The sequence below is a fragment of the Melospiza georgiana genome, chromosome 4 (genome assembly GCF_028018845.1).
Source record: "Melospiza georgiana isolate bMelGeo1 chromosome 4, bMelGeo1.pri, whole genome shotgun sequence".
NCBI classification, from domain to species: domain Eukaryota; kingdom Metazoa; phylum Chordata; class Aves; order Passeriformes; family Passerellidae; genus Melospiza; species Melospiza georgiana.
In genome coordinates, this window is record NC_080433.1 from 31427297 (window position 1) to 31565559 (window position 138263).

The 138263-nt window shown below is 50.1% G+C and overlaps 8 protein-coding genes and 1 non-coding gene across 13 annotated transcripts in view; 6 read left to right on the forward strand and 3 right to left on the reverse strand.

The window, feature by feature from the left end:
- Positions 1 to 6976, reverse strand: part of RPL3 (ribosomal protein L3) — a 7114-nt gene extending 138 nt beyond the window's left edge. Inside the window, exons 1-9 of the mRNA XM_058023363.1 lie at positions 6898 to 6976; positions 5706 to 5898; positions 5058 to 5226; positions 4063 to 4198; positions 2716 to 2902; positions 2177 to 2337; positions 1780 to 1881; positions 1208 to 1303; positions 641 to 760 (exon numbers count right to left, since the gene is read on the reverse strand). Of these exons, the coding sequence (XP_057879346.1) occupies positions 641 to 760; positions 1208 to 1303; positions 1780 to 1881; positions 2177 to 2337; positions 2716 to 2902; positions 4063 to 4198; positions 5058 to 5226; positions 5706 to 5898; positions 6898 to 6900 (1167 nt within the window). The 5' untranslated portion in view covers positions 6901 to 6976. The remainder of the gene's footprint in view (positions 1 to 640; positions 761 to 1207; positions 1304 to 1779; positions 1882 to 2176; positions 2338 to 2715; positions 2903 to 4062; positions 4199 to 5057; positions 5227 to 5705; positions 5899 to 6897) is intronic.
- Positions 2506 to 2598, reverse strand: LOC131083261 (small nucleolar RNA U83B). The gene has a single exon (XR_009114412.1). It is a non-coding gene; the product is annotated as a small nucleolar RNA U83B (small nucleolar RNA).
- Positions 6977 to 9353: 2377 nt separating the features above from the next.
- Positions 9354 to 28216, forward strand: SYNGR1 (synaptogyrin 1). Of its 2 annotated transcripts, none has more exons than XM_058021978.1 (4): positions 9354 to 9505; positions 20049 to 20286; positions 21150 to 21295; positions 22616 to 23832. In XM_058021978.1, exons 1-4 carry the CDS (start codon positions 9407 to 9409, stop codon positions 22712 to 22714), a joined length of 582 nt encoding a protein of 193 aa, XP_057877961.1. In that variant the 5' UTR covers positions 9354 to 9406; the 3' UTR covers positions 22715 to 23832. The 2 variants fall into 2 exon arrangements, with proteins under 2 accessions (XP_057877961.1, XP_057877960.1); XM_058021977.1 differs by lacking the exon at positions 22616 to 23832 and adding an exon at positions 23839 to 28216 and having other exon boundaries at positions 9357 to 9505.
- A 5317-nt stretch (positions 28217 to 33533) lies between these two features.
- Positions 33534 to 43815, forward strand: TAB1 (TGF-beta activated kinase 1 (MAP3K7) binding protein 1). Of its 2 annotated transcripts, none has more exons than XM_058021975.1 (11): positions 33534 to 33594; positions 34370 to 34506; positions 34698 to 34851; positions 35463 to 35549; positions 36104 to 36242; positions 36709 to 36822; positions 39220 to 39331; positions 39438 to 39582; positions 39961 to 40183; positions 40472 to 40628; positions 41641 to 43815. In XM_058021975.1, the coding sequence occupies exons 1-11, from the start codon at positions 33562 to 33564 to the stop codon at positions 41846 to 41848; spliced, it is 1509 nt and encodes a 502-aa protein (XP_057877958.1). In that variant the 5' UTR covers positions 33534 to 33561; the 3' UTR covers positions 41849 to 43815. The 2 variants fall into 2 exon arrangements, with proteins under 2 accessions (XP_057877958.1, XP_057877959.1); XM_058021976.1 differs by having other exon boundaries at positions 33542 to 33594; positions 34376 to 34506.
- Positions 43816 to 64101: 20286 nt separating this feature from the next.
- MGAT3 (beta-1,4-mannosyl-glycoprotein 4-beta-N-acetylglucosaminyltransferase) lies at positions 64102 to 86999 on the forward strand. 3 transcript variants are annotated; one of them, XM_058022357.1, is made up of 2 exons: positions 64102 to 64182; positions 80321 to 86999. In XM_058022357.1, exon 2 carries the CDS (start codon positions 80322 to 80324, stop codon positions 81828 to 81830), a length of 1509 nt encoding a protein of 502 aa, XP_057878340.1. In that variant the 5' UTR covers positions 64102 to 64182; position 80321; the 3' UTR covers positions 81831 to 86999. The 3 variants fall into 3 exon arrangements, with proteins under 3 accessions (XP_057878340.1, XP_057878339.1, XP_057878341.1); XM_058022356.1 differs by lacking the exon at positions 64102 to 64182 and adding an exon at positions 72860 to 73458; XM_058022358.1 differs by lacking the exon at positions 64102 to 64182 and adding an exon at positions 79344 to 79662.
- An 8511-nt stretch (positions 87000 to 95510) lies between these two features.
- LOC131082923 (mitochondrial ribosome and complex I assembly factor AltMIEF1) lies at positions 95511 to 95807 on the forward strand. The gene has a single exon (XM_058023146.1). It carries the CDS (start codon positions 95595 to 95597, stop codon positions 95805 to 95807), a length of 213 nt encoding a protein of 70 aa, XP_057879129.1. The 5' UTR covers positions 95511 to 95594.
- A 93-nt stretch (positions 95808 to 95900) lies between these two features.
- Positions 95901 to 105351, forward strand: MIEF1 (mitochondrial elongation factor 1). The gene is made up of 5 exons (XM_058023145.1): positions 95901 to 95988; positions 97304 to 97452; positions 97591 to 97771; positions 99747 to 100009; positions 101068 to 105351. Exons 2-5 carry the CDS (start codon positions 97309 to 97311, stop codon positions 101872 to 101874), a joined length of 1395 nt encoding a protein of 464 aa, XP_057879128.1. The 5' UTR covers positions 95901 to 95988; positions 97304 to 97308; the 3' UTR covers positions 101875 to 105351.
- Positions 105352 to 114932: 9581 nt separating this feature from the next.
- Positions 114933 to 117756, forward strand: ATF4 (activating transcription factor 4). Its single transcript, XM_058022402.1, has 3 exons — positions 114933 to 115152; positions 115995 to 116309; positions 116819 to 117756. Exons 2-3 carry the CDS (start codon positions 116093 to 116095, stop codon positions 117664 to 117666), a joined length of 1065 nt encoding a protein of 354 aa, XP_057878385.1. The 5' UTR covers positions 114933 to 115152; positions 115995 to 116092; the 3' UTR covers positions 117667 to 117756.
- A 7969-nt stretch (positions 117757 to 125725) lies between these two features.
- Positions 125726 to 128156, reverse strand: RPS19BP1 (ribosomal protein S19 binding protein 1). Its single transcript, XM_058022649.1, has 4 exons — positions 128108 to 128156; positions 127873 to 128013; positions 127476 to 127573; positions 125726 to 126376 (listed from the first exon to the last, which is right to left on the reverse strand). The coding sequence occupies exons 1-4, from the start codon at positions 128154 to 128156 to the stop codon at positions 126242 to 126244; spliced, it is 423 nt and encodes a 140-aa protein (XP_057878632.1). The 3' UTR covers positions 125726 to 126241.
- Between the last annotated feature and the right edge of the window lie 10107 nt (positions 128157 to 138263).

Consider the following 138263-nt stretch of genomic DNA (forward strand, 5'->3'; position numbering starts at 1 on the left):
TGTAAACAGCAGCCTGCACAAATGACCTAACATCCCAATCCCAAAAGCTGTAAAGAAATCAAGGCAAAAAAAGCCCTCCATGCTGCAACCCACTGGAAAGCCCATGGCCCAACCCCACAGGCAGAGGTTCTGGGAAAGGCTGAATGCGGAGCAGCCCTCTGGGCTGGCTGGGTGACGGCGGCTGCTCCTGAGCACAACGCTGGCGCCACCTGGTGGGGAAGCTCCTGCTGGGCCCCGAGCACGGCACGGCTCGGACCCTGCCAGGGCCTTCAGAGCTCCTGGCTGCCTTCTCCAGCCACTGACAAACTGGGAATGCCACCACTGTGAGCACCCTCCTCACGAGCTGCTCTTAGAGAAAATGGAGTGGTGCTTGTTCCGTGCTTCAACACTGAACAACCTGTGCTCTAATATGGCATCCATCACCCCTCAGACACAGAGAGCTGTCACTGGGGAACAGAGACCCCCCAGGCCCACTGCAGTTATAAACCAAGCTGGCAGGAAGAGGCCTCTCAAGAGAAGTTTGTTTCACAGGAACTTCGGCCACATGACAGCTCAAAAGGCCAAGCTAGCTATCAGCTGCCATGAGCTCGAAGATAACCCAGTGGGGTACAGCAATAAATGTGTCAGGAAGAGCCCTTACCATGAAAGCCTTCTTCTCCTCAGCTGTCTGGAAGCGGCCATGACCAAATTTGGAGGTTGTGTCAATGAACTTCAAGTCAATCTTCTCCAGGGCCCGGCGCTTGGTCTGCACAAGCAGGGACTAAAAAGAGAGATGCCAGGTGAGTATGCCAGCAGCAGCGCCCTTTTAGCCTCCAGTACACTGGCTACTTCTTGTCCCCTCCATGGCTAATGCCTCCTCGGTCCCTCTGACCCCAGACCTCAGCTGCTACCATGTGCAAGAACACCTGACCATGAGCTATCTACCCTGCACCTTTGACCTCCCAGGCTGAAGACTGGCCAGCTCCCTGCAGCACAAGTCCCAGTCCACCAGGGCCCTTCTGCCCACAAGATTTCTCAAGCCCTAACCATGTCCATCACTACACCTGCAGAAATGACCTCAGGTCACTCCCAAGGCCTTTAATACAAGGTGGGTTTGTGTGGAAGGCTTTTCTTTCTAGCAAGCCACATGATTCCCCAAAACAGCACACACCCCACCTGCACCAGAGAACAGCACAGCTCCCTTGAACTGTTCCAGCCCACCACTCACCTTGCGCAGAGTCAGGACCCTCTTCTTGGTGCCCACAACACAGCCCTTCACCATGATGAAGTCATTGGTCACCTCACCATAGTGGACAAAGCCTCCCTGGAAAAGGAGAGAACAGTCAGTGCTCTGTACCAAGCAGGACCAGTGATCACATCTGCCTACAGATCAACACCATTTCTGGGCCTTGGCCATTCCCACATCCACTGAAATCCTGTTTCCAGTATTGCCTTTCACTGGTCAAGCTTCTTATGCAGCTGTTTACTTGTTGCTGTAGGGCTTTTACTAAGAACAGCAGAAGAGGCTGACAAAACAGCAAAAGCTCTTCTCACTAAGTTATTCCTTGTACAAGTACCATTCGAGGTTTGCAACATCCCTGTCCTATTACTGCATAACAAATTAAATTTCCATGTTATACAAATCAATACTGAGGCTGACTAAACACCACCACCTTCAACAGCAGCTGACTTATTCAAGAGCTCTTCATTTAATAACTTTGTGTCTTATACCAGGGCCCATTTGCCTCTTAGGATTGCAGCTCACGAGCAGACTCCTCGCACAGAGCTGCAGCAACTCACCAGAGGGTTAATGCTCTTGTCAGACAAGTCATAATCAGTTGATGCATTGTTTTTGATCAGCTTTCCATCCTTGATTTGGTAACCTTGGCCAATCTTGTAAATCTAAAAACATAAAGAAAGTCTACTTAGCAAAAGGTAGGAGAAAGAACCTTTCATCAGATAAAATATAAAGAATTCTCCAAAGCCTCCGAGGAAACAGTCTGCTGCACTTGGGAAACACGTGGCCATCCAAGAATTTTAGTTATTTAACATAACTAAGCATGGCCACTATCCCCAAGACAACATTCTAACACAGCAAAACACTCCAAGCAGAGCTCCCCACGCTGTCTGTTCACTGTCACAGAGCAAGTGACATCAGGCAGCTCTCGCTCCTGGCCAGCAGCTGAGACACACCAACCTTCTTGTTGATCTCGGTGCGGTGGTGGTAGCCCTTCTGGCCCGCCCGTGCCACGGAGAAGGCCACGCGGGCGGGGTGCCAGGCACCGATGCACGCCACCTTGCGCAGGCCACGGTGAGTCTTGCGGGGCAGCTTCTTGGTGTGCCAGCGGCTGGTGACACCTGCAAGGGACCAAAGCAGCCTGCTGTCAAGCTGAGATGTCACTTCGGTCCTCAATCACAGTTTAAGCCACTTTGTCAAGCTGCAGTCCCCAGGCAACAAAAGCACAGATGCAGCGTCCCAGCAGTCACCACTTCCCGGTGAAGGTCCCTCCCTGGCTGTCCCTGGGCTGTGTTCTCAGAAGGAAGGCAGCATGGAATGACTCCTCACGGGTGTCAGGCGCTGTGCCCAGCGCTCATTCCATGGTCTCATCATTGAACTGTGACAGCAGTACACATTTACCTACCCAGCTCTTGGTACATGCACTTATGAAAACACAAGGCCAGCATTTCATTTAAAACTGTATCCTATCACCAAGAGAACGGCTTCCATGTGTTTACCTTTATATCCCTTGCCCTTGGTGACTCCAATGACATCTATCATCTCATCCTGGCCAAAGACTGTTGACACAGGCACCTGCTGCTCCAGCTTCTCCCGGGCCCAATCCACCTTCTCAGCAACAGTGCCACCATTCACCTGGATCTCCATCAGGTGAGACTTCTTCTGCCTCAGGGGGAGCAAACGCATCTAGGACACAGAAAATATGACATTCAGCTCCAGCTCTTCTGCAATGGACCCTGTAAGCCCAGCCTCCTTTTAGCCCTGGCCCAATATATTTCTCTAGTATCCTTTTCCCAAAATACAGAACTTAAAGAAGTCCCTACAACAAGGGGGAAAGCTGTTTAGTGGCTTGCAAGCCACCCACAGTAGCACAGAGTTCTCTAACCTCACAGCCATCAGCAAAATTCAACTGAGGATTAACATGAAAACAAGGGGCAATAGTTTTAAACTGTAACAGAGTGGATTTAAATTGGACCTAAGGATTATTTTTAATATGAGGTTCGTGAGTCACTGGCACAGGTTGCCCAGAAAACCTTTGGAAGCCCCTCCTCCCCCTCCAACTGTTCAGTCAGGTTTGACGGGGGGGGGGCCTGAGCAACCTGGTGTAGTGGAAGGAGCCCCTGCCCAGAGCATGGGGGTTGGAACTGGATGATCCTTAAGCCCCTTCCAACCCAAACTGCTCTGATTATTTGATAAAAGCCTGCCACACTTAAGGCTGCTTTGGGTTGGACTGTACTTACAGTTACTTCTCCTGCATTTAGCAGAGGGAACTGGTGATAGAATCAATACAGGTTGCAACACTACCTGTACTGTCTACTACAGGAAATTAATTCTATTAAAATTTGCCATCTTACTGCAATTAGAACCAATTCAAAAGATTTAATCCATCTCCCAAGAAAGTTAGAGCACTGACAGCTGGGGAGATACCACATCACTCAGCAGAAGACCTCCTCCAGCTGAGCAAGAGAACCTGCCAAAAGTCTGAGTGCTTGCAATCCCAAGAGAATGCAGCCTGAAATGATGCTGAGCACATAAACCCCTGAGTTCAATCTTCAGGTTTTATTTGTAGCTGAAATTAAGAGTCTAGGTCTACACAGTATCAGCAAATGACCGAAGCCAAAAAGTTCCTACTACAGCTCAGTCTCTTTGGGACACTCCTTCAAAACCAGCCAGTGGTTGCCAAGGCTCCTCAAACATCCAGTGAGTACAGTTCTGTAGAGAATGAGTGTGCTGAATAGACAGTGTCAAGCTGCAGGGGAAGGCAGAAATCTCCCTACAGAGATGGATCAAGTTTCAAGCTTGCTCTCTCAGCAGTTTCCAACATACCTGAGCCCACAGGCACTTACCTGAGTGTGAGCCATGACTCTAATAACCTGGCAGTACTTCTTCATGCTATTGAAATCTTTCTCCAACTGCTTTTTGCCCTCCTCATCTTGCCACTTCTTGCAGTATTTGGTGAAGGCCTTCTTCTTGGATTTGTGCCTTCAGGAGCAGAGCAGAGACAAGGTTTGGCTAAGCCCTTCATCAATCCCCAGGGAAGTGGGGTGAGCGGAAGGAGTTGCCACCTCAGTTGGCTTTGGCTCATTGCCAGCTTCTAATGACTCTTTTCCACTGGCAAGCGGAGCCTGGAGCTCATCAGACAGTGGCAAAATTGCCAAAGCTGAGCGGAGCTGCCATGAATTCCAAAGCACATTAACATTCACGCTACAGAAAACAAAAGACTGTAAGGAGATGTCAAACAATAACAGAAAAAAACCAGATCTTTAAAGCTATTACGAGATGACTGTGATCTGCTTCAAAATACCCTAATTCCCCCCCCTTGTGTGCCCAACAGCAAGGTTGTTACTAAAACACCCTTGAGAACCTTATTGCTCCACTCTGACGTCTTTTCACCTGCCAAGTTCATAAACAGGCTGGAAGCTCCAGACACGCTGGAGCCACACTTGGGCAAACACACTTTTAATCACAACAACAGCGCCTGGAATGGCAATCACAAGTGACACTTGTCTTCCCCTCTCCTGAGAGAACAGGGCTACAGTCAGGACTCGACACTCATCAACAAGCACCAGAGGCGATTTCCTTATGTCCGCCCGTCGAAGTATCATCACGTGTAGCCTGTTAGGGAGTGCCTGGGCAAAGCCAAGCCCACCACACCCGCACCAGCACCACCAAAAGTTGCGGTGCACCCTCACTATGGTGCCACTCCTACAGCCTAGCCCTTTATTAGGCCAGTCTGTCACAGCTGAACACTAACTGCTAAAAAGCCACGCTAGGATCATTGCAGCCCAACAGTAAAAACACGAATCATGGCCTGAGAGCAGGCCAGGCCCCGCAGTCTCACCAGTTCTTGTAGAAGCGGCGCTTGCACTCATCGCTGATGTGCTCAGCAAAGATGGTCTTGAAGCTACGGAGACCACGAGGAGTCTGCACGTACCCCACGATGCCCACGATGACCATGGGAGGGGTCTCTATTATAGTGACTGCCTCCACCACCTCCTTCTTGTTCACCTCTGGATGGAAACAGAAACACAGCACAATTAATTCCAGCAGCAACTCTTCTAACACCACCTGTTTTTCCTAACTCCCAAGTCCTCCATGTGAAAGGTTAAATGACTCAAGCTCTTTTCTCAGAGATGATGCAGAGTAAAGCAACCAACTCTGACATCATTATTTAATGCCTTGCAAAACTTTGAGGCTGGCTCAGGAGAAAGGTCAGCCAAAATGGATAGGCAAAATGGATGGCAGCAAGGACTGGACAATCTCCCAAAAAACACCAAATGCAGATGACTGATGTCCCCCCATCCAGAAGAGCCATCTCAAGGTGCAGCTAAACCAAACCAGTGGTTACAGCAGAAATACACCTCCTACTTGGACTTGGAACAGGGTGAAGTCAAGCTAGGACTAGAACCCAGAGCGGCTGCTGAAGGGACCACGTGTGACCATTCCTGACCAAGCCCACCTCCCGTTCCAAGAGAACATTAATACATACTGGATCCAGGTCTGTCCACCTCGCGGACAATGTGGGTCATGCCAGCCTTGTAGCCCAGGAAGGCGGTGAGATGGACGGGCTTGCTGGGGTCATCTTTGGGAAAGCTCTTGACCTTGCCGCGGTGCCGGCTGCTGCGCTTGCGGGGCAGGAAGCCCAGGGAGCCGTGCCTCGGGGCCGAGAACTTGCGGTGAGACTGCGAGAGAAAACCGGCATTCAGTGCTTGCTGCAGAGCCTTACTTGGGCCCCCTCGGGGCCAAGGCCAGCTCTGTCCTTGCCTGGGAACACTAATATTACACATATCCGAGGCATTCTGCATTACAGAAATTCCCTCTATCACCTGCTGGGCTTCTGAACTCTATTATGTTACAGGAATGCAATCCCCACGCATTAACTATGAACTTCCCAGATTTCTTTAATGTCCCTTCCAAGCTTATTCTAAGATGCCACCAAGTCCCGCTCTGGCCAGGGAACTACAGAAGCTGCAATTTGGCCACAGCGTGCCACTACAAGTTCAGTCCCACCTCACAAGTCTAAAAAATGCAGCACAGACAGCTTCACATTTTCCAATGAATCGGTACCAAAATAAGCATTACAGAGACAATTTCAGTTTGAAAAACTGCAGTAAAGCAGCATGTCAACACCCGCCCTTGAGCCATTGCTCTGGGTGGAAGAGCAGTATTTTTCCCGAAGATTTTCTCCTTGAGTACCACCCCTGCAGCCTCAGAGCCATTAGAGACTAACTTCCACCCGGAGAACTTTCAGGCCAAAGATCTACCCATCCAATCCCACACGCAAATTAAAGAAAAATACCGTGCAGCTGTACAGGGAACTAAAAAGAGCACACATTTATGTAAGAAAAAAAATACCCCACAAGAGTTACCCTAAGCGAAGTTTAAATCCCCAAAAGGGCCACAACCACAGGAGCTCTCTAGAGAGAAGCCGCCCCCCTCCTACAAAAAAGTGCCCCAAATGCCCCCACAGCTGCCCGCGCCACGCACACCCCGCTCCCCGCCCGGCACCACGCTGGCCCACCCGGTCTCCCGGCACAACGCCGGGCCCGCGCCCCGCCATGAGCCCCGTACGGCGTCCCGCAGGTGCCGGAGGCGGCGGGAGCGGGGCGGCGCGGCAGACGGGGCCGGGATGGCGGCGATGCCCGCGGGATGCGCGCCAGGCCCGAGGCCTCCGCACCCACCATCTTGTCCACGCGCCGGGCCGGAAGGGCCGCCTGCGCCGCGCGCAGCCTTTATAAGCGGCCCGGCCCTCGGTCTCGCGAGAGGGCGCGCGGCGCTACGGGTGGCGAGCGCATCCAAAAGGGTGCGCGGGCACCGATGCGCAGAAAAACAAGACCGCATAAACCATCTAGCGGGGCTTGTGGGGAACTTCGGTCATAAGAGATAATGCTTATTTCACTTCATCCCATTTCATTCAACTACATTTCACTTAATGTCATGAAAACTTGACGTGTCGTTTCGTTTCATTTCATCAAACTTCATTTCATTTCTCCATTTCATTTAATTAAATTTTATTTCATAATACTAATTTCATTTCATGAAATTTCAAAATGTCCCTCAGTTTCATGAAATTTTGAAATTTCATTCCATGGATTTTCATTTCATTTTTTTTCTTGAAATGGAGTTTCAAAATTTAATTTATTTTAATTTTGTGAAATTTCATCTGTGTTATTATAATGAACACAGGCCTTAATCCACTATTGCTTGTGGTACAGAAGAGGATGCAAACCCAATGCACTGGTATCAGTGGAAGCCAGAGCTGGGTGGTTTAGAGCCTCCCACACATGGGGCATCCTCAGGATCTCCTGGGCCTGACAAATGAGGATGTATTTGACACAACATAGCGAGGAGATTCCTGCACCCAGAATGAACAGGAGAGCTAAGGATCCAGCTGTGCTGGCACTGCAGCTCATCTTCCTAAAACAGAGATGGCCCATCCCTGGAAAGATCCGAAGTCAGGTTGGACAGGGCTCTGAGCAGGCTGATCTAGTTGAAGATGTTCCTGCTCATTGCAGGGAGGTTTGGACCAGATAACCTTTAAGGCCCCTTCCAGCCCAAACCATTCTAGAATTCTGCAGCTGGATGTGATGGAGATGGTCCATCTTCTACCACCAACCCGCCCCTCAAAAGGAGCCCCACAGAAGGGGAGGAATGGCTGCTCCCTCTTTGGAACTCCCAACGGGAGCCCATGGTTGGCTGTAAATGCTCCTCCATCTCCCTCATACATTCGCCTTTAACTCTTGTACATTTTTTTCCACTGCTGGGCTTAGGGAACCATGTCATAACCCAAGGGCTTGCTTTCCATTCCAGATTATTAGGGACTTTGCAGCAGCCAGCAGACCACTGGTGTGCAGCTACTCTGCCCAACAGGCACAGGCCGAGGGGCTAGAATTGCTCCTAAGGCTGGAAGGCTTCTCCCCACACATCCCTTCCTGGCTGTGCCAGGGGCCATGGTGGCAATGTGAGATATGGAGAAGCCCAAGTTACTGTCACGCTGCAGCCTCTAGAGTGCAAGGTGTGTATTGTGCAGTCTCTGCCTCCTAGAGTCAGGAGTCTCCCCAAAATCTGGAGGCCCCATGTTCACAGAGGGCCTTTTCCCACCCCCTCCTAGGACACAGTGTGGGTGGGGTGGTGGATGCTGGAAATGAGAGCCCCAGGCTTTGCTGCAGAGTGATCCTGAGGCTCATCGGCATCTTTGTCCAGGGCAGGCACCTGGTGAGGGATAATGGGTTGTGCCCAAGGGCCCAGCATTACCCCTCTGTGGGGCAGCATCCCAGAATGACAGGACTAACTGCTAAAAAGTCCCTTTTAAAAGTGCCTAAAGAGGTCGCTTTTCTCCAGGGACCTCTGGAGATCACCTCATCCTTCGGCAGGGACACTTAGGGCAGGCAACATGGGAAGGCATGAGGTGTCTCTGCAGAGGGAGGCTCCATGACCTCCCTGGGCAGCCTGTTCCAGTGCCTCTGCCACCTCGAACGTAAAAGAAGTTCTTCCTCATGTTGAAGTGAAATTTGTCGTATTTTAGCTTATTGCTCTGCTGGGCACCACTGAGAAGTGTCTGGCACATCCACCCACCTCTGAGATATTTATATGCATTAATGAGATCCCTCTCAGTCTCCTGTTCTCCAGACCAAACAGGCCCAGCTCCCGCAGTCTCTCCTCCTCCTAAGAGACGCTCCAGACCCCAAATCGTCCTTGCGGCCTCTGCGGGACCCCCTCCGGTGGTTCCTTGTCCCCTACCTGGGAGTCCAGGGCTGGGCACAGCTCCCTGGGGCCGAGCAGAGGCTGTGGTCGGGCGGGGGGCTGGCCCTGCGGGGCCCCACAGCAGAACCCAAGGGTGGCATCGCCCCCATCCCTGCCCCGGGGTCTGGGTGTCCTGCCCCGGTACCGGAGGTGTTCTCCGCCCCGCAGTGCTCGCACCCCGGGCACCCCGCACCCTGCAGCCCCAGGGTCCCGCGTTTGTCCCCGCAATGTGCCGCGGGCGGCCGCGGCAGCGGCGGGGCGGGGGAAGGGGAGGCTGCGCGCTCCCGGCGCGGCGCGTCCCCGTGGGCGGGCGCGCGCGGCTCGTCGCCGCCGGGCTGCCAGGCACGGCTCGGCTCGGCGCGGCTCGGCGCAGCCCGGCTCGGCTCGGCGCAGCCCGGCACCGCCCGCCGAGCCCCCCGCCTGCCTCCCGCCCACCCCCGCGCCGCCATGGACGGGGGCGCCTTCGGAGCGGGGAAAGCCGGCGGCGCCTTCGACCCGCAGGCCTTCATCCGGCAGCCGCAGACCATCCTGCGGTTCGTCTCCTGGGTAAGGCCCCGCCGCCCCCGCGGGCAGCACCGACACCGGCACCGGCACCGGCACCGGGGCGGGGGGCGGCCCGCCGGGCTGCGGGGGGCGCGGGGCTCCCTCATGGGCGGGCGGCCGCCACCGACCCTGACCTTCCTGCACACCTGCACACACACTCACACACTTAAAATCATTGCGCTGTATGTTGTATAGCGTTATATGTTATTATATGTTATCATCATATGCGGTTATGTATTACATATTTATTATAATATGCTTTATATATGCATGTGTATGCGCATGTATCCACATATATATATATAATATGCATGTGTCCATCAATATGTCTCCACACAGCCTAGGTCTGTGCACAGAGGTATGTACATATATGCTTCCATAGCGTTTATGGCTATGCCTCTGTTATAGATATGTTTGTAGGGTCTGTCTCTGGGTTTATATATTTATCTCTGTATGTATAAATGTCCAGGCATATCCACACGTATGCATGCACATAGATGTACAGCTGTATGCACATATATATATGTGTGAGTACAGGCCCATATGAGGTGGGAGCAGGCTGGTTTGGGGTTTCTCCCGTGGGGAGGGACAGGGTGAGTCAGGTTGGACCATGACCCTGTCTCGGTCTCTGGTGCTTTCCAGGGTGGGCTGTCTTCTCTCACTCTGGCATGCCTGTGTGTTTATGGTGGATGCAGGGAGACGGCAGGATGTGGGGTGACAGGGGGAGCCCGGGATGGGGGATGCTGCAGTCCTGGAATTGCCTCTCTGTGGGTCAGAGGGTGCTGGGCTCAGGCCGTGCTGGGGAGTTGAAGGGGCTGTGGGGGCTGGAGGTTGCTCTGCCTTTTACCCCTATCCTCTCAGCCCCCCAACCTGCTTCCCTGTAGCGTTTTCCTCTTGGTGATTGGCGGGGAAGGGGGCAGGGGGAACAGGAGCCTAGCGGGGGTGTCACGGGAAGGTTTCTCCCTCTTCCCGTGACGCCGTTCCATGGCTGCCCATGGGGCTGGCGCGTTTGTTCAAGAAGGTCATTGGGATTAAGGGAGCAGAGCTGCAGCAGCGAGCTGGCGGGGGAGAGATTGAGGTCTGAGCCGGGAGAGGAGAAGGGAGGGCAGGCAGAGCGCCGGGGAGACACATGCGCACGGGAGCTGCGAGGCAAAGCGGCAGGCTGGCTTTGGAAAATAAAATAAAATAAAAGCAGTGCCAGGTGCAATCAAAGAGGAAAAGGGAGGGTGGCCTGGCTTGCTGATGGTGGTGGAGAGGCAGCCCTTGCCTTCCCAACCGGGTGGGTGTGTGATATCTCCTCCGGACGACTAGGGGGGTGGCTGGAGAGTGCCAGGACAGCTGAGGACTTGATTAATGCGGGCATTCTGTCTGTCTGTCCATCTGCCTGAGCTTGTTTACAGTACAGCACACCACACGGGCAGGGGGAGCTGCTGCTGGGTGCCAGGCGAGGGGGCACGCGTGCCCCCCGCCCCTGGGAGGCTGGCGTGGAGCCAGCCTGTGTGCCCAGGGATGATGGACACGATGTGACCTACAAAGGCTCTCCGGTTGCTAATCTCTGTGGCAGAATTTTATGTTTTCTCTATCTGCCTCTCAGTCTGGTGGGTTTTTTTCATCCAAGCACTGCAGGATTTTGGCTTCCCAGAGGCACCAGGTGAGGGAGAGAGAACAAGAAATACATTTGTTTTTTAATTAGGCACCTAATCTGCTTCAGAGTACGTCAGACACTGTTGGCTTGATTGCTGAGCTCATTTCTGTGCCCTGCAAGGTCTCCCCTGGCAAGAGGCACTTTCTACAGAGTAGCATCTCCTTGGGACCCCACACTATTTCTCCCTGCCCATCTGACCTTGACAGAGGACAGGATGGGATTTACCCCAGACACTTCACTTGGCCCTGGAAATTGAAGTTCTTTTGCAGAAGCTGGAGATGCTCCAGGTCACCAGTTCAGCAAGGGAGGATGGCATGGCCATCATGGTGCAAGGCTATGCCTTCCTTCACCTGCTTTTCCACTGGCTTGGTCTTGTGTGTTGTCCTGAGCATCTCTCCTTTAACAAAGCAGGGAAACCAAAAGCTCACCCCAAATATCTAGTTGTAGTTTTGGTCTTTTCTTTAAACTTGAGACCAAGAGAGGTCCCTGTGGGCAGCGAAACCCTCTCTCAGGCTGTCGCAAGCATCAGACCCTTTATGGCCCCTTCCATAAATTGCATGAGCTTTTCTGAAAAAAGACTAGTTTGTGGTTTTCTTCCCTTCTCACTTCCTCTGAGAGGGGGTTCCATGGTTCCAGTGGTCAGAGGTTTTCCATTGTAAATCTGTTTGGTATCTGTTTACTTTTGTGATCTTTTGCCCTTCAGTTTAAATGGTGCTTTTCCGTCCCTGGTGTTTTCCCCTGGATATTTATAAACTGATTGCATCCGTATTTAGACTTTGCAGTGCCAGGCTCTATGAACCAAACTCTTCTGGTGGCCAAGGGCTCTCCCTCCTCATGGTCTCCCTGCGAATCCTTCCTTTCACATGCTTTTGCACACACTGAAAGTATTTTGCCTGCCATCTCCCGAGATCTCATTTGCCTTTATCCTGCTCATGGCATGAATGGTGCATTGTCCCTCCAGGGCAAGCTGGAGGCTCCTTTTGGCCTGTTTCACGTGATGAGCTTTCACTGAGCAGAAATTCTCATGATTGCTTCCTTAGGCAGTGACCTTGTGCTTGGGTCAGGCTGCCTTTTAGCAGACTTCATGATGGCACAGAGGTGCACATGACTTTTTACTAAGAGGCACCAAAACTGGCTCCTGCCCACGGAGTTTGCAGCCCAATTGAGGCAGCAGCAAATCTCCAGGGAGAACTGCAGGATCAGGAACAGATGGGATGACCAAAGATTATTTCTGTTGCTCCTTGCTGAAAAGGAGATAGGATAAATTTGACAAGCAGAATGCTAAACTGTGGAAAGAGTTTAGCAATTCTGGAACATCTGTCCACCACGACAGTGTTGTGAGGCAGCTCAGGTTTCATGGGTGCTTTGGAGGTCAGCAGGCACAGCAGAGTGAGTGTCTCCCTCCAGAAAGGTTGCCTGGTGTGTGTGCAGGTGATAGTGGTGGCTCTGTGGGGTGCCTGTGTCAGGTTTGGGTGTTTAGGTGACCCAGAAGCTGCAGCCATTGGTGCTACAGCTGGAGCTAGTGGCGTTGGGTGACCCACACCCAGCTGGGGCTGCGCAGCTCCAGGATTCTTCTTGAAATAAAGCAGGCAAGTGTGAGCACATCCCTACATATTCCCACTGTGTCCTGACCCACAGGGCAGTGCAGCAGTGCTCTCCACAGCCGGTGCAGGGGAGCTGGCTGGCTCCTCTGCAGCCCACAGGCGTTGGATATAGCGCTGGCGCCATAAATAAGTAAAATGCTAATTGAAACAGGTTGTTCCAGGTGCTCCTGTCTGCTTGGAAACCTGCTTGCTGGAGAAACTGAAGTGCTGCTTGATGTAAAAGCCTAACAAGGCAAAAGTAACTCAGTTTTTGGAAGCAGGCCCAGCTTGTTTTGACGTGGGCTTGAGTAAGAGTATTTCTAACCAGAGCTGCACAGACAAAGCAGCCCGTTAAAACTTGTCACATAGGTTGAGGTGCCAAGTCCCCCTCTGACACCAAGGACACTGCCTCTCTGAAGGGAAGTTCAGTGAGGAGAGGCACTCAGTCTCCTTTTCCATCACTTGCTGCTGGTGCCACCATGTCCTCTGGCTGATAGGAGCATCCTATCAGGAAAATTTGAACTGGTACTGGAAGGGCTGTCCCCTGTGTCTCCAGGCACAGCACATCCCAAGCAGCTCCAGCTGAGCAGACAAGGCAGGTGAAGGACAGGAACCACATTCCTGGCTTCCCCATGAGAGGCTGGCACCTGAAAGCTGGAGGATGGGAGCTAGTCACAGCATGGCAGAGAGCCCCATCTCCTGCCTTGCCAGCAGGTCCCTGGCTTGCCACACTCGTGCTTGGCTTACAACACCACTAGGCTCTTCCCAAGGACATAGTACAGGCTTGTAATGGCAGTTAAGCTGAGCCTTAGAGCCTGGAGGCCTTGTTAGTCTAAAACCAGCTGCAGCTGGGCTCCTACCTTCCTTCTGTCCCCAGCTAATTTAGCTGAGATCTTGCCTGTTCCTGACCCCTGGCTCATGCTTTCTGCCTCTGCTCCTCCACTCCATGTTGCTGCAGCCCCCATGCTCCCTGGCTGTGTGCTTGTGAGGTAAATTGGTGCAGATGAAAGGAACATGGAGGTTCAAAGCATGTGCTCTCGGTCAAGCCCTAGGGACAGTTCTTCATGGGATGCCCTTGCCTAGGTCAACTTCAAAAGGCTTTTTGGGGTTTTGCTGTCATTAAGATTGGGTGAAAGGCTGTGTCACAAGATGAACAACAGATATGCACAGTTGCTCAGTGATTCAGGTTGGATACAGCAGGTTGTGTTGTTTCCAGCACAGCATTTCCAGGAAGGATCTTGGAGCAGAAACAAATCTCTCATTAATGATATTTCCAGATAAAAATCTGAGAAGTACCAATAGGGACCAAAGGCAGTCAGAAACACGAGCAAAAAATAACCATATGTAGTCTGCTGTTTGAAAACATGAGAGGCATACAGGGGAGAAGCACAGGAGCTGCGTGGTGATGGGACATGGCTAATGCAAATATTTGTGTGAAACAAGGCAGCAGAGAGGGCCTGTGTGGCTGCAAGAGGAGCAGGCACTGCAGGTGGCACGGCGTGCAGTTCTCTGCCTATGCTGGCATAGCCAAGCCATGGGGGGGGAGATGTGGTGCTAGAAAGAAAACTGAGCTTTTCATCTGGGAAAAAGATGCAACTTCTAGGCAGCCACTTCACTGACCAGTGGCACAGCAATGTAGGAACCATCTAGAAAGTACAGAAGAACCTGGATACCAGCATGGACGTGTGATTGTGGAGGCTGTCACCAGCAGTGGTGGGACAGGAGATGCTGTTTAACCATGGGAACTGTATGAGACCTGAGCACAGGTCTGGTGGGAGGCAGAAGGGTTAATGGCCAGGCAGTCAGCTGCCAAACCATGTGTAAAAAAAAAGCTGGCTGGCCAGGAAAGTGTGTCCCAGATCCCATGGCAGGAATTAGGGATGCGGAGCCTTTCTCCCTTCAGTCACCTGCTCCAGCTCAGCCCTGGCTGGGAGCTGGTGCCACATGGCTGATGGCCAGAGAGGGTGAGCTGGGAGGGAAGTACTGGCACAGCCATGCTTTTCCCCTGTCCCATGTTCAGGGAAATGGGGTCCAGGGAGACTGGCCTCCTCCAGCAGCTGCACAAGGCTCAGACTGTCGAGACTGTGGGCAGGAGTTGTTTGCTGCCTGCGTGGTGCTGGCTGGGGGGAATAAATAGAGGCCGCCTGTTTCCAAGCTGCCAGTCCCATGCATCTCAAAAGCTGCATGTGTTTTCTTCAAAGTGAACTAAATACAAGTAGATTTAATGACAATAATAATAATTATTATATTCCATGTCTGTGCAGGGCACTCCAAAGCTTTCCAGAGACTCCATTTGCAGGTGGCTGAATGACAATGAAAGCCAGATCTTCTCTGCCAGTTTATCATTTGCACCCTCTCCTGCTCTTGCTTTCTTTTTAAACAGATTCATTCCTGGTCATTACCAGATCAAACTCAGAAGAGGTTATGGCTTCGTTCTGCCGGAGGGAGACTTGATTTAAAGTCCCATGAGGAATATTATGTCATTAAACTATTTCCTCTCTGTAACAGAATAAAAAAGGGGGTATGTGAGAGGGAGAGGCAGCACGCAGTGCGACAGAGGCTGTGACTGGAGGGCATTGCAGCGAGCCCGAGCAGCCAGCTCGGCAGAAACCCTCTTCAGCCTCATCCCAGCCACAGCCATCATGGGGATCTTGGGGATGAGGGCAGGAAGGCAGCATGACAAAGTGCTGGGATGAGGTACAGGAAAATCCTAGTGCACTGCCAGAGGCTGGCCGTGCTTTGCATCCATCACATGATGCTCAGGAGCGTCTGATGCGTGGCTGGGGATGGGCAGCATGGTGGAAAGCGCCTCACATGATGCTCAGGAGGTTTTGCCTGGCTTTCTGCAGGGTTGAGCCTGCAGTGGGGAGGGACTGGAGAGCCTCTCTTCTCATCTCTCACCTTTGCCTTTGGCGAAACCAGATCACCTAGTTTACCAAGGGGAAAAAAAAAAGGTGTTTTATGACAAGAGGCAGAATTTTGCCTGGTTTGCACTTTTCTCACTGTAATGAACCCTTACATGCTTGTAAAGGCCAGCATGAGCCCCTTGAGAAACAAGGAGAGGAAAACTCTCAGCTTCTCTCTCTGCTCCCTGCAGTGCTAAGCATTAAGTTCATTTTGCTGCGTCTCTTGGCACATTGCTCTGCCTGTGTCAGCTTTGCAATGCACCTGGCTCTGGCTGCACTCGGTGTCCTCAAAACTCTTGGATGGAAACAGGAATCGAGGAAAATGATGGCAACAACCTATGTGGATGTGGTGTGTAAGGAGCAGTGAAGTGGAGCAAAGCCCAGTCCCAGCAGCAGGGCTGAGTTGGTCACATCTTTTCCACGTGCTCTTTTCTGTCCCTTTTTTGAGCATAGCCAAATATATTATTGCTTATTAAATGAGTACCTCCAGACAGGCCACACACCTGCCCAATTGATGTTGTTCTTGGAGGCTGAAAGAAACCCTCTCAACCTAAAAATCTAGTTAGTTCAAGTCTGTTGACTGACTTAAGTAGCCTTGCAGAAGAAATGAAGCAGCTTAAGTGCACAAGGCTGGGGATGGTTGGCTGGTTTTCATTACCAAGCATAGGAAAGTGGCCAGTGATCTCCCTCTGCAGAGTGGAAGGATGGGCTGCATTTGGGAGCTTGGGGAGACCTCCTGTTGGCCTGCAGACAAGCCACTTGTCTGCATCTCACTGCTCAGTCAGGAGAAGACTTCTGCCATCTTCTCTTTACCTCCTCTTTGCAGTTGGATGTGGTTTTTGGGCCACTTATCAATGGCTGTAGGCAAGGCTTTGTGCAGCAAGTGTCAAATGGGGGGAGAAGACACAAGCAGCAGTAACACAGAGCAGTAAGAGGCTTGTGCCAGTGCTGGTGGTCACTGGTGTTTCCTTACAAGTGCTGCAGATGTGCCAGGAACAGAAATGTAAACACTTCATCCTTGAAACTTGGTGCTTTGTTTACCATCTAAGCAGTCATTCATTCTGCATCTGCTGCTTGGATCATCTTGAAGGGCATGGATTGTGAAATCAAGGAAATAAAATATATTTGCTCTTTCTAAGATGACTTGCCACATCAGTGAGCTTCCACCCAGCTGCTCCCTTACCAACAAGGAATAGCTGCCATGGATGAAGTGTGCAACTGCTTCTCCTAAAGGCTGCAAGATCTATGCTTGTAACTATGATTTTTTTAGAAAATTGTTTGTCACAACAGTTTCCAGGTATGGACATCATGGCAATGAAAGAGGTGATGTTGCCTGTCAGCAGCAGCAGCAGCAGTTGGTTCTTTTGCTGTCCAGCTCTGCCTGGAATCTCTGGTTTGAGCCTGCCCATTCCTGCCCAGTGAGTGTAACCCAGCCCAGCTCAAGGCTTCTGTGCACAGTGGGTCCTCACAGTGTTTTGTCACCAGGGTAGTGACAGGCTGACAAAGGGAGCACGCCCTCTCTTTGCCCTCTCTGCAGTGCCAGGGAGGGGAGCATGGATCAGAGCTGATGCCAATGGTGAGGAAAAACACAGAGAGAAGGAGACATCTTGTAAGCTAGTGTGCTTTGGTCCATAGAAAGCTTTCTTAAGGACAAAGAGTACTTTGGGATGGCTGTTTCAGGACAGAGAGGATAAGCATCCACAGTGTCTTATTGTGCTCACAAGTGAGAACATGCTTAGTGGAATCTCCCTAGGAAACTCCTAAGATCATCTGAAACCAGATGCTTGCCAGTAAATCATACCTGGGGCACCTCCAGGCTGTGAAACAGGTTTCTCTTCATAGGAGAGAAGTCTGGCATCTTGGCTGACCGCAGGTGGAGAAAGGAAGTTAGAAATGCCACCTCTGCTTGAAAATTAGGGAGAGGCACAGCTCTAGTCTTGTGACTCTGAGCTGTGCCTTTATGATGTGCCAGCATAAAAAGATATGAAAGAGCAAATGCAAAAAGAAATTATTCTGTCCAGCCCAGCAGCAAACCCAAAGCAGAGAGGAGATGTGTATCAGGATGTGTCTCTGGGGAGAGACCATTGCAAAAGTTCATTCATCCCAAATGAGTAAGCGGAGACTCGCAATAAATCTCATTGCAAGGGTTTGTCTGACTCAGGGAATCAACATTTTACTAGTTTTGAGTCCTAAACCAAAATTGAACACCAGACTATGCTACTTTAGAGGATGTTCCTCACCTTCCAAAGAGAAGATAGGCTTTCTGTCAAATGCTGCAGAGATCAGGGCACCCACTTTGTAAGCTCAATATATGGAGGTTGGTACTTCAGGTGTCAGCATCAGTGCTGCTCACAGCCTCACATAGGGATGTCACTTCAGGAGTCTGTCAGCTCTCCCTTGGGTCAGAGGAGCAGGGTGTTATATTCAATGACCCTAAGCAGACCTGCCAGCCCAGCCTGTTGTGAAGGTGTGTGAGACATCCCACTGAAAGAGCCTGGCTGTAATTTTCTGCAATTCTGCTGCTTTCCAAACCATCCAGGCTGAAATTTTGAGGACTAAATCTTTGCTTCTAACAGAAGAGGTTCTTATTTAATTTTCACAGGCAATTTCAGTGAAATATGATCAATCTTGATTTGCAAGAAGAAGGAGGAGGAGGACAAATTGGTTATTTTACTTCTAAACTTAAAAAGCTCTTATGATTTTCAGAGAACCCATATAGCTCCTACGCTTAGGAACACCAGCTTCCAGCTTTTTTTAGTTTGCTCTAGTGTGATATACTCAATTTCAACAACCCAAGTGTGACCCAATTATGAGACGAGGTGAAAAAATAATATTGGTGTCAGCGGATATTTGTAGGAGTTTTGCAGGTGAAATGTGGTTGATGTTGAGTGTCTGCCCAAGGGCTATTGGGGGACTCTGGGTAAGTCTTTTCCTCTGGATCTTGATGCCCCAGGCCAAGCAGCAGAGGTCTGTGCTTTGGATCTTGGGTATCCAACCTCACTGATAATAGGTGGTGTATATTGGGTTGGCATTAATCAAACATTTTCCCTGCACTCACAAAGCTGCTTTTCTGGGTTGTCTTCTGGTGCTTGGTTGGGTTAAGTGGAACTGGAGTCCTGACGAGGCAAACACTCAGACCTAGCTCCACTTCCTGCAGGAGACTTGGCCACATCTTCTTGTGTGCTGCTTCTCCCTGGGGATGGGAGGGTGGTTTCAAAGGTGCCAAGTCTTGTTGTGCAGACATCTCCCAGGCTGGCGGAGTACCCTGGTGATGCCCTAGTGCACTTCATATGTAATTTCATCCCATGCTTGAGGCCCCATTCCCATTTCTCTGTGGCTCTTCTTGCAGGCAGCATCCAGTCAACTGTTCGTAGTGAGGGTCTCCAGATGTCCCAAAGGAAAAATCTGTACATGCTGCCTTAATATTCCCCTCTTTCTTCTGTGGGGAAGCTGTTTATTTGAGATGCAAGGTGCAGGACTGGGGCTGCTGTAAATAGCTCTGTGCTTTGGTGAACCTGCTGTGTCAAAGAGGGACAGCCTTGCGGCAGGCGACGAAGGCTAAGCCCATGAGCAAAGATTAGACCAGCAACTGCGGATTAGGGCATTTCTACCTGGACTCATCCTTAATTCTGCCTGATTTAAAATAACATGCAGTGGCAGTGGTGGTGACAGGTAGGGAGGACTCAAAGTGGCCCTTACAAGTGGACCTGGAGTAGGGATGTTTGACCCCTGAAATCTATGGGGAAGGTTGGAGGGTGTTGGCATATGGGTGAGTGGACAGGATAGGTGGTGTCATGGAGTGGGCTGATGGAAAACTGGTGGAGAGAGGTGTGTAGTGTGGGGAAATGGGGAGAATGGAAGCCGAGCAGAATGGAGCTGCAGAGCAGGCAAGGCTGTGGATTGTGCGAGGGTGGATGGGGTAAAGAGTGTAGTAGCTTGATAGATAAATTCAGTGAACAGATGCATGGTAGAAACAATTAATCTCTTGAAGAGAAAGGAGTGAGTGGGAGAGTAAGTGCACACTAAGAGGATTTCCACTACTAGAAGCCATTGTATGCAGGCACCCACACCAAAACCATATCCCAATTTACATTCCATGTCACCTCCCTGTGTGTCTGTGGGAAGCCACCCTTATTCCAGACTGCAACTGCTTTGCATCGCTTTAGGTCAGATGGATAAAAAGGTTCAATCTAAAAATGTCCTGTTATAAGTTAATCCTCAGAAATAAAATGAGACCATGTTCCCAGTAAATTCCCTGTGGCTACAACCCAGGCAAGGCAGCCGGGCAGGAGCTCAGCAGAGCAGAAAGGTGCTGGTGAAGGGTGTCTGTCCCCTGCAGAGCTCTGCTCCTTTCTGCTGGTGCAGAGAGATGGGGCTTGCCCTGATGTGTCTCCGGCCTCCCTCCCCCCTAGGTGTTCTCCATCGTGGTGTTCGGCTCCATTGTCAATGAAGGGTACGTGAACCGCGTGGATGAGGTGGAAGAGCACTGCATCTTCAACCGCAATCCCAATGCCTGCAACTATGGCATTACCGTGGGTGTCCTCGCCTTCCTCAGCTGCCTTCTTTACCTGGCCCTGGATGCCTACTTCCCGCAGATCAGCAGCGTCAAGGACCGCAAGAAGGCAGTGCTCTCGGACATCGGCGTCTCGGGTGAGCTTCCCGGCCCTTTGGCCCTGCTGGCTTGTTCCAGCTGTCAGCAAACTGCTCAGTGTCAGGCTCTCCGTGGAGTATGGCAGAGGGACCAGGAATGGAGTGAGAGCAGGAGCAGGTGAAGCACCTGGATTTGCTAAGGACTTTGGGCTTGCAAGTTCTTTCCCAGTTAGCCCCTTGCCTGGCAGTCCTATGTACAGCTGACAAGAGAAGGGGAGGGATTGTGCCCTGTTTTTCTTTTGCTTTGGACTGCCCATTTCCCTCACTGCCAGGTGTCTGCCTGTGCTTGGCAGAGGGTGAGTACCTCCTACCTTCCTGCCTTCACCCTTTCCTGGGGGCACAGCATGTTAGTGATCTTTCAGCACCTTTCCTTGATGTGAGTCCCTGAGCTGTTCTGTCCTGAGCACAAGCTGGTCTCTGTGTAACTGCAGACCAGCTGCTTCCCACTCTTTTGCAGTTCCCGTGGAAGAAATTGCTCTTTGCTTGTCCTTGCAGGACAGGATCGTGAAGCAGTGGCTGTTTCATAGAGCCCAGGTGATTGCTCTAGTACTGGAAGCCCTTCAGGCTCCCTCCCAAGGCCAAATGCAAGTCCTATGATCAATCCAAACACAAGCAAATGCACTCTCCTGAGGTGCTCTCTGCAGACACCTCTTGGTCACCTTGACAGTTTGCTGTCAGGGAGCCTGCCAGCTCTCTTGGGCTCAGTCTGGCTGAGCAGTCAGTTTTGCCCAGTCTGCAACACAGTGGTGGGTCTCAGAGGGTTGAAATTTCCAGAGAAATGTAATATGTGTATGTTATGCTCACGCATATCTTCTTGTTGTCTTTGTCCTTCCCTTTGGCACGCCGGTGGTGGTCCATCCCAGCCTTTTGGGCATTCCTCTGGTTCGTTGGCTTCTGCTTTCTGACCAACCAGTGGCAAGCTTCGAAACCAGAGGACAACCCACTGAATGAGGGAGGGGATGCAGCCCGAGCCGCCATCACGTTCTCGTTCTTCTCCATCTTTACCTGGGTGAGTAGAGTAGCCATGACATGGGATCAAATGTCGTCTGTGCTGTTTTATCTTATGAGGAATGAAAGGAGACTGGCTAAGAGTGGGGCCCCTGGGATCTTAGTTCACATGGCTTCTGAGAAGGAAGTGCAGGAGAGGAGGTGGTTGAGAAATAAATTTGGGACTCAAAAACTTGCATGGAAAAATGTTTTAGAGCACTAATAAGCACAGTGAGCAAGAGAGTTTCATATCCCTTTAAGGAGCGTTCTCAACAGACCTTTAATATGACCTTGGACAAGCCAGCTCCCCAACCACCATTGTCATAGAATCATACAGTAATTTGGGTTGGAAGGGACTTTTAAAAGGCCATCTAGTCCAACCCCCCCTGCAAAGAGCAGGGACATGTTCAACGAGCTCAGGTGGCTCAGAGCCCAGTTCAGTCTGACTTTGAATGTTTGCAGGGCATCCACCACCTCTCTGGACAACCTGTTTCTGTTTTCTCTGTGTGTCAGAGGGCTTCAGCATTTTCACCTTACAGACACTAAACAGAGAAGGGACCTGCAGGCCAGGGGTTGCATCCATCTCCCTCCCACCTTTGCTCCCATCATGCAAGATGTCATCATAGTTCTTCTGGATTCTGCACCCACCACTGGAGTGCCACCTCACTGGGTCACCTTTTAGGAAGGTGATAGTGCTGTCTGTCTTAAGTGTCCTTTCCTCAGCAGTTCTTTATTGCCAGTTTCCTGGAAAAACTGTTGGGTGAAATATAAATATCTCTGATGACTTCCTCCTGCCTCTGAGTGCACCAAGCACAAGTGAGTTTTTTCTGAAGTGACAGGATAGTGCCAAGCAGGAAAACATTTTACCCTTGTCTCCATGCATAAGCCCTTGTGGCTTTATCTTCTCCTCTTCCTACAGGCTCTGATGTTGGGCAGGGGCCAGGTAGGAAAGGTGCCATAAAACCAAGGAGCTGTCAAAGAGGAAGGAGGGCTGCTAAGGGTTGTGCTGTCAGCACCCTCGCCACGGTGACACTGGGCAGGATTGAGGGACAGCAGTGTGTGTTCCCTTCATGAGCTGTGTCCTGCACTCGAGAGCTGCCAAAAGCTCCTTGCAAGCTCCAGCAGAAAGTGAGACAAGCAGCAGGGTTTTTGCAAGGGGTCCCTCAGGACACTTTTGGAGGTGCCATCACCTGCAGTGATCCTCTCCCATGCACAGGCTTGCAAGTGGCCAAAATTGCATCCTCTTCCCCTGATTCCTCAGGGGGCTTTTTATTTCAGTCAAACACTCTGGTTTGCTCTACCTTACTGATTCTCCTTCCCACAACCCTCTCTGTCCTCACAGGGCTGCCTCGCATTTCTGGCTTTCCGGAGACTTGGAGACATTAATTTTCAGGAGGAATACAATACCCTGTTCCCTAACTCCCCATCCTTGCTGCCTTAGTACCCTTTGCTGATGGGAGAATTTGGGGGATGGGGTGGAGGGATGCAGCTGGAGGAGGTCACTGAGCAGAGCTGGTTCCAATGCCCTGACTATGAGTGTGTGCTCACTGCAGGGCATGGGATGGGAAGATATGGGCCATTGAATTGGAGTGGGGTTGTCCATTAAATGGTGGATCTCCCTCTGGGGAGTTGGAACTGGCAATTTCTTCTCCTCTTCTGCTCCCTTCTCTCCCTCACCCATACCCTAACTAATGCTGTCTAACACCACTGTGCCTTTTTTTGATGACTGCTCAGACCTAATACTTCAGCCAGGAGATGCCCTCTGCCCCTACTATTTTATCTCTTCCATTTCTTCCCAGACCTCATTCCCCAAAAACCTTTCCCCCATCACTTGCTAGACTCCTCACCTCTCTCAGGGATGCTCTGGGACAATGAGCCATGCCTGCTGAACCCCATGCCCAGGCCCCTGCAGTCCTCCAAAAGGTGCTTGAGGCAGGAGACAGCAGTTTGCTTGCTAACTGTCCCCTGGTCTGGGAAGCAGCTGCCTTACTTCCTGCTGCTCCTTCCCAAGGTCTGTGCTACACCTTGCAGATGTTGACTGGTGAAGGTGTTTCAGGGGGTGACCTCTACCTCAGTACATTGTGTCAAACCCTGCTCTCCTCACTGGCCTTTACAAGTCAAATGGCCTCGTGGACGCAGCCCAGCAGCCAAGCCCTCTGGTGTTGCCAAGGCAGATTGCCTTCCCACAGCCAGGAGGGGCTGACTGGGATAACCAGTGCCAACTGAGCCTCTGCCACCTGTGCAACGTTGGTGAAACCCCACTGGCAGACAGGAGGTGCCCTGAACATCCCAGAGAAAGCAGGGAGCCTTGGCAGGCTGCACACAGGCAGCTGGTCTCGCAGCCATCCCTGCTCTCTCTCCTTGTGGGCTCGTGCTTTCTGTGGGAGAGCATGGACTTCCACGCTCGTGGGGCGTTTCACCGGCGACCTGCCAGGCGGGCCTCGCACACTAATCCATAACCACTACTAACCCACTTTTGTTTGTTTCTCTTTTTCGGTACGTTCCTCCTCTTTTTCCTCTTCCCTCTCTGCTTCCCATGTCTTCCCTGCACCTCCTCCCTTAAAGGTGGGCCAGGCGTTCCTGGCGTATCAGCGTTTCCAGCTGGGTGCCGATTCGGCCCTCTTCTCCCAGGACTACATGGACCCAAGCCAGGACTCCGGCATGCCTTATGCTCCCTACACCAACGAGGAGGATGCTCCAGATGCGGTGGGGACGTACCAGCAGCCCCCTCCAGCAGATGCTTTCGACACCGAGACACAGGGGTACCAAACGCAGAACTACTGAGCCACCGACGCCCCTTTCCCTTCCCCTTTCCCTTCTGCCCCCGTTCCCACTGCCGGCAGAAAGCCGAGGCACAAACAAGACACGTGCGTAGTGGTACAAGAGGTGGCTCTCAGCTATGCTCCAGCCTTCTGGGTCATCTGTTTTTATTTATTGTTTTTAAAAAAGGCAAAAAAAAAAAAAAAAGGAAAAAAAGGTTTCCCCATCACCTATTCCTTCTCCTCTCCCACCAAGCTACCTGCCAGAACCAAATTCTTCCAAAATCTGTGTTTTGATAGGAAAGTCCCTCCTTTCCTCCTCTCCCTCTGCCTTGTTACAGAGGGCAGAGTCTGTCTTGTGAACAGGAGAGGAGCTATGGCACTGGCAGGGCAGGGGAAAGGGTGTTGGAGGCAGAACAGAAGAAATGAGAGGGACCTGGCACCTTCCTAGAAGAGATGGTATTGCTAAAGGCTGGAGTAGATGTGGGAGCATCCACATCGGTTTGGAGCACCTGGTGGCTCAGGGAGGAGAATGGTGTTGGCGTCAGCATTCAAGAGTGTGAGGAGGGGCCTGGAGGACAGAAGGAACAGCATTCTCCATGTAAAGACAAGGGAGCTTTTCCCTGCCACATGCTAGTGAGGGAGGGGTCCTTTATTTTTAGAGGGTTTGGGAGAAGTGGTATTGGAGAGTAGGAGACTACAAGAAGAAAAAATGGGAAGGGAAAAAGGAAGATTTGCAGGTACAATCAGAAATCACAGGCACGTCTGTAGGGTCTAGCAAGAGACTGAGCAGAGCAGAGGGGTGGTGCCCTGAGATTCAGTCCTTCTTCAGCCCCCTTGGATTGAGGTGGAGGTGATTCCCCTCGGCTATACGTCCTGCTAGTCACTGCTCTTCCCAGACCAGTGTTTGATGAGGCAGGAGGGGAGCCATGGCCAGCCTCTGGGCACAGACACAGTGCCTGTGGGAGGAAGGATGGAGGAGCTGGGCTTTCTAGAAGAGAGCTTTCAATCCCAGCTGGGCTGGTTTGAGGGGGAGAGGGGAGCTTTGTCATTTCACCCAGACCAGGAGAAAAAGAAAGACAGTTTTGCTCCTCACGTCCTGCTGAACCTTCCTCTGTTCCTTTAGAATACTGCAAAGCCTCTTGCTGACACCATCTTTGTAGCGCACAGGAATGGAGGAGGACCCCACTTAGGAAGAAATACTGCTGCTGGGATAGCCAGCATGTCTGGCTCTTGCACAGGAGGGCAGCCAAGTGGGAAGGGTCCTGCCCTGTATGGCTGTGCTTTGCCTCCCACTCAGATAGGAAAGAGATCTTGGTGTGCAGAAAAATGGTTGGGGCCAGATTGAGCTGTCTGAAAACTGGTCTTTCTGTACTTGCCACAGACCATACCTTAGTGCTCTTCTGCAGCATCTCAGATCCTGGCCGACTCTAAAGCCTCGCCTAGGTGGCAGCAGTGACTGTTAGATAGAGCTCTTACGGGTGTCATTCCACACTCTTCATGACTGTGCTCCAAGTAAAGACACAACTGTGGAAGCCCACTCTTTGTTCCAAGTTAGAAGTTAGGTCTGTGCATGAAGACAGATTCCAGGTTTCCTCTAAATGGAAATAATTCAGCAATAGCTACCTAGACAATTCTCCTGGGCACAGACATCTCTCAGAGCACAAGAAGCAGACTTTATCTTGCAGAAGTGAGAAGCTCCATCCCCCAGGCAGCCACCCTGCTTGATGCAACACTGGTCCCAGTAGCAGAGATCAGGAGCAGATCCAAAATCTGTCAGTGCCTGCACTGCACATCCAGCCTATTCCTCATAGCCCCCTTAGGAGTGGGGAGAATGGGACACAGGCCTGGGCTGTGGTTGTGTGAATATCTTATCTGGAGGACACCAAGGTTCCCAGTCCTTCCCTCCTCCCAGTGCCCCACAATGATAAGGAAGGGGTAGAAACTCTAGAGCAGCAGTGGGAAGTGGAGCAGTGTTCTCCACTGTATATACAGGCACTGTTTCTCCCTATTCCTTTCAGCACATTTGTGCTGCTCGTGGCTGTCCCCATGGCTTGTTCTCCCCAGGCTTGGCCCATCTCACTGGTTGTTACCCACTGGTGAGGACAGGAGAGGGGATGAGGTGGCCCTAAGGACACAGCAGGAATGACTGGGCACAGGCACACATCCCTTGCTCTGTGCCTAGGAGTGAATGCAATACTGTAAATAAGAGGGGTGCCTTTTGGAAGGAAGCCCCTCGAGCTTCATTTTCTGTGGGTTCAGCCTAATATTTAGGCTTGGGATGGGTTTACTTTATTGAGAGAGGTTTGTTGTGACTGGATGTGGGGGGAGCACCCTCCTGTTTGTCTCCCACCAGGGAAGAATTGAATGATGAGGTGGAGGAGGAGAGAAGTTAGTTGTACTCACCTAGATTCATCTGTGTCATCCTTCATGCTTTCCTTTGGGATGTGGGGAGGGAACTGAGAGGAGGTGGAGGCTATAAGGAACCATCCCTCAGCACAAAAATATGTTGTACCTTTTGGGAGGCCCCTCCTCTGTGAGTGACTAGGCACGTAAGGAGAGGTACAGGCAGTATGTGGGGCATCTACCTGGGGCTCTGTTTTGGGGTGTGGTGCAGGAGCATCTTGCATGCCCCTTCTCCCATCAGAGTTATGTAGGTGGCTAAACACCATTTGGGGCTGACTAATGAGCAAGCTTTTCTTTACCCTCTTGGGCTTGCTTCCCTCATGTAACCAGCTGATGGCTCAGGTGGGCTTGAGGCAGGAATGAGCCTCCCCCTCAGAACCAGCACTTCAGTGGGACATGAGCCAAGTGACTTCATCTTGGGTGACTTCCCATCTCTCTGTTGTTCTCCTTGCTTTGTGTCATAAGAAAAGCATTGATGTGACACTACAGCAGTAGATACTCAAGACAAGTTCTTGCTTTTGCTTATGGGAGAAGACATAGTCTGCTTGGGTTCATGTGCTTTCAGCCTTTGCAGTGGAGGGTTGGTGATAGCAGACCTGGGAGTGGGACTCTGCTTGTTTGCACGTAGCCCTTTAAAATGCAGAATGCAATTTCCAGTGGCATTTGGCTGGTTCTGTAGCTGATGAGACATACAGACCTACCCAAAGGGCTGGTTATCTTATCTTAGGTGCTTCTGATAAGGTGCTGCCTATTTCTGGTGATCATAGGCGAGACCTGAGCAGCTGACTGGAACATGTCCCTTTTACATTCTAAGTGTGGGTGAGATCAGCCCTGCTCTAGAGATTAGGAGATCAGAGGAAAGGCTGTATAAGCAAAATGATAAGGCAGCTTTCTTCCCTCTCTGCCATTTGTCCCGATTACAGGGATTACACATCCCTTGTTGGGAGCAATGGCCCCTAAATGTCTTCTTATTTTATGAAGCCCCCAAGTAAGGGACTGTTTTGTGGAAGCAGAGGCTGTGAAGGGCAAAGAGATGATGAAGATGATGAAATGTTGCCCCAGTTCTGTCTGTGCATTCAGCCTCCTGATGTGTCCCCATCCCTGGATCACCCATGTCCCCGCCACCCTGTTCATAACCTCATCATACGCCCTTCCTCTCTGTGTTATTCCTGGCAGTTCCCACAGGGGAGGAGGTGTCTTTGTCCCTCTACCCTTGCAAGCACTTGGGAGGACCCAGGAAGGCAGCATTGCAGGGTGATTCCCACAGGAGTCTCAGCTCCCATCCCCAGAGCAGGTACAAGGTAAGGAACCCAGTGAGGCCACCTCATGCAGCAAGTTCAAACCATCCATCCACACAACTCCCTGCTGCCTGTGTGGCATTTGTAACACCACCTGGGCTGCCCTGCCCCTTCCCCTGCCACATTACTGCCTGTGTATAGTATATATATTATATATATATATTTAAAGAGATGTATAATATAAAGCTATACATATATACGTATACCCGATGACTCATGGATGGCCTGCCGCATACAGGATCCTCTGAGTGGTCTTGTCTAAGCCCGAGTGTCCCTTCAGCCCCCTCCCCCCCCCTCCTCCTCCTCCTCCTCCTCCTCCTCCTCCTGCCCCTGCCCCCGTCCCTTCCAAAATTCAACTACAGCAAACCCCGCCACCTCGGCACCTGTGTTTACAATGTCCTATATATTTGTGGTTAACAAAGTGAAGGTGGTAACTACTGGTGTCTCAATAAAGTTATGACGTTCAAAATAACCATACTATATGGAAAAAAAAACGGTCTGGATTTTCTTCTTTGGGGAGGGATGGCTTTTTTAGCTTGGTTGGCTGCAAGAGCATTGGCTCCTGTGCTCCTGCATGGCCAAGCTGGCAAGCTTAGTGACATTCAGTGGCTTGGATGGAGGAAAGAAACCTAAAGAGCTGCCCTTATTAAGGTGTTTCAGTGGAAGCTAATGGTTGTATGTTTTACTTGGCCTAAGTTTCAAATCACACACACCATCAAGTGTCTCTCACCTAATCAGTAGGAAAACTTGAGGAACCTGACATGCCATGTTAGAAGTGGACTCTCACTGTGAAAAGGATGTGGCAATAGGAGGTGTGGATTGGGGACTTACAGGAATATAGGATACAAATCCATATGGAAAGAAATACCTTCTGTTTCTTCTATTTCCACACCCAGGGAAGCAGAAGTGTTTAGTCCTTTGATGTGTCTTTATCTTTAGTCATCTATGTGTGACCATTGCTCAGGTGTCTGGTGTACTGCAGGTGTTCAAAACATAATCAAATCCTGGGAAATGAGCTCTCAGGACCACTGTCCACAGTGGGTGTCAGTGGTTGGCAGCCCGTCACTAAAAAAGATCTTGTTCCAACAGGCTTTGCAATAAAAATGAAATTCAAAATCCCATCCTGTGCTGATGCTTAGCTAAAGCTTCCCTCTCATCCCCTTTTAATGAGTCTGTCACCTAAGTACCTGAGTATCACATTTCCCAACCTTTGTAGGGTTTGAGGACAGTAAACAGAGGCACATGATGGTGAGCAGGCTCCAGCCAGTCCCCCAAACTGTCTCCCCTCTTGGGGCCACTACTGAGCACACACTGCAGCTGCACATCAGATTATGTGCAAAAGTGTTGGTGGACCAACCCATCTGTTTCATGATTAATCTTTGTTTGGACAAAGACCCTTCCTACAGTCACAGCTTTTGGGGTGGATGTTTTGTGGAGATACCAAGCCCACAGAAAGGCAAATATCTGTGTTGGCAGCAGGTGGTGTTAAGAACTGGTGAGACAAGATGTTGCCAAAAGCAAGCATTTCAGATGAGTAGGACTCCAACATTACTAGTTTGTTTGTGTTTTCTAATCATTTGAAATCTCTTTAGTTTTGCTCTCTGGTATTTCACATGCTTATGAGTCATGTTTTGAAGCTTCTCCCTGCAGCCATGACATCTAGAAACAATTCTGTTATAAAGTTGTTTTCTTTTTTTTTTTTAAGTTCACATAATCCCAGGACTCAAGGAGATGAAACTCTGGTTGGTGTATCAAGGAGATCAATAAAATTATATGAAACAACCCATTTCCCTCCCTCATAAATCCATCTGCCCTAAAACAGTACAAACTGTTTTGCAGAGTGGTTTGACTCTCTCTTGGGGGGATCAGCACGCTCTCATCATTCCCCCTTTCTCTGGCAGAAGCTCTCCACACTGGCTCTCCAACTCTCACAAAGGGTGCTGGGGAAGGAATCTGTTGTTTCCAGCTTTCCTTCCTTAACATTTGTTCTTTTTATTGCCCCATCTTATTTCTCTGCCCTTCCAGCATGGCTGGAAACAGTGGCCTGCAGAGAAACGATGAGTATCAGGGCACCTGTACCTGTGGGAAGCCTCAGGATGAAGCTGGTAAAGGCAGATGAGGTGACCTTGGGGTGGAGCTGTGTGAGGCCTCACAACGCCCCCCCCCCATCCCCTTCTGTCTGCCGTGGGAGGAGAGCGAGTGTGGCAAGCTGGCTCTGGCAGAGAGACCCTTCCTTCTTCCCATGTCACCTCCTGCAAGCTTTGCCAAAAATCATGGCTTTCCTTTCCAGCCCCAGCCTCTGTTAGCATCAAAACAGAAAAAAAGTCTCCCTAAACATATCTCACACATCATCAGTAGAGGGAAACGACATGATGTGATGGCTTCTGCCAGCAATCTGGGAAACGCTTCCCAGTTCCTGAGCACCTACAAGAGCATGTGCAGGGGCTGCCCCAGCTCCCTACTCCCCGTGGCACGTTCCTCAGTCGTGCTGTTCATCTTTCATCCAGCAGAGTAGTGACCATGTTTCTTCCTTTCCTGCAGAGAAAGCTTCCACAAAACCAGGAAGGCAGCAGTACAGCTTGGAACCAGGAATACTGCGTGTATAATCTCTAGCACTGGGGACAGAGAAAATGGGAGAGTAATCACAAAAAGAGAGAGAGAGGGAGGGAGGAATGAGAAATGTGGGAATTCAACACGAGAGGGGGAGCTGTATATCTGGTAACCACTGAATCATATAATTCATTTACTTTTGCACGGATGGTGAGGTTCAGTGACCAATATCCTGCATTCCTGAGGAGATCTTGGCTGCATGGGAATACGGCACAGCAATTTCTGAGAGGGTAAGAAGCATAAACAGAGGTTAAATTAAGTTTGATCAATACAACCAACAGAAACTCGGTGCACTATTTCATCTTCCAAGTGCTGCATAAAGCTTTCAATGAGCAGACATTAATGGAGCAGCTCACAAGCTTCTGTAGCACTTTCCTTTGGAGGACTGTGAAATGCTGGACAAACATGCATTTAATGCTGCAAATGGCCTCGTTTGCTAAATCCTACTATCCACATTTTTTCCAGGTCAAGTAGTTAATTGACTGACTCAAGGTTAGGGCAGAAGCTCAGTGACAGAACCACAGGAGTATCCAGGCAGAATCTGGCACAAGTATTTTCACCAAGAAAAAAATGCTTTGCACCAGGTCTGCATTCCAGCACGAACTGGCAGAAAAAAGATAAACCCAAATGACAAAGATTAGTGACTACGAGCTGAAGCCAGATATTTAAATTAGGAACAGGGCACATTTTGAACTGCAAGAGGTGACAAGCCATTGTACAAACAAGCAAAGTGGCAGATTTTCTATCTTGTATCTTTAGGAGAGTTGTTTTGCTCTCTCATTGACTTCACATTCTGCCTTATCACACTCACACACAGACTCTGCTCTTGTTAGTTTCAAAAGGACTCACTTATGGATAGAAGAAGACAGAAATGACTCCTAAATTCCCAGCCCTGCAATGCAATACATGCTGACAGTCTCTAGGCACACCCAAAGCCTTGCTGATCTCAGTGTCGCTCTGAGCAAGGATGGAGTCTGACTGTGCTCATCAAGGTGCATGACTGCAACCTTCAGTGGCATTAAATAACCATAAGCTGCTGCTGCAATGCTGAAAAAGTGTCATCCTGTTTTAAAGCAAAGGCACTTGCCTGCAGCTTTTTAATGACATGGACAATGCTGTGCTATGCGTTTTTCTACAGGACTGGGAATTCTTCTTTTGATACTGGCAAGAAAACAAATCTTTGTCAGTACTAAATCTGTCCATTCTACTTCTAATACAGACTTCAGACCCATTCCTATAATTATTTGTACCTATTCACAGCTTTACCCACAGGAATGCTCTGAATGACATCACTGAGACCAAGCTCACAGAAGCCTAAACCTAAGGAAACTTGTTTGTAGACCCAGGTTCTAAATCCTGCATTTTCTTCTATTTTTGCATAAAAGAAGCTTAAAAAAAAAGTAATTCTGCCCGTGCCCGTGTACCTAATCCTGGTTGAATATCTGTATATTTGTGAGCCTTGCATGAAGGAGAAGGATCTGTAATCTTTGTATATTTTGAAGAAAGAAATGTAACAAAACAATAGACAGAGGATTTACAGGAAAGGAAGCTGGAATCCTCTGGCAGAAAAACCCTGCAGCAAAAGCCATCATTCCATAGAATGAGGTTAATTAACTGGCAATTATTTCTGAAGTGCATCTGAATCGAATACATCTGCCACAAAGATGTCATTATGAGTGTATCAAGCCACTGCTGGAAGTCAAGACTATTTAACACTCCCACCCTCACCACAACTGTGCTGCTGCCCATGACTGAAACTGCACATCTCTCATGTTGGAGCCCCTGCAGCCACAATACACACAGGGAAACACACAGGGCTCTTCCTGAAGCCTTGCTGCCACAGCCTGACTGCTGGCCATCACACACATTAAAATACACCATTCATGCTCCCGGAGGGCTCTTCTGCTGATTTATAATATTGAGGAAGCAGTGAGATTGAATTTTGTGTCTTCCCACCTCCCCAGCTGAGCTGATTCAATGGAAACAGCCTATGTCTGCCAATAAAGGATCTCAAATAAGAGCAAAATCAGTGCTCTCTGATTTTGTCTGCATTGCTCAAGCAGGCACACAAGTGATTTTACTGTTGTCCCTGACTCGAGACTAGCAAGAACTGCTCCAAACAGCGGTGAGGATTGAGAACCACTTGTCATTTGTCCTAGACACCTTCTGACTGCTTCCCTGAGGACATGGTCCAACTACATCCTTGTTATGGCCTGCAAAAGAGAGAGGGACAGGGCAGGACACAGACTGCAAGCTGAGATACATGGATGCCATGCATGTGGTGCCTATGGAACAGGGTGCAGCTGAGAGCTGGTACCTGGGCTGAGTCTTCCCTCGAGGTTGCTTGGAACATGATGCACTACTAAGGAACCTACTTCAACACCAGGCTACCTCAGGGCTCTCTGGCACTCGGGGTGACCCCATTTCACAGGATGCAGGATTCACAGTACCAATGGCACCTCGAGGACTGCGTTCTGTTTTGGGTCCTCACTTTAAAAAGCACACTGAGATGCTGGAGCAGGTCCAGTGAAAACACATCCTATGTGGAACAGCTAAGGGAGCTGGGTTTTTTTAGTCTAAGGAGGCTAAAAAGAGCCCTCATTGCTCTCTACAATATATGAAAAGAGGTTATAGTGAGGTCGGGGCTGGTCTCTTCTACTGTGCCTGCGTTGAGAGAACTAGAGGAAATGGTCTTAAGCTGAGACGGGAGATTTTTCCCCCCACTGTTATGGTGGTCAGGCATTGAAATAAGCTGCCGACGGAGGTGATGGGGGTGTTCCCATCCCTGGGGGTGTTCATCTGCAGCATCTGCATCTGGCGCTGCGTGATATGTCTTAGGGCTTACAGTGGCAATGCTGGGCGGATAAGCGGACTGGACGATCTCACACGTCCCTTCCAACCCTGATGATCCCATGATTACATGATCCTCACAACCCTGCTCCTCTTTCCTCCTCCTCCACACACACACGCGCTGGCAGTGGCGGCCAACAGGTGCTTCTTTCTCACACACCTGAAGGCCACAGGTAGGAAACGGAGACACCGGCACTCCGCACAAGGAAGGTGTAGGGCCAGGCACGCTTCCAGGCGTTCCGGTTCCGCGGCTCTGGCCCGGGCCCTGCCCGGCGCCGCCTGGCGCGGGGGCGGGGCCTGAGCGGGCCGAGCTGTGGCGGCGGAGGGCGGGCGGGAGGGAGGGAGGCGGCCGCTCCCGCTGCAAGATGGCGGCGCAGAGGAGGAGTCTGCTGCAGAGTGTGAGTGGCATCTTCCCCCCCTCCGAGCACACGCGCCCCCCAGGTGGGTGCGAGGGAGTCCCCGGGCCTCCTCCTCACCCGCCCCCCGCGCTGCCGTGTGGGAAGGGGGAGGTTCCCCCGCCGCGAGCGGTGGGTCGCTGCTCTCCCGCCCCCTGTGCCGCCTCAGGGCAGGGGCCGCACTGCGGGGTCCCGCCGTGGCCAGCGGCCCGCACGCTGCCGGACCGGCCGCTCTGCAGCGCACGGTGGGCCACAGGTGGCTGGGGGGGCCGTGCCGGTGCTGAGGGCTTCGGGGTGCCCGCTGTGCGAGGGGGCAGCTGGTGCCTGCAGGCCTGGCTGGAGATGGCGGCCCCAGGGATGTGTCTCTCATTGCTGGCTGCAGCATCAGGCCCCAGTCCCTTGTCCTGGTTGACTAGTCCTGGAGGAATCCAGAGTTTTCCCTGCACTCCCGTGGCAGGGGTGCATGAGGATCTGATTCACCATAGCTAAGCTAGTGCTGTGCTGTGCTGTATGGAGTGCAAAACTTGCGTGCAAATTTCGCATCTGGTTTCTTGTTAACAAGAGCCGGAGTACAGCCAGAGCTCAGCCTCAGCAGGAAGGGACACTTGGTAAGTGGTACTGTTCTTCAGGGCAAAATGTGGAGTTATTGACTGTGTATTAGTTAGCAAAGGGAGAAGGGTTGAGAAGAGGGTGGGGGTGGACTGGTGATCTGTACTGCACCATGATCTTCACTTCAGCCTGCTTGGGGTTTACATGGTCTCTTTCCTCTTCCTGCCAGGAACAGCAGCCCAGTTGGACAGATGACTTACCATCCTGCCATCTCTCTGGGGTGGGCTCAGCTCCAAACCGTTCCTACAGTGCAGATGGCAAGGGGACAGAGGGTCACCCCTTGGAAGATAACTGGTTAAAATTCAGGTAAGTGGGTTGCACCTGGGACACTGACTCCTGCTGACACAAGTGCACGTGGAAGAGGTATTTAGTTTGTCACACAGGATGTGGAAGAAGAGGGTGGGGCCTGAGCACGCAAGAGGTGTCTACGGGAACTTGCTACTTATAGCTATGTCTTACAGAGATCTGTGACCTCTTTGCTTCTGCCCTCTTGGCAGGAGTGAGAACAACTGCTACCTCTATGGTGTCTTCAATGGCTATGATGGCAACCGAGTCACCAACTTCGTGGGTCAGAGGCTCTCTGCAGAACTGCTGCTGGGCCAGCTCCACGCAGACCACAGCGATGCTGACGTGCGTCGAGTTCTGCTGCAGGTAAAGAAGCTTTGAGTGGGAGCAGCTCCTTCTTCTTGCATTACCCACCTCCTCTTTGCCATCAGGGGAACAGCATCTGGTTTCTGTGGGGGTTGGAAACATCTGGTGGTTGCAGTTGCACTCATCCTGAGCATCTGTAGTGCTTTGTTTCACTCCTGCCTCATCCCATCTGTCCCCTGGCTCTGTCAGCACAGTGCTGAGAGCTCTCCAGGAAGCTGCAGCCAGCCTTCCCTGGACGTGTAGGAACAAGTCAGCCTGGGAAGGAGATGACAGTGAGTGAAGGGGAGAAGTTAATGTGTGGGGAGATGGATTTGTGAGTGTGCTTTCTTGAGTGACAGGATCAACACACAAGATCAGATAGGTCTCTGACATTGCTGTGAATGTAATTTTTATGGTGTTGTCTTCTGTTTTGAGTTGTTGCAGATTGTTTTTACAAGCTGTTAACTGGTTGTGCTGAAACAATTGTTTCAATGTGCTGTAGTGGTCCTTGAAAGTCTGTAGGTACAGTGATCATCCACTCTTATGAGCTGGTCTTAGAGAGGTGAGGATGAGTACCCCAAAGTCTGTAGGCATCAAATAAGTGCGTTGTTTCTCTTTATGGTCTTTTTTAGGCTTTTGATGTGGTGGAAAGAAGTTTCCTGGAGTCCATTGATGATGCCTTAGCAGAGAAGGCCAGCCTGCAGTCTCAGCTACCAGAGGTAATGTGACCTTAAGAGCAGAGCTTGCTGGAGGTCCCACATTCCAGCTTGCTGGGTGAGGTTTGGGCACATTAGTCAGTTTGACCCAAGGGAGGCTGTAAGTGAAAGTTACTTCTCCATGGTTCTCTTCTGGAAGCTTGCATGAGGAGCAGCAAGTGCCTTGGTCCATTTCCCGGAGTTCCCACTGTTGGAACTGGCACTGCTCAGACCTGACATTGGTCACCTGAGTGAGGAGCTGGGTGTATCACAGAGAGGAGTGCAGCCTCTGCATGTGGCTCTTCCAGGACAAAGCCATGCAGATGAGAGGAAAGGCCTCACATTTGCATGGCATCTGGGCAAGTATGGGCTTCAAGTGTACTGGACTGTCCTCTCCAGAATTATATCAAAGCTGTGTCATTCGATAGGATTGAACAGAAAATGTTATGTCTTGTATAGATATGACACAAGGCCAAGGCATGTCAAGATGAGTCCCCTCCCCGCAGAATTTTTATTCCATCTGTGATTTCTGTCTTGTGGACTGTGTGTTTAAGCTTCCCCCTCATTTTGGCTTCCAGGGTGTCCCTCACCACCAGCTTCCTCCTCAGTACCAGAAGATTGTGGAGAGGTTGAAGGTTGTAGAGCAGGAGATCTCTGGAGGAGCCATGGCTATTGTGGCTGTCGTTCTCAACAACAAACTCTACATCGCCAATGTGGGTGAGTTGGTTTTTGTCAGTGGCTCAGTCTCAGCATTCCTGAGGATGCCAGGGGCTCCAGGGAGACATTTGAATGTGGGGCGCAGTTTCTTTGATGTGTGGCCAAGCAGCAGTATGCTTGCTGCTTGCACAAGCACTTGAAATCAGCCTGACTCTTCATCCCTGCAGATGTTGGTGCATGTGGCCAAAGAACAGAGGGAAAACGGGTTGGGAGGAGGAGTGCAAGTTCACTGTGAAATAGAGAACGTTCCTGGGAGGTAGCAGCTCAGGTCTGGATGGAGAGCTGCCTAGCCGGCCCTTACTATGCTGCTAGCAAGGCTGCTTTTTGGAGATCGTGATGAGACAGTACATGAGCCTTTCTCTTCTTTTCTGTCTTTATTCCTGTCTCTGCTCCTTTTCCCTTTGGATGTGTTGTCCCTGTTAACAGCAGAGCTATCTGGTGCCTGATCTCGCTGCTCCCACTGCAGGTACCAATCGGGCACTCCTGTGCAAGTCCACAGTGGATGGGCTGCAGGTGACTCAGCTCAACGTGGACCACACGACGGAGAATGAAGATGAGCTCTTTCGCTTCTCTCAGCTGGGTGAGTGTTTGGGTATCATGTTCTTAGCTGAGAACATCGCATGACTGGGGCACCAAGACTGACTCAAGCCACAGGAACAATAAATAACCACAAAAAGAAGCTTACTGTGTTTTCAGGTGACAAGGTCAGGGCTTTCTTTTTGGGCCTTTTAGCCATTCTGTGGCTACAGGGTGAGCAAGCTCATCTCACTGACCCAGCAGAAAACTACGCTTTTGTTTCAAGTTTTGAGTGTTAGTTTTGTGTCCAGCTGCCAGAGTGGCATTGATCTGCCCTCCAGCTGTTGCTGCAGTCGATAGGAAGGCAGGAGTGGAAGCACAGAGCCAGAGGGTAGGAGTGAAGCACACAAAGTATGATGGCTCCTGTGGAGGCAAACCGCAGTTTATGCTGCTTTAAGTTCTGTGTTATGCCTCACCCTCAGGATGGTACATTTCAATTTGCCTTTGTACAAGCTGCTGCTGAAAAAAAGCAGCTTCACTTCAGACAGAGCCAGGCCAAGCACTGGCATTTACTTCTCTCACATCAATAACTACGGAACTCTTAATGCTGACATGTTGCTTTAGGCAATTTCTCTTTTCCTTTACAGTGTTTGACATGTTTGCTTTCTTGGTCTAGAGCTAACCCAGACCACTTGTGTGATTGCCAGTACCAAATTCTTCTTATTGAGATACTTGGGTCGTGTACTTTTATTTAGGCAGATCTAAGGTGGCATTCTTCATTAGATTCACCTGGCAGATATGTTCTTATCGGGTGAGGCTCCTGATGTGGTAATTTCTGCTACTAGGTCTTTTATTCTATTTCTCTTTCATTGCCATGCTACTCCTGCACTAGGGATATGTGCTGTGAAATGGAACACTAAATACAAGAATCCAGGGAAAGAGACTTTTTGAGTGTTTTTAGTGCCAAAAATGCAGAACTTATCTGCAGTCCATAGGAGAACAGGGATCTGTTAGATGTACCAACCTTAATGTGGTGCAGCACTGGTGATCCTGCCTACAGTCCCAGCAGAAGGAAGATCCTGTGGAACAAGGCAGTGTGCACAGGCTGTTTAGGGGCCCAAGGGAGGTTGTTTTTAGGCTAGGTTGAAGCACAGTGATAAGAGGCAACATTTGTCATGATGGTGCCTGTGCCACCCCTGTCTTGGGGGAGGGGTGGGAGAGGTCTTGTGATGTTGTGATTCTTCAGCTGGCACATGCCAGCTTGTTCAGTACCCTGGGAGAGTTGCTGTGATTTAGACATGACTTCTCTTGGTGTCCTGTGAGCCTCCCTGTGTGTGTGTCTGTCAGTGGCATGTACCTCCCTGCCAGGAGCTGGCAAATGAGCCGGGCCATGTTGATGAGTCAGCTGTGGTCTGCAGCAGATGGAGGACTTGTGTCTTACTGCTGGGGTAGGTGTGGAGCCATCTGTGCAGCAAGGCTTGGTTTGACTCAAAGGGGGAGTTTCAGCTGGACCCCTGCCTTCCCCTTGTACTTCCCCCAGTCATCCCTAGATTAAATCTCAGTGTTTTCTGGCTGATAGCTCTAGGTATAAGGAAAGGGGGGTTGCCAGAACAGAACAGGTAAGTGGATTATCTCTGCTACGAGTCCAGCCTCAAACAGCAGCAGCACTCAGATGGTCCCTGTTAGAACTTTTTTCAAGGTGGGATTACTTCCTAGGCCCTGTATCACCATAAGTTTATTTATAGAAATACTTGCTTGATCATTGTTATTTTAGGAGTAGCCACGTCAGTTTGAGCACTTGAGCAAATTCAGTGCCTCTTGTAGACAGCTCTCCTTTTCTCGGAATCACAGCATGGTTGGAAGGGACCACAGTGGATCATCTGGTCCAAGTTCCTGCTCAAGGAGGGTCATCCCTGAGCACGTTGTACAGGTTCTTCAATATCTCCAGTGAGGGAGACTCCTCAGTCTCTCTCTTTAGTCTCATGTGCTAGTGGAATTGCCATGTGGATCTTAGGAGCAGGGGTCAGTTACAGCTGGAAGATAAAGCAGGATCCTTCACGATTGTTGTCCTTGTTCCTGCCTTCTCCTCCCATCACACAGTCCAGAGCTGGCAGGTGCAGGTGCTCCCCTGCCTTTTCAGCAAATGCCCGTGCAGCCAGGCCAGCTGCTGCTGGTGCCTTTGGACCAGGATGTGGACTTTGTCTCAGGGCCAGCTGTTGCATTCAGATTATGCCTGTTTTGCTGTGTGTGTCTCCCTCCTTCTCTCTTCTTCCCAGCTGGGAACTAAGGAGAAGGTGTCCCTTCAAACACAGTTACTCCTTTGCTCCAGTTAGCTCCTGATGATTCTTCAGTGTCTCGTTTTGTCTTACAGTTCCGTGTAACTGTGGATATTTCTTTTCTCAGAGGAAGTTCTGCAAGTTTCACAAAGTTAATGAAGCATTTTTGGTTTTCAATCTGACAGGCTTGGATGCAGGGAAAATAAAACAAGTGGGAACTATTCGTGGGCAGGAAAGCACTCGGCGCATTGGAGATTACAAAGTCAAGTACGGCTATACCGATATTGAACTGCTCAGGTCAGAAAAACTCAACTGTGGGCTTTCAAGCCCTCCTTTTCTTCATGATCACTCCCTTCTCAGCTCCTATGTCACCATTAAATGCCAAATTACTGTCTCCTTCCAGTGCTGCTAAATCTAAGCCCATCATAGCAGAGCCTGAAATCCACGGAGGGCACTCGCTGGATGGGGTGACGGGCTTCTTGGTGCTCATGTCCGAAGGGCTCTACAAAGCACTGGAGGCAGCCCATGGGCCTGGGCAGGCCAACCAGGTGAGCCTGCTCACAAGGGAAACATTCCTGTGGATACTGACTCACTCCAGTGGTGTCAGCTGCTCTCATACAGGCTGTCCTCCTCATCTGTGCTGTCACTGTTGGACAGGCTGAATGCCTGTGCCACCCCATTCCAGTCTAATAATGTGGGAGTTGCTTTGCCAAGCCCATTCCTCTTGGCAGCTGCCTGTCCCTTAGGAGTAGCTCATTAAAGGGAGTGGGATGACTCAAGGCACAAAGGCACATTATCAGCAGGTAAGCATCAGTCAGATGAGTTGCCATAAAAACTCTTAGATCAGATGGCAGGAAAAGGTTTCCTCCAAAATCTCCTAGAAATCTTTCCTTTGGTGATTTTTTTTTTCCCCCTTCTCTGCTCAGGAAATTGCAGCCATGATAGCCACAGAGTTTGCCAAGCAGACGTCGCTGGATGCTGTGGCACAGGCAGTGGTGGACCGGGTGAAGCGCATTCACTGTGACACTTTCGCCAGTGGTGGGGAGCGGTCCAAGTTCTGTCCCCGTCACGAAGACATGACACTGCTTGTGAGGAATTTTGGGTACCCCCTGGGTGAGATGAGCCAGCCCACGCTGACACCAACGCAAGGTGTGTTGGGGAGAGGATGAAACAAAATGGGGTGAGGAAGATAAGATCTCTTGATTGATCCAGCCCTCACCTCACACTGGGAGAGGAGCTAGTTGGTGTAGAAGGAGTTTTCTTATTAAAACAAGATTATTGGCTTTGGAGTTGTGGAGTCTGTGACAATTTGACAGGATACAGTACAGCATCAAGGGCACTTTGATACAAAGTCTTGGGTTTTTTTGCTGCTGTGCTGCACCTGTAGTTGGTCATGTCTGAACTGCATTTTATAGCTTCTGTTTTTTCCCTTCTTAGGAGGCCGTGTCTACCCAGTCTCTGTGCCATATTCCAGCTCCCAAAGCACAAGCAAGACAAGTGTCACGCTGTCTCTTGTCATGCCTTCTCAAGGCCAGATGGTCAATGGTGCTCACAGCAGCTCAACTCTGGACGAAGCCACTCCCACCCTCACTAAGTAAAGTCCTGCTCTCTCGCTACCGAGTTTTCCCTGCACCTCACACTGCATAAAGTGGTTGAAAGGCAGAGACAGCTGTCAGTTACCTGTCAGTCAGTCAGTCCCTTATCTGGAGTGTGCTCCCCCCACTACAGCACTGACAGCCAACATAACGTGTTAGCTGGAAAGCGATTGCGTGAGGAGTGGGAATGAGTGAAGCAACAGCTCTGAAGCCAGCTCTGGCAACATGCCCTGGGAGCAGCATCTGCTGCTGTTCATGGAGGGCATTCTGGCAGGGAGCAGCCCTTCTCTTTGGACCTCGTGTGCCAAGTGTGTTGGGTGCTGTGCACAGAGGGAGTGTGGGTGCCCTTCATTGCAGCAAGGAAGAGGGATTATGCAGGTCACCTGTAAGGCTCTTGGAGAGGCTGCATTGCTGAAGCTGATTTGCTTACAGGCACTGCCTAGGATAAAAAAGGTGGATAAAGGTTAGAATTGGGTCCCCTTTGGATCCAGTCTGCAGGGTCATACTAGTTAGTGGCTGTGGTTTAGGCTGAGCCCTTGGCACAGCGTGGTGTGTACACGCTGCTCAGTGAAGAAGCGCTGTGGGTATTGTGCTCTGTAGCTCCAGAAACAATGAGGCTGACGCACTGGAGCTGCCTTGGCTGCAGCACAGGTCATGCAAGAATAGCTTTCCTCGCTGCCAGACTCTTCCCGTAAAGCTCATACTGTTCTGGGTATGGGGAGGCCAGCGGAGTGCATGCCTGGTTTTTCTGCTTCCTCTCTGTTCCTCAGATGCCTGGTTGTACTTAAGGCCTTCCAGTTAATGTGAATCAGATTCCTTTGATGTTTGTCAATTCCAATCAGTTCTTAACACTTTGAGTGCTCTCATAGAGCAAGTGACTGTAACTTTTTACCTGTCTGCTAGGACAGCTTGATCTGTGGAGAAACTGGTGCTTGTTCTGGTGCTTTTCTTGCCAGTGCATCAGGTGGAGTAGAATAAAGATGTTTATGTTCTCTCTTTGTGCCCCCTTAGCCAAAGCCCAACGGTGACGCTGCAGTCGACCAACACTCACACGCAGAGCAGCAGCTCGAGTTCGGACGGAGGTCTGTTCCGCTCCCGCCCCGCCCACTCGCTGCAGCCCGACGAGGATGGCCGTGTGGAGCCCTATGTGGATTTCGCAGAGTTTTACCGGCTCTGGAACATGGACCATGGCGAGCAGGGAGCACTGACTGTGTCCTAACTTGTGTCTGCCTCCTGCAGACACCCTGTGCTCCTCTGTGTGAGCAGAGACTGAGGCAAGGGTCAGAGTGTTCCACTGAGGGCTGCCTGCCTTTTGCCCACAGCTAACTCCTGTCCAGGATGTGCTGCACACTGAGCAGGGGATCTTGTGCACTACACACGTGTTGCCTGTGCCCTGCTCCCAAACCTGCCCAGCCCTGGGAAGCCCTGTGAATAGGGGAAAGGGTTTTGAATGCAGCCCTCACTGCAGGTTTTAGCAAATAAAGGTGTGGAGAGGGCTCCTTGTGGATGCTGCAGGAGCCGGGCCCGTGCCAAGGCTGCGTGTGTGCGTGTGTGTAGGTGTACACGTGTGTGCCTGCGTGTGTGTGTGTGTGCTGTCATAATGTTTCCACAACTCAATTCATAATGCTGTGATTCCAGTGTTCAACTCCATAGAAGATACCTCTATTTTGCAGAATAAATAACTTATAGCTACAGTCATTGGCACCCGTGTGGCTTGCTCTCTTCCTTATAATGTCGTGTGTGGGTGTGACAGCTCCTCCTGGTGAAACCTTCTGTTCCTCCTGAACTGAGGCTTGCACCTTGCAGGAGGAAAGCTTCTGCTGAAAAAGTGGCCTGAAGCCTTGCAGGCGACTTAAAGGCATAAGCTCTTTGTTTACTTACTTGCTGAGCTTTGGCACTGAATTATGGCTTAGAGTCAAACCATAAATACGGGTTATTGTTTTTTGTAGGTAAAATGCATGTTTTTCCCCTTAAAGTAGGCCATCTGGAAAGGTGCAGAGGGCAGGTGGAGTTTGTAATGAAGTTTCCCTGTACAGGCAGCTGGTGGTGCACAGCTGGAGGTCACAGTTCTCGTGTTGCCTGGAAGATGCAGATGGGCAGCCTCGTGTCGGAGCGGGGAGCTGTGCAGCGAGAGGAGGGTCCTGCTGCCTGCACTGCCGTGAGCCCGGCCTGGCCCTGCTGGCCGGGGCGTCGGGATCACGGCAATCCTCCTCTTCAGTTCAGATTTCTGACGGCAGGCGGCAAGCGAGGCTCTTCCCTCCCGCCTCCAGCCGTCCCCTCGAGCCTCCCAGCTCCCTGCAAACCCGGAGGCCTGGGGGCTGACCCGCGGCACCTGGTACCTCTGGGGCACTGCGGTGAGGCACCAGGCAAAGCCAGGAGAGGGCTAGAGGGGATCAGAGCAGAAGGGGCAAGAGGCAGAACTGGCCGGGGCTCTTCCCTGCGTTTATATTTGCATCCAGCCTTGTCACTTCAGGAAGAAGTGGAATGAGAGGGGATCAGGATGATGCAGCACGGGATGCTGTCATTAAGGCCAGTGTGTAGCCAAGCCCTGAGGTGTGGTGTGCAGGTTTGAGGCACTTGTGGCATGCCAGCCTGGAGAGTAGGAGAGGAGGATTTATCCCTTTGGATAAATTAAGCAGCACTGAGTGCCCCGAGGCAAGACCCGAGCTCACTGAGAAACATGTGGGCAGGATCAGAGCGGTGGGAAATGCCCGTTTCCTGGGAAGGCACAGCAGGGATCCCGTGTGGGTGTGGGTGTGGGTGTGTGTGTGGGTGCGCGGCTCCGCCTGTGCCCCTCCGGGTGCGGCGGGCCCGGCTGTGCCCGCGGGGCTCCCTGCGCTGCCGGCCTGTCTGCAGACGCTTGCGTTTCCCTGCCCCGTGCCGTTCCCAGGAGGAATGGGTGTGCTGAACGTGCCAGCACAGGCACCTCCTGTCGAGACCCTGCCAGCCCTGCCAGGGCAGTGACGTTCAGTGGCGTGCAGGCAAAGGCAGCAGAGTGGCGGGAGGTTTGGTGCCTTGTCCCCAAGGCTGAACATCACAGGGACTGGCAGTCCCTCAGCCCTGTCCCCTGCCCTTGCCTGTGCCCTGCAAGGAGCAGAGAGTTCAGGTATCGGAGCCCAGCCTGGCCTTGCTGTCCAGGGCTGCTCCAAAATGTCATTTGACCTGGGGGCCCAATCCTCCAGATGGTTGTGTGGCTATTTAACAGGACAGTGTGATCCTAGTATGGATTAAAATGGAATTGAAAAGGTTTTGTCGTATTCTGTGTTTCCTAACCTGGCACAGATCTCAATAGCTGTATAAACAAGTTTTTCTTGCTTATTCCCCCATCCCATTATCTCTGGTATTTGTGAACTTATACTGAGAACTGTTCCAATGGGAAATATTCCAGCAAGTGGATGCTGGATAAAAGTTTAAGAATTGCCAACACACTTATATAAAGCAGATCACGCAAAACAAACTGATCCTTAGGCATCATTACCAGTTTAGGAAGTACAAAAAAATAAAGTGGGTAGGAGAGGGTGGATCACACTAAGCTGTGCCTGTACAGCCTCTGGGAACGAGATGAGGAAGGCAGGTTTTCTGTGCATGCTCTGTGAGCCATGGCTTAGGAGTTCAGGTCAAAGGAACAGACTGAACATTGTGTACAGGGGCAAGAGGCTTGTGAGCCAATATTGGTATTTAATATTGTCCCCAGGGAGCAAGGGGAAAGATGCAGGTTGTAACAACAGTGGAAAAACCTCCTCTCCCCTGCCCCTTTAAAATGAAGGAGTGGCTGTAAGAGGACAGACCCAGAGTGATCCCTAGAAACAAGAGCAGGGGCCTTTTTGCATTGCAGTGAAATTCAAAACCACTAGAAATGTAAAGACCTGGACAGAGAAAAACAGTCCAGCTATGCTTCACAGGGCTGCTGGAGAGAAGCTAGCACATTAAGATCTGAATAAGCAGGGTAAGTTTGTCTTACAGGCAGCTAATATTATTTTTAAGAGCTATCCCCCTGCAAGGCAAGGGTCAAAATGAGAAGTTCTATCCCTAGAACGGGAGTAGCAGGAATGCTTTGCATGTCCCTGAGCTCTGGTCACTGGCTGAGGATCATTGGAGGTGCTCAGGCCAGTGAGACAAGCCTTTGGATGCCACCTAAAACTGAGGTTCTCAGCATCTCTGTGGCTAAAGGATCACCAGGGACTTCTTTATTTTAAGCTCTCCATTAGCTGAACAGCACACCCATTTATAACAAAATCTTTAAATAGCAGAGAATAGCTGGAAAGGGTCATGGCCAGCAGTTAGTGCTCAGCTCCATTACATGGCCTGTGGGTAAGTCACATAGGGTTTGGGTTTTCTTCAGCAGCCAAGGCATCAGTTGAAGCTAAGACAGGTTATTTTTTCCCCATTCACTTTGTTGCTTTTGTCACACCTGAACTTTCCAATAGGGAAGAGGCATATGGTGAACAAGTGCCACTTGATGCCACCAATGCTCCCTGGATCACACAAGGGTAATGCAGCACCCTCAGCCAGAGTCCCTGCTCCCTCAGCCACCATGCTCGGAAGAGGAAGGAATGTGTTCCTCTTCCCTCTCCTCCTTTTTTTTCCCCCCACCACATTAAGGCTTTTAGTGTTAGGAGACCTAAGAGTTTTTGACACCGTTGAAAAAATGCCACAATTGGCCTGGTGTCTTCTGAAAGTGGAGATAGCCATAGCTGAAAGGCGAATCTGCCTCCAAGACATAAATATTGTTTAATTTGACAGATAATAGATAGTTGTTTATACACAAAATAATCTGATTTTTCCTTCTTCAGAATGTCTGAGGAAGGGCTTTAGAGTAATCTTGTGCAGTTCATTACTCAAGTGACTCACCTTTCTCCAGAGAAGAGCATCACTGGCACCCTAAAACATCTATGCCCTTAAAGTGAGTTGTAAATAAACCACCAGGGATAGGTTAGGTATTTTAAATCCTATAGCTCTTTCTGTAAGCACAGGAATTCTATTCAGAGCATTCTGGCAAAAATTCAGCATGAGTACTTATATTCTGCCAACTCCAATCCCCTCCTGGAGTTTCAAATGGATACGATATTTATCTTCACTTTCCTTCTTAACTATTGTGTGTTGTCACTGTAGGTTGCTAAACAACTGCTGCCTCATCGGTGGCTGCATTTTGCTGGTGAATAAAGTGAGCCCCATGTGCCTATGAACCATAAAGCTATTTGGAGCCCTTGCATAAGAACCCCAAGATACGTGTAAGCTGTTAATATTTATTATGTGGAGCTGAGAACATCACTGAAGATGGAGGGATTACAGTAACTGAGTTCAGGCTGTTGAGCAGCCAGACAGAATGAAAGAGAAAACAGATGCCCTGAAGGAATAAGAGCAAAATGCATGAGGAATTTTCTGCATGCAGGATTAGACTCCAGTGGAGCATGGAAAGAAAAAGGCTGGAAATGCTCCAGGGAGCCAGGGCAGATAGGACAGAGGCAGCACTAGAGCTTCTTGCTTGAGGTGAATCTTCCCCTCTATGCTTCCCCCAAGCAGGCAGCAGTTCACCCATGGGCTCGCTGGAGTGCAAACAGCAGGAGCCTGGGAGAAGGTTCAAGGTGTTTCCAAGGCATGGGAAAGAGGATTCAATCTTCTGGGATGTGCAATGCTTGGCCATTGGCCCTCTCACTGCTAGGTGTTTCAAGAGCCTTCTAAGCAGCTTTTTCTTTCTGTCTCATCTCTCAAAAACAGCACGACCCAGAAACCCTGCATTTCTTCTGCTAGTTTTGCCTGAGCTGGCCGAAGAGTTTCTCTCTTCCTTACAAAAAACAATTGATGGTGGAGAACAACACTAGGCCCTTTCTGCAAAGCAAGGTCCTCAGTGAACCAGCTGCTTTAATGTCCAAAGGACTGGTAACAAGGAAAGCCACGACTCAGAGAGTGAGAGGTTCAGGGAGGGCAGACAACCCCGCACCTCCCACTTGAGAAGTTACAGAAATGCTTCTGCACAAAACCCTTGTGGTTACCACAGCACTAAGGTGGCCATCACCCACCAAAATATCTTGGGAAGCCACTGTGGCTTGTTCCAAAGGCAGCCACAAGCCCAGCCATCCAAAACTGAGGTTCCTTGAAGCAGTTGGGCATTTCCAGACACACAACTCAGAGCATTCCCAACCAAAGTGAAAACGGGCAAAGGCGGCAGCCTCCAAACTCTGATGAGAGTTGGTTGCTTTGGAAAATTCAGGGCTTCTTTCAAAGTAGTGGGATCAAAACAGAGCTGTTAGTGGTTTCATGCCTCAGAGATTGGGAAAGTCCCTGACTGCAGCAGCTCCAGCTGGCGCTGGAGCACAGCAGGTAGCTGCTCTTGTTCGCCTGTGAGCTCGGGGCTCCTCCTGCCGTGTTGGTGCCGGAGCCCCTCGGCGCCTGTCTTGGCTGCCAACCTGCCCAGCACCATGGCCAAACCCAGTGCATCCGTGCCTCTGAGGCAGCCAGGCAGGGTCCTGCTCACACAGCCAGGGAGAGGGATATCCCATGCACAGGGGCAGGGCAGAGCCCCAGGGCCTTGTCTCCAGCCCATCTCCAGACCTGCCATGCGAGGGCCACCGTCCCAGGAAAGGGACACCTCTGTGCCTAGCTTTAGGCAAAGTGGAGCAAACTGGCTGGGTCACCCCGTGCAGCCTTGGCTAAAGGTGTGCTGTGGGTGCTGCTGCAGGGTGGGTGTGGGGGCAGAAACAGAAACTCATCTCTGAATGGACTTGCCAGGCGCTGCTCATTGGTTCAGCGTGGAGGATGGCCCCAGTGTGCAGACACGTCTCATGTAAGGAGAGAAGGGGCTCATCCCTCTCTTTGAAGCAAGAAACATACAGAGAAGCAGCTTCAGAGCTCATCCCTAAAACACTTACAGCTCTTAAATGCAAATGAGAGTCAGGCACTAAGGCAAAATAGGTTTCGATATGAATTCTTCATCCAGGTAGTTTAATAATTTACTGAACTCCCCACCCCTTAATCCCAATGCATTCTGGAGCCAACTCTGCTTTTTGTTGTTGTTCCTGTCATTTGCTCTTCCAGGATTTCTCAGCTGCTGCATTGAGGAATAACCAAAATAGCTCCACAAGGGACTTCTTGGAGATCTGAAGGCTTGAAACAACAACAGCAAAATAACAAAAAAAGGAAAAGAAAAGAGAAAAAAAAAAGGCTAGATGAGAACTGGAAAGGTGAGGAGACAAAACCAACATGCAGTCAATAAAAGCTTTCAGAGAAGAGATAAGAGCAACAAAACATAGAATGGCTTACTGCTTGCTAAAGGTGTGATGGGAATATGAAAAGCACTTTTGCAAATGTCTGGAGGGGAAAAGAAATTAGAGAAGTGTAACCATTAGTAAATGAGTATGTGAGTGCATTATTCATGCTTGCAAATATCTGAACAGCAAAAGTGTGACATTTTTGTTTCTGTCTGCCTTTAGTGGCAAATTTAAGAATTTTGGATAGCGAGGATGTAATTAAGACCTAGTAAAGCAGCTTGTGCCTGCTGCAGCAAGCAAGTAACGTGGCAGCCTCCCTCCCAAGCTCCAAAGGGCTGTTCACCTGCATGAAGTGACTCTGTGTTTGTAGAACTGCAGCTCGATTCAGCATGAAAACAACCCAAAGAGATATAGCACTTAGGCAGAAATAAGGTACAATATTCAATGATTTAGCTGAGGCACATACTATCTGGTGCTCTTTACCACAGGACTTCAGTTTTGGTAAGTCACCCAGGTCCTGCGGCTGCCTGGCACCGAGGGGCCCTTGCTGTGATCTCCTTGGCCCTGGCAGTGTCCCCTGGAGGGCTGCAGGAGGACACGCCGTGCCTGGAATCAAGGTGGGCGGCCGAATGTGCCTCAGATGCAGCTGCCCTTGCCAGCCCCACCATGGGCTGCTGCTCATTGTTGTGCTTGGCACCTGCAGACAGCCTGGCCACAGCTGCTGGGCACCGCGTCCTTCGGGGAGACACTGCTAATGGTCTTGTGTGGAGCTCTAAGTGGACTGGGGACCTGAGACTCTCCAAGCAGGAGAAGCATTTCACTCCTCTCTAATTAGACTGATTTCTCGGGCCAGAGCATTGGAGCTGTGGTTCCTGGAGAAATGGATGGCCCTGTGGGCTGTTGGCCAAACCAGCTGCGGACCTCGCAGGATCCTCCTCGCAGGGAAGCTGGGAGTCACTCTGCTGCACTGAGCCTTTAGCTACAGCCTCTCCCACACTTCACTGCCAGATGGACACACGCTGGCTCTCTTGTCCTCAGGGCACTCAAACCCCATGACACAAATCAAAACATGTGACAAACGTGGCAGTGCTGGGTTGATGGTTGGACTTGATCTTGGAGGTATTTTCCAGCCTAAATGATTCTATGGCTCTGTGACAGGGGGGAGGTGTGAGGTCCAAGGGTTAGTAAGGTTCTGCATCCTCTGGGAAAGCCAATTTGGTGCCCAGTAGCACAGAAATGAGGGTGGTTTCCAGAAGAAGAGCAGCCATAGCTAGTGGAGATCAAGGGATGAGGGAAGATTATGTTGTGACAAACTTTGCTTGAGAGGTGGCTGGTGTTTATTGAACCACAGGTGGGTGGCAGCTTCGACAGGAAATTTCAGCAGAGGATATCAGTACTTCTGTTTCTGAAAAAGAGAATGAAAATTGACAAGGCTATAAATACAGCTATGTGAAAGCACGCTGTCTGGAGGACCTGGGCTGTGATGATAAATGACTGCTGAGTGCTATTTAGGGCACAGAGGCCTAAGGAAGTGCCAGCAAACTAAATATCCAGTCAAGCCTTGGCATCTTCACTAATGAGTTCAAAGGAGGATGGCAAAGGGCTCCAGGCTCCCAACTTATCCGGTGCTGATGAAGTCCCTGTGGTGGAAAATAGCTCTGAGAGGCATGAACTGCAGCAGTGTCTCTGCAGAAACACTCCCAGGCAGCAGTGCTGGGGTTGTGAGGGCCTCATTAGGAGGCATGTTCACCAAACCGTGTCAAGCAGATCATCTGGCATGGGCACATGGCAGGGAGGTAGCACAAAAGGGGCTCTGGCACACGGACTCGGTGGGGACAACATTTGGAAAATATGATGGGCATCAAAACCAAAAGGGGTTGGTGTGACACCAGGTCAAACAACCTCTGGAGAGAAAGCCCTGTGGAGCAGGGATGGCCAAGCATCCTGATCTGCTCATTTCTCCATGCCCACTTCAGTGCCTCCATTTATTTTTGCTAGCATGATCAAAAAAACCAAGTCACAAGAGGGTTTTCAAATCAGAATAATTCCCTGGCCAAGCACCAATAAAATTCTGACTTTTTATTCCCACCTGGTATGTAAACACATTTCAAAGGGCTTCAGCAGCAGAGGAGAAGGAATCTCTAATCTGAGCCAGCTCCTGTGAGCTGGAGCAGTGGCCGTGCTCCCTGGGCACTGGCTATTCTGTGGCAAGGCATCACTCCTGATCTGTGGGGAATAAGGGAAGGAAGTGGCTCCAGAACCTGGTGTTTGCACTTGCCTTGGGCTGCTGACATTGCAGCTCTGTCGCTGGTGGGCTGAACTCTGCAGTGTCCCCATCCTCCTGCCTACCCCCAGGCTGCCCTTTGGCTCTTTTGGAGGAGCCAGAGGAAACCAGGTCGAGGAGCTCATCTGGATTAAAAAATAACCCAGGGGAAAAAATAAATTTAAAAGGATTTTTTTCAGCCAGATCAGTTCCCCAGCTGGGTTTGGCGGATGGAGTCACGCGCAGCAGAGCTGCTAGCAGCACTGGAGTTTGGAGCCATTCCCACCAAAATTGTGGGGATTGTGCTGGGGATGGCAACTGCAGAAGTGCAGGGGGCCTGGGCAACAGCAGCAAGGTGCAGCAAACCGTGCTTGGCCTTGCTGAGCTGGTACTCACAGGGACCATGCACATGAGGGGCAGAGTGAGATACACATCTCTGAGCACTGGGGGAAACTGGAGAGGAGCCAGCACAGGCAGTGGCAGGGTGATGATGTGGGCAAAACTGGGGTTCCTACTGAGGGTAGGAAAGGGCTGAAGAGTGGAGGGTAGAGAGGGAGAGTGCTGGCATAGAAGGCTGAGGAGGGACTGAGTGACTGTGCTGAGCTGCTTGTCCTGCTGGTCCTGGCCACTTGTGATGTTGGCCAAGGTGCCCTGAACTTCCTCCCATCAAACAGATCCCAGGGCTGGCTCTTGCCAACACACAGCAAGGGCTGCAATGTGTTAACACTGACTTAGGGAGGCTGAGGACTATGAAATGGATTTAGTCCCCTTCTAATGGCTGAGATCTGAGAAAAGATTTGCAAACCACCCCATCAGAAACCCCTATTTCCACAGAACTAAGAGCAGGGCTCCCCAGTCTTCTGAACTCAGCTCCCATGTGCTGGGGCTGTCTGTTTACAGAGATGCACAGCAATGCCTTGCTCATCCCCAGCTCCCTCGCTCTCCTCTGGAATCCCCAAATACCTCCAGTTTATCACTCCAGCAGCATGGCATTCCCACAGGGGAGCAGGTGCCACCGTTGGCTAACCAAGGCATGTCAGAGAGACACTGCTGCTCCCCTTGTTCTGGGTACACTGAGCACACAGGCTGGCTGGAAATGAGAGACACCAGGGGAGATCAGCCCCCTGAGGAGTGTAGCCTCCCCACAGCTCCCAGGGAGGATCCACAACAGGGACAGAGTCAATTCTCCATTATCTGCAGCACAGGGAAGGCAGCTGGGCTCATGAAGAGCTGGCAGGAAGATGGAGGAGCTGAGGGGATACAGCAGAGTTTGAGACTTTGCACTGTGTTTACACAACGTGTCTAAAACACGAGGCCAAACCATTTCATTGGGACCTGGCTGACGTGCAGCACTGTGCCCACGGTGACTGCTGCTGGAGGGAGAGCAGACACCCTCAGAGAGGCACCAGGACAAACCCCTGCAGTTCCTCCCGCGCCGGCGCAAAGGCCAGCACAGCCCTGCAGGAACAGCAGTGCTGCACACAAAGCGTGGTGCAAAAGCTCGAGGATGCAGTGCCAGCGAGAGGAAACTGTGCCTGGAGCCTGAGCCTTTGTGCCAGTCCTGCCCTGAAACTCCTCAGCTTGTTCCTGTGATGGGCCATGCTGGCCACTGCACTGAGCAGATGCCCTGAAGGCAGGAGAGGGTGACCAGCCTGAGGGATGTGTGGGTGGCATGGAGTAGTCAGAAACACCACCATGGCCAACAACAGCAACACAGATCTTGCTTATTTAACTAAGCCCCTACCCTAACTCATTGATCCATCATGCCTTGATTAGAGATTGGCCAGAAGGTGTTTGTTTTAGATTATACACAGAAACTCTTGTGCTTCTGAGGAAGCTCTGCTGTGTGTCACGCCCAGGTGTTCAAACACATGAATTGCATTGCTCAATATTCTTGTGTTTGGAGAAAATAATACCAGCTTCTTTCTATCTGTGCTCTGTTCTCCCAGCCTCTGAGGTGCCTCAGGTAGCCTATCCAAGTGGTTCTTTGCAACCCCCAGGGCCAGAGCTCCCAGAAAAGAAAAGGGGATCAGCAGAGGGGGTGAAGCCAACAGACATCATTTCCTCACCCTTCTCCCCACCTCATCAATTTCCCCCATCCCACTGACACTAAATGCAACTTCACCAGGCCTGAGCTTGTTCTGTCCTCAAGGCATCTGTGGTATTTTAGACACATACATGTTCTCCCCACCCTCCAGCCTCTGAGACCCATCTAAAGGGCTGAGGAGGGGGCTGCAGCCACCACCAGCAGCACCTCCCACAGCTGCCACTTGGCCCTGGGTGGGCAAAAGCTTCCCCTCAGCACCAGCACATCTACTCAGCCTTGGCTGTGAGCAACGAGCTTCCTGCAAGCAATCTGGCAACCCTGGGGAACTCAAACTAAAACTGAACCACAGAACATCACTCTGCCTCCCCACCAGCTGCAAGGGCCGGGGAAGACCTTTTTAAATAGAGTCTGCTGATCCCTGCTCAGTCTGAAGGAAAGCTCAGCAACATCTAAAAGTTGCCTGTTTTCACGTGCAAGGATTGTTCACTACAGGAAAAACAGGTTTAAATAAGTAAAAAGAAAAATAGAAGAGCACTTGAAAGGGAAATAGTTCTGCAAATTGAGACCCAAAGAATCCCGGAGGTATTTGATGCTTGAACAGCTGAATGAGATGCCATTCTGCAAGGCGAAGCATTCAGACTCATTTATTTATTTAAATTGGCATGGAGATGCTGCTCAAATTTGCTGCCTGCAGCCATGCATCAGCCAGCATCCAGCAGGCTGACAGAAGCACCTCAGGCACAGGGGGGTGCAGAGCCCCCCTCACTCACTGCCTTCCTCAGGAGGGATTCCTTCCCTGAGGTGGGCACGGCAGCGAGGGTGGGCGAAGCAGGGGCAGCTCATCCTCCAGACCCCAGGCATGCACTGCCCTCTTCTCCAGCCATGGTTTCCCAGGTCAGGTGCAATTGCACACGTGGTTCTTGGGAGACCCACGGGGACGGGGCCATCCTTGGCTCCCCCCAGGCTGTCACACTGCTGGTGTCACATCAGATGCTGCAGAAACAGCCCAGCAGGAAGGAAAGCAATAATTCTCAGAGCGGTTTGGCCCTTGGCCAACAGTGTGTAAGCACAGCAGGGAAACCCAGCTCTGGGGCACCTGTGAGATGGGGCAGCCTGTGGCAAGTTTCCCCAAATTAATTTGGGAGTGGGAGTTAGCAAAAGGCAGGAGCAGCCTGTCAGACCAGTCCTTGGAGGTGTGACAGTGCCGGTAACAGCTGTACCTGCCCGGGCAGGCCCGCAGGCTGCGGGTGGGATGCAGACCCCGTGCAGCCATCTGAAACTCTGGCTGATGGTCCAAACACGCTGTGGTCTGCTTACAGGGAGTGCCCACAACTTGTATTACTGCTTTCTCCACCCTGTGGTAAGCAGGGACAGAGAAGTTTTGGCCCTGGCATGGGAGAAGAGCCAAGGGAAGAAGTCAGTAACTCTGCTGAGCATTCTCGTTGCCCTCGCAGGGCAGGAGGGCTCCCAACACAGATGGAAAAGGTGCTGGTTCTGAGGGGTGGGTCCTCCAAATGCAGGACCCACTTTGGAGGTTCCTTCTAGCCCCTCTCCTGCCCAAACAGAACTGCTGCAGTTGGTGAGAACAAATGGCTGTCAGGGCAGGAAGCAGCAGGAAATGGGAATTCACTGCATGAGGTTTGACGAGTCCACATAGGACAGGACCAACTCATTTTTGGCCACCAGCCTCTTCCTGGCCCCCCATGGCTCAGGATGTATAAAACACCTCAAGGGTTACTGCAGCCTGTCAGGAATGACCCTCAAAAAATCGGGCAGCTAGGAAAAGGGGATTTTTGTTTCCCATTACCAGCAGGGCCTGAGCCCAGCTGCAGTCAGAGAAGAGGTTTGTTGGTTGAAGCTGGAAATAAAGGTGAGCTAAACCCAATCCAGGTTTTGTTTAACTGCATTATATTCCTGTCTTTAGGGCTCTGCTGACATTATATGTTGTTTTCCAGACTAGCGCCAGACATTTTCTGTGGACACATTCCCAACGGTTTTCCAGATGAAGAGCTGTGATAAAAACCTGACCTATTATGTAGTAGGGCACTTCCTCTTCACCCTCACATATTCCAGGAATGGGATTTATTTGGGATATTTGCAGCTGTGAAGGAATGGCACCTTGGTAAAGCATCTCATGAATCACAAAAGGAACCCTCCACAATTAAAATGCAGCTAAAGAAAACACATGAAACCCGAGATATAGAACAAATCCCAGCTTGAATCATCTGGTTCCAAGACCTGCGAGGAGCCCATTGAGCTTAGCTAATATCTATTCACAACATGCAAGGAGCAAAGACAAACAGGGGTGGCCTGGAGCTAAAGTTACCCGGGCGCTGATGCAGAGAGGACACCAGCCCCCTGCCCTGCCCTGACAGCGGCCAGGACACCCACCCTGCTCCCTCTGTATGTGCCTCTCTGCTGCTGGCACCATGCTGTCCTCACACCTCAGAGCCCTTCTCCAGGCAGGGCAGGAACACCACAAATGGGAGCACACAGCCCTCTGCAAACTCAGGAGCTTTTTGGTGATGAGACCTCAGGCTTGGAAACAGCCTTGGTGCACTCCAGGCCCTGTGGCAGCCTGGCAGTGCCAGTGTGGGATGCACCCAGAGGGCAAGAGTGAAGCGCCTTCTGTCCTCCTGACCCCCAGCTCATGTCTGGTGACATGACAGCCCCTTGCCAGGTATTTCTCCCCCAGGAGCCTGTCTGAGGGGCACATGCAGCAGCCTCCTTCACGTTCCTCCATGGAGGTGCCCCAAACACAGCAGTCAATTGTGACACCACATCCAGGAGGCGAGACAAAGGCAGCGCTGTGTAGGAGCATGCAAACCTACCCAAGCCCCCATGGCAGCCCTAAGTGACCCACAGGGATCAGCTGGCAGCTGACCCTGACATGAAGCCACTGCTCCCTCCCTCTCCCTGGCCAGGACAGCGCTGGTGCTCCCAACCAGCCCACGTGAAGCTCTGCCTGCACTGGCACAGGCAGCGTGAGCTGGGCAAGCAAGGGCTGGCCATGAAATGCCTGTGGTTAACCCGAGCCACTTTGGCAAAGCAGGTCACTGGCTGACCCAGCAATTTTGAAAGTGCCCAGGAGGAGGCCAGGCCTGCTCCTGAGGAGGCTGATGGTGACAGCAAGTCGGGCTCAGTTACCTTTTAACCCTGCTCAGCTGCAGGCAGCTCAGATGCAATCAGATCTTTCAGTGTCATTTCCTTTCCAGGTCTCATTCTGCTTTCTGAATTTTGTGTTTCTGGGCAGTTGGGAATCTGCCCTGGCTTGGGAGATGAGCAAGTCTCCATTGAGGGCCCGGTGGGGTCACGAGCCCCCGTGCAGGCAGGGACTGTGGGTCTGAGAGCCTGCCAGGCCAGGCAGAGTGTGCAGCTCGTGGCAGCACAGCCACACTAGCCCTGCTAATAAACCATCACCCTGAGCAGGGTTTAATGGCTCAGGCAGGTTAATGAGCCTGGGAGAGCTGGTCTGGTTCACGCCTCACACGTGTGGCTCACTCAGTGCAGCCAGGAGGGCACCACTATTAAACCAATGCAGCCACAATTTGCCAGCTAAGAGACTGCAGGGTCAGAGCAGTCCTGCTGAAGGTGGCTCCGTTGGCTCTCCTGCCTGTGCCTGTCACCCCTTCTAAGACAGTTTAAATGGTTTTCTCTTGGATGCTTTGATAAACCTCTGTAACTCACAAGTAATTCAGAAAAGAGCAATAAAATGAGATGTAGATAGGACAGGCACACAAAGGGGGAGCAAATGGCACACATGTTGTAGTTGCCAGCTCCAGACACAGACAACAGTCCCCTCCTTGGGGGTCCCCTTTGATGGGAAAGGCAGCTATTGGATTTCCAGGATGTCACTGCTCTGTGTCCCCCTCCTCGCCAAGGGTGGAGGAGCTGTGGGTGGATACAACTGGGGTGCAAGCAGGGGTGAGGCAAGCAGCCTGCCAGCACAGTGTGGGCAGGCTGAGGTCTCCCTCGTGTCCTGAGGGGCTGCCCTGGCTCCTCACTACATGTGAGGGATGTCTTATGGGCCTTAAGGGATGTCTTAAGGGTGCTGTAAGCACCTCCTGGTACCTGCATCCATGTCCCCTCTGCCCCTGGAGAAGGAGCAGTACCTTTGGGACAGCCCCACCCAACACTGATAACTCCTCTCCACAATGTTATCAAAGGCCTTATCAATGCATGCAGCTGGCGCCTGGTTGCAATAAAATTGGTTTCAAGCCTGTTTTCTTTAGTTACCCATCTGGACACGCTTGCATCAGCCTCGTGGGCTGGGAAAATCAATCCCCCATTCAGTCAGCAGCAGTTTAACTCATCTGGCTGCAGGTCCCGCGGTGCCTTTGCCTGTGCTGGAGGCTGGATGGGGGAAGGTGAGGGGAGCTGCTGTGCTCCCAGGGGAGGTCGGCTGCAGTGTGAGCCAGCCTCACCTGGCACGGGGCTGTGCTTATCAGGGGCTGCAGGACTTCTGGCCCTACCCCCACTCCTTCCCAAAGCCACTTGCCATGTCTCTGCATGTCTGCGTGCCTTAAAGTCCAGCCTGTGACTTTCTGATAGATATGATCACAACAAGATGCTGGAAAAGATGCCAAATCAAAAGATGCTCAGAACATCAAGGCCTAAGAGGGGAGGGCAGGAAAAGCAGAAGGGATGGCTGGACTGGGGCCTTGCCTGAGCCCTTCAAGGCAAAGATGTGCTGTCAGGGAGGCTGTGGTGGAAACCACACCATGGGAAATATTTCAAAGCTAGCTCCAGAAAACATTGTGCCAGGAGCAATTCTGCAAGTGTATGGAGATGGCTATGGTTTAATGTGCTTCTCCTGTCTCTGATTTATGGGAGGAAGAGTCACAATTCAGAGGTGTTGGGGCCATCCCCAAGAAACAGGCAGCCAGAGAAAATCCACAGGCTGAGGTGAGCCTCTCTGGTCCTGGCCAAGTCCCACAGAAAAGGCCCAGCAAGCATCCCTGCCTGGGTGCCCCAGGCCAAATCTCTTCCGCTGCTGGTGGACACCTTAGGCCCCCACAGCATGCACAGAAGAGTTAACTGCTGCTTCACCATGCTGCTTCACAGGGAGCTTCCTGTGGTTTCCCCCACTGTTTTCCATCCGTGCCTTCATGACTGTCTCACTCATGTGCAGCCCAGGCAGCTCTTGGCATCCCTGTGGCTGCAAGCTGAGCACAGCTGCTGGCTCAGCCAGGGGCTGTGCAGCCAAAAGCCGAGCTGCAGGGACAGCCCAGAGCTCTGCTGTGGCTCAGCCTTCACACCATGGAGAGGATGTGGGCTCTGGGATGTGGCCATGTCCAGTCTGACAGCACCTTCCCCCTTCTCCCAAGTTTCCTCCCTCAGCCCCAGAAGGTACTGACTGCATTAATCACTGAGATCAGACCAGGCTCTGGGTCAGAGGCAATGCCACTACTTGTGTCACTGGGGCTTTTCCACCTCTGTAAGCATTGGATATGGGCAGCATCAGACACACTGGGGAGCACCCCAGAAGCTGATGGAGGTGAAGATTCTTCTGGAATGAATGCAAACAGCAAAGTCAAACTCGTCTAGATTACAGGCACCAGACCAAAGCCACCCCAGCATGCCATTTTCCTTCCTGCCCATGCTGGTGAAGTGACACTGACACACATCTCAGTACGCCCAAGGACATGGCCAGTGCTGCACTGGGTGGGCCTTTGAAAGAAAGCATTTCTTGACAAATTCTGCCTTGGCTGTGGCTGCTGCCTGGGACAAAGCTGGGAGGGAACATGCCTAGAGATACCACGACTGGTGAGTAACTTGACATGCAGGTGCTGGAATTCAGGTCTGCAAGAGGCCCTGCAGTGAGGATTAAGGACAGCAAGGCTGGAGAGAGCATGTGATGGTCTTGTCTTCCCCCTCAGCACCTCCATGGGACCAGGACTTCCTTTTCTGATTGCACAGCTCCATTTTAGAGGATTTGGAAACTGTACCCAAGTGGCAAATGAGAAAACTCCCTTTGCCTCTGCCCTCCCCATGGTACTTTTCAGTTCTCCTCTGGGAGCTACCAGCAGGCCAGGCCTGCAGCAAGGGGGGATGAGAGGAGCACGTGAGATGGGGAGGCTGCAGGCCCAGGGAAGCACCGAGATGCGTCAGTTTAACCTGAGCCTGGTTTGGTGGGGAGGAACACAGTGAGTGCCTGCAAAATTGCAAACCAGGGGCTGGAGGGGGTGACAGGTGATAGCTGAGGGTGCTGGGCATGGAGAGAGAAGTGCAGTTCATTTTTCTCCAGTTTTTTTTCTTTTTTGGTTTTTCCCCTCATGTTGTGATAATTATGTTTGTAAAAGCAAATTAACACTCAAGTGTGAAGAGCAAAACTCAGCCTTGGGAAGGCGGGAAGGAGCAAACTGCCTCCCTCCAAGAGGGCATCTGCCTCTCCTTGACTGCAGTGACAGCTCCATGTATCCCCAAGGCTCCCAGACATTCCTTTGGGGTACACATGGCTTCCAACGTGTTCCCAGAATCCTTCCAGCCCCTGCTGTTGCATCATTCACAGAGATATGTTCCTTTTGACTTCACCTTCACCTTTGCTTCATCCAGTTCTGCACACTGGGGAAAAAAAAAAATCCTCAGGCTTATCTGGTTTCCAGAGCCAAACAGTGCTTACCTGCTGGTTCCCGTGTCCATCCCTGGGAGAGCTGGCAGGTACTGACCCCCTGCACTCCACAAGGTGCAGGCTAACCCAAGCTCAAGCAGAGAAAAGAGCTTGAGAAATGAAGGCAGACAATATTCTCCTTTTCTGTTTGCTGCTGCTCCTGAGGGGAAGACACCAGAAAACACCCAGCCAGGCAGCATTTCTGCCACAAGAAGGTTTGCTGTCATACTCAGAGCAGGTGATTCAGAACAGGAGCATGCAGTGACATCAGGATTCTCAGTGCCCTGAGCTGCTTATATTCGATTGCTGTTGGAAACCTCCTCTGCCTTGCTGCAGAGATGCCTCTGAAGCCACTTCTTCTGTTTTTTACGGTGGAGATTTTTATCAAACTTATGTTGAAACACATTCAGTGGCTGCAAACCGAGTTTTTGCTTCACCTTTCCAACAAGCCACCACTGACTTGGTATTACTCACACTTCTGTGGTTCTTAGAGGCAGTGGTGGCAGCTCTCACACATCAAGTGGTCTGAAACTCTACCACAAAATACAGCTCCATGCTAAAGAGCTTGCAGGCTGGAGAGGCATTAGCAGGTACATGTGGTGTGAACTGGGCCTGTCAGGATGCCAGTGGCAGCAAACACTCTTTGTCTCCATGCCACTGCCCTCCTTTGCCCTCCCAGCTGCAGAAAAACTGGATTTTTCATGCTGCTCTGTAGTAGGAGATGAGGATGAAATGCAATCTCTCTGCCTTTAAGATTGCAAACTGAAAAACAGCCAAATGCTATTTGCATTTCAGCAAATAATCCAAGGAGCAGGGCTGCCAGAAACCCCTAAATGAGAGCAAACAGTCCTTATCTGGCAAAGTTTTATGTTACCTAACAGCAGTGCAAGTTTAAGGGCATTTGTTTGTTTCTGTTGCACACAAGGCATCTTTTCTGGGCGGATCCTGCTGTTAGGGTTAGTCTCTGAGTATTTGTACCAGCACTTGTTCAACTTCCCTCTTGCTCAACGACAGCCTGATTGCAGGAAATGGTGGTTGCCAGTGACTGTAATTTTCTTCGGATACAAGGCCTCAGAGCACTCAAGGAGGAGATAAATATCATTGTCTCAGGCCGTTTGCATCGTGACTGATAGAAATGTCACTTTGTTGTTCCCTCCCTGCCACCAGCAGCGCAAAGTGAACAAGGGCATCGGATTTCAAGACTGGTTGGCTCAAAGGAGAACTTTGTTTGCAGAGTCTAGCCCCAAAGGGCATTAAAAGGACTCTAATTCCAAAGGGGAGGGGGGGAAAGACATGACCTTTTGGGGCTCTTCTGGAGAAAGGGTGACAGTGAAAGTTTGGCTCTGCCACCATTAACTCTGCTCTGTAACCCAGTGCGAAGGAGTTAACCAAATGTCAGTGACTTGAACTCAGAGAGACCAAGAATCACTTACCAGCATTAACCACGGGGTGAAGAGAAGTTGCCTAATAGCAACTGAGCACATGCCCTTGGGTGCAAACCAGGTTCACCCAGAAGTGATGGAGAAGGGCCTTTCCATCCCTGCCTCTGGCTGTCAGGCTGGAGCTACCAGCTCCGCCGGGTTTGTAACACCCAGCACATGCCTGACACCCCGCCTGCAGGGTCTTGCCCACACCAGCCACTTTTGGGACTGCCCAAGAGGAAGAAAATAGGGCATGTCACACATCATGGCCACCAAAACATGAGAAACCCATATAGAACAATATGTTGCTTCAAAGCCTTGTACCTGGCAAGGCAGAAGCATGGAATGAGGAGGTGCAAATCGTCACAGGAGTGAGAGCACCACCTTGGCTTCAGCTGCACACACAAAAGTGTCTCAGTTAGTAAACAGGCTCAGCTGTGGCTGGCTGCTGTTTTATCTTGCTGCTTCCATCAGAATTCATTTGCATGCAGCCGTTTGGATTTTTAGACCATTTAAGGTTAACTCATTGCAATATGTTAATCGGCTGTTTCCCCGGAGGAGCAGCCGCCGGGGCTTAGGGAGCGTGGAGAGCAGGAGCTGCTGTGCCAGCGGCAGGGTGATCATCTCTGCTGCATTCGTGCCTGGGGCTGCTGCATGCCCAGGACATGCAGGGTGATCATCTCTGCTGCATTCGTGCCTGGGGCTGCTGCATGCCCAGGACATCCCTGCAGTGTGCTCAGCTACTTCCTGGCCTTACCAGCCCCACACATCGACCTGAGCTCAATCCCTCTCTTCCCCGGAGAGCATCACAAGCCACGCCAAAGGGGTGTTTGGATGCCGTGCAGCCCACAGGCACACATGAGCATTCCCTTCCTCCCTCCCCTCTTTTGGCTCATCATGGAGCTCATCTGAATTGTTTTGCTATAAAATCCCTTCCTTGCTGCTGGTGCTGGGTTGGGTTGAAATTGGCCAGTGGATTCAAACCGTATGGTGGGCGGCTGATAGACAGGCAGATAGACAACATGATTGTGAGAGCTTCATTTCTGTAAGGAATCGGGCTAAAAATGACTCCTTATCCCAAGGGAGATTGTCCAGCATGTCTCAAACCAAAGTACACAAAACAGGGAGAAAACACTCCACAAACAGCAACAGTTACAGCACTAATTCAAGATTAGCACAGTCAGTTTTCTACCCTACCACAACCTCTTTGTTTGGCCTCCAGCAAATCACATAACTTTTCTAATCCTCTGTTTCTTTTATGTAAAACAGCACCAAAGGTTTGGGGTTTTACCTTTAGGAGAAGGGATGATGACTGAGTAAATTAGAAATCATGAGGTGCTTGGATACTACATCTAAGACTACAGCCTCACCCTGGTGCCATCAAAGCAGATAATACCATTAGTAAAAACATATAAAACCCCCAACTTCTGTGTCTGAACCCGTAAACCCAGAACCACATGGCTTTGGAAACCAGGTCCCCCTTTAGAGGAGGTACAGATGCAGTTGCACTGGTGTGGAGGAGATGGTGTGGAGGAGATACCAGCATGCTGCTGCATCTGGCAATGTACTAGCACATGCTGAAACAACAGCCCTCTGCATCTTTCTGCTCTGATGCTCAATCCCTCTCTGAGCTCAGGAAAAAAAGAGCAAAATCTTGTCTTTCCTCACACAAAGATTCAGAGGCAAAGCTAAAATCCCACATTCCCTTCACATTGTTGAGCGGTGTAGCAGAGGGGCAGACACCTCAGGGAGGCTGCAGGAGCCTGTCTCTCCTAGTTAGGAGTGCTGAGCGTGGCAAACACTGTCACAAGACCGAGGAGCTGTGGTATTGCAGGTGCCTCTCTGTGCACAGGATGTTATTCTACCTCTAGGTTTGTGGTCTGAAGCTCTTGAACATTTGCAATCTCTGGGTGAGCCCGTAAGCCTTCCGTTTTATCACATTAACATGGAAAAGTGTTAGCTGTCTTCACATCACCCCAGGGGTAATATTTGCAGCAAAGGGATAATGTTTTATGAGGAAAGGAGGTCTGAAATAGTGATGTTTTCTTCCCTTTAGTGCCAACCATCCCTTCTTGATGGGTGTTCACTGGCTGGGGGAAATGAATTGGTGATGGCTGCCCATCCCTAATAGGATTTATACTCCCAGAGCTGAAATCACCCACACATGCAAGGCTAATGCTCTCACTTGCCAGCCATCTCAAAAAAAAAGAAAAACCAAAAACCAAAAACAAACCCCCCCCCAAAAAAAAAAAAAAAAAGAAAAAAAAAAAAAGAAAAAAACCCCCAAACAAACAAAAAAAAAAACCCCCCACCAAACCAAAGAAAAAGCAGTAATGGACTCAATGCAAGTTGAATCATGGCTGTCAAATTCTTCATAGGGATGTAGAAGCTGGGGACTCCCTCCAAGCCCAGTTCTCTGCTAGGGACCCATGACTGTCTTGAAGAGCACAGTCCTATCAGAGAGCAACTTCATCCTGGACCCACAGGGATGGGGGGATGCTGTTGTCTTCCCACCAATATGATGTTGCTGTCATCAAGGTGGAGCCTTTCCGTGTCCTCAAGGACTTGTGCTGGTGCGGTGTTGTGTCTGCCACAAAATGACCCCTCTCATGTCGTGAGAGCTTCCCTTTCTGTATCGTTGTCTTCCTCCTCTGTCCTCATTCCTTTCCCTCAATACTTCTACAATACTCTAGAGGCACTTCTGAATCCAGCTGACCTCTGGCTGTCTTTACTCATCTTTCTAGCTGAGTTTGCATCGGGGAAAATTCCCCTTCAGTTATGCTGTCTCTTTGCCTGAGCTTTGACACATTCTCTATCTTAGCATTAAAACTCAAAATTAGGGTGACCCTTTCGCATGGAAACCCTCTCTGGTGCTGGCCAGGCAGCAGATCAGAGCGCAGGGCAGACTCTTGAGCCACAAGTGCTCAGAAGAGGCGGTGGCAATTTGACAGAGCCACTTCTCACCTTCTCCCCAGCGAGCTGCCCCATGTGCCCATACGATAAATGGCAAGTTGGAGAGGTGTTGGCACCGAGGCTTGTTTGTAATGTGCTGCTTTTCCAAATTCCCACGAAATGTTGAGGAAGGGTGTACTCTAATTCTGCTTCCTTTGACCTTTTGCTCGCTCCTGGCTGCAAGGAGTGAGGTCCCGTGGCTGTGTTTCAGCATGTTTGTAGCGGTGCCGTTCCGTCAGGGGGGAGGGGGTGGTGGTATTATGGTTTGGCTTGGCTTTGTTTTCCTTTCCAAAGATGGGCCCAACGTGGAAGAAGGCAGGGAAAAGTTGAATTGAGAAAAGATAGCTTCTGCGGTTAGGGTGCACGACCGGGAGTCAGCAGACGCAGGTTCTATTTCTGGCACCGCAGCAAAACTTCCTGATGTCGCTGGGCAAGGCAGCTCACGCATCCCCAGCTCGCCCGCCTCCCTCCCGCCAAGCAGCGGCAGCTCCCGCGCTCGCCGCCCCCCGGGCCGCGGGAGCGATGCGGAGGGGGCGGCTCTGCCGCGGGGCTGCGGGCGGCTCTGCCTCGGCCCGCGGCATCCTCGGGGGGCTCCGCCTGGCCCGGCGCTCGCTCCCGCAGCCCGCCCGAGAGCCGCCCCCGGCCCCATCCTGGGGCTCCTTTGTGCGGGGGGCGGCCGGGCCGTGCCCCGGGGGGCGGGCGGCCCGCGGCGGCGGCCCGGGGGGGCGGGCGGGCGCGCCGGGGGAGGAGACAGGCGGTGAGGGCGGCACAAAAGGGGCTGCTGCAGCCCTGCCCGCTGCCGCCGGCGGGGCTCGGCTCGCCGCGGCTCCGCAGCGCAGCGCATCCTTTCCCGCGGCCGGGAGGAGCTGCCGGGCCGCTCCGCGGCGGAGAAGGAGAAGGCGGAGGAAGGCGGCGGGGGGCTGCGGGCTCCGGGCTCGCCTCTCGCCGCGGCCGGCGCCGAGCCATGCCGGGGGGCGGCGGGCGGGCTGGGGGCGAGCGGCAGCCTCGCCCCGCCGGGGGCCCGGCGGGCACCGACTCCGCGCCGGCCGGGGGTGAGTGAGCGAGCGGCTCTGCCGCGGGGCTGGGGCGGCGGGCAGAGCGCGCCCCGGGGGAGCCGCCCCGGGGCTGCGGGCAGCGGCGGCGGGACCCCCATCGGTCCGTCCCCCCCCGCCGCCGCCGCCACCTGCAAGTTGTGCCTCGGCCCGGGGGTGCGGCGTCATCCCCTGCGAGCGCTGCCGGAGAGGCTTCCCCCACCGAGCCCCCACCTTCGCGCTCCTTATTTATTTATATTAGTGCTATTTTTTTATTCTCTCCCCCCCTCCTCCCCACCCCCCCATAATCCCGGCATCCCCTGCTAGGGAGCATCGGCTGTGGGGAGGAGGGCGGTGATGCTGCCAGCCCCCTGCCCGCAGCGGAGGGCTCGCCGGGGATGGAGGCAGCCTCCCTCCGGCCGGGGCACTGCAGCGAAGGCCCATCTGCTGCCCGGGCTCGGCTTGCGAGGAGGGCACGGGCTGGGGACGCGTGCCAAGCCTGCAGCAAGCGAGAAGGAGTAACAGGAGTGCGTGCGTGGGAGGGGAAACATCCATACAAATAAATGTGTATCGTCAAACGTCCCCTGTGCCCTGCTCTGTCTCCATGTCAGATGGCTGCAGGTCCCCTGGTCGGGGCTGGCCGCAGAGGGACGCGGGCACCCAAGTTCTCTCCGCTCGTGCGGGGCTCTGGGGTTGTTTGTGGGCTGGGATAGCTGTGTGTCCTACCGGCGTGACACAGGCTGGCTGGTGTACCTCAGTCTTTGCAGAGTTTTGCTCCCTGGACGAGCGTGACAAGGTTGGTGGGGAGCACGGCATCTGCTGCAGCCCTGGAGCTCCTCAGGCAGGGAGGGAGCGTGGCGCGGGATGGAGAGAGGCTTCTCTCAGTGCCTCAGCTCGTGGTTTTCCTTCGGGGATTTCCACACGCTGTGTTTCCTCCGGCCGCGCCTGGGTCGCACGGGAACCCCGCCTATTTCCCAGAAATGATGCTGGGGTCTTGCATTTCTCCTCTGCACCCTAGGGCAGAACGTCGGGGTCAGGAGCATGCCTGCGCGGTCTCCAGAGCATAGTGTGGGTGCTGAGTACCTCTCCTCCAGTTAATTCCACATCTCTCTTCTTGAGTGGGAAGTTCAAGCCTGTGAAAACACTCGGTGGCACCCTTGCTAACAAATATGACTTGAGTCACCAGGAACCCCCAAGCCTGTGCAAACTGAATTTCAAATTCCTGCATGCTCTTGCCCCTGTGTCCCTCACCTTGTCAGGGTGTGAGTCAGCAGGAACTTTGCAGGTTCCTTCCCCAAAGGATGTCTCTTGTGCTCTGTGGGTCCCTCCTGCAGCAGTGATGTTGAGGTCCAGCTGGCGACTGTGATTTAGGAAGCACTTGCAAGTTCCTGTTGCTGCAGCCTGGCTGCTGCCAACTTCTCAGAGAGGGGCAGAAATCAAGCAGGATCTACCATTCATTGCTTGATCCTCAGGCAATGGGAGACATCTCTGAGGGGAGGAAGGGGTATGGGTGTCCCTAAGCTCCAGCAAACCTCCAGTTTGTAAAGCCCCTCTAAACAGAGCTCTAGCACCTCTGCTTGTTTCAGCCCAGTACAGTGCTGGGAACGTGTCCTCTGAGCTAGAGCGGGAGAGGAGTGCTCCTTTGAGCTATTCCTGCGGAGGGAGTCTCCAGCCTGCCTGTAGCACCATAAAACAAGCAATGAATGAAAGCCATGGCAAACTGCAGAAGAGCAGCGAAGCTGTGGCTCCTCTACTGCGTGTAGTAAAAGTCCCTCAAAGATTTACAGCTCCTCTACACTCTCAGGTGATTTTGCAGTAGGGGTAAGAAATCCACTGCAAGGTATAGCATTCCTCTCTTGAGGACTCAGTTATACCTGCATTGTTTATTAATGCCCTGGATATGCCAATTATATCCTTAGGAGAGGGGATGGATTCAGGCTAGCTGCAGGTGTGTTTTCTTGCCCAGATCCTAATTTGGTGGCCCGACTGCTGCTTTTTGTCTAGTATACTTCTGGTCCTAGATGCTGCTGTGGCTCCCCTCCATTGGAAGTGCTCTCCACACTCTTGTTTCCAAAGTGGTTTTGGTGGCTGAGTTGCCTGCCTGCTTTCCTCCCTTCCTGAAAATGCTGCTAAGATTGGAAAAAAAGTTGCCTGTGTGGCATGCAGGGATTGTCTTAGCAAGGAGGTCAGGAAGAGCAGGTGGAAAATAGTGTACTTGCGGGAATGCTAGCTTCAGTAGATGCTCACAGCTGTGAGCTTACCTGGAGCACTTGTGCCCAACGTGACACGGGGATAGCTGGTCTGGAGGCTTGCTGGGGCTCATGGTGAGCACAGAGCCTGTTGAACCTTGGCCAGGCCCATGGCAGACGCAGACACTCGGTGCATTTGCCTGAGGAGTGTACCTGTGAGATTTGTGTACTTGTGGGCTTCCTGCGTGCCTTGTGTTTACCTTTCTCCTCCTTCTCCCACGCACATCTGGCTAAGTGCAGTAGTGTGACACTGGGGCCTGCCAGATTGATGTAACATGCTTACTGCATGCCTTTGAGGGAGGCCTGTGTGACAAATGTGGGTGGCTGTTTGCTGGGTGCGTGTAGCAATGCACATGGGTCCTGCTGGATGCACTTAGCATGGAACTTTTGCTGATTTTTATGGCTGCAGTAAAGGTGGAGCATGTAAGCAGTCATGGGTATGGCAGTTGTTCAGGGCAGTGCACATAGATGTTGTTGTGCATGTTCAATAGGTGAAGGGCACCTTAGGCTGGACAAGTTCCTCTCTGTGCCTCCCGTGCTTTGACCTGTCAGCAAGCAGAGATAAACTCTGTCTCGGGGAAGGGTTTGTAGCTGAGATTTCAGCTTGTTGTGTCTGAGCTTCCTCCTCTCCTGAGAACAGCATCTTTAGGGTGCACCTGCTATCACAAATTGACACCCCCACAGCCCCCAGCCTCTGTGCTGGATCATAAAGGTGGAGGAAGGAGGTGGGGGAGTTTGCTGATGGACAGATGGGGCAGGCTGGGCCAGCATTCATTCCTAACGGCGATTAGGCTTTAGGTGGGGTTAGTTGCTCTAAAATGAGCCCTTTGTACATTGTTGGAGTCTGTGACCCAATCAGTGGGATGTAGCTGGAGGAGGTGGTGCTAACGAAGACTGGTACAGCTGTCAGTAACTCTGGCAGAGAGGAGGGCGAACTGACTGGCACAAGAGATGCCTTCATGGCGTTGGGTCAAGTGGAGGTGCCTCAAAGGGCTGGTTCATGTTACCAGCCCTGACTACAGAAGCAGAAGAGTGTGGGTAGTTGTGCCCACGTGTTTTCTGCTGCTGTCACCCATCAGTTCTGCACAAAAGGTCAGGCTGCACTTCACTAGCACAAAATGCCATCAGGACACTACAATGAAACATTACAGTGGGATCTGAAATCTGGGGAAGGTAGGCACGTGGGGCAGTGCAGTCTAGGGGGATGTGGGGAGTCTTGGGAATGCCTGCTGTTCCCAACTGTGGGTGTTCTTGGAAAGGTGGTGACACATCTGCAGTGCACATGTGAACCAAGCTGTCGAGTCAGGGATGCAGGCTGGCCTTGAGGAGCCATGACAGAGCTGCACGGAGGGGCCAAGTCTGGCATGGTGGGCAGTTTTGGGTCAGGTTTGGGGTGCTGTGATAGCATTAGGTGAATTTCTAGCAGGAACTGGGCTGTGCCACAGCAGCAGTGCTGGGTGGGGCGCCAGGACCAGCTGCTTGTGCCAGGGACCAGGGCAGAGGTGCTGTCACTGAGCTGCTGAGTTTCCCCTTCTCCAGGGAGAAATGCTGGAGAGAAATGCTGTGTGCTGGAGTAGTGGAGTAGGATTTACAAAAGCACTCTATGCCTGCATCCCTGTGGAATAAACTCTGGCTTCATATCTGAGGAAGGCAGAAACACGATTTGTTTACCTTTTTTTGAACTTCTTTGTGTTCCTTGGCATGCAGACCCTTTACTTCCCGAAGCTCTTCCTGAAGTACAACAGGTACCTCCTGCTCCTCAGACCTCTGAACACCTGTAGCAGGGTGGGTGTGTTTTTGTGCTCAGAAACTGGCTCAGTAGAGCTGATAGGTGACAGGGAGTGCAGCACTGCATTTTGAGGTTTCATCAGGCTGGCTGCCTTACGAATGGCAAGGGCTTGTTGTGGAGTGGTGGTTTTGGAAGGGATTATTACCTGTTTTAGGACAGCAGGACTTATGTGTGCTGCTTGCTGTTGAGGCCTTGGCCTTTTGTACTGAGATAACCCCCCTAGCTGAACAGGCAGCTTGATGACCTCAGCTAAGGCTCCTTGTTTCCCCACCAAGGGGAGTGCCCACGTCTGTATCTAAATAGGCTTTTTCCAAAACATCAGCCATGGCTGTGGGGTATGACCACACTGAGCACTGACAGAATTCTTTTTCAGCCTGCAATGCTCAAATTGCAAGCAAGAGGAGAGGTGGATGTGGCTGACTGGAAGAGAGAAAAGCAGAGGGGGCTTCTCTTCTTTCTGAGGATCGTCTCTGTCTTGTGTTTTGACAGAATTTCTCTCCAAGGACTTTGAAGTAATCTATTAAGCTTCTTTTAATTAGGTAAGCCCTTACCTAGAGTAGAAGAGTCTCTTGTATTTCCCACACAGGGAAACTGAGGCATGGAGCAAGGCTGTGCTGTGCCCAGTGGCAGTCACAGGGGTTGGTCAGGAGAGCAGCAACCAAAGTGCCACGCTCCCTGTACTTGCTTTGCTGCTGGCTGTCTTGGAAATCCTGGAGGACAACTAGGTGGGGTGCTGAGCCAGAGGTTGTCCATAACTTTCTAGTCATCACTTGGGTTCTGCAGCCCTTTTCACCACAGGTATCGGCTCCTTCTTGATCTGCTGCCTAATCTATAATCCCAGCTCCCTGCTGCCTTTCCCTCAGAGAATCCTTCTCCCCTCAGTGAGTAAATCTTTACAGGTTGGGCTGGGGTTAGGAGGCAGACACAAACTCCGTGCTCTCTTCAAGACTTTGGGGTCATTTTTATCTTGGGATATTGCTGCATGTCTCCTGCCTGAGGCAGGTTGAGAGGAACACGGATGCAAATCAGCCCCGCCGCACAGCGGCTCGCAGCTGTGAGCTAAGCACAGGTATCCCTGGCTTGGCATGCAGATACAGGGCTGGACAGACAGCCAGGCAGACGGCATGGCAAGAGTCCTGACAAGGAGCCTCTCTCCTAGATGCTGAGCCCTTTAAGAAGGGGAAGGTAGGCTGGAGCCCTGAGATTTTAAGCTGGTTGTGCTGAGGCTGAAGAAAGGGCTCCGGTAGTGCTTTCAGTTCTTCCTTCCTCTAACACAGACCCTTCTAGCTGGGCAGCAGGGAAAAGGAGGAGGATGGAGGCCTGTGCAGGCTGAGCGTGGACAGACTTTGGAGGCTGCAGCAGCTAGGAAAGGTAGGCTTTTGGAAGAAGGATTTGGCTGCAGGGGCTGAGGGTGCATGGTGCTCACTGTGTGTGAGGAAGTTGTGTTTTTGTGGAGCTTGTGGCGTGAGGGCTGGCTCTGAGGCAGAGCAAAGGGCAGGGTAAATGAGGAGAGCAGTGCCCTGGAGTGATCAGCGTGAGCTGCACTCTGTTGCTTAATGACCCCATTTCCAAGGGAAACTTTGGAAGCCCTGATATTCAGGAAAGCAGGATCTCCTGAAGGCAGAAGACTGGGGCAGCAGAACTGACTGTATTTCTCTCTGCTTTCAGCTCAGCCTTCGTTGTGTGTTATTTGTGTTAGCAAAACTCTTCTTTCTTTACCACTCCAGAGGGGTTTTTTGTTCCCTTTTCTCCTTCCCACCTGCCCCAGCAGTCCTTTCTTCCCTGCCTCACTGTGCCAATGCTGTCCAGCTGCAGCTTTTGCCAGCTAATCCGATCCATGGAGGCAAGACCTACTGAGCAGCCTTGCTCCAAGGGGACACGATTTTCTACACTTGCTGCTGGGGCCGTGTGAGGTCTCTGGAGAAGAGGTGGATTAAAGGAGCTGCTGTTTGCCCATCAGCCAGCCCTGTGTCCCCAAATCCCTCCTCTGGTGCCGTTGCTTGGTGCAGGCCTGGCTGTGAGCTAGTGGCCAGCGTGCTCTCGGATGTGTGCTACTGGCACCAAGCCTCTGTGGCCTCAGAATCCCCGTCAAGCAGCAACTTCTGGAGGAAGGGTTGACCACACCTGCATGCAGCTTGGCCGGGGGTACGATGGGATTGCTTCTGCATAATTTAGCAGTATCTTGAATTATTTATAGTGCAGTTGTGCTCTGGAACAGAGTCTTCTCGCTTCCCGTGAGCACTGGGGGGGAGGGAAGGGGAGTTTGTCAGGCATCCAGAGTCTATCACTTAGTGATGAGGAAGTGCAGTGGGCTTCCTTTTTGCCTGTGTTTGTTTGCATATGGCTCTGTGCAGCCCTGAAAATGCAGGTCTGGTTTCTGTATCGCTCAGGTGGGTGATACTGCTGAGCATCTCTGTGGCTTGGGATTGTGTGAGAGGTTCCTGAGTTCAGAGCCTTGTCTTTGCAGTAGAGACTGTGTCAAGCTGGAGACAGTCAATCTGGTGCTTGGATTTGGTCCCTCACTCAATTACAGTGCCGGAATCTTCTGGACTGTTCTCTAAAATATTTAGATGCTTGAAAGCATTTTTCTTCTTTCAAAGACCCATCTTGTCTTGCCAAAGTGTTTTTTAGATTTGTCATGACACGATCCATTGGACTGTGCACTGGGTAGACCAGGTGGTTGAGTAGCAAACTCTGCAGCTGAAATTGCCATCACTTCTCAGTGATTAAACCCTGAAGAGAAGCTGACTGGGGCAGTTTGTTACAGGCTCTTGCAGCACTGGAACATCATGGAGATGAGCTGGGTAGCCCAGCTATGTACGGTTTAATGCCCTTTGTCCCTCTGCCCCACTGTGGCAGGTTGCTGTGCCACACAGGTGGGCTGTTCTGCTTCTGCCCTGCTTGTCCTGTTGGCTTCAGCATGACCACAACTCCCCTCCTGCACTGCATGTCCTTCTTGTTCATGACGAATTTTCATAATGAGCTCACACATAAATTCTGTCTTTCTCCTTTCCTTCCTTTTTGACCTGTTTGTGGCAGCTGACTTCTCAGAAACACAGTTCAATATAAATGTTTGTGTTACTGAAGACCTTAAAGAGGAGGAAGAGGGCTGAGGGTGGTGAAAGAAAGAAGCTGTAATCAAGTGATTGTGGTACTAGACTGCTCTGCCTGTTGTGCGGTTCAGCAGAAATGCTCAGCTTCCCTGTTTTTATTTGCACGGTGTTCACTTGTGGCTTTTGTGTTTGGGGCAAAGCTGGACAGGTGATCACTGTATGTTCCCTGGACAAGCTGTGCTGTCCCATCTTGCCCTGGCCTGGTTCTTGGTCTCATCAGCCTGAAAAGAACCATTCTTTCAGCAGATGGTTTTACCTCTTGTCAAGGGCATCACCATCTGGCTAAACACAAAATTCCTCCTCATCCTTCTCAAGAAATAAGGCAACCTAAAGGAAGAATGTGAAGACAGGTGATCCCCAAAACTGTGTGATGTCCAGGATGGCATTTGGTTTCGCTGATGAAGACAAACTTTCTCCTTCTTTTCCTGTAGACCTGCTCCTAGTTCTTTCTGCTTGGATTAATCTGGAGATCAGGGTACTGCTTTGCTTAGTGAAAGGGAATGTTTGTGCAGAAGCAGTAAACATTTTGTTGAGACCCAGGCCTGCTGCAATGCCTGTAAACAAGGTCCAGTTGTCTGTGGGAGGCAGAAGAGAGATTTATGTGACCCTGAGTTAAGTGCATTAGGAAGCTTTTGATTTCATTCTGGGAAACTGCCCCTTTTCGCGGTACCATATGCCTGTTATCGGCACAGAGCTGTGACTGCAGAATTGATTCGTGGGGATTAAATCCAAGGGGCTGCAATGCTGCAGCCAGAAGGATAACACAAGCAGGAGGCTGTCTCTGCAAGGCAGAGCCCCTGAGCTCATGCCCTTTGCCCACCCCAGAGGTGGGAGTCTGGGCTGACTTAGTGCCTTGCCCTGAGGCAGGAGTGAAGAGCTCTCTGCCTCTGGGCCCTTTCTGTCTGAAAATAATAACAAAGCGAAGTGGCAGCGGGGGATCCAGGCAGCCCTGTGTCGAGGTCTTGCCTAAGTCTTGAAAGAGGAAATGAAGAACAAAGGCAGAAGAGACAAATAAATAAGGGTCTGTTCGTGGTCCAAGAAAAATTCCCATGGGCTTGTGTAACGTTCTTGGGAAGATGTGACACTCCCTGGGCTGGAGTTAGTTTTTGAGAAATGAAGGGAAAAGGCGGGGGGGAAAGGCGAGAGAGTGAGCAGCGCGGGTTGGGGAAGGGGAGGAGAGGAGGAGGGAGAGACACCCTAGAGAAACCTCTCTGCGTGGAGTCAGGTTTCTGCGTTTGTTCCTGGTGAAGAGGGGTTAATGCTCTTTGCATGGGATTGGCTGGTCACCAGACATTCAGAGTGCAGGGGGATCCGGGGGCTGCCAAGCAGGACCCCTGTGGCCTGAAAAGGAGGGGAGGAGGGGAAGGAAGAGGCTCTTCCAAACAGTAATAGATCGGCTACTGTGGGAAAGTGAGCGCACTGCCAAACCCCAAGTAGTTGGTGATGGATGGGGGAGGAAAGAGGGTGGGGATGGAGGGCCAGCTCTTCTCCTGGCCACTAGGCTCTTGCTGCTATTCCATGGCTTCTCTTTATTGATTGTCTTCCTGGGGTTTAATTATTCTGCTCCTTGATCCATCTTGGAGACCCTTTATCCTGGGCATGCACAAACAACTGCCACCCGCTTCAAAAATAGCTGGAGTTAACGTGGTTTCTCCTGCCTGCGTGGGTCTGTGTGCTTCACCCATCACCATGGCATCAAGTGTTTCTTGCCTCTTTCCTCTTTTAAGTGCCTTGCTCTGGGCTCACAGGGCACACTTCACCTTCCTCTGGGCTCTTCAACCTGCATTTCCCTGTTGCTTGGGCTGTCACACAGTCCCTGCTTTCCTTTGCAAAGGGTTTGCATGCCTGATCTGGCGTGTCTGCCACGTGCTCCTGCTCTTCACCCATGGACCTGCAGGTCTGAGGGTAATCTGGACTGTTCATCTTGCAGCCGTTCTCAGGATTTGTGGCTTGTACTCCACTTGCTTGACCTGCCTGGAGTGCCTGCCAGGATCTGCATTGAAAGCAGTTGCCTGCTGCTGCTGGTTCTTCCACTTCCTTCCTTGAGATGTGCTCCTTCTCTGATGCTGCTGGGAAGAATTAGTGAGCTCATGGGGGTTGAATGGGGGCCTTGTTGGAGATTTGGTTAGATGAACAGTGGCTACAGGTCTGTAATTTTGAGTTTCTGAGGATGTATCCACATCTATGTGTTTTGATCAGAAGTGAATTGGTGAAATAAATTAGAAAGTTTCTGCTGGTCATCTGCTTGTTCCCATGCCTAGGCGTTTTCTTCAAGTTTATTTTTAACCCAGCTAGATCTGCTGCTGATATGGCTGTAAAAGCAGACTTTCATGTGATTGACAACTTGAATTCATACAGCTGACAGCTGAGGGATGGGTAAGCTGTGATGGTGGTGACTGAGGGGGGAGAACCTCTGACACCACAGCCTGCGTTGTCACGTGCCTCACTTGAAGGCTCTGCAAGCTTTATTTGGTTTTGACCTGTCCTTCCTAGCAAGCCACCAAAGGAGATCTTACATGCTTGTTTGATTACCCCATGGTCTGTCTGAAGACATAAATTGCTTTTTGGTGTAGTGTTGTCCCTTTTCCTTTTCCCGTTCCTCATGATGGAGTATCTCCCTAGAAGAGCTAACCAGCTGTGTTTTGCAGTGACTGACTGCTGTGCAGCTGGAGCAGTGAGCAGCAGCAGCCCTGTGTTTCTCTGGGAGAAGGGCCTGGCATCCTGGGTGAGTGCAATGAGCAGCGCTCAGCTCGCCCTCGGATGTGCAGAGAGGCCCAGCCTGGGAGCCAAGAGGTGACATGAGCTCCAGGGCCATCCCAGCACGCCTCGTGGAAGCAGATGTTTTGAGGAGGCAATAAGCAGGGCTGGGGAAGGGTTCTTCCAGGATATCAGGCAGAAGTGAGGGAGGGAGGTGCCTCTTCTCCTACAGCAGAAAGACTCAGACTAGTGACGCTAGGAAATTGAAGGTGCAGCTTCTGAGAACCTCTGAAGGATTAGAGTGAGCAGAAGCATCTCTGAAGCAGTGGAAATTCCTATGGTGAGACTGGATTTAGCTAGAGAGAGAAGATTAGCTACAAGGGAGCCCAGCATATCTGAAGGATGCTGAGAAGAATATTTGATTGATTCCAGTGGAGTTGGAAATCCAGCTTAGTTTCCTTTAGTATGCAGTACTGCACTCTTGTGACGTCCAAGTACTTCTTGGATAAAATTAAATTGGTGTCTTGTAGGCCATTACTGGATTTCACTAGAGTTTTCTAGTCTTTTCTGAGATCTTCTTTTAAATTGGGGGTTGGAGAATTAGATAATTATGCTGCTATTAGTAATATGGTAGCTACAGTAAGAACAGTCTGTTTGAGTGGAGGGTTTTATGATGGACTCTGAAGGTGTTCAGATGTTGGTCTGTTCTGCTGACTTCTGGAAGATCAGTCTTGAGACAAAATCCTGTCAACAAAGACCACTTTATCTCCAGGTCCTATGTGTTCTGTGTGGAGAGTTAAGAGCTGCTTTGTCCCACAGTGTGCAGCTGTCTTGTTGCAACTGGAGGTGTAGCATCTGAAATGACCAAGGCTTAGTCCCCTGAAAGGCAGGATGAGACACTTGAGGGAACAGTTGGAGGTCCATGGGAAGTGTGGATTCTGAACATACTGTGCTTGCAGAGGTAAGGAGGTGAGCAGATACAGCACATAAAAAGCTGGAGGCTTTGTGTTAACATCCATCTTAGTTTCTGTGTGCAGCAGATAGCAGCTGCTGGTGTGGAGCACTTGGGTCTCCTAGAGGGATGCATAAAAGAGATACTTGGTTTGTTTGTTTTTTGACTGTAGATGCTGCAGGTGTGTTGAGACTTAGCAAGGTCTTGCACACAGTCTGGAGGCTTGTGGTTGACATGTACATCATGTACCTGTCCTCCCTGGGAAGGGGAGGCAGTGCCTTGCTTTGTGCTGTGCTGTCACCCTTCCCTGGCCAACCTCAAACCTTAGTTTTGTGTAGATTCACCCTTTAGCTATCTTTTTTCCTCAATCTGATTTTCTTTCTGACTTGATAAGACCTATTAGTGGTGAGTGGATGGCAGCTCTGGGGGGCAAATGACAGTCATGGTGGCACACTTTTGAGTGGTTACCTTACCACTTTTCTTATCTGTCTGCAGAATGGAGGGAAGGTGCTTAGGAGAGAGCCTTGCTGTCCCTCAGCCTGGCCTTGCTTGGGGAGTGCCCCTGCTGGATGGCTCCCTCCAGCTGTTTGGGCTGGCACCAGGTCAGTGGTGCCTTGTGGTCAGTTGCCTTGGGGCTGCAAAGGAAACGCGGAGTGTGAGGTATTGCTGTTTTGCATTTGTGCTGTGGGCAGCAGCTCTTGATGAAGGACACAGAAGAATGTTTTATTCTGTCCTTGGAACTTGCAGGGAAGCTGATACGGACCTGCTTACATTGAAACCACCTTGTGCTGTGGCTGCCAGAGCTTCTTGCTGACGTCCCTGTAGCTTGCAGTCCCTGAAAGCACCGTGGCATCCTTCATGTGAGAGATGCTGAGCCCTAGCTAACTTCTGGTGCATCCTGCTTCTCTCAGATCTTCTTGCAATGTAGGATAATCTCCTTTTCCTACCCTTAAGCAAAGTGCAGTCCTGCTGTGCCTGAACTTGCGTGAGTTGTTGACAAATACTAAGTTTCATGGTTTCTCCTTCTGTGGATGTTTGCAGGACAAAAGTAACTTGAGATTTTTAGAGTGTGTAGAGGTACTGTGGCTCTGATGCCTGCTTGGTTCCTGTGCTTGAGGATGGCAGGTAGACCTTGTCCTCCAGAAATGTGGAGCCTGTTCCATTTGTCTCTAGCTGGAGCAGAGAGAGTTGGGCCCTCTGTGTGGAGTGGGGGGTGGAAGTCATACTGGGTTTTTAATCTGCCATGTGAAAGTGATTCTAATTTGAATTGCTGCTTTGTGTTGAAGTGTCTGAGTGATCTGCAAATATGTTACTGCATGGGTGTTATGGGATAACTTTAGGCAGAGGAGACGAGCATTATGGTATCAGGGGAAAACCAGAAGCTTCTGCTCTGACTTGTTCTCCACAGCTTCGTTTTCCCTGTAACCATGGGAGAGGGCTAAGGAGTCTGAGTCCCATGCCCTAACAAGATGGGGTAACAAGCCTGTATCCAGCAGCCTGTTGTGTGGCCTCTTGCCAGTGTTCTCCAGAAGAGAACATTGGGGCTGGTGAACTGCCAGCTCTTATCGGTGCATATCTTTCTCTCTGGATTCTTGAAAAATAAGTGTGTTATTTCAGGATGGTATAAATCAACTGGTCACTGAAATGGCAACAGGTGCCTGGGGATAACTCACATGCATAACACTTCTAGCTTTTCTCCTTTTTTGAAAGCACTTCCCCTGCATGGTAGAGAAAGAACTTCAAGCAAGGAAATATCAAAGGGGCCCCTAACAAAAAGAAGCTTTCAGCTTGTCTCTCCAGGACTGTGTGTTGCTGAAGCAGTCTATAACTGTGCACTCCCTAAAGAGCTTTGTCTTAATGGAGCTGACTGTCCATACTACTTCAGGCTTTTTCTTCTACTCGAACATTAAAGCTTTTCTTGCTGCTGACAGCAACTTGATCACTCTCCCAGAGATCAAGTTGACTTTTCCCCCCTTCCTCAGTCAAAATTGTCTGAAGGGAAATACCTCTTCTTGCTGTTTTCTGTGTTCCTAGTCACTGATGGCTGCTTTGTGTTGGAGCAGCTGGGCTCTTCTGTGACACACTGAGATATCTCTCAGACTGGCACCTTCTTTCTCATTTCCACCACATGTAAATATTTTGGATGGGGAGGGTGGGGAATCCTCCCTTGCTGGCCTTTGTCTCCAACGAGCTGCCACCAGACACGCCTTTCACTGCAGGGCTGATCAGAGGATATGGGAAGGGATACATGATTGATGGTATTTAGTCTTGACTCACCCAAGGGTACATGAGTGTTCTCCACTCCCTGGCAGAAGAATCCCTGGCATGTGAGAATGAAGGTGGTTCCCAGGGAAGAGATTTTGAAAAGGACACACCTTGCTTCTTTGCTTCCCTCCCCTCTTCCAGGAGGGGTTAGGAAATGGGTTTGTGTTCCCACTCCCTAACAAAACCAACTGAGCAGTGACAGTTGCCTCCTGGGCCATGTCAGCAGGAGCAGCAGAGGGTACTGCAGAGCAGCCAGGGAGGGCTGTGCCCCCCAGCCTGGCACAGGAGCCCAGGCAGCCCTGCCCAGAGCCCCTTGTGCCCGTGGCTGGAGAGCTGCAGAGCCACATGCCGAGCCTGACAGATACTGATGTGTGCTAATGGCAAGGGAGGAAAATCTGCTTTGCTTCCTAAAACCATGTGTCCTGCTATGTTGACACGGCGTGCTACATCTCAGAAAGCAGAGCAGTTTGTTGAATGTCAAGAGTTAAGGCTTTTGGCTTTTTGTCTGGGAATTTACTGTGGCATGCAGAGCATCATCACAGCCATCTGAGAAGGTGATGTGCCTTGTGTGATTCCTTCAGCCCTTGCCTTCAGCCCTGGGCTGGCCCAGGGGAAACTGGCTGCATTTGTGTGTCCTGTAGGACCTGGAGCGAAACCAGCATTACGTGGGAGTCATTGGGGTTGCTGTGTTGGAGCAGGCCAGCTGTTCCTCTTGCCCTGGTTTCAGTGTCTGAGAGAGCAGCCTGATGTCTGGAAGTAATGCCTTGGAGAAGTCACAGGACACCTGGCAGGAGAAAGCTGTACCCATTTACCAGTGAGGGACACTTTCTACTGACACCCAGTCACTGCTAATTTAGTGGGAGTTTGGCTTCCTTGTGCCCTTCTCTTCCCCACACTTCAAGACAGACTGAAAACTGGTGATGTGTAAGGAAAAGGCACTGAATATTCCTCTATTTTACAAGTGATCTTGCTGCTTCTGCAAGGCATTAACAGTCTCAAGGAAAAAATCAATCATGAACAGAAAGAGATGCTCATGGCATTTTCTGCAGCCCCTTGTTTTGCCCACATGAAGAAAGCTTGACAGCAAGCCCCAAGATTATCTTTTATGACTTTTAGCAAGAATAGAATATCCAGCCCCTTAATGGCTGGGCCACTACAAAGGTGATGTCCAGAGCCAGCACCCTACCCTGCTGCTGACTTGTGTTGCGGCAAAGTATATCAAAACCCCTACTAAACATTAACCAATAGAATCGAGCTCTCTTTCCTCTTTCCTTGTTTATTTTTCTTTCAATTTTTTCCCCTCCCAAGGCCATGGTGTAACTTTTCCACCAGCTTCAGGGTTGCAGTCCTTCAGTCAGAGCTTAATCTGGGACTCCTTGCCCTGCCACCTAAGCACTGGGGACCATGCCAGTGCATGGTGACTTCCACTAAAAACGTGACTGCCAAGTGAACAGAAACACTTTGCTGAGCTGTAAGGTACAACTTTGGACAGCCCCTCCAAAGTCCATGTCAGAGCCATCTGTGGAAAGCCAGATATGTTCCCCTTTGGGTAGTTGGCATCTGTCTAAATGCTTTATGGCTTTTCACTTCAGTATTAAAGTCTCCTCAAGTTACTCAATAACACACTTTGCTGTATTTTACCTAATACCCTCTGAAGTGGCAGGAGCTGGTTGGGTTCTTCCCTCTGCTCCCACACCTGCGCACATGTGGGGCAGCTGCCCATGACCCCCAGGAGCAGGGACTGCCTCCAGTGAAGGCGTTGCTGGCACCACTGTGTGCCAGGTGAAACCTTTATAAGTGATGGTGCCTCAGGAACTTTGGCCCTGCCAGGGAGACTGCACCAGGGAGAGAAGCACCAGAATGGAGCATGTGGAGGGGGTGAGGTGGTACGTGTCACATGTGTGGGGATCTCTGCCTCTTTGTCACGACAGCCTCTGCCTTGGAAGCTACTTTTAGAAGACCTTTCTCCCATGCCTGCTTTTCCCCCAACTTGCCTTTTCCTAAACAGCAGGTGATGAACACCTTTTCTCCCTTTCCTTGGTGAAGCACTGTGTGAGATTAGTTTTTTCTTTCTTTTTCTTTTTTTTTTTTTTTTTTTTTTTTTTTTTTTTGGTGTCTTTTTTCCGAATTGTAGTCTTCAATCACTTCTCTGCCTGACAGCATCTCTATGTTCCCTGCCTGGACTGGAGGAGGGGAGGTGGTGGAGGGGAGGATGAAGGCAATGCCTCATGTTGTTTGGAGGGAAGGGCTCTGCACCGCTGGCTTCTTCCTGGCCTGACATGGATCCATCACGATGGCACAGTATTACTGGCAGAGGCAGCTAGGCATTTATTTTTGTCACCTTGATGCAGATGTAGAAAAACCTCAGCATCTGGTCCACAGAAAGTGAAAAGCAAAATGCAACATATGGAGGTACAGTGGACTTGAGAATCACAGGTGGGAGAAGACTAAATGTGACAGGATCTTAATTTTATTTTTGTTTTCCTGTCCTCCATGTGAACTTGGGTAGTATTTCCTAAGAACAAGGGTGGTTTTTTAGGGTGTGTGTTGTACAAACATTGTAAAGATCTGGAGAGTGTAGGCTGCCTCTGGCAGTCTGACTAATGATCTCGGTCTTTTAAAACTGCCTCTGTTGCACTGGTCATGTTTCAACCATGCCCCCCCAACTCTCTCACCCTTCCTGGGCTTTTCATTTTCTCCCAACCCCCTGGTGATGCACCTCTGAGGAGGTTTACATTAATTTAATTTCTATCGGTGAGTAGGGGCAAATCTGCCATGCGCGGTGAGTTCACTAGATCATGAATTCCTGTTACTCTGGATTTCCTGTCTTTCTACCCCGTTGCCAGTGCCTTTCTTGTCTCTGTGGATTTATGAGACTAATCTAGCAGAGGTTCAGCTTGGTGTAGTCCAGCTGAAGCAAAAGGCCCAATGAAGATGGCAGGGGGTGGGGGTGTAATTCCTGGAGTCAAGTCTCTAAAGATGCATGCTGAATTTGGACCAGCATTTCTCCCCAGCCTGTTTTTCTAACAGTGGTAAACTTTCTGCACCTCAGTAACTATTGAATGTGACTTTCCTTTTCGTGGCTCTTCCGCAGGATGAAGATGAGACGCCATAAACTCTTTCTGACTCTCTGCATGGCTGGTCTCTGCCTCATCTCCTTCTTGCACTTCCTCAAGGCCCTTTCCTATGTCACCTTCCCCAGGGAGCTGGCTTCACTTAGTCCCAACCTCGTCTCCAGCTTCTTCTGGAACAATGCCCCCGTCACGCCTCAGGTCAGCCCTGAGCCAGGGGGTGCAGAGTTCCTCCGCACACCCCTGTACTCCCACTCCCCCTTGCTCCAGCCCCTGTCTCCCAGCAGAGCCAGCGAAGAGCTGCACAAGGTTGAGTTCGTGCTGCCAGAAGACTCCACGGAATACTTTGTCCGCACCAAAGCCGGTGGCGTTTGCTTTAAGCCAGGCACCAAGGTGTTGGAGAAGCCACCCGCGGGCGGCCGGCAGGAGGAGCGGGCGGATGGCGCGGCCTCGGGGCGGCCGGCTCGGAAGCCGCTGAGCGCCGGCGGGGCCAAGCGGCGCAAGTGGGTGGAGTGCGTGTGTCTGCCGGGCTGGCACGGCCCCAGCTGCGGCGTCCCCACCGTGGTGCAGTACTCCAACCTGCCCACCAAGGACCGCCTCGTGCCGCGGGAGATCCCCCGGCGAGTGATCAACGCCATCAACGTCAACCACGAGTTCGACCTGCTGGACGTCCGCTTCCATGAGCTGGGAGACGTGGTGGATGCTTTCGTGGTGTGCGAGTCCAACTTCACGGCCTACGGAGAGCCGCGGCCCCTCAAGTTCCGCGAGATGCTCCTCAACGGCTCCTTTGACTACATCCGCCACAAGGTGCTCTACGTTTTCCTGGACCACTTCCCGCCCGGTGGCCGCCAGGACGGCTGGATTGCTGACGATTACCTGCGTACCTTCCTCACCCGGGACGGCATCTCCCGCCTCCGCAACCTGCGCCCGGACGACGTCTTCATCATCGACGATGCTGATGAGATCCCGGCCCGCGATGGCGTGCTCTTCCTCAAGCTCTACGATGGCTGGACGGAGCCCTTCGCCTTTCACATGCGCAAGTCGCTCTACGGCTTCTTCTGGAAGCAGCCGGGCACCTTGGAGGTGGTCTCGGGCTGCACCATGGGCATGCTCCAGGCTGTCTATGCTACCGACGGGATACGTTTGCGACGCCGTGACTACTACACCATGCCTGGCTTTCGGCAGTACGAGAACAGCACGGGACACATCCTGGTGCAGTGGTCGCTGGGCAGCCCCCTCCACTTTGCTGGCTGGCACTGCTCCTGGTGTTTCACCCCAGAGGGGATCTACTTCAAATTGGTGTCAGCCCAGAACGGAGACTTTCCCCGCTGGGGTGACTATGAGGATAAACGAGACCTCAATTATATCCGGGAGCTGATCCGGACTGGTGGCTGGTTTGATGGTACAATGCAGGAGTATCCCCCTGCTGACCCCAAGGAGCAGATGTATGCTCCCAAGTACCTGCTCAAGAACTACCAGCGGTTCCGCTACTTGTTGGAGAACCCCTACCGAAAGGTGGAGGGTGCTGGGTGAGGCCACTGGGTGAGAAATCAGAACTTCACAACAAAGGGAAAGAGTCGGGTGTTTTCGTCTGTTCCTTCTTTTGTTTCCTTTGTTTATGGACAGGGTGTGCTGTTTCTATGGGCTCTCTGCCCTCCCTCACTTCCTGTTCTTCTTCCCTTCGTGCCAGGGTGATGCCTGGGAACCCAAATTCCTCAGTCACATGAAGGGAGACCTGGACAGGAGGAAGAGAGATGTTGAGAACCCGCTCTGTAGAAGCATAAAGACTTCCTTGCATCTTCTGTGCCTCTCCTGCTGGCTGGAGGGAATCTCTGCAGCCAGCTGGCAGATTTTCCTCTGGGGGAGGCTGAGAGGATCCCATGGGGAGACAGGACAGCTGTTCCCATCCACCCTCATCCTTTGTGGATTGGAGCAAGCATAGATGCAAGCCTGGGCTGTTTATTGAGCGTGTGAGTCAGCAGGCACAAACTCTTGTGAGTGGTTGCGTGTGCAGATGTGTGTCACTGGCATTTTTTGGATGAGTGAATGTGCAAAAGCATCTCAGTGTGCTTTTTTTTTTTTTAAATACTGCTATATTCAAAGGGTATTTTGGGGAAGAGGAATCCTTTGCTTTCAAGGTGTCCTTCTCAAGATGCAGCCCCTTGCACAGGCTTAATGCATTCTGTCCTGGGCTGGATCTTGCCCCAGTACTCTACCAATCCTGGAGCAGATAGCTAGGAAGCAGAGGAGAAAGCTGGGTTTGAGGGTTTTTTCTGCTCATTTTTCCCCCTGCCCCCACAGCGCTGCATGGACTTGTCCTACAGAAGCCAGAGTGTCTTCCCTGCAGTGCAGGCTGCTGTTGGGGCTGGGATAAGCTGTGGGGGACTCAGTCAGATGGTGGGAGTGTACGTTTGCAAGTGCATGGTTACCTGTGTGCATGAGTGCTCACATGCATGGGTTTGGTGTGCACCTGGGTGTTTATTACCAGTACTGGGGGGGAGGAGGACATAGTGGGGCTTGGCTGTGTGTGCTTGCAGAAAATGCTGGGATCCAGAAACTGTGATCTCAGTGTTGGCATGGATGATTTCTTGGGCAATTCATAGGAGAGGACCAGGGATAGCGTTGGCTCTGCATAGCAGTGCTACATTTGTGGGACTGTTGTACGCCTCTCTGGCTGCCTCTAGAGCCCCACAGGCTGTGCCTGTAGCAGGGCTGCTCTTACACGTGCTGGCTACTCCTTCTTGCCACGGGGTAATAAAAGGGAGTAGAGGAAGGGCAAAATTTTGATTGTTGTGCGTAAACAAAGCCTGTCAAGGCACAAGGTCCATCTGTCTGTCCTTAGGGTGTGAGGAGGCTCATGAAGAAACAAGCTATGGGCCAATTCTTCCTGGGGCCAAGAGGCTGTTTGGGGACCACAGTGCAATCTAGAGTGTGTGCAGCCCACATCTGCAGCCTGGGCCATGCAGACTAAGGCTGTGGAGAGGAGAAGGGGTTTAGGAGTGTGCTGGTTGCAGCTGGTTGGGCTGATGTCTGCTCAGGCATGGGCAGTGAGGACCTTGCCTGCTGTTGTATTGGGTTGTTGAGCTCACTGAGGAGGCATATTCTTGTCTCCACCCTTACCACCACCCTTCCTTAGCAGATGGCTTGACAGGGTGCCCAGAGCCTGGGTCATAGTGGGCAGAGGGTGAAAATCATAATGAACTTGCTCTCTTAGCCTTGCAGTGGAAAGACTGACTCATGCTCCAAGCAGAAGTCATGGAGCAGGATAAAGAGGAAGGCGTTGGCACAAAGAAGTGTGGCCCTTCTGGCCAGCTGTTCTAAAGCAGGAGGGTTTTCATTGCCCTTAACTCCATCAGGGTTCCATGGTCCTGTGTTGCCCAGCATGTGCCACCCTTGTGCTTCATTCCTACCTATGTCTCTCTTTTTTTCCCTTCCTAATTCCCTCTCTAGAGAAGAGAAAATTGTCAACAAAACCAACTTGCTTGCCTAATAAGGCAGAGGCTGCAATAAGAAGATGAATGTCTTTTTCTGATCAAATGGAGATGCAGTTCACCTTAGCTCCTTCCTCATGTTGTGTGCCATAATGCTTCCTTAGAAGAACTGAAGGAACCTCTTTTTTGTTACCATTTTTGGTTTCTTTAAAAACACTGTTCTCAGTTCTGTTGTGCCTTCCCCACAGGCAGAGAAGCCCTTTGGGAACTGGGTAGACAGACAAACTTTGCTAGGAGAATGCTTTTCCCCCAAAGGGAAGTTGTGGCTTTAAGTCCAGACTGATTGATGTAGCAGGAGGAACTCCTGTCACAGTGATGGGGTTCTGGTGCTGAGCAACTGTGTGGAGGTCTTAGGTGTAGAGAGATGGTAGAGAAGTGGGGTCCCAGCTGAGGAAGGAGGAGCCTGTATTGAGCAGGATGAAAGCCACAGCACTGAGAATGTAGCACAGGGAGAAGAGGCTTTCCCCAGTGACAGCTGGAGGAGAGCAGGTGTGTTGGGTCATGCAATTCAGCAGCAGCACAGTATGGAAGGAAGAAGCCATTTCTCATTTTTACTCTGAGGAGGGAGCCTGAGGTCTGCTCTTGGACCTTTTGACTTTGCTTTGTCCCAGTGGTGATAACACAAGGTTATTGCCAGGCTTTGCTGGAGACAGAGGAGAAAGACAGGCCAGTCTCTGCATGGGTGCTTTGGCAGCACCAGAGCCCCACTTGAGCAGGAGCTCAAGTTCACATGTGCTGGGACTGCACCTCCTTATCTCCCACAGTGGGAGCAGCCTTTCCTCTGATATCAGCCCTTCCCTTCCCATGCATGGCCATCCTTGGGGATTTTTAGTGCACAGCAGTCATGTTTTCAGTGTTGAGGTGTGGCCTTTGTCTCTTGGGAGTTTAGCAAGCCCACAGCTGCAGTATCTGCTTCTCCCATTCCTGATCTACAGCCTGTTGCTTTCCCTCCTCCATTATTTGCTCCCCCGTTCTGCTCTTCTCTCTCTGATTTGTCTCCCTTCTGCTCCCTTGGGCTGGAGAAGAAGGTATTGCTGGAAAGGAATGCTGGGGCTCTTGAGCAGAACTCCTGCCCTGCCTGTCTCCCGGACTTACTCACTTCCTTATTCTTAGGAAATTAAATTGAAACCAGACTTCTCTTGTAGTGGGAGGAAGGGGCTTTACAGATGAAATGCATTCCTTATTGTTTCTCTTTCTCAAGAATTGTTTAAGCATTTTTTGATTTAAGGCCAAACCAGTCAATGTTTGTCTAATTTGTCTGGCTAACTCTGTGTTTATTATCCTTAGGGAGCTAGAGTGCTTGTCATTAAAAATCTTCCTTCCTGTCCCTGGAGGGAACAGACACTACTAAGCTGGCTTTCACACAGTGATTTTCCAAGGTGGTGGCTTGCCCTCTGCTCAGCCTTGCCTGTGCTGCCTGCTGGGACCTCTGCAGCCAGCTCCAGGTGGGACAGCCACCCCTCCAGGCAGCTGCCACAAGAGGGAAGTCAAAAGTAAGTGTGTGTGTGTGAGGTAGTGAGAGGCAAAGCAGGGGGCAGGTTTGTGTCAGATCCTTGTTTCCCAGGGCTGGACTCTGAGGTGAGCACTGAAGCTCCTTCATTTTATCTGAACCAGGTTCTGAGATTTGAGAAGGGAAAGACCAAGAATATTGTCCTGGCACTGGGCTGGAGCTGGGATCGGACTACCAGAGCCTGATGTCTGTGGGTTGTTGCAGTCCATGGGGGCACTGGGCAGTGAATCCTGCTCTCTTGGAGGGAATACATCACCAGCCTTTTCCTGCAGCCCTCTTCAGCCTTGTGCTTTTTCACTCCTAAAGCCTTTTTTACCTTTGAATTGGTAAAAAGCAGGGCCAGGAAATAGGTGAAGCAGTGTGTGGCACACTCAAGCCTTGCACTTCTTTCTGCCTGTCTTTGTGCTTCCCACCTAGGAAGAGATTGTGTGCCTATGCATGGCTTTGGACTGGAGAGTGCTTCTTCCTCTTTTGCCCCAAGGGAAAGGAAGGATGTGGGCTTTGGTGCACCTGCAGCAGCTGAGCTTGCTGAAGCAGAGGGAGTAGGGCAGGTTAGACCTATTTGCCCATCTGGGGGTAGTGCCACACCCAAGTGACAGAAAAGACACGGTGACTTTGTGCCTGTGGTTGGTATGGAGGATGACATGCTCAAGCCCACTCTTGCTGTTGCTTTCTCTGATCCCTGTGTCCTGCTGAGGTGTTGTGCTTGTGCTGCCCAGGCCAACCTACTCTGTGTCTCTGTGACAGGTGAACAAGGAAACCCAGCTGGCATGGAGTGGGAGTGTCAGAGCAGAATGGGTGTTCATTCCCCTCTGCCTGCCTTGCTGTTTCCTTGTGGGATGGGGTGTCTTCCCCTCCTCAGTGTCCCTGGGGCTGTGTTCCTGTGTCCCAGCTCCTGCTGGCAATCTCTGTGGCTGCTATGCCTCTGCACTGTGAAGATGCTGTCCAGGGTCACTCCTGGTTCCATGGGTGAACACTGATGGTGGAGAGGGAAGGGACAGCTCGTCCTGGCTTCACTGACCTCTAACCTCGGTGAGAAAGGAGGGAAGTGAGTGGGAGAATGGATCCTGTATCCCTCCATCATTGTGTTCTCCCTACCCTCCCTAATCCCCTGATTCCTGAGACATTGGGCAAACTCACTCCTGTTACGGGAAGGGAAGGGGAGCAGGAGGGTAAGGGAGTGGCAGGAGGGGCTCAGATCCAGCATTGAGAAAGAAGAACTGTTTCTAATGCAATACACTGATGTTTTAAAGCTTTGGGCACTACAGGTAATGGATTAAGAAGGGATCTGAAATACTCTAAGAATTCAAACAGCTGTTTTTTCCTGCCTGTGCGGATGATGATGTAGTATCATCCTGGAGTTGTTCCAGCAGCACTTCTGAGCCTGGGGTCCACCTGGACCTACTGCTGGTGTTGCTCCTGGAGGGGCTCCAGGACACCCTGCTTTGGAAAAAGAATGCGTGGACTTGCCAAAAACTAAAAAGAAAAGAAAAAAATAAGAGCATCTGCAAAGCTCCTTTCAACTCTGTAATTTATAAACAGCGAGTAATAATGAACTTTTTGTAAGGATAAATCAAATGTACATTCTGAAATCATTTTCTCTGTAAATGGTTGGATTTCATTTCACCCTTAAAGGGATGCTTAAAAGGAGGAGATAATAATAAAAAATTAAAAAATTTACAAAGTATGAAAAGAAACCAAGATGTGTGTGACAGCTTTTATTTCTGATTGCCTGGCCAAGGGGGCTGCTTGGAAAATGGGGCGAGGGAGCTTCCTATCTTGGCAGAACAAGAAGGGAGATGGAAGGGGACTGATTCCTGATTTTGTTGTCCCCTGTCAGAGCTAATCTGCATGTTAGGTGAGTATGAACATGTAAAGGCACATGAGTGGGGAACAGTGGCTGCTGGTGGCTCTCAGAAGAGCTGGTGGACATGGGAACCATCTCATAAAATGGTCCCTTGACACTATCTTTGCTCCTTTGGATGTATCCATTTTTCCAAGTAAAGCCCTGGAAACCCCAGAGCCCCAAATTAAACCTCCCACCACAGAAATGCCTCTCTGGTGGCTGACTTTTGGCATGGTGCATGAGAGAACATGACCTCCTTGTTTTGGTTTATTTTTAAACCTGTCTGCTGTAGTTTTGGCTGTTCCCATTACTTGGTATCAAAGCCTGGTCCTGCTCTGAATCCTCCTAACCATCTGGCCTCTGCAGTGCTTTTGGCAAGGGCCTTTTGAAAGCTCATGTGCCACCTATTTAATTTTTTACCTTTTAAAGTGTCTTATGCTTCAGGTTCATTCCTGATTCCATTTAGAGGTAGTGACTGTAAGCATTATAGATTATTTTCCTCATAATTATTAGCTCCAGTGAATTCCCTCGTCTTTCTTTCATCCATACCAGTCTAAAAAAATGTTCTCAATTCTCCTTTTGTGGAAGGGTCTCATCAAACTAGAGGCTTGTGTTGTGCATTGCTGAATGCAATTCTGCTGCTTCCCTCGCTGGAACAAAGGGCGTGAAAGAAACCTGCCATTAAAAATTAGCAATTAAAATTTTCTATTTAGAATTTTTAGCATTCTTAGTGATTACTGTATTTTTGTGCCTGAACAGGGGATAATCTAAAAATAGTTGATGACCAGCATGCTTGAAATTTCAATTTTTCAAGAGGGGAAGTATAAGCCTGTAAGCACAGACCAATGGCAACTTAGTGAGACAGTTTAAGAAATTACTTTGACTAGGTCAAAGGTTCTCCCATGTTATTTTTCTTTTCTAACACAAAATCATTTCTGACATTTATATTATTCTAAAGAGTAACATAAATGACATTTCTTTTTGTTTCTTGTGAGGTTTTAAAAGACCTTTTTCCCTGGAAAGCATGAGCTTCTGCTGCAGGAGCTTCAAGTGCCTCTGTGAGCGAGAGGGGTTGACTCTTGGACAAACCAGTCTGGGGTGGAGACGTTCATTTGCAGCAGTGGGGAGCACATGGCCCCACCAAAAGCCCCATTTACCGTGTTAGAGGGTCCCTCAACACACCAATAAAGCATCCATCCTGGGTATGGATACAGAGCCTAAAGCACCATATGGAATCAGGAGCCTGCGAGCCATCTGATGCCAAGCAATCCTGCGTGTTTTGCAGGATTTCAGTACCCCAGCAGGTGTTAGATGGGCTGATGCATCCTGGAGGAGCTCTGGGTGACCTGCCTGGAAGTCAGTGGTTTCTCCCAAGCTCTCTCTCTTTGTCATGGATGTCTGGTGCTCATCCTGGGCATTGTGCAACGCTGCTCGGTGGGGAGGCTGGGAGGGACCCTCTCATGCAGGGGTTGGCTCCAGCTGATTCCTTATTGGTGCCTATCAGGCTAGCTGATAAAGGGATAGACATGTTGTTTCCAAACACCAGGGCACTTGGAAACAAAGTGACTTCATTATAAACTTGAGACACCTTTCAGAAAGCTGGAAGGGGGATACCAGACCCCATTTTGCCAGCTGTTTGTTTTTGTTGCTGGGATACGTTTGTTCCCTGTGTGAGGACACGTTTTAATGTGCTGCTTAGCAGGGACAGTTAATTTTCAAGTATTAATCCAACTTTATATTATGCTGCTAAATCTCGCTGCGTTAGCGGCTCAGCTGGGGAAGCGGTGAGGTCTCAGCTGGCTGGCAGGCAGCCCGTGGGGCAGCCAGGGAGAGTCACCCCAGCCTCAGAGAGCATCACCAGCAAATGGCTTCGTGCTCACGTGCCCACAGCTGCAGGCACTGGCTGCCCTGCTTTCCAGAGCACTGCCACGGACAGGATCTGGCCATGGCAGAGGGGAGGCATGTTCTGCTTCCTGGCGGTGCTGTGTGTTCCTCAGGCTCCTGGGCACACAGAGGGCAAACCTCCACTGGGCAGTGAGCTTTGCAGGGCTTTGCTCTGTCGCTGCAAAACTGTCCCATCTAGAGGAGGGGCTCCAGATCACTGGAGTGAGAAGCTGACATAAGGAATATAACCCATGAATGCTTGGTTGAGGAGCCTGGCTTGGGGCCAAGCTGCTGCAGGGACAAGCATATCAGCAAAAAGGTAAAGGATCAGCCCTCTTCAGCTAATGCTTGGGACACTACTGTAAGCATCTCTGAGATCCCCAGACATGAACCTTTACTTGGAGCTAAGGAGCATCTGGCAATCCCAACATTTTCAGCATTTCTGTGTGTGCTTATTTTTTTTTTTAAGCAAAGTGAGAAGTGAAAATAGTCCTTACTGTCTTTTAAAATATATTACAGCTATGTAAGAATACAAATCTTTCAAGGCCATATCTCTCCTCATGCTGCCAAATGAAACACAATATAAAACTCCATTGTTTTACTCTTGTGTTTCCTATGCCTTATGGCTTGAACAATGGATCCTCTTGGCTGAAGTCCATCCCAGCAACGATTTAATTTGGGAACACACTTCACCTTTCTAAAAATAAGGAAAACTGAGAAGAAGAGCAAATAAGCTGTACTGAATAAAGATCTAAAATGACTTCTCCAGGATCTGAAATTAGAGAAAATATGTTATCCAAGGAATGCATAAAATAAAATAACATAAGCCTGCCTCTATGCAGCAAACTCTTTCCTGGCATTTTAGCCCTGTTCGACAGTCTGGACTTTTTCCAAAGAGAGAGCAACAAATCATCAGTTATATATATATTTTTTCCCCTCAGACACTTACTAAGAACCAGGCATACACACAAAAATAAAAGAATGTAGAAAACATTTACTCACTTATTTTTGCTTCGCAGTGTTTTTAAAGCTTTTATCTCAAACTGTTACCCAGAAGTGAATGTCAGACCACAGCAAAACCAAAACCAGATAAATGGAACAAAAATAAATCTAAGGGCCTGTGACTTACTTAGGCAAGGTGTGCACTTGGTGCCTTTGCTTAGAAAAAGAAGAGAAGCAGAAAGATAAGCAGCCATGCCCTTCTCAGGTGGTCTGTATGTACATGGGACCAAACCATACCTGATGCTGTAGTCCAAAATCCCATGTTCACGCTGAGAGTGCCTCATCCCAGCACACAGCAGGTGAAGGAGCACAAGAAAGCCTGAGGTCAGCATGTGCAGCTCGGCTCAGGCAGGTGGTACCACCAGCTGCAAGCCCTCTGCTCTCTGCTGACACTTCCCCTGAAGAAAACGGGGGCTGCCATAGGGATACAAGACTGCAAGCACAACAGCACTCACAAAAGCAGGGTCTCTGAATGGCTCTGTAAACCTCCTGCAGCATGCAGCTGGTGCAAAGGGAAAAATGAGGAGGGGGAGGCCGGGGGATGGAATCTTACCAGTCAGGGAATAATGAGAAAAGTCCCCAGCAAACCCAGCCATGGAGAAATTTGTTTGTAGAAACACAGTCGTGCTGGGAGTGAAGGTGGGCACAGGCCAATTGTAAAAGTACAACAGAAGGAATTTCAATGTGTTAGGTAATAAAGCTGAGCCTCCTCACTGGCTGTCAGTGCAGTCCCTCATGGGGACAGCAGCTCTGTTTCACACAGGAGACCACTCACTGCTGATGGTGTTTGCAGCCCCCTGCACTGCAGGGATGGAAGGCTGGGGGTCTGAAAAGCCCCACTTCAGCTGCAGCAAGGCTGGGACCTTCCCCTTCTTCCCCCTGTCAAAAACACAGCCTGAGCATGGCCGCCCAGATCAGGTATTTACTGTCCCTACTACAAGGTGGGTTTCACCTCTAAACCAGGGATGCCCCTTGAAAGGTGGCTGTGTACCAGTGGTCTCTCCTCCCTCACCACCTGCCTTCCCACATGCACTCAGCATCAAAGCTGCTTGGGCTTCAGGGAATGAAGCCACCAGTGCCACCCTTGGGCCTCCGCCCCTCTTGGCTTGTCACAGCTGGAGAGCAGGATCTCAAATGCCATTAATCCTTGCAACTGCTCAAGAAAAGTAAAGAAACAGAGCTGCAGCTAAAGAGAGAGCTGTTGAACGGGGCTGAGACTGCCAAAAGGCCTCCTACGAGGTCCATTTACTAGAAGATACTAAAGACGTTAAGTTCAAGCTCAGATACCATTGGTGGGTCACTATCCACCTTCCCCCTCATATTTTAGAACTTCTTTCTGGCTCCTCTAAGAGACCAGCCTTCTGCTTCCAAGCACAGTTGGCTTCCCATCCCTGCAGAGCCCCTCCAAGATGCCATTTGCAGCTCTGAGGCTCACATTCACCCCCCTGCTGCCAGGGAGGGTTTACTGCCTGGTGAGAGGCAGCACAGGGATGTCTCCCTGGTTGGGAATGGTGCTGCCCTTGCAGAACACGTGGTGGGAAGCCCTGGGCATGGCACCTGGCTGCCAGGAACAGAGGCTGCAAGCTGGGCTCAGGGGCAGCCATTTGCTGGTCTTAGTGGCCATCAAAGCCTGTGGCAGTGGCTGCCTGAGTGGGGGAACTGGCTGCAAGCATGAGAAGACCAGCAGAGGAGTGGCAGCTCCAGAGACCCCCAAGGAGGCGAGGGACAGGAGGGGATGCCTTAGTCCTCTTATTCCTCTTTGCAAGGGAGAAGGGGCAGGCTGGGGGCAGGCTGGGGGCAGGTTGGGGGCAGGTTGGGGGCAGGCTGAGGGCAGGCTGGGGGCAGGTTGGGGGCAGGTTGGGAGCAGGTTGGGGGCAGGCTGAGGGCAGGCTGGGGGCAGGTTGGGGGCAGGTTGGGGGCAGGTTGGGGGCAGGTTGGGGGCAGGTTGAGGGCAGGCTGGGGGCAGGCTGGGGGCAGGTTGAGGGAAGGTTGGGGGCAGGTTGGGGGCAGGTTGGGGGCAGGCTGGGGGCAGGTTGAGGGAAGGTTGGGGGCAGGCTGGGGCCAGGCTGGGGGCAGGTTGAGGGCAGGTTGGGGGCAGGCTGGGGGCAGGCTGGGGGCAGGCTGGGGGCAGGTTGGGGGCAGGTTGAGGGAAGGTTGAGGGCAGGCTGGGGGCAGGCTGGGGGCAGGCTGGGGGCAGGTTGGGGGCAGGTTGGGGGCAGGCTGGGGGCAGGTTGGGGGCAGGCTGGGGGCAGGCTGAGGGCAGGCTGGGGGCAGGTTGAGGGCAGGCTGGGGGCAGGCTGGGGGCAGGCTGAAGGCAGGCTGAGGGCAGGCTGGGGGCAGGTTGGGGGCAGGTTGAGGGAAGGTTGGGGGCAGGTTGGGGGCAGGCTGGGGGCAGGTTGGGGGCAGGCTGGGGGCAGGTTGGGGGCAGGTTGAGGGAAGGTTGGGGGCAGGTTGGGGGCAGGCTGGGGGCAGGTTGGGGGCAGGCTGGGGGCAGGTTGGGGGCAGATTGGGGGCAGGCTGGGGGCAGGTTGGGGGCAGGCTGGGGGCAGGTTGGGGGCAGATTGGGGGCAGGTTGGGGGCAGGTTGGGGGCAGGTTGGGGGCAGGTTGGGGGCAGGCTGGGGGCAGGCTGGGGGCAGGCTGAGGGCAGGCTGGGGGCAGGTTGGGGGCAGGTTGAGGGAAGGTTGAGGGCAGGCTGGGGGCAGGTTGGGGGCAGGTTGGGGGCAGGTTGGGGGCAGGCTGAGGGCAGGCTGGGGGCAGGTTGAGGGCAGGCTGGGGGCAGGTTGGGGGCAGGTTGAGGGCAGGCTGGGGGCAGGCTGGGGGCAGGCTGAGGGCAGGTTGAGGGCAGGCTGGGGGCAGGCTGAGGGCAGGTTGGGGGCAGGTTGGGGGCAGGCTGAGGGCAGGCTGGGGGCAGCCTGGGGACAGGTTGAGGGAAGGTTGGGGGCAGGTTGGGGGCAGGCTGGGGGCAGGCTGAGGGCAGGTTGAGGGCAGGCTGGGGGCAGGCTGAGGGCAGGTTGGGGGCAGGTTGAGGGAAGGTTGGGGGCAGGCTGGGGGCAGGTTGAGGGCCCTGCCCCACAATGCAGGTGTGGGCAGCCCCGGTGGGGCAGCGGGCACAGCGGGTGATGTCCCCCAGGGGCTGGGGCACTCTGGGGCACACGGACACGCTGCACAGCGTGGGTGGAGGAGCTCCCAACACGCACACTCAGCTGCTGGCAAGGGGCCCAGGAGCTGGCAGCCAGCCTGGGGGAAAGAACAGAGAGAAACACCAAAAGAGACATGACCCAAGGGGCTGGGCTGGGGACAGGCACTTGTGGAGGTGGCACTCCTTGGCTGCCATGGCAGGAGGGCAGCAGGGAAATCCATCACTGCTCTGCCTGACTTGGCAGCTCCCATTGATAGTACACCAGAGGAGTACTATCCCATTGATATGGCTGCTCAAGTTTTGATCCAGAATCGAGAATTTTGGGGACTGGGCTGATCAGCACACCTGCCCAGGGGTGACAGAGCCCGCTTGTGAGAAGGGAAGTATTTCTGAGGATTAACAACCCAAGGAGGAGGCAGGAAGCTAGGAGGAGGGGTCAAAGATCAATTTTCATTCTGGCAGCAGGTTAAGAGTAGGGAATGTGAGTGCTGCCTCTGAGGTCTTGGATAGCCCAGTATATGAACTGATGATCTGGAAATAAAGATGAGCAATATACCGAACATTTCTAAAAGTTGACTCAAAGCTATTGACTCTTGAGGAGATAAAAAAGGACTGAGTAAAATGCAAATTTGGCAAATGGGGAACACCACATATTTGCCAATGATCAACTGGATATGTGCAAGGTCAGAAGAGGGAAAACAAATTGCACATAAGAATTACAAAGCTCCAGATGTTCTCTAGCAACCCAAGAAATAATATGGATGTCACACAAACCCTGGCTCTGAAAGTAGCTGCAAGTTAAAAAAAAAAAAGCACACGCAAAATATTAGCATGCAGAAGGAAGAAATAATATGGAAAATATGATAATGCTATTATGTAAATGACTAGCACGGCCTCTCTGGGAATACTGTCTGCAGTTCAAGTAAGCCCTTCTCAGAAAGGGCTGATTAGGGGCATGGCAAATTCGCTCACAGAGAGATCAAAACGATTGGGGTTGTTTATCTCAGAAAGGAAATGAACAAGAGGAGATTGGCATGGAGTGAGCCAGTCCAGAGCTTCTGTTTTTCTTCCTGTTTAGTTCTATCACTGTCATATCTGGTGTCGCTGAGAATTGTGTGAAGTGATGTGGCTCTCCTCTGTTACACACCATTTGCTCCTTCTCTCGCCCTCCCTTCCAGGGGAGGCACAGCACATTATGTTTTATATTTAGGTAGGACCTGGGGAGGAGGAGATGGCTAAGGAGAAATATATATGCCCCAGAGACACCTCATAGTAGAGAAGGTGAGAATGGAAAAGTGGGATTTACACCTGGACAGTGGAGCAAAAAGTTCTAGCTTTGGGAGTCTCCTTCCACCAGCTCAGGCAGACCCCAGAGAGGCCGCCAGCTACTGCCCTTCTCCTAGAGCCTTGAGGCTTCCAGACCAAGCCTTAGTCTCTGGGGATTCCTTGGAGATAAAGAAAAGGAGCTTGAATTTGATAAGTTAGTTTGCAAAAAGCATCCCAGAAGTCAGAAGTACCTTGAGGTGCAGCATTGACAAATAGCTCTCTTCCAGGGGATGGTCAGGTCGGACATTGGGGGAATTCCTTTGCAGAAAGGGCCATTAGACATTAGGGATGGGCTGCCAGGGAGCTGGTGGAGTCACCGGAAAGACTGGACGTGGCACTGGGTGCCATGATGTGGTTGACAAGGTGTTGTTCAGCCAGAACCTGGACTCCCTGCTCTCAGAGCTCTTCTCCAACTTCACGGAATCCGCGATTCGTGACCGTGGCGCACGGCAGACACGCTGCGTCTCGGGCCAGCGTGCTGTGCTGCGGCACACGGAGCCCCACGGGGCACACGGAGCCCCACGGGGCACACGGAGTCCCGGGCAGCGGGAGCCCCACACGGCACATGGAGCTCCACGCGGCACACGGAGCCCCAGACGGCACACGGAACCCCGGGCAGCAGCAGCCCGGGCTGCCGGGGCCCTTCCCCGCCGGAGCACCCCGGGCTGCCGAGGTGGGCCGGGCCGGGCGCGGGCCGCCCCCCTCCCTCCCGGCCGCCAGGGGGCGGTAGCGCCGCGCCGCCGCCGCCCCAGGCCCGCGCGGCTCGCTGCCCGCGGCGCGGGCGCTGCCATTGGCGGGCGCGCTTGGGCGCCCGGAAGCGGAAGCGCGGCGCTGCCGGGTGACCCCGGGAGCGGCCCGGAGCGGCCCCGCGCGCAGCCGGTGGAAGCGGGGCGGCCGCGCTCCTCCCGCGGGGCTGAGCGGCGCCCGCGGCCCGCACCGGCCGTTACCCCGCGCCGTTGGACAGGCGGCCCCGGCGCCGAGCGGGGCCCGCCACCGAGCGGCCGCCGGCGGGGCCCTCGGGGAGGGAGAAGCTGACCCGGATCCCGCCGTCGGTCACCCCTCTGCCGGTCGCCCGCCCGCGCCGCACAGCTGTCCCCCATGGCCGCGTGGTCCCGGGAGGCGGTGCTGACTCTGTACCGGGCTCTGCTGCGCCGCGGCCGCGGCCTGCGCTACACCGACCGGGATTTCTACCTGGCCTCCATCCGCCGCGAGTTCCGCCGGAACCAGGGGCTGCAGCGGCTGGAGGACAAGGAAAGGCAGCTGGAGAAGGGGCAGGCTTTCCTGCGGAGCAGCCTCGGGGGCCTGGTTTAGCCATTCCCTGTAGCTCCCACCGGTCCCACGTACCTCCCTCTTCTTTCCAAAATCCCCTCGCCCGCCAGAAGAGATGATTAACACTCACTACCCACCACTTTCTTGAAGAAGTCCTGAAGGTGCTTCCACAGGCACACCAGGAGGGCTCTCCTGTTCTCTTCACAAATGCATTAGGTCACAGGTAGGTCATTTACAATGATGTAACCGTGCTCTTCATGATGCTGTTACAGTGAGCGTTGCAAAAGTGCGGGGTTTGTTCTGTTTGGGGATGACAAGTGAATGTATTCTTGGTTCATCCACGCAGGAACATTCCCGCTGGCTTGCTTTAGAAAAAACACAGGGCAGTTTTCAACCACCCCAGACAGGCAGGCAGGCTCAGAGCCTTGGACACTGACGCAGAAAACAGCCCTAAAGTCACAGTGCAGGAGTTTCTTGGGGTTTTCATGTAGGTTCACTTGGGATCTCCCTATGGCTACAGTGATGGTAAAATGTCTTTTACCGGATCACAGAATCATTGAGGTTGGAATAGGCCTCTGAGCTCATTGAGTGCTATCTTTGACTGATATCCACCTTGTGACTAGAAGGCACTGCCTGTCACGTCCAAGTTAAACACCCCCAGGGATGGTGACTCCATCACCTCGCTGGGCAGCCCATTCCAATGTCTCATCACCCATTCTGTGAGGAAATTCCGCCTGATGTCCCGCTTGAGCCATCACTGGCACAGCTTGAGGCCATGTTGGCCTGACAGACTCTTTAAATTTAAATCTCAAGGTCACATTTAATGGCAATTTGAGGACACAGAAGTATACATGTAGGAAAATATTCATGTCAGTGTTTGACATGATTTGTCTGAGAGTCAAACCCACCAGCCTCCAGGGCAGGAATAAACATCAAATGAAGGCAAGGGAGCTGTTCTTTTTATGATGTGTTGTGGTCTCTGCTGCTGATTCTTGGGTGTCTTTGAAGTATCTGGGGTTGGACACTGTTCAGAAATTAATCTGTGAATGGAAGCTCTGAGACTGCCTGTCACTTCTTGGGGAAGATTCCACTCTGTGCCAGACAGTTGACCAACCATGTATTGCCTTGTCTGTAAGCAAAATCACACTTGTTACATTAGAGATTACAAAATAAATTGGATGTGCTTTGGTTGGGAAGCACAAATTATAAGAAAAATACCACAATAGTTAGAGGGTTTTGCTTAATATGCAGGATTTTATTGCAAAACACTGTGGATGTAAATTTTGCTTTCTTTCATTAAACCTCTGCAATTATTAGAAACCTCACCTCAAATTTGGATGTGTTTCCTGAGGCACTGGATGTTGCTTGGTCAGTGCTGTCCTGGCACTGCTGGGAACAAGCAGCAATTTGAGGGAACATAATTGGAGAGGGCGCAGGGCTGGGTGGTCCCTTCCTGTGGTAAAGCCTGGGGCAGCAGCGGGTGGGAGGAGGGCGTGAAGCACCATTTTGTGCCACGGTGTGCCTCCTGTCCCTCGCAGGTGAGATGGCAGGCGCTGGGCAGCGCAGGGGGAAGAAGGATGACAACGGCATCGGCACCGCCATCGACTTCGTGCTGGCCAACGCGCGGCTGGTGCTGGGCGTGGGCGGCGCCGCCATGCTGGGCATCGCCACGCTGGCCGTCAAGAGGGTGAGCGAGGGAATGAGGAAGGGAATGAGGGGGTGCCACGGCCGGCACCCGGCACGGCTCCGGGAGCGGGGTGCCCGCAGTGGCCTGGGTACGGTGGCAGCGTTGGCCCCTCGGTGACTGAAACCCTTCCCGCTTTAGATGTACGACCGGGCAATCAGCGCTCCCAGCAGCCCCACTCGCTTGGGCCAGTCGGGAAAGAGAAGCTGGGAAGAGCCAAACTGGCTGGGCTCCTCCTCACGCCTGCTGACCCAGGACATGAAGAGCAGCCTCAGCCGCTCCCTGCAGACCCTTCCCACCGAACCTTCAGCTGCAGACACTGGTAAGAGGCATGGTCATCCTCCTGCATCACAGTCATCCAGGCCTATAAACCCTGCATTTGTTTAATGGAGTGCAGAAGAAGGAAATACCCTGTCTGGCCCAGGATTTTTATGTTTTTCTTTTAAGCAGGTGCACTGGCAACCTGAAGAATCAGAACTGACATTGGGAACAAATCAGTAATGATCATCTATTTGCACTCTTCATTCCTCTCATGACTGCATGGTGTTAAGCTTTATTCTCCCTATTTTTTGCTCTTTTAATCTGAATATCTAATCTTTCCTGATAGAAAGCTATTCTATTCATTTCACGCACTCTGCTGCCTTTCTTTGGGTCATTCCAGTTTGCTTGCATCTTTTTAAGGGGGGAGTATTCAAGCTGTGAATGTAGTAGCAGTTTATAATGGCATTTCCTGTATTATTGCTACCATTTTCCCAATAATTTCTGGATCGACATTTCCCTGTTTAGTGCTGCTTATCACTGTGTTTTTCTTCAATAGTCTATAGGAAGTGTCCTGTAGTTTTCTTTCTGGGTGGGATAATCAGTAATTTAGAATCCAGCCATGTTTTGTTACATGTGATTAGTTCTTTGTTCTCAATGGTTTTACTTTCTATCCCCGATTTATACTTGGAGATTTAAACTAAAAATCAGAATCAAGCTATTAACTTGACTTCCAGATTATTTTAAAGGAAGTTGTCTTTGGAATGGCAATAGTTTTTTCTGCTGAGGAAACATTAAAAACTAGACAGCTGTGTTAAATGGGGTCTAGACATTTTGATTGGAGTCCTCAAGCATATGGGCTGAATAATAAAAACTTTGATGATGGTGTCTTAAATTCTTCAATTAGAAGTAAATTAAAACTCAGTATGGAAAAATAATTTTTTTTCATAAATAGGCAAGGAAATCCAGTTCCCTATGGTTTAGTGCATTATTTCCTTTACATGAAAAAAGCTCAAATCTGTCCAAAAGAATCCAGTGGGACAAGAAACAGCAGCTGCTGAAGCTGGGATAGATGGCTTTGTGTACAGCTTGGTCAGCCATTCCTCATGCGTTGTGTGGCCAAATCATCAAACAAAAATTGCTAACAGCCAATTGCTTTAATGGGGCCACTGACTTGTGGATTTCTCCTGTGCCCCTTAGGTGTCATAGCCCTTCCAAAATTCTCTTAGATCTGTAATTCCCCTTTAATTATCATTGTTAATATCTGAAACTCTTTGTCCATGTTAAGAGAAATCTGAAATGGATGGGAAGCATCGATTTATTTCTTTGGGAAACCAGTCAGAAAAGAAGGGACTCAGAGAATCTGTGCAGGTCAGATATTGTTCAGTAATGCAGATACAATGTAAACCTCGTGTTGTTGCATTGTGCCTCTGAGTGGGCTCTCTGGTCTTTTTGCAGTGAAAGTTTCAGTGGGGGTATCACTGGAGCTATGATGGCCTGAGCTGGGATGGCCCCAGGATCTGTCAGCTCATCATCCTAATAACTGCTGATCAGGCTCCCAACAACTGTTTCATTTCCAGGTGGCACAGTCTTCTCTCATATGCTAGTCAGGACTGGGCTTTGCTGGTAATTTGTTTCAATGGTAAAAAGTCAAAGAGATGATGGTGGTTGTTCAAAAGTGTTTTATTCACTGATCTGGTGTCACACTAAAAGCTTTTGAACTGGTAACAGCACTGAATTTTTGATGAAATTGAGCTATTACCCACGTAGCCATTAAAATTACATTCTTGTACACAATATTAGTCTGGCTAAATTTCAAATCTAGTAACTTGTTTTCATGCATTTTGATGCTCTTACTAGTATGTTTTGAAGTTCATTAGCACGCCCCTTTGGAGTGGTAGCTCATGAAGCCTGCAAAATGTCTGCCAAGGGCTTTTTGAGACCTGGGAGGCCGCAGTTCCGCGCTGCAGATTCTGTTCTGCACAACGCTTCGCAGCGAAATGAGCTGCAACCTCAACAGTTCTCCTTCTGTCCTGCAGACTTCTGTCGACCCACAAAGGCCAAGCCATCTGCCAAGAGGAGTCAGGTGGAGCTGAAGAAGTCCCGCCTTCGGCTGTCGCTGCAGGAGAAGCTGCTGGCGTACTACCGGCGGCGGGTGGCGATCCCGGCGGACGAGCAGGCTCGGGCCAAGCAGGCGGCCGTGGACATCTGCGCGGAGCTGCGCAGCTTCCTGCGCGCCAAGCTGCCCGACATGCCCCTGCGGGACATGTACCTCAGCGGCAGCCTCTACGACGACCTGCAGGTAACTCCTGGGCTCCTCGGGCAGCAGGCTGACCACGCAGGGGCGTTTCAGCCTTCCCTGGTGGCGCTGCTGGCTCAGCGCAGCATTCCTCAGTAATAAGGCCCCTGGTGCTGCCTCTCCCACTGTGGAGCCAGGCGTCGATTTCCACAGTGCTGTTTGAACAGGCATGACCAGGCTGCTCTGTCATTGTCTGCAAAGTCTTTGCTTTTTTGTTTTGTCCTTCTTTGTTTCTTCTCTGTCTCTTCTTTTAGTTGTGTTTTTCTTGCCGTTTCTCTGGTACATGTCTGTTTTCTCTCCGTCCCTCTGTAGCCATCCAAATACATTTCCTTAGAACTCCCATGTATTCACGTAGGTCTTTCCTACCCTTTTTTTTTTTTTTTTTTTTTCTTTAATGCATGACAGACCTGGATTGGACAGCAGTCCCTGCTACAATATCTCCCTGATGGCAAGATGCCCATGGCTATAGTGAGTGATTCAGAGGCACACTTCTTTGTTTGAGTCAGAGCTCTGGAATGGAGCATGGAATGTCCAGTGAAAATTAGACCTGGGGTCTTAATCACATTGATGAAAAGGGATCTTTAACAACCTTTTTCCAAACAATGTGGCAGACCAGGTGAGGGCAGTGTACCTAGCTGTAGCATTGGATTATTAAACCTTGGCAACAGAAGCTTGTCAAGAAACTTGAAACTCTGTCTCCTGTTTAAATTGTGGTGTTGCCGTGCCCTCGGCCAGCTGCACCTCACAATCGAGGAGCAGATTTAAAGCAATATGTGGCAGAATGATTCATCTATATGCAGTCCATGTCAGGTCTCTAAATAGTACATACCACGTAAGCACTAGCTTCAGCTATACCTTGGAATTATCCCACTGATGGCTGGAAATAGTCCTTCAGAATGCCTTTTAACAAAGGGAGGCTGGGAATCCCACGCAGAGAGGAGAGTGAGACAGCTGAATCCTTATTCCAGGTTCCTTTGGACAGAAGGCTATCTAAAGGTGGTGAATAAAATGAATGTGGAGAGAGAAAGCTTATTCTTATTGACTTTTCTCTCTTGTGAAAGGTAGTGACAGCTGACCACATCCAGCTCATTGTACCTCTCATGCTGGAGCAGAACCTGTGGTCGTGTATCCCCGGGGAGGACACTATCATGAACATTCCTGGCTTCTACCTGGTGCGTCGAGAAAACCCAGAGTACTTTCCTCGCGGGAGCAGCTACTGGGACCGCTGTGTGGTGGGAGGTTACCTTTCCCCCAAAACTGTAGCAGACACCTTTGAAAAAGTTGTAGCTGGGTCCATCAACTGGCCAGCAATCGGGAGTCTCTTGGACTACGTGATCCGTCCGGCAGCTCCCCCAGCAGATTTGACTCTGGAAGTGCAGTATGATGCAGATCGGCATCTTTTTATTGACTTTCTGCCATCCCTGACACTGGGGGACATCGTCCTCGTTGCCAAACCTCACCGACTGGCCCAGAACGACAACTTGTGGCGCCTGAGCCTGCGGCCGGCGGAAACGGCGCGCCTCCGCGCCCTGGACCAGGGGGATTCTGGCTGCCGCTGCTTGTGCCTCAAGATCTTCAAAGCAGTGTGCAAGCTGAACCCGGCTCTGGGACACCTCACTGCCAGCCAGCTCACCAACGTCATCCTGCACCTGTCCCAGGAGGAGTCCGACTGGTCCCAGGACATGCTGGCTGACCGCTTCTTGCAGGCCCTGAAGGGGCTGATCCGCCACCTGGAGGCTGGTGTCCTCCCTAGTGCCCTGAACCCCAAGGTGAACTTGTTCTCAGAGCTCACCCCTGAAGAAGTGGATGAGTTGGGCTACACCCTCTACAGCTCTCTGTCGGAGCCAGAGGTCTTGCTGCAGACGTAATGGGGCCTTACCTAGGGAAGTGTTGATAGAGTTCAGCCAATGCAGACTTTGATTACTGCGAATTATGTCTCCTCCACTTCTCCCTGTCTCCCTTTCTCTCTCTCTCTCTTCACCACTCCCCCCTTTTGGTTCATTAGTAATTCCTGCTTTGAAGTTGGTGCTCCCACTGAATTTCTTGGTGCTACTGGTCCATTTCCACCATCTCTGCCCCAATAGGTGCCCATTGGCTAGGGAGGAGAGGCTAAAACTGCAGCTCTGAGATCTTCACATAAATTCTGATGAGTTTTTAGTGTCTACCAAAAAAAATAAACCAAACTATGCACTTCTTTCTTCTGTAGTACATTTACTGCAGCAAACCCTTTTTGGTCTGAAGAAGGTGGAACTGGGCTGGTAAATCCAGTAATGACTTTAGCAGACTTGCACTGAGGTTGTTTAATTTCCTCCAGCCTGATTTTCCCCTATGTTTCTTTTTCTCTGCTGTCCTACACTGTCTCACTTTCCTTTCTTTTATGTCCTTTTGGCCCAGTCATGCAGGGCAGACTGAGTGAGATATTTTGGATAGGGTTGTTTTTGTATTTCTGAGTGGATAATGATTACACTGGCAATATTTAGGGCTGCAGAGCTTGAAATTGAAGAATTCCCACAGCTCCTGCTCCCATGGAGCCTTCTCATCCTTTGGAAGCTGGGTTCAGGATTAAGGGCCAAAATTTGTCCAGTCTGCTGCCACACAACGTCCTGTACAGACAATTGTTGTTGAGGCTGTCACAGGGGAGGAAGGAGCCTTTGTGGTCTGGTTGTGTGATGAGGATGAAGGAGCAGAGCTTGCTGTTCCTGCCTAGCCAGATCTCCTGGGAATGGCCTCGGGAGCGGAGAACAAGGCAGCTCTTCAGTTGTCTCTGGCCTAGAGGAAGAGAGGGTGATCATAGGGGAGGGGTGGGAGACACACATGGGAATGGGGATTTTTTTTTTTTTCATCTTTCCCCCAAGAGCTTATGGCTGTTTTGGTTTACTGGAGGTGGAAAAAAGATTGCATGCCTCAAAGGGCTTTGGAAGAGCCACACACAAGCCAGATTCTCACCAGCTCTAAAGGCTGTGAAGGTGATAGAACTGAACTGGTGACATCAGCAAGGTTCTGTCCCATACAGTGATATTAGGGTACATATACAAAGCTGGCATTTAGGGATGTATTAGCTTTGCCATCTGCTCTGTGTGCTTTAGTCTCCTCCCCAGAACTGAGGCTGTCCATCCCTTTCCTCATTCCCATGTGCTGACTTTCCAGTGCTCCCATTTAACAAATACTCTTAGAAAGCTGGTGAGAGCACACCTTCCCATTCCATCTCTTTGGACCTGTTGGCAGTGCAGTTGTGCTCACTCCTGTCTGTGGCTGCTCTCAGGCTGTAGACTCTTTATACTCTGCATTTAGCCACCTGCTGTCTTCAAAAAGTGGGAGAGAAGGTGTCCCCCTGAGTGTGGAGCTCTGTGTGTATCTCAAAAGACCAGCATAACTATTGTTTCAGAAGCATGTTTGCCTTTTCCCTGCTGTAGGAGCTTTTTTCACCCTTGCTGTCCAGCCTCCTTAGCCAGTGGAGAGGAGTACTGTAGCAGCAGAGTTTGGAGGGAGCAGGAATCCTTTTTTCCTTTTCTCCTCCCTTCCTCTCAGGACTTCCCCCATCTTTGAAAGAGAAGTTTCAAGGTGAATTTCAAGAGTGGAAGCACAGAGGGAAGTCTTTCACCCTGGGTTTTTTTTAGAGGCAGTGCTGGTGAGGTGAGGGAGGGAGCAATTTCTCGGACAATCCGTCCATTTTAGCCAGTGTGTCAGACAGCATTCTGTAAACAGTGATAACGCAACGTTGCATTTTAAATTATTTAATCTTTAGGGTACTGGTATTTTCTAGACTGCCAGATGTGTACTTTGGAGTCTGTGTGTGTATATAAAGTCTATAGTCTATCAAAGGTTAACAGGAATCCCATTTGTATGACTTTGTGTTTTGCAGCAGTCAGTGTTGTTCAACTGTTGATTGCTCTTCACTCTGGTTCCCAGACTTTTTCCCCCTCTTCCTTCCCTTGCCCCCCCACTGCCTTTCTGATGTCAGCCTTTCTACCCTAAAAGCAGACAGATGAGACTTGGAGCCTATAGGCTACTGGGGGGAATTCCCCTTGTTTTTAATTACTTGAAGGTCAACAAAAATATTAAAATATCTGGGTTGTCAGGAGTTCCCCCAAAGCTCATTTCTTCAGTGTGATGTCACCCCTCACTGGTGCTGACTCCAGTACTGTGGTCTTCACTTTTTAACAGCAGTGTGGTTAGAAATGATTAAAACTCTAGATACAAAAAAGAAAAGGTGAGATATGACCTGAGAACAGTTGTCACATACATATCTGTATATATAATTTTTTACATGAATGCTTTTACTTTTTCCTGACAACCTAATGAATTAATATTTTATGGCCATTTTTTGCTGCTATTGAGCTCAATTTGTGTATCAAATGGAGACTGAAGCTGCCTTTTTGCCTTTTTTGTAGACTCTGCTCCACTTCACTTGCATCAACCATCTCCATCATTTCTTCCCTTCACTTTTGCCCTCTTGTGAGCTGGCTATGAGTCTGTTCTCAGGAGGCAAAGGATCACTTCCCACAGGCAGCCACCACAGCAGGCAATAGCTGCCCTGGCAGTGGCAGTCTTGACAAAGGCCAAAGATGTGATGGGTCACAGGGACACTGCAACTAGGAATATTTTAAGAGCAAGGTCAGGTATAAGAGGCAATAGAAGCAGGGAAGAAGGTGTAGGCAAAGTATGCAGGAAACAACCACTAATGCTGCACCCAGCCTTTGGGTCAAACAGAATGTTGCAGAGTCTTTCAAACTGGCACCTTTCAGTATTAAATGCAGTACATGTGTTGATGTACGGCCTGGAGGGCTAGCTTACCTGCAGGTGGGCTGCTTCCTGGCCCAATCTGTAGCACAGAGCAGGAGAACTAAAGCTGAATGTGGAAGCGCAGCTCCAGGCCCCCTTCCTGGCAGAGCGGCTCAGACAGATTGATTGTAAGAAGCCCAGGGCACGCATTGGGCTGGTGGCTGCTCAGCTCCAAGAATGTCTCCCTGTGTTCTGCTCTAGCTTAGCTCACACAAGCTTCCCATGAGATTGTTGTCTTATTCCCTGTAACCACAGGGTGAGGACCAACTTGCTCAGCTGTGGGTTTCACTGCTGCTGAGCTCCACTGCTAATCTTTCAAGTCAGATGGATTTCTTTTCTCGTGTTTAAAAGCAATTATGGAAACAAGAGGCTGCTTTCTGCCCCCTGGCAAGCTGCCATCAGGGCCCTCATTCTTAGCATGTGGGCAGAGCAGTGAGAAGTGAAGAGATGATGCCTCATCTCTCCCAGGCCTGGAGGCTGTGGATTTGCAAAGGGGAAAGTCCAAGTGCATGATCTGTGACAGAGTGTGTGGAATTCTGAAATAAAATTACTTTCCACAGTAACCTGGTTGTCTCTGGCATGTTTATAAACAAAGGAACCTCTCTCTCTGCTTTCATCTCGGTGCATCACCTTCATGCTGATACAATCCTGCACCACAGCAGTGCTTGGGGACTGACTTGCCCCATGCTGATTCACTTGCTTTCCCTTTGCAGCTCTTGGCATTCAGCACTTCGCAGCTTGTCTCGAGGGAGCAATCAGCTCTGCAGCAGCGTCCTGCCCCTGGCAGCTTTCACAGCAGTCACAAGACGATGTGTAATTGTGGTGCTGAGCCTCTCCTCTCCCCGATATGCCCCGACAGGCACCTGCTTTTCATGTGGCTCCCCAGACTTCAGAGGCTTCCGTGCCTCTGGAATATTAAACTTTCCTGGGCGGGCTCCCCCACCCTTGTTCAGCCACACCCTGGTTTTTGTGTGCCAGGCCTCTCTTATCCAGGCATCAGCAGCGAGGAAGCTGCTTTGCCAGGGGCCCATGTCTGGTATGGTGAAGTTCTTTACAGTAATTCCCAGTTTTATGTGCCTGCCTGGGAAGGTGGAGTAGAAATGTTGGATGTCAAACAAGGTGTGAAGTCATGCTGCTGTTGATGGGTCCCAGGCTTCTTAATTCTTGGAAGACAGGCTACAGTGGCAACGTTGTCCTGTAAGACTTGTCTTAATGAGGACTCTGTAATTAACTGTTTTAGAGGGTATTTTATGATACAAAGGGAGCCTGCATCTCCAACTTTTTTTCTAATATCCCTTGCCTGCGTTGCTTTGCTTTTTTTTTCCTTTAATCTGTTCTGTAGAAACAGATCAGATGAGATCATGCACATTTCCTGCCATACAGAGTCTTACAGGAGCAGCTAAAATAAGCTGCTCTGTGAAATCTGTGTCAGGCATTATCCCCTCAAGTTAAAGCCCCTGGAATGCCTGGAGCCTGCAATACATGGTTAATAGAGACAGCGGTTTGCCCCTGTGCATAAAAGCTGTCCTGGCATGAAGAGGGAGGAAAGATCAAAAGATAAGTGTGTTTAATGTAAAGAAGAAATAATTGAGGGGAGTGATGATAATTATTGCAAGTATGGAAAAAGTTGCTACAAAGAAGAGGAACACAAGTAGTTCTCCAGGCTGCAAAGACTTAGAATCTCTTTTGTTCTTAGCCTAAGGAACAAACACCCTAGGAGGAAAGTGAATTTTGAAATAAGCAAAATATTTTGCCCACTTTTTTATATAACCACAGTCCTGTCCTGGATATTAATGTAGCTCAATTTACATTTTCCTTATTTACTTTTGCATCTCTTAATTTTCAAAAATAAATACATAAATGCTGGCCTATTTTTTATATAATCTTAAACTGGGGAGGAAAGAATGACTGAAGCCCAAATTTGAGATTATCATGCTAAACTGTTGAACTGCATTAATAATGTTTCTTTTTTTGTTCCCAAATACTTAGTTGCATACATGGTTTTTTAAGGTTTATTTTAGTATTCTAAACTTTAGAAAAGCTGCAGACAGCTGCTGCTTTTTAAATTTAGTCTCATAGAATAAAAAAACACCTCTTCCAACTTGTAGTTTCACAGAAAAAAAGAGGAGCCTCTTCCAAATGAGGAAATTTTCTTCCAGATAAGAAGAAAATTTGGCTCGCTACCTGCACTATTCAATGGCCCTGCATGGCTCACTGAATCTGGGACTGGATCTTGAAATGTGGGGTTTTGCCCACAGATGCAGCAAGGAAGAAATGGGAGATTCTACCTCCTACCAGTGAAACCCTGTGTTGGCTTCCAGCCCCAGGAGAACTGCTTGAGAAATCTGGATTTTATCTTCTTTATCCTTGTCAGGCTGAGTTTATGATCTGAAGGATTCAAGAAATATCTTCCCCTCCTTTTTATTTTCCTCTCTCTTTTTTTTTTTTTTTTTTTGGTAACATTCAAACCTTCTTAGAATAGGTTTAATGTCCCTTGCACAATCAAGGATAAAATTTTTACCAGCATACTTTGAGAAGGACAGCATTACTCGCAAGTCAAGGACCCAGAAATGGTAAGCAGGCTATTATTCCTTCCTTTACAGTATGTGATCCTGTGGAATAATCTTTCAAACAATAAGGCAAAAGAGGGTGGTAAAACCAGTGGGTAAGGCAGGGAACATCTCAAGTCACTCTGTAGATAGAAGACATTTTTGTCATTTTACAAAAAGCAAAGAGAATGGGACACAGAGTTTGGCTCAAGGAACTCAAACTTTTCATGATCTTAAGCTTTGCTAAGTACTCATGCAGAAGTCAGTTCTGAACCAAATCACATTAAACACACTAAAAGTTGGATTGATTTTTATTTTGCTGCCCTGGTTCAATTTCCCTGGCTCCTGTGGCTAAGTAGCTCTTTGATCTGTCTATTAACACTCAGTGCTAAGCTTCTCAGGGGAAATATATAAAAATTCTAACCACATTCTTCATGAAAAGCCTTCTCCATACAAACAAAGGACAAAAGTTGCTCATTTGTGTTACTTGTTTTGTTTAGGATATTCTTTTGTTAGGCAACAATTCCCTGGCTTCAGTTCAATTCCACCTTTCCCCTTCCTCTCTCTGTGGTAGAATTGTCACTGTTCTACAGAAGCCCAGGGGTGACACTGTCCCGTAAGACATGCCACTACAATGATCCCAGTCCTGTACAGCCCTCTTGTCTCATTGTGCTCAGCATTGCAAAGGACAGGCCTCAGAGGCAGCAGACACGAGGGCACAAGTGGCAAATGTTGGACTGTGCTGGCTCTTTACCTCTCACAATGGGCATCACTTCAAAACTCCCAGGGCCTCACCAGGCTCCTTACCTCCCCTGAAAGGCAAGAAGCAATTTGTTCCTGGAAGAAGTATTGCAGAATGACATTTTTGCCTTCAGATTCCTGAATTTATTTAGCACAGGGGACCTTGGAGACAGTAAGTACCAGCACTTACATGGATAATAAGATGTGAATCATACTTAGCTGCTGCTTGTTTGCAGCACTGTCAGAGGTGTGCTGCAGCCAAGGCACTACAAGGCACAGCAGTCCCAGAGGCTGCAGAGCTGCAGCTCCCATGGTGCTTGTTAGAGAGCGCTGACAGGGGCCCAGCTGCCTGGCACTCACAGGGAGGCTGGGTTCTGCTCAGGCAAGGACGTGACCAAGGCACAAACCTTCTCTTTTACAAATTGCTGCCTGGCATTGTGAGAGAGACAGTAGAAAACATCTAGACCTAGTCTGGTGCCTTTTCTTAAACAAGGAGCAGTGAGCTTATGTTTTGGGCTAGTAATATTTCTCCTCTTTTTAAATTTTTTTTTTTTTGTATTTTTTTTCTTTTTCTATGTAAAACAAGACAATGGATGAAGAATAATGCATCTTCAGTCCATCACTTTGCATTGCCAAGGAGGATGTTTGGTGTCACCAGCTTTGTGCCCTGGGACAGATTTACCCCTTTGTGAGCCTGCCCTGCCTAGGGGAGACCTGTATTTCTGATAAGTGCATCCAAGCACATCTTACTGACACTGCATGGCTGAGGTGAATGGCTCAAATGTTACCTTTCTGAATAGCACCAGCATTGCCTCAAACCCAGAGATGTCTCCTCCTGAAGCCAGGACAGGGCCTCAACAGTCTCACCCTCTGAGTGCCAGAAGAGCAGGCCAGCTGTGCCTCCCCAGCAGAGCTCCTGGCTCCCGACACCCCTGGGTTAGGTCTCAAACCACTTCTCTCAGCAGTCAAGCACAGAAACCTCCTCCCATTAAGAGAACTGCAAACCTCCCTCACCAGGCACCACAGCAAAGCAGCAAGAGGGCAGGTGGGTTGAGAGAACACAGCACCTACTCAATATGGTACTTTGGCTGCAAAGTGTTCTTTGGAGACCATTATCCAGCCTGTCCATGGCCAGGCCACCTGTAACACACCTGAGGAGGCTCTACTGAAGCCACCTGTCAGTCCATGTACAAATGCAGGGAGCAGAACAGGCTCAAAGTCTTCTGAAAGAATCCCTCTGACACAATTTGCCAAATCCCCTAACACAGAGGCCTTAGGAGGGAAAATGGCATTCCTTCAGGAAAAGCTATAAATTCAATGGTAACACAGTTGTGTCAACATCCACCAGGACCTTTTCTCTCCTCCTTTGTAAACAAATATATATTAAAACAGTACAAAGTCTGCTGGTAAATCACTGAGAAGCTGTTGCCTGTGGAGAGTGGAAAATTATTACTGAATAATGTCTGCAGCATTCCTCCCCAGGGACCTGGGCAGCTTCAGCCTCAAGAGTGACTTATCCTCACATGAGTTTCAGAGCTTCATCTGAATATTTGTTGTGTCAGTGTTCTTGCTGAAGCTGCCGGCCAGCACCAGAATCAGAGACCTCGTCTCACATACCCTCAAAAGATCCCCTGACTGCTCTAAGGGGCTTTGAGAAACTGAAGGAGAATTCCACTGAAGTTCACTCACTCACTGGTGTCTGGGCTGGGATGCTGCAGTCTCATAATCTGTACCTGCCTGTCAGGCCTCAGGTCTTGCTAACTTCACACTGGAAAATAGAAAATAAGCAATGTGCATTGTCACTGTCCTCCTCAGCCTTTTGCACAGAAGGGCACAAGACACCTGGCAGGTGTAACTCCAGCAGATGCTGATAACTTGCAGGTACAGGTACATACATTTTGATAGACACAGAGCACACAGTCTGCAGGGGGCTCACATCAACTACAGGCCCATGAAGAACAATAGTTGACATGAAATGTGTTTCTGTTCTTTTATTGCTTGGATAACTGGAAGGCTTTTGTTTGTGTGTTAAACTGAGCCCATATGTGCTAATGCACATGAAGGATTATTCTTGATCCCCAAGTCCTTTCATCATAATAAAATAAGGCTGGACAATGAGACAACTAAAAATATCCCCCAATGGTCTGAACAAAAGTCAGCATCCCCTCCTCTCCCTCCTTAACACATATTTTTTGCTAAACATCATTTTCAGCCAGTTGTAGCTTTGCTTAGGAAACTCATGCTTGGGCAAGTTACAACTCACCTCCCTCTTACCAGATTTGCACAATGTTTTTACTTGTGGCAGCTGGCCACAGCCTGGCTGATTCTAAGTTACTAAGCCTCTGGAGACACATTATTTTGTGAGCTATCAGCATGTGCCTGGCATGCCCAAGTTTGTTCAGTAAGAAAAATGTAGGTGGACAACCAGGGTTGTTTCCATAACTGTGTGAAATAATTGAACTGTAAGTTACAGATGTAAATTGCAGATTTAATCCTCTTTTTTATTAGTCTCATTTCTAATGTCAGGGATATTTACATAGCAGGATGGAAACAGAAGACAGTGAGGGAGTGGGTAAGCAGTGAATGATTTATTAGAGATTCCATTTGGTGTACTAGTCCAAAACAAACGAGGCAGAGCATATGGATAACTTATTTTGTATGTAATAAAAGATGGATGTTAATACCTCCCAGCCTGATCTTTAATCATATATATTTGCTTTTTGATCTAGTTTTAAAATGGAACATCTATAAAGAAATCCCTCAAGAGCTTACAATGAGAATCTGGCAGAAAAGATCTTTCAGATAGTTGTTTGTACCACATGAGGAAAGAAGCAAGCAAGCACTGTGAATTAGTCTGTGCCATAGAGGTTGTAGGTACTTCTCCCTCAAAATTGCTCAAAATGTCTCTGCTTTGCCTCATTCCTCCCTTGTGTTTTCCTCAGCACTCTGTCTCCAGGAAAAATTCCTGCTAGTCTCTGGAAATGCTTTGTTCATTGAAGTGCAGGGTAAGGCTTCCTGTCCCTCCTGATGGAAGGTTGGAAGGACTCAAGTTATCCCTCACTAGAATCCCCTTGGGGCTTGCCTGACATTGACCCTGCTGCAGAGCAGGCAGTGCCCCTCCTCCCCAGGCAGCCCAGGGCCAGCAGAAAGCCCATCTGCTCCTCTCCGGGGCACTGAGGCTCGGTGGGGCCCAAAGCTGCCTGCCCAGTGCCACCAGTGCCACCATGGCCACCATGCACTGTCCCATGCAGTGTCAGCCCACCTTCCCCCCTCCGGCTGCAGCTTTCTCCAGAGAAGAGCAGACATCTGTGTCACTGTTACTTTTGCTGGTTCCCCTCCCGGCCCCAGCCATTCCCACTCCTCCCAGCACCCTGCTCCCCTGCTAGAGAGGCCCAGCACCTCCCTGCCACTGACAGCCCCCGAGAGCATCCCATGCAGCCTGTCTAGACTGTGTGAGGGATGTTACTATGGAAACATTTACATCCTCTCTGCCTTTGGAGTGCTTACTAACAGCATTCAGCATGTTTGTCTCCTGTATTCTTGCTGGTGGAAGAAGAAAATCTTTTCTTAACAATGTTTACTTTAACAAGAAAAAAACAACAACAAACAAAAACCAGAGAGGTTATTAAAGCCCATGTATTGACCTTCCATCCTAAGGAAGGAGGAGGGTGAATGAGGAGTATTAGTTTCCCACCTCCTGATGCTGTTTGGCTGGAGCTGGCTCTCTGCAGTGCTGGATTTATCAGGGCACTTCATTGCTTCCCAGCCAGGCCCTTGGCCTCCCTCCTGCAGCCAGCTCTGGAAGAGCAGCTCCTCTCTCCTGCAGCTGGCCCCTCATTTCTGTGTCAGTATGGATCTTGCTGATCCCAGGAGTTCCCTTTGCTGAGGTTCCCAGGGCAGGAAAATAAGATCCATGGTGATAAAGCTGTTAACATGACAGCAGGACTTCACTCACCATGCACACAAATTGGTGCTCCCTCAGAAGCCACCTTTTTGTGCTGGAAATTAAATTTTCTTCAGAGCTACTCAGTCTCTGAGCAACAAATATATTATGTAATATTGGAAAGAATTATTTTTTAGACACTTTTGAGTTAGTAAAGAGTAGCTAGTAGTCCTGTGCTTAGAAATACTGGTAATTTCTTTTGTACAAAAATTGTTATTTGTGCTTTAAAAAAAAGTGTCTTTTACCTTGGTTAAAAGATCTAGACACAGTGGAGATATGTCTGACATAATATCTGCAAAACAAGAAAGATAATTTATGAAGGAATTGGGGTTGTAGGTCATTAAATGATTAAACAACAATTATTCTGCAGTCCTGCAGCAAGCAGGGAGAATTATGCTTTTCTCTAAATGGCTGGCTCATTACTTGATTTCACTTTATGGATAGGAGATTGTTACAGAAAATCTGTCTGGAACTCATAATACAGACGAATTTCCACCTCAGTTCACACACAAAAGGCAAAGCAGGCAGCTGGGAAACAGGCAGATCTGGGTTAAGTTCCTCATCGCATACTTCATTTTTGCTTACGTGATTCTTGCGCACACATTCCCAGAGTCCTTTCAGAGAAATCTATAATTATCTTTTCAGGATGAATGATTGGGTGTATAAATATTGGGTGCATTTCTGTTTGTTTAGCTGCTATTATGGTCATACAATCGCCCTTTTCGCTTAAAGGAGGGGAAGGCAGGCAGGGCAGTGATGTGAGAGCTCTCCCTTAGCCGGTGAGGACAAGGAAGTGCTGTCCACCCATCCACGCAGCCAATCACCCACTCGGCTTCTTTAAAAGCTGCTGCATCCTCTCAATTCTCCTTGGAGGCAAGATCTGCCTCCTCCATAGTGTATTTATCAGAACAGTTATCTCAGACTGCTCTACTGCTACAGTGGTGTTTGTTGGCACTGGAGGACATTTTTCTCTGCCTCCTCTATTTCAATGAGTCATTTCAAATTCTGTGCAAAGAAAGAAAGAAAGAAAGAATCAAAACCAACCAACCAAAATAAAACAGCAACAAACCAACATAAAGGGAAAATTGCCCTTTTTAATTCAGCAGCCGGTGCTCACATTACAGATGGCATACGGTGACATACTCTGCTTTGTAGTGACAGTGCTAAGACCAGACTACTAAAAGTAAAAATTAGGTCACACTCTGTCCTTGCAAATCATCAACCAGTTTTTTAAGACATTCCAGGCAGTTAAACCTGAGCAAACAAGGTGAAGGCTATGGCTTTACCCAAATACTACTGAGGTCTTAAATGGAAAATAGTGGAGCCTTTTGCAGAAGTAGCTGAGAGCAAGCTGAGCTGCAGGATGAGGATGTTTGAACAAGCAAAGTCCCACTGCAGCTCTCAGAGCTGATGGTGCTGTGAGGCTGGCAAAGTGGAAAATCAACCTTTTGAAGCTGGGTAACTCTGACACAGTGAGGAATGACACAGGTATTGAAACTCCCAGCTCACCGGAGCTGTCCAGTGCCTGTGTGACCCGACTGAAAGGATGATGAAGGAACTGAATCCAGTGGAAAACTGTTGACCCCTGTGAGTTTCTCGCTGTGAGCTGTCTCAGTGGGGGCCAGGCCAGATGGTGGAACGGTTTAAGCAGGAACTTGGTGGGGAAAGTCCTGACTTCTTTGCTAGAAGCAGGTTGATTTGGATCAGATAAAATGCAAAACCGCACTTTGAAAGCTTCCCAAGGTGACACTGCCCTTTGTAGATGCGAGGCTCTATAGGTAGGTGATCAATTAATGCTCACACCAGTCGAGTGATGTCTGCATACAGAAGAGAGAAGCAACTACATCAGCATGAAATTGCACGGCAGGAGACATTTTTATTCCTCAGCTGTGGAATAACCAACTTAATTTTCAGCCCTTGCATGGGTTGAAGGCACTACTTTGATACTGTCGGCTGCCGGGCAGCGCGGCTCTGCAGCCAGGCTCCTCAGAACCCTCTCGGGTCGGTGCGGCGCCATGGCCGCTGTGAGGATGCGGGCAGACGCCCTCCTGCACGCACACAAACAAACAGCCCCGGGCAGCCCGTAATCTGCGCGCTCCATGTGTGGGGCAGGCAGGGAGGGAAGGCAGCGCGTTATCTAAGGGAGCAGGACGCCCTCAGGGGCGCCATGCCAGCGCCTCAGCCCGGGCCGCAGCCGACAGCTCCCGCCTGTCCTCAGCGGGGCTTTGTGTGGCCAACAAAAGGAGCCGTTGAAAATCGAAGTGGGGAGCACACTCTGCTTCCAGAAGCACATATCAGGGGAAACGCAGGGCTGCCGTCAGTGGGCGCCATTTTCCTGCCCGGCCGCTCGTTCTCGACCCGCTCCCAACATCATCTTTATTTCCCCCACCCCGTCCAGCCGCCATTTCCCCACCCCGCTGTTCCTTCTGCCCCGCTTCCCCTCCGCATTGGTCTCCTCCGAGCCTGGCCAATGACAACCCACGGGGCACGTAAACGACTCGCTCGTAGCCAATGAGCGCCGCCCCTTCCCACGTGGTGAGCTGCGTGACGTCTTCCGCGCGAGCTCTGGGTCTTTGTTGGCGGGTAAAATTTCCCCCCTCCCCCCACGCTCCCCGCGGGGGGGGGCGCGTCCTCAGTCGCTCTGGTCACGTGTCACGGCCCGCCCTAAGTGGGGGTGTGCGGCGCGGATGTATACATCATATAGTCCCTTCTTGACTGTTCCGTCGTGGAGCCGTGGCGTTTTGTCGGCGGCTCCTATGTTTAACCCGTAGCAGAACGGCAGGAGAGAAGTCCACAAAGACAGGCCACGGGCCCCGAGCTGCTGGTGACAGGCAGGTCACGCCTGGCGGAAGGATACCTCAGCGCTGCAGCTTTTCTGGCAACGTGTCCCATATATAAGAGCGGAGCAGCTTCGGTGCCACCTCATTGTTTCCTGTCCTTCTGAGTCGTGGTTGTGTGCGTGGCTCTGTCAGTGTGCGCAGCACCTCCCGCGCGGCGCGGAATAGAGCAGCCCTCCCTCCCCTGGCCGCCATGGCTCTTTAAGGCGGCAGGGCCAGCGGCGGCATCGGCCAGTGCACCAGGGGCAGCAGCGGCGGCGGCCTCAGCACACCCCCGGCATCTGCAACCATGGCGTGAGTATCGTGTGTGAGGGACGGCTGCTCCCTCTCTTGTGTGTTAATAGGCGCCCTCTTACCCTCTTGGGGTGGGTTTAATGTGCGTGTGGTGGTAGTTGGTATCTCAGGGGGAGCGGGGGGGAATATCTAGGTCTACTAAATTAATACATTAACTACCGAGTTACGGTAAAATGGGTGCGAGGTGGGTAGATCTTTGTAGAGCTCAGTACCCCCGGGTGCAGCGAGTGTCAGAAATAACAGGAAATGCAATTTCGAAAGAATTTACGAGAAGCGTCTACGAGAAGCTTCCTATCGCTCGAGAAACCTTGCTTTCGAAAAAATCTGGCATTTTATTACGTAATACTTATTTTCTGGGATTTTCATGGGAATAAGGGACTTTCCCAAGGAGGGTTTCTTGGCTCTCGCGAGGGAAAGCGCTGCTGTATGTAAGGGGAAATGGGGCATTAGTGGTTGTATTAGAGTTTTGAGTCTTAAGGACCACGTGCTGGAATCGCAGACAGATGAACGGGGTTGTTACTCATCTAGCTCCAATAGTAATGTTAAGAATTGTAGTAATGTAGCATTAAGCCTGCCCCGCAAGACTGGGCATGGGGCGCACAGCCCTGTGCGGTGCTGGAGCCGTGATGGAAACGTGGCAGGACACAAAATGGCGGTGGCACCGCGAAATGGCGGCGGGTGGGCGGGGCCGGCCCCGAGGGAGGCGGGGGACGCGCAGCAGCCCAGAAATAAAGGAGGGAGATAATCTGTGAAGTTCCGCCGTGCTCCCTGAGATGCCCCTGGTAGAAAAGGCTACTATGTTGCTCGAACCAAATCCTGATGGCTGCAAGTTTTGTTCGCAGGTTTTTCACGGCATCGCACAGCAGCATTGCTGTAGTCGACGAAAAAACCTTCTACTTGTCTACATCCTTCGACGTCAAAGCATTAAAAGCTGACGAAAATGAGCTTCTTGAACAACGAGATGCTGTTGGGGGATTCAATATCCCCCTTCAGCCAGCCGTGTTCGGTGGCTGAGGAAAGTCTGGGACTCCTAGATGACTACCTGGAGGTGGCCGAGCCCCTCGGTTCGCATGGGTTCTCCAGCGACAAGGCTAAGGCAGTCTCCTCCAATTGGCTTGCTGTGGACAGTTTAGGCAACACCATAGATAGCAGTCAGGGTAAGGCTTTATTTACTTTCGTAAAGGGCAGCAATTACATAGTACAACAACATTCCAGTTGAAATTAAATTGCTAGGTTTTCTTAAATCTGAAGGCAATCCTGTGTGTGTTACCTGGGGTTGGAAAGAGTGTGTGCTGCACTGCTTAGCTGACACATGCTTGGTGGTTATGGTAAAATGCCTCTTGTGCTGCTCTTTAAATAACACAGCAGCTGTTTCTGATTCTTGGCAGAGGTAACAATAAGAAAGCATGGTTGTATGTTGTAAATGTCCCTGAATTCTTCTGGTATTTAAATGAGAGGGTTGGAATGTCACAAGAGCTGGTTATGTTGTACCCTGCAGTTTTTAGGAGCTTAATGAAAGTGTATTTTTTTTCTGATGGTTTCCTCTTTGTGCTATAATACATGAGAGAGGAAAGATGCTGACATAAACTGGTAATTGTTTTCATAACCTTGAGTTGCACTGTGTGATGGTTTACTGGAGTGGTAATATACTTTCTGTATTGTGCAGAGGATGCCTTCTCTGGCATGGAGTGGATGGTGGAGAAGATGGATCTGAAGGAATTTGATTTTGATGCCCTGTTAGGTATGGAACATCTGGAAGCCACCGTCTCACCAGACGAGCTGATGGCCACGTTGGAAGACACGTGTGATCTATTTAATGCTACCATCCAGGAATTTCACAACAAAGAACTTCCACTGATGAATAACATAATCACCCATGTCCCCGAATCCCCCGTTGGAGCAGATCCAATGGCCCCATTGGCTTCCCTTTGGTCTTTTCCCCTCTCCCCAGGGTCTCTCACTTCCACTTCAGACCACTCATTTAGTTTAGAGCTAGGAAGTGAAGTGGATGTTCTGGAAGGAGAAAGAAAGCGGGAGTACCCCACTGTGGTGGTGGTGATCACCAAGTCTGAGAAAGAGGATGAGAACCACTCAGATGATAGTGGGATATGCATGAGCCCAGACTCCTACCTGGGAACCCCCCAACACAGCCCCACCAATTCACTTGGATCCCCCAATGGCAACCAGTTCCCTGCAGATGCCCCTTGTGGCTCTGTGCGGTCCAAACCCTACGATCATCCTGCAGAGAAGGTAGTGTCAGCTAAGGTGAAAGGAGAAAAGAAAATCGATAAGAAACTAAAAAAGATGGAGCAGAATAAAACTGCTGCCACGCGTTACCGGCAGAAAAAGAGGGCGGAACAGGAGGCACTGTCTGGGGAGTGCAGAGAGTTGGAGCAGAAGAACCAGGCCCTGAAGGAGAAAGCAGATTCCCTTAGTAAGGAAATTCAGTACTTAAAAGATCTGATAGAAGAGGTCCGCAAGGCCAAGGGCAAAAGAGCAAGAGTCCCCGAGTAGGGTAGTCAGCCGTGTTGTGTGCATGTATATAAGCTTCTGCTAAAGCTGTGCATTGTTGTCTTAATAAATGATTTTGTAGTAAATGTGCAACGATGGTGTGTGATGAGTGGTGCCTGTAAAACCAGCATGACTTAAGCCACACCTAGGTGTAAGTACAAGGACAACAAGCTGTTGTGAGTCTGGTGAGTGCAGTGTGTCACTTGTGCTGCTTGTTCTGAGTGTGGATGCAGTGCAGGTGCACAGAGTGCTTGGAACTGGAGTGTGTGAAGTGTCTCTGTTGACCTGTCCCCTCCACCATTTACATGCATTCTAAAGTAAGGGCATCACACTGAGCTGCCTCAGGGTTTTCAGCAAATTTGTAAGCCCATTGAAATGAGATTGGAGAGTCGATTGAAGACACAAGATCAGTAATACCATGTGGTGGGGGTGCTTATTTTCAGATGTGGGTGTTTCTGTGAAGGGAGGAAAAGAGTCCAGGGACAAAACAAAGTTGTGAGCACGGGTTTAAGAAAGCTTACTAGGAGACAAGTCCAGAGCAAGCAACAGGCTTAGCTGCCCTTGGGTTGCAGTTAACCCATGTGCCTGTGGGTTTCCATAGTGCCCAAACCAGAGCAGGAGCTGTTGCCTGGCCCTGTCAAACAGGTGTGAACTGGGCCAAGTGGATGGGATTACTGATGGGTCATGTTCTGCATCAGTGTGAAAGTCTGCTGCAGCCAGCCACTCATATGAGTCAACCTTTTAAAGATAAATTTGCCTTTACTTAACTGAAGCTATAGCCGAGTTGGTCCATAAAACTAGTTCAGAATTAGTCCTGTCTCAGCTGTGCAGGGAAGGTACTGATGTGCCGGAGTGCCTGTGTTTGTGTGGGGGTGTTGGGTGTTAAATATTTGGAATGTGCCATTTTTAAACTACATGTCTGCTCAATTTTTTAAAAATTTTTTTGGCTGCTGATACCCCCATTTAACACTACTTAATCCCTTTGGCATATGGACACACTACTAGTGTGGCTTCCTCAGCTGCTGGGCTCAGGTGCTGGCTATCTGAGCCTGGCTGGCACACACATGCAGTGCAGTGACATCAGGGCTCCAGGCCGTGCTGGAGTGGGGAGGGAAAAGCTCCTTAAGGGAACCTTGGGGAATGGTTTCTCCAGTTGCAGCCTGCTGGGGGTCCTGGTCTCTGACATTTGAGCTCCTTAAGCCCTCAGGTTAGGGCTGCAGTCGTTCATCCCTGCTCCTTGCCCAAGCCCTTGGGTGGGGTGGGATAACAGCTGTGTGCTGGGGGCCCTGGTGTGCCGAGGCTGCTCCAGCTAATGGATGGTGCTGGCAGCAGGAGCTGGTTGCTGCCGTGGAGGGCTGGGTGGGCCAGGCTCTCAGAGGCACCTGTCTGTGCTTACAGCTGTGCCTGGGTGCTATTTACATTACAAAAAGGGTCTCCATCAGGAGTTAAGGCTCGTGCCACACTGTGGAAGGGGTGGATAACTGAAACCCTCCCCTTGGAATCATGGGACAATTTGAGTAGTCTCAAACCTCCTGGGTAAGGGCACTGGTGACCAGGTGCTGTATGAATGGAATGCACTGCAAACTGGAGACTGCAAGCAGGGACAAGGGACTCTGTTGTGGTTTAGGAGGTAGACCAATGTAATAGGTGTCCTTCAAATGGGCTGCATCAGCTAGGCTGGGGATGGGGATAATTAGAGGCAGAAAAGCCCCAAGGTTTTGGTCAAATTTGCACCTGAGGTGTCATTGTGCTTGGTTTCAGTTGAGCCACAAAAAAGTGGCTGTGAGTCTACCAGCTGGTGGTAGACTCACACCACACCCTCCTCTCCTCCTCATACTGATCCCCTTTTCCCACCACAGGGCAACCACCTCCTCTTCCCTTAGAGCCATAGCAACTTCTGCTTACACCTGGCAGCAGCCAGGGCTGAGGGAGCATCTCCTGTGTTCTGCTACCCTTACTCAGTTCTCCTGAAACCTGAAAAAAATTGGCAGCACATTTATCCCCTCCCCACCCCTGTCTGTGGGTGAGGAGGGGATAAATACTCTGGCAGCCCTGGCAGGACTGTCTGTGAGCCACTTGTGGCTAAAACAATTTTTTCTCTGCATTCATGCTCTGCAAATGCATGAGCTGGCCAGTAAGTTCATGATTCTGGTTTCTCCAGCCCTGCAGAGGGTAGGCAGGCCCAATTTCCTAAATGGCACTCACTCCAGGGAAGGAAGATCAGAGCTGGAACAGGTAAGGAGGAATGCACAATGCATCCATGCTGCTTTGCTCTCTGCAGCTGTGTGTGTGCCTTACAGAACTCCTTGCAGGAGAGTCAGAAGCCTGCCCTTAAAGAGCAGTCAGCACTGTCAGTGCTTGCTGAGGCTCCGAGCTTGTGGCTTTGCAGAGGCAGCCCATATGGCAATCTCCTGCAACGCCTGCTGAAATGACGCTGTGTTTCCATACTTAGTAACTTAGTTAAGATTTTACAGGGGCTGGAGATCAGGGCTGACTCTTCCTCTGCATTTTTTATCTAGACTTTTCCTCCAGGCTTCAGTTAGGCACAGCAAGCATCACGCCACTTGGCTCTGCAGCCCAGCAGCTTGTCCAGCCTGCAGCAGGAGCCAAGGAACACCCAGGACACCGTCACAAGCTCCAGCCCACAAGGGTAAAACGTCTGATAGCCTCCTGCCTAGTAACTGATTTTATATTCTGCAAACTGCCGGAGCTCTCTCCTTTTTCTCACAGCCTCACAGAACAAATGTGCTTCAACTGATTCCTTGCAGCTTGGATAGAGCATGATACCATGTCCAGAACCAGATTGTAGTGCATGAAATACAGGCTTTACCTACCCCTGGAGGAGCCTTGTTCTGCAACATCCTCAGAAACAGCAGAATTCCCCCAATCTGAGTTATATAAAAGCTGTTTGAATCTGAAGTTGGCACAGCTGATGGGATTTCTGTCTCAGTTATTTTTCCTCTCAAGGGCAGTGAGGTAGACTTCACATACACAGAGTGTGACCCTCAGGCTCCAATCCCTCAGCCAATTTACCAGTGCTTCATGGTAAACAGGAGTCCAATATTCTCCCACGTAACCAACCAACCTCTTGCAGTTCACTGCTCACAAAACCCCTTCTCACAAGCTTGTTTCTGCTGTTATCAGAATATTTATAACTACCTTCCTCTTCACCCTTCCTTTAGAGAGCCCCAGGTGCATGCTCTTCTCTTTCAAAAGGAACAGGGGAAACCATCACTGCAGATAACTTCTTCACATGCGTGTGTGGAGAATCAGATGCACCTTTGCAGCAAGCTTACAAAAATAAATCCACAGCTGCAGTGTTGGAGAATGAAGAAAGAACGATGATAAAATCTTTCAAATAGCTTTTGCCCTGGCAGAAAGCCCAGAAATAGCTGCAAGGACAGGCTGTCCTTTGGGAGATTAATACTCCTCCAGTGCTCCCAAGCTGGACTATAGAAAGAAAATGTGGCTTATTCTGATGCAGTTTCACACAGTGATAGTCCATTTATAGCCTTTTCTGGGAGTTGGGAAATCTATACATTTTTGGCCAGAAGAATATAATTTTTTTAATCTTCCCATAGACTTCATAGGCCTTCAGGGAAAAAAAAAAAAAAAAAAAAAAAAAAAAAAAAAAAAACCAAAACAAAACAAAAACCAAACAGGATCTCATTTCCATCTTGTGCATACTAATTTTTTCTCAGTATGGTCCAAGTAGCTTCTGGGATATCCTACCTTCCTCTGTCCTGTTGTATTCACAGCCTTCCCATGCAATGCTGCATATAAACACTTAATTTCCAGTGCAAAGGCCATCTTGGGTTCTTAACATGAGCATACCTTGCTGGGCCAGAAGTGCCCACCTTTGCTGACTTTCTCATTGAAATGCTTCAGGCCCTGTGAATTAACAGAGGAATTCAGTCCCCTGACCTAGGCAATACTATTTTGGCTGCTCAGGTATCCCAGCTATGCAGTCTTTGCATTATTTTCAGTGCACTCATGCAGTGTCAGAAGTGAATGAAGTCACTGAACGAAGGAAGCTGGCTGCGCCCACAAGCTCCAGTTTCCCTATTACAGAGGTGCATGCTCTCCAAATGATGGCCAGCCACCTCTCACTTCTCCTTCAGCTGCTCTCTTCCTCTCTTTTGCAGGCACACACCCTTTTAAGGAATAGCAGGAGCGAGTTCCAGGCACAGCAGATGTGTCAGCTTCATTTATATAGGGCAGAGAATCTCCTAGTCGTGAAACTCCTCTGGATCTCCATTGCAGTGTGCAGGCAGATGGAGAACAAGCCCTGGTCTTAGCCTCCCATTAAAGGAGATAAATGATCTTGCTGGCATGCAAACGCTGCAGCTCAGGACAGACCAGCTTGGTTATGTTACTGCTTAGCCCTGCCAACAGCTTATTCTTCAGAAAATGGTGTGTGTAATGTAACCCTCTAGACAGCTGCAGAGCAACCTTCATGATTTTGTGTCCCCCACCCGCACCAGTTAGTGGCTGGCTCTGTTAATCCTATTTACATAATTACAGATAGACATGCAAACCTTTAATCCCTCTCCAACCTACCGACCCTTCAGCTGCCTTGGCTGGAGTTGCACATTTTGAGCTGTAAGCAGACAGGTGGCAGTCTGCCTTCCTTCTCACTCCTCATTTTGACTTGAATTGAAGGGTCTTTATGTCTCAAAATGAGGAACTTCCTTTCACTGTAACTTTTCTGAATTATTCAGGGCTCTGCTGCTGTGTACCCTTTTTTACATGAACCAATCTCCTTCCTAAAGCATTCAGGAGCCTGTAAGTGCTGTAGGTGCTCGTGCTGCGTTGGTCATCAGCAAGACTGAAATGTAAGGCAGTCATGGAAAAAAATGCCAGAGGGTAAGATTGGCTAAAGTTTTTAGGACTCTGCCTCTACCCCTTGATTTCCCCCTATAGCTTTTTCAGTGTTTTCAATCTCATTTGCCTGAGCAAGTTCATTGCAGCCAGGTTTGTTACTGCTATGTCATTTCAGAGGCAAGAAGCTGGTGTCCTGAACAAACATGTTTTCTTGGTTTACATTTGCAGTCCTCCCCTCTCTGACGCACACATAGTGCTGGTAGTAGCTGTTGTTGCTTTCTGTGGCAAGGAAGTGGAGACATGCTGATACAGCAGAGGCTGTATGGGCTTACGTTAGTTTGTACCCACTGGAAAAAATGTCCTTTTTTTTTGCTTTCCGTTCACATAACAAGGGAGCAATAGGCCATTAAGAGGCTTGATGAATCTTATTCACACTAAGCTAGCTCAAGGCTGAGCATCTGGGAACTATTCTAAACAGTTTCCCTGGAAAGGTTCTACCACAGTAATAACACTTCCGAGCTTTTATTGGCATTCATGGCAAAGCTGGTGCTACTGCTGCCCATTCTGACTCCCTGCTGCGTGTGGGTGGAGATGCCCTGTAAGATGGCACCCTCAGCACTCCCTAGCTCAGCTGCCTCTATTTTGTGCTGCAGGATGCTCAGCTGGTGTCGCAGAGCTGGGAAGGGAGCCAGCAGCCCGATGAGCTCAGCGAGCACGCGGCGTTGGCCCGGCAGCAGTGGGACACGTCCCCGCGCCGCCGCTCGCAGACGCGTGGGACAGAAATGCTGTCCAGCAGGTCCAAAGGTTGCTGTGGCCTGCAGCCCTCAGCTTCCAGCGTGGGAAACAGGTTGGAGGCCAGCTGGGAAAAGCAGCCACGGCAGCTGCTGCTTCCCTAACCCCTTCTTGTCTCTTCCATCGGGCAGAGAAATGTGGCTGCAAAGAGCAAAGATTACAGAATCATAGAATGGCTTGGGTTGAAAGGGACCTTAGAGATCACCCCATTCCACCCCCTGCCAGGGCACCTTCCTCTAGAGCAGGTTGCTTGAATTCTGCCTGGCCTCTAACACTTACAGGGATTGCTCCAAGGTAGCCACCTCCTGGGGTCCCAGCACAGCTGGCATCCTCTGGGCCTGGCTAGACAGACAGCTGGGAGTGTGAGAAGGTGCCTGGATTCAGCTTAACGTGAAGAGGCTGGTACCCGTTCTTCCCTCTCCTTTTTAGGACATTCCCCTCACAGGGCACCCCCTGTCCTTACCTACCCAGTGTTCAGGTGGCATTGCTCTTCTTTCCTAGGAGCTCATACCCTGCCAGAGAGGGGGAAAGTCAAGGCTGCAACATATCAGATGTTTGACCTTACAGATGGTATCTCTATCAGCCACCATTCACTTCTGCTTCTTTTTCTTCCTCCCACAAAATACAGTTTAATTTATTTAAGGATACTGTTGACTCTACAATCAAGTTTAGTTTCAAATGGCAAAATTCAGACTGTCGGGTACCTTTACTCTCCTTGACAACCTAATGCCTCCAGAAGTATGTTGATTACTTGTGTTGGCCTTAATGTCTTTCCAGCCAGTAATAAGAGCTGCCACCCAATTCTGAAACTCCGCTGATCTGGGTGTTATTATCCCCATAGAAAACTGCTCTGGGCCCCACTTTAAAGTTTCTCATTAGCTTTGAAAGAAGAGCTTTCCTGTTGCTTACATTTGCAAACAAACAGGCTGGGTTTTGCACAAAGAGAGTGAACCACATTACCCTCCTGCCCTTTTCTGGGGCAAGGAAGGAAGGCTTTGCTTCCCTCAGCCTGCAGGAGAAGGGCCCAGGAGCTGAACAACCACAGAAACAAGGGTGCGTAGGAGGAATGGGTAGAGGAGGAGCAGGAGAGGACACGAAGGACTTCTGTAGGGTCATAGGAAATGCCAAAGACTGAAGATGAAAGCTTAAAACAAAATAACAGCCCAGAAATCTACCTCCTTCAGTCAAGTTGTGGCACAGCCAGCTTTTTCAAACAGTAAATTATCCTCATGACAGCTCCACACAGAGCTGCTTGTTAGGCCAGCTCACATGCACGGCAGCAGGCACACAGTGCAGAAGTTTTAGGGAGACATGCTGAATACATATTTTGGTCAACTATTTTTTCAAACAATAGTGCTTCCATTCTTTTAAAAAGCTTTTTTCCCATATTTCTTAATTTTTGGAAGTAAGAACAAACTAAAAAAGGGAACTGTTCTTTGAACTGTTCTAAACTTACCACTTCTGGCTGCAGATTGTTGAATCTGATCCTATTACAAGAAATCCCCTCCCACGTGCTATTACCCAGTTTCCAGTACACACACTTCAGTACATTCACTATTTATTTCCCCTGTCTGGAACTCATATATCCCAGTGACCTTTCCTCCTATGCACACAACAGGAAAAGACCTCAACAGAGGAGGCACAGAGTTAAAATGACAGCACCAGGAACTATAATCAGAGGGCAGGGAAAGGATAAGTGAATTCCTGCCTGTGCTGGCATCAAGTGGCTGCTGCTCAGGTCAGACAGGCCCCTTGTAATCAGCTCCTGAGCTTAACCAAAGCTTGGCACTAGTCCTTCTCCTTACCTGTGTTTTTTTTTCTTTCTCCAAAGGAAAAATAGGGAATGCATTTTCCATCTTTTCAGGTAAGGGGCAGGATAAGGTAGTGGCAGAGCCACCCAAGAAGCACATTTAGAGTGGTTTGGTAAGGAAGTTTCTGGAACAACACTCCCACCTGCAGGGCCTTCTGTTTGTTACAGCTGGGAACTTGGTGGGAGTCCGAGAGAAAACAACTTCCCTTCAACCAGCACCACGGGTCATGCTCAGATTTTAATCTGATGCCAAGACTAACATCTGGGTCACAAGCCCTCCTGGCTACAGGCCCTGGCAACACTCGGCAGTGGTGCCCTGACGGCATGGCTACATCTTGGTGGGACACTCAGCTAGAAACACTGAAAGGACACTTACTCCATGTGAGAGCTCCTCCTTGGAGAAAGGGAAGATTATGAGTAGCCAAAATGGAGGAGTCATCTCCATTCCAACTGCACTCTCTGAAGGCCTAAGCATGTCAGAGAGATGATTTAATACATGTGTTAACATGAATTGGAGAGGCCATTCCCACAACTGAGTCATCCTAAAGAGAGGAATGCCTGGATCACAGCAATGACATGGCTCATCTTCATCACCTGTCATAATAATCACTACTACAAAGGCAAAGAGAGACAGTGTCTGCAACAATTATTTAATCAAACAACGTATAAAAAGTTTTTGCAATGTCTGACAGACCTGACAAGGGCTGTAATCAGAACCCAAACTGCAGGGTTACTCAAGTTTAACAGTCTTTCAAAGCATCCTTCCTTTTCTTAATGCTAGTTGAAAACATTTCTCCATTCAGATACAGTACTTTCAACACTCCCTGCCAAATAACACAGGTAGCAGGAGCCTTAAAACCTGAGGAAGGGGAAAAAGATTTTTATTTGGCTTGGTCCACCCTTCTACATCAAGAATGCAAGATGTGGTGGCTGCAGGAATATAATTACCAGGAGAACACACCTCAGAGTCAAGAGCACCTCTGTGGCTTTAGCTGGCCAGCAACAAGCTCTGCATCCAGGCAGAGCTGCTCTGCAAGTCCCACACAGAGACACATCCCCGTGTGCCATCTCAAACACGCCAAGGAAACGCCCAGGCCTGAGAGCCAGACTGGAGAAGCTGCAGAAAGACTGCAAGAATCCCTGTCACGATGTTTATGGGATCCCAAAGTATTCCCTCTCAAATTTACGGAAATCTTCCTCAGTAAACACAGTGCCTTCGGGCTTCTTCTTTTCTGTCTTCTCTGGAGGCTGATCTTTGGACTTCCTGCCTCTGTTCTGAGCAAGAACCTTCAGACAATACAGAAATGGAAAAAACAACAGCCATTGTTATTCACACCAAACCACAAAACAGGGATTTTCAAGCTCACCTGCAGCACCCCTGCTGTTCTACAAGAACTCTGCTATTTTCCAGAGTGCCTTCAAAGAAAAGTGAGAGGCAAACCACTGATGTTAACCAAAGCAGGTCACTGGGACAACAGCAGATACCAACTTGTTATTTGGAGTCAAATATGAAAACTATTTTCTAGTAATTGTCACAGAGATAAGAACATGGACTTCAATTCAGAACTTTCTGAAACTATTACCTTCTTTTCTATCCCCTCTCCCCAGGACACAAACCAAAAAACCAACAAGTAGGTGGAATTCCCTCAGCATTTTCTAATACTGACACCTCCTGTAACAATCTCCAGCCTGAGAAACAGTGGCCTAAACCACTTTCATTGTTTATGTAAGTTAACAGTCTGTATCTCCCAAAAGCAGCCCAAGATTCTAGCACTGACATCTATTATTCTCTTCAAATCCTGGCATGAGACTTTTGGGGAAGACCATTCAAGAAATTCTCAAGTTATGAGAAACACCATTTAGGAAGCTGAGTAATTCCTATTAGATGAGCCAGCAGCACATCTGCTTCCTCGTTAATCAGCCTCCAGCTACGGAGAAGGCCAGTTTGATCAACAGTAATGAGAAGGTCTAAACAGGGCACCTCTGCCAGCTGAAACTATGGAATATTTTTGGTAATTAAGAAAAGCCAACAACTGTCAGGATATTTTGAGGAACCTGATGTAGTAGGTGGCATTCCTGCCCGTGGCAGGGTGAATGATGAACGGGATGATCTTTTAAGGCCCCTTCCCACCCAAACCATTCTATGATTTTCACTAGTGTCAGAGAACATCATAGGGGGCAACATTTCAACATCAGTTTAAATCTTACTAAGTTATTTTGCCAGTGCACACAGAAATTCCTCAAGGCCATCTGTAGACAGAAACTTAACCTGACTCTCTTGATGTGTAAGGTATAAATCTGGAAGATCTGGGGATGATTCCCATTCACCTGTGTTCCTCTGTGGAAACAGACCCCACCTTATTCCCCCACAAAATTACAGTCTTACTTGTTCTGTGACAGCTTTGTCTGCAACAAGTCGTCCCTTTAACATGTACTGCAGGTTTTCTCTCAAGTGATTCACAGGCTTCTTCTTATGGTACTCCTCTGGAGCAAAGCAGAAAGTGACAAAATGCATCAGCTTCTCATCCAGGCAGCTCACAAGGAGAGACAGAGGAGGATCAGCAAAGTCCGGGAGAAAGAGGAGAAAGACACCGCTACAGCTCAGGGATAGGGGTGCGCCCACAAACCAGGCTGTGTTTAAAGTGAGCGACACAAAAAAGGGCGACACCAAGAGGGCACGCAGGAGAATGGGACGGCATGGGATGGATACAGCAACCGGCAGCGTGGCTACGGGACACCGCAAAGGTGTCCGGTGCGAGGGCTGAGGAGGGATCGGTGCTCACCTATCGCCGACTTCACGACTCTGCCCTTGACCGTGGCCTTGCTCCTGCCGGGCTCCGGAGCCCTTTTCCTCCGCCTCGCCGCGCCCGCCGTCCTGGGGCCGGCCCGGCCTCGCTGGAGTCCCGGCGGCGCCTTCGCCCGGCCTGCAACGGGAAGAGGGACGGAGTCACTGCAGCCGTACCGGGGAGCCCCCTCCGCCCGCCCGCCCTCCCGGCCAGCCCCGGCCCGCGGGCTCACCCGGCGGCTCCAGCAGCTCCAGGCCGCGCCGCAGCAGCGAGGCCGACATGGCCGCGCGCGCGCGCTCCCGCTCGGCCCACAGCGCCCCGCGCGGCCCGGAGGGCGGGCACGCGCACCCCGCCCTGAGGGGCGGCAGCGCCGGCTGGGCAGGACCGGGCCGGCAGCGAGGGGACGGGCGGGATCCTGCTGGGATCCTGCCGGGGCCGGCAGCGAGGGGACGGACGGGATCCTGCTGGGATCCTGCCGGGGCCGGCAGCGAGGGGACGGGCGGGAGCCTGCTGGGATCCTGCCGGGGCCGGCAGCGAGGGGACGGGCGGGAGCCTGCTGGGATCCTGCCGGGGCCGGCAGCGAGGGGACGGACGGGATCCTGCTGGGATCCTGCCGGGATCCTGCCGGGGCCGGCAGCGAGGGGACGGGCGGGAGCCTGCCGGTGCCGCCCGGCCGCGGGACACTGCCGGGCATCGGCTTGTGGAAAGTGCATATTATATGGCTCTGCGCAGATATTTACCATATGTGTTTTGATGTATTGATTAGTAGTGCTGTATTAACATTTTAATAATACGATAAATGTAGTCTTGTGGTTCAAAGGTAATTTTGTAGTTAAAATAAGAACTTTGTAAGCGGGATATTTTGTTAAGAAAGGAATGAGGCACTCACGCCAGATAGCAGCCACAGGACACCTAAATCTTTCAGAGAAAGAGAATTTATTGCCCTCTTATCAGAAGAAACAAACTTCTTCCCACCTCGAAGGTGCTGTTAGGATTAAGAGTAAGAAGTTGACGATGACCAGACAGAATCCTGTATTGAATGGAATTTATGCATCATGTATGAGGTGTATGAATATGAAACAAGTTATTGTTTTTAAGGGTTATTCCTTTGTTAACAGGTGTCCTTTTCCGGGCTCGTGCTGCCCAGAAAAAGGTACCCAGACATCTGTAACTCTTTGTCTCTATTGTCTCATATTTTCCTAATCCAATTTGTCCAAATTATTATTGTTCATATTACTATTTTTATAACCATTTTATTACTATTAAACTTTTAAAATTTTAAAAACAAGTGATTGGCGTTTTTCACAAGCTAAAACATAGGAATTTTCACCTCAAAACAAGGCAGAACTTCTCTGCGGTTAGGGCAGCAGAGCACTGGAGAGGCTGCAAGGGGAGGCCATGGAGACGCTGTCTCTGGAGACATTCAAAGTCATCTGGATATGTTCCTGTGTCATCTGCTCTAGGTGACCCTGACTTGGCAGGGACTGGGGCTAAGTTATGTGAACATCCAGATCATCTTAAGTCAGGAAGTTCATTGATGCAAGGTCTTTGAATACTTTCAATGCTAATCAGCAAGAAAAAAGACTTAATCGGTGTAACAGGCAGCTGGCAGCATCCCTTAGTCAAGGACATCCAGGAACTAACAAACTTTAAGGATGTAGTAAGTCAGGATGTTCTGTATCAGTAGATCTGATAGCAGTTAGTATCCCATACTCAAGGATATCCTGGAACTAACAACTTTTAAGGATGTAGTAAATCAAGATGTTGATGTATGCCTATATATATATTGCTAACTTGGCAAAATACTCAAGGTCAAGCTATGTCCTCTATAATACTAAACGTCATGCTGAGAGGTCAAACAGACCCCATGCCAGGTGAAGGCCCTTCCCCTGAGCCTGCACAGAAATTAGTTTGGGTTATATAATTACTCCGGCTAACTCATCACAACGCAGGGGCTGTAATTGGAAAGTTAGAAACCCTGAAGTTCTGCATATAAATGATGGTGTGGAAAGTCTGGTGGGTGTGCTTGGTTTGGGGAATGTCACCGAGCACTTGGGCTCACACAACTCTGAAATACATAATCAAGTCTCTCCTAAGCGTGTAATTATTGGCTGGTTGCACACCAGGTAATGAATCTGATTTTGTGGACAACACAAGGGGTCCTGCCATCTCAGGGGTCATCACAGGCCAGGAGGAAAGGGGATGGTGTCATGTTTTGTCTCAGCAAGGCCCCAAAATCCAGATTTAACTGTGCTAGACTCATCAGGCCGAGAGGTTGACTCTGCCATAAATTGCATATATTATTCAGGGTTACTTTAGTCTATTTGTTTAAAGCTTTCTTCTCCAGTTTTCACTCCTCTAGAGACTTCATGCTAATATCTGCTAAATTTAGCTATCATTTGAATAAAGATTATTCAATTATAGCCAGTGCTGCCAGTAACACGCTGACACTGGAGGAGGAAAGCAGTTTATTCTCCCTCAGACATGTCCTGCAGGGAGAAGGGAATACAAATGGCTCTTATTGTTTCTCATAGTAATGATCTGTAACAGGGACCAATAACAGTTAAACCTCTGTGTATTAAAAGACAGTCATTCTCTGGAAATTGTTCTCCAGCCCCTGCAGATGTCACCTCAATGCCTGTCTTTTATTGTTCCTTCTCTCCTGAATCCCTCCCTGGATGGATATCAGCATCCCGTGTCAGCTTCCGCTAGTGCTGCTAATTCATTTTTCTGGACAGGACTTGTGTGGTGCCTATTCCTGGCTTCAGAGCTGGGGAAAATTAACCATTTACTGCTTGTCAGCATGTCACTTCTCACTCCTAGTTTTCCCTTCAATGAGCTATACTTTTAAAAATTGATTTGCAGAAACAGTCACTGGATATGTAACACAGAACACTTCTTCATTTTCTTGTCTTCTGTTAGTAGCTAGTGAAAAATTGAACATGTTCAGCTCTTATTCCCTGCCAGATTTGTCCTTCCAGTTGTGTGAAAGCTCACAAAGTTACAAAGAGGTTATTGTAGCTTTGTGAACAAGCTGAACAAGCCATGAGTTAATAGCCTATTGCTGAAATTGAAAAAAGCAATAAAGAATATTATAGTCAGCAGAAAAGTTGTTACTGCTTGTATATGCACATTATCTTCATCTTGGTCAGAGTGAGATAAATGATAGCTGCCAATGCCATGGGGAAGGTATTTTCAAAATATTTCATCAGTCAAACACTCTCTTTTAGCCCCTAAAATACAATTTACATATTCTGTGTAAGCTGTTCATGGTTTCATATCACACAGTATGTTCAAGACAGCTTATTCTACTGATTAAACACCACATTTGTATAATTTATTAGGAACACCTAATATATTGTTATACATGCTTTGTGTCAGAATGGTGCAACCTCACAAATGCCTTATGCAGGCACCTGATGGAAAAGTGTCTTTTTTGCCAACACTGCAAAACATGTTTACAAATTAGTGTGATAGAAGCTGCACTGATGTGTTATCCTGTTCATGGAACACATATCCCCTTTTCTACCTCAAAAGTAAACCATTACCACCTCATTTCCATTTCTGTTGTGCCAATTAATAACATTCTCAGTTATGTAGGTGTCTCAGAAAATCTGAGTCCCTTCTCATTAAATACCTTCAGTATCAAGGACCCATAATGCAGGCAACTCCTCCTTGACCAGCAAGGCTGGGCGCAGACTTGCTGTGATTTTAGTCAGCAATTACCTGCAGAGTAACATTTAATGAGCACACAGGGGTCACTTTGCCGAGGAGGGAAGGCAAAGCACTTTCTTTTACTGTATTCACAGCCTCCTGCCTCAGAGTCTGATCAGGCTCTTGAAACTGGTTAGTTCACCAAGAGGTTAAATGGATACACACTTTGTGGTTTGACATATTCCCCAGGCTTGGATCTGTTGCCAAAGATCATGGTCTAACAGAGGCTGTGGGGTTTTTACCCCTTGGTGAAATCACGTACCTATTATTAATACATTACATTTCTTCATCTCCTTTTAACAGGATCTGGCAGCTTTTCTCAGGGCATGATTGTTGCTGTTTCTCCTGACTGTGTTCTGGAGGCAGCTGTGCTTGGTCTTACCAGACATGGTGATTTTAGCATCTGTCCTGATCCTGCTGGGTCGCCCTGGTACAGCCAACACCTGCCATGCTCGTGCAGACAGAGGTGCAGTCTTCCTTTGCTCTTTGACCTTCATAGAGAATTGTGCTCATATCTGTTCCCTGCACTGCTAAACAGGATAAATTTGTTGGCTTATATTAGGAATGTATAATCATCTCTTAATATGAACTGGGTTTTGCCTGTGTAGTATATGCTACTTCTACCATAGCTGTGGAATATAGGCATTTGGATCACATAATGTCTTCTCCATGTTGTAAACTGTAAAATATCCTCTGCTGACATTAGATTAAGTCAACTGCCTGTTTCTGATAAATCTGCTTTGTGCTGAACACAGCATATGAAATGCTGTATTTCTCTTTACAGGAGCTTCCATGGCTTTATCAATCTCTCAGTGGTGATATGCTCCTTGTGTCATCATGATATATACATTTAACTAAGCCTTTCTTTTACTCAGTCACTGTTGAAAGCAACTGAGCAGACCCTACAAATAGCTTTTTCCAGACTAGTATGTACTATTAAAAACTTAATGTTATGAGACTTTGTTTATGTCAGTACAAAAAAACCCCCAGTATTTCATTATACTGTTTTAGGGCCTCTATTCAAATTAAAACTTCATCCAAGATGAATAAAATTAAAATTTCATTGCTTTGCAATCCCTCAAAAATCAGTTCGGTTAGCTCTTTGAAGCACTTTGGGGACAGAATGAATGCCAAATGTTCTTCATTTAAATGTATAACATCCAAATAAATCACTATCTTAGAGCCTGAATAATCTGAGTTTAGATGGCAAAAGCCACAGGTGCTGCATTTCAGATTGAGCATGCCTTTCTTTCTGAGATTTAAGATGTCTTCGAAAGCTTCCTCACACTAATGTTCATGTTTTATAGCTTTCTTTAAATCTCATGCCTCAGTGGGTACCTGGCTTTTCAAGTACTAAATAACCCAGCCTACAGATCAGTTGAAGTAACTTCCATATGTGAATATTATCAGTTCACTTTCTGCTTGCTTTCTTAAAGCATTGAAAACTGGTAATTTTTCCTGCTTGAATATGTGGATAAAGCTCCTGGTTCATCTTGGAACAACTATTTGTTCCCTATTATTCTGGGATTTGGAAGACATCTGATTTAGCTTGTTCCAGTTTATTATTCTGTGTTATATGCTAACAAAGATGTACCTGATATTCATGTCTAATGATACTGCTGTCTGTGGCAGCTCATAATAGCTGTCTGTTTGCTCTTACTTTATGTTCCAGCTTCTGGATTCAGGGGGTTATGTAGGAGTCTCAGTCTGAAGGAATGTTGTGAAGGATGTGAGAAAACAGAAGCTAAGGGCAGCATTAGAAGTCAAATGTAACAAACACAAGCATTTATTTAGTTTAGGGCTTTTTAAAAAACCACAGTTTTATGATTTTGGGAAATGGGATCCTGATGTCTGAACACTTGGTACAGTCCACACTGACACATATATCTGTATTGTCTCTTCCAAATGAATCAGACTGATTTTCAAGCTGATTTATAGCAGATTTTCACCTCAGCGTGTTTCATCATATGTGGATTGTGGAATGTGCTTTGCTTTAAGCAGCTGTCCAGTTTTACCACTTCCCATACTCTGTATTTTCTCTTGAACAGCAATACCCAATGCTGCTGTCATTAATATTTAGCTGTGTTTGCCAACTTGAAGCAATTTGTGCCGTGGTCACTGTTCCTACAAAGAGCCATGGATCACTGTACCTCAAGTGCACAGGAACCTTTGTCCTTTAACAGTGGGACATGCATTTGAAAAGCAATTTAACTTTCCAGCCTACTGAATTTGAACAAGGGCTGGGCAATGCTTTGATTCATACACTTGCATGGATAATACCTAGTTATTTCAGATTGACAGAAAGTCTTTTTTTCTGTTGTTTGGTTTGGGGTTTTTTTTAATCCAGCGCAGGTATCTACCTCTTCATTCACTTTTCAGTGACCTGTTCCAGTTCACCAAGGATCTGGCTCTGCTGTGCACAGGTCTGTGGATAATGCTGGAGCAGGTTAAAATTAAATCAGCTTCCCACTGTACAAGATGCTGTAGCAAGAAATGAACTCTGCCCCTGAAAGAGACATCCTATACAGAAGAGATAAGGAAGCACAAGGATTAAGCAACTCTCGACATCCTTGTCCTCTATCTGTTGTTTTCTTTTGCTCCAAATGGAAAGAGAATAAGCATCAGTTGCTCAAAGAACCCACTTTGTAGATGGAGAAATATTTTTAAGTACATAAAATGTTGTGTTTGGGAAAAAACCCCCAAAAACAAACAAGCCCTTCTTCAGGGCTTAGAATACCAGAAGAAAGCACTTTGCTAGTAATAATTTACATAAAATACAGAGTTGGTGTCACAAGGTTTTTGTGGTCAGAAAAATGGGTTTTAGAATCCAGACTCACAAAAATGCCTGAGAGTCCAGTGCCCTTGTACTTTCTACTTTTTTCTAAAGGGAAAATTCTCTTCAGAAGAGCATCTGCTGGTCTTGCACACCTCCTAGAGTGGAGCAGGCAAAACAGTCCTGCAGCTGGAGGGGAATGATTTCTCTCTGTTTCCCACTGCTGTCCTAAATGTCAAAAGGATGAAGGAGTAGAAGGATCCTAGGGCTCAGAGTGATTGACTTTGCCATGCTCCTTCTGTGGGCCACAGACATGGTTTCTGGATCTTCCTCCTACCCTCCTTCATTCCTGCAGCATTGGCTCTGGGAGAAAAGGGCAGACCTCACTGCCCCTGTTACCCTCAGTTTGAAAGACCTAAACCTATCCTGCTGTAGTTGCTTTTCTCTTTCCCTAAGAACCTAGGAGAAGATGTAAAGATCCTTAGGAGCAGGGATGGGCCTGAGTGAGCAAAATGTACAGGAGCTGTGGAACTGCTAAATGCTGGAAAACAGGTGTAACAGATGGCAGACACAGGAAGGGGCAAAAGCAGGGCTTGGAGAGAGTACAAGTTTGCTTTGTAGATTTTCAGGCTGAATGAAAAGCATTGTAGGAAGGTGAGTAAATTGCGGACAACACTTACTGCCACATGTACACATTGGGAACTACTGAAAACTTGAGAGATTTAGGCCCCTCTAGCTTTATGGAGATCTGGAGATCTGACTTGTTAATTTTTGTGGTTTTGTGTCTCTGGCACTGCTGGATCAGAGCTGTTACATGGAAGTCTTTGCAGACTCTTCCAGGGTATCTTCCCTTGTTATTTGGAACTTACAGTTAGTGTGAGTTTGATAAGACTTCCATCAGCATCTGAGCCTCCAAGTTTACCAGTGTAGGTACAGTTTGTGGTGATTGGAGTGGGGCTGTGGCTGAGCCTCATCCCCAAAGGGTACAGCTGTGAGCAGCAGGTGAGCAGCACTGACAGCAATGAGCTATGGAGTGCCCAGGGGCACTGACCAACCACCAAAGGGAGCAGAGGGCACACAGGTGCAATGCATGGACATGAGGGGTATAAAAGGTTGGGCTAAAAAAAAAAATAAATAAAAAGTACAGATGCTGGCAGGCTCGTGTGGAGTGAGCCTCTGTAGGGGCAGGTGCCTGAAGCCTTCTGGTGTGGTATGGTGTCACTCTGTATCGACAAATGGGTTGAAGCTTTCTGAAATTATATGGTGATACTGTCTGTATTGTGGCTTTCTCAACTGTGACATATGCTGAGGCATACCAAGCCTTTTGTTTTCCTTTTAAATCAGCTTTAAGTCACTGGGCTGTTACCTGCTGACTTTAGTTTTTTTGCTTTCTTGCCTCTGGACTTCAGCCTATCTCTTTTTCTTTTTCCTTTTTGTGCGTCTAGAATTGATCTTTCCTTTTTAAATTGCAGACTGACCACCCGCTTCTTCTGTTTAACTTTTGGCTTTCCATTTACTCTTCATTCCTTCCTTACCTTGTTTGTTTTCTGCTTTGTGACTTTCTTTTGTTTTTTAGTCAGAAATATAGGTCTTCCATGCCAGAATCTGAAAAATTCACCCCAAGAAAGTTCCCCACTGAATACAGAGAAAATGGACAGAAACTGAAATGAGGATTTTGGGGCAAGTTTCAGTGTATAATATTCTTTAACTAGAGGATTTGTAAAAAGGCAGTAGTGGTTCTCTGTTCTGGAAATAATGTGGACTTTGATGAAATAACATCTTGTTTCTTCCAGGAAGGATGTATTTCATCATGATTACAGTGGAATTAATGATTTCTCATGTAAAGACCTTGGAAATACACAGAGAAGACTTGCATTAGAGCTGAGAGCTTATGTGTCCTCATGCTGTGTAGATGTGGAATTGGGCATGTCAGTGGCTGCTGAACATGGCTGCTTTCAAAGCAGTGACAATGGGGTGGAAGCCTCTGTGTTTTGTTCCCAGCTTCTTTGCTCCTTAAAATGTTTACAAGCCCCAGAGCTGGCTCAGAATGCAGCAAAGTTTAGCTAGTTATGCTTGTCATCAATTATTTAGGGTTTGGAGACAGACAGGAGGTGGGCTGGGGCCATCACAGGTTTTGCTGCCTTAGGCAGGCCTCGTTAGAGGATGTCTGTGCTGCTTGGTGCAGAGCAGAGCCAGGGGAGCTGGGGCAGCACTGCCTGCTGCTGCAGCTCCTGCCTGCTCTGTGCTCTGCTGGCACAGCCCGATCTCCCCGTGGCTGCAGCTCTGTCACGCGTGTCCCTGCTTCACCTGCTAAAGGTGAAACATCTCCCCCGCTTCTCCCCGCCCCTTCAGATTTAAAGGGCTGGATGTTTATAGCCACAGCACACACTGTGGTTTCCTAATTTCTGGGATTTTTTCAGAATTTCTCAGAACTGCATGGAATAACTTGTGAGGCTTCTCAGATCAAGGGAAGATATTTGTCCAGAGGCTGGCAGGCTGCATTCATCAATGTAGTGCCAGGCCTCTCTCTCTGCACTCTGCTTTTGTAATTTTTTTCTCTCTCCATTTTTCCCCTTCCCTTCCTTTGCTCTCTTTCTGTGTAATAGCTGTATTTTGTCTTTCCCTGTCTTATTCCCTGCTTCCTTGACTGCTGTCTCTTTTTAGTGCTTTTGCTTCTCCAAAGAGGATCCGCAGTTTCTGAGGCTGTGGGAGGGTGACCGTTCAACCTTTTTACTATTTATTCTTGACTCCCAGCAGCTGAGTCTCTCTAAATGATATGTTTGGGTCTCTCCTCTCCTCCCTTCTCTCTTTTTCAGCCACATCTCCTCTCTGCAGAGTGTACAAAGCACCAAGGCTTTAAGCTCAAGCACTAAAGCAGGTGCTCGGGGCGCAGGGGCAGCCCTGGAGGTGCTGGGTGCGGACACCCTTAGGCTGTGACATGGGACCCCCGCGGGCCCGGCTGCCTTTGCCAGGGCCACATCTCCAGCTCTGCCTCTGTCCCCTGAAGCCCGGGGGACAAAAGCCAGCGGGAGACGAGGCTGCTGCTGTCGCTTGCCCGGGTGTATGGTGCCACCAGGGCTCTCCTCACTAGATGTCACTGTGAGGCTGAGTTTCTCCTGCAGCCGGGAGAGACGGGGCTGAGTTGAGTGATGAGTTTTAGGAAGGCCCGGCCAGAAGCAGGGGGAGGGCACGGAAGAGATTTTTCAGGACAAACGTGGAGTTGCTGTAGGTTTTACCCATCCCTGACAAGTTTTGGGAACAGAACCAGCAAGTTACACAGGGGCTTTGGGGTGCAAATCCATACCACTGCCATGGAGCACACATCCCGTGTGACAGTCATTAGGGTGACTTTGGTCTGAGTCGTGCTCATCTCCTGCGGGTCACCAATACCGGCTGGGCAGCAAGTCTCTTGCTAGTTAGTGCTCAGCCCTGGATTGCTGTTTGCTGTCCCATCTGCCAGCAGCCCTGTGTGGCCCTGGCCCCAGCACAGCCGTGTACTCTGAGGGGCCATGGGGGCTGCATGCAGATCTCTCTGGCAGGGCTGCTGTGGAGGGACCCTGGGAGGCACCGTGGCAGCCCCCGGAGATGTGGGGGTGAGTGGGGCAGGGAGACTCGCCAGGGGCTGCTCTTTCCTCTTGCTGACGAAGTGGCTGCAGCCATGGGCCCCTGTTGCTGAAGATATGGGGCATGAGTGCAAGGCAGGCTTTTTATCTCTTGGTCTTGACTCCCAGCACTTGAATTCCTCTAAATGAAAAGACCATCCCTTTCCTTTCTTGTATTCATTACTCTGCTTTTTGTTCCTTAAACTTTGTAAACTGGACCCTAGGATCATGTCTGTACCCTTTGAGAAGTCCTTACTGAGCAGAACCTGTGAACTGTGTCCTAAGGGAGAGTAGTGAAC

Excerpts from the sequence above, each read along its gene's own strand:
- ATF4 (XM_058022402.1), top strand. The coding sequence starts at position 116,093 with ATGAGCTTCTTGAACAACGAGATGCTGTTGGGGGATTCAATATCCCCC. Across the intron at positions 116,310-116,818 it reads CACCATAGATAGCAGTCAGG|AGGATGCCTTCTCTGGCATG; the intron begins GTAAGGCTTTAT and ends TGTATTGTGCAG.
- RPS19BP1 (XM_058022649.1), bottom strand. The coding sequence starts at position 128,156 with ATGTCGGCCTCGCTGCTGCGGCGCGGCCTGGAGCTGCTGGAGCCGCCG. Across the intron at positions 128,014-128,107 it reads GGAGCTGCTGGAGCCGCCGG|GCCGGGCGAAGGCGCCGCCG; the intron begins GTGAGCCCGCGG and ends TTCCCGTTGCAG. Across the intron at positions 127,574-127,872 it reads AGTCGTGAAGTCGGCGATAG|AGGAGTACCATAAGAAGAAG; the intron begins GTGAGCACCGAT and ends GCTTTGCTCCAG.
- MIEF1 (XM_058023145.1), top strand. The coding sequence starts at position 97,309 with ATGGCAGGCGCTGGGCAGCGCAGGGGGAAGAAGGATGACAACGGCATC. Across the intron at positions 97,453-97,590 it reads CCACGCTGGCCGTCAAGAGG|ATGTACGACCGGGCAATCAG; the intron begins GTGAGCGAGGGA and ends TTCCCGCTTTAG. Across the intron at positions 97,772-99,746 it reads ACCTTCAGCTGCAGACACTG|ACTTCTGTCGACCCACAAAG; the intron begins GTAAGAGGCATG and ends TCTGTCCTGCAG.
- TAB1 (XM_058021975.1), top strand. The coding sequence starts at position 33,562 with ATGGCGGCGCAGAGGAGGAGTCTGCTGCAGAGT. Across the intron at positions 35,550-36,103 it reads TGCAGTCTCAGCTACCAGAG|GGTGTCCCTCACCACCAGCT; the intron begins GTAATGTGACCT and ends TTTGGCTTCCAG. Across the intron at positions 36,823-39,219 it reads CTTTCGCTTCTCTCAGCTGG|GCTTGGATGCAGGGAAAATA; the intron begins GTGAGTGTTTGG and ends TCAATCTGACAG.
- SYNGR1 (XM_058021977.1), top strand. The coding sequence starts at position 9,407 with ATGGACGGGGGCGCCTTCGGAGCGGGGAAAGCCGGCGGCGCCTTCGAC. Across the intron at positions 9,506-20,048 it reads TCCTGCGGTTCGTCTCCTGG|GTGTTCTCCATCGTGGTGTT; the intron begins GTAAGGCCCCGC and ends CCTCCCCCCTAG. Across the intron at positions 21,296-23,838 it reads TCTTCTCCATCTTTACCTGG|GTGGGCCAGGCGTTCCTGGC; the intron begins GTGAGTAGAGTA and ends CCTCCCTTAAAG.
- LOC131082923 (XM_058023146.1), top strand. The coding sequence starts at position 95,595 with ATGGCCGCGTGGTCCCGGGAGGCGGTGCTGACTCTGTACCGGGCTCTG.